The 113,358-nt window shown below is 42.3% G+C and overlaps 7 protein-coding genes across 11 annotated transcripts; 3 read left to right on the top strand and 4 right to left on the bottom strand.

Moving 5' to 3' along the window:
- Nucleotides 1-5,543: 5,543 nt before the first annotated feature.
- On the bottom strand, nt 5,544-35,151 carry LOC112256151 (diacylglycerol kinase theta). Its single transcript, XM_024429172.2, has 23 exons — nt 34,282-35,151; nt 32,598-32,677; nt 32,280-32,379; nt 26,340-26,425; nt 22,209-22,334; nt 21,975-22,128; nt 17,719-17,793; nt 14,697-14,797; nt 13,688-13,902; nt 13,419-13,509; nt 13,163-13,217; nt 12,956-13,017; nt 12,632-12,782; nt 12,405-12,443; nt 11,742-11,857; nt 11,458-11,609; nt 10,875-11,023; nt 10,576-10,754; nt 9,999-10,099; nt 9,575-9,721; nt 9,259-9,370; nt 8,904-9,056; nt 5,544-8,765 (listed from the first exon to the last, which is right to left on the bottom strand). The coding sequence occupies exons 1-23, from the start codon at nt 34,496-34,498 to the stop codon at nt 8,664-8,666; spliced, it is 2,763 nt and encodes a 920-aa protein (XP_024284940.1). The 5' UTR covers nt 34,499-35,151; the 3' UTR covers nt 5,544-8,663.
- Nucleotides 35,152-39,652: 4,501 nt separating this feature from the next.
- LOC112256152 (tubulin beta-4B chain) lies at nt 39,653-42,379 on the bottom strand. The gene is made up of 4 exons (XM_024429173.2): nt 42,223-42,379; nt 41,364-41,472; nt 41,092-41,202; nt 39,653-40,826 (listed from the first exon to the last, which is right to left on the bottom strand). Exons 1-4 carry the CDS (start codon nt 42,277-42,279, stop codon nt 39,763-39,765), a joined length of 1,341 nt encoding a protein of 446 aa, XP_024284941.1. The 5' UTR covers nt 42,280-42,379; the 3' UTR covers nt 39,653-39,762.
- Nucleotides 42,380-45,138: 2,759 nt separating this feature from the next.
- On the bottom strand, nt 45,139-58,577 carry LOC112256153 (lipid droplet-regulating VLDL assembly factor AUP1). The gene is made up of 12 exons (XM_024429174.2): nt 58,327-58,577; nt 57,746-57,883; nt 57,135-57,285; nt 56,762-56,946; nt 53,074-53,146; nt 52,528-52,601; nt 48,269-48,335; nt 47,917-48,022; nt 47,649-47,786; nt 46,531-46,679; nt 45,768-45,856; nt 45,139-45,623 (listed from the first exon to the last, which is right to left on the bottom strand). The coding sequence occupies exons 1-12, from the start codon at nt 58,365-58,367 to the stop codon at nt 45,578-45,580; spliced, it is 1,257 nt and encodes a 418-aa protein (XP_024284942.1). The 5' UTR covers nt 58,368-58,577; the 3' UTR covers nt 45,139-45,577.
- Nucleotides 58,578-58,965: 388 nt separating this feature from the next.
- On the top strand, nt 58,966-68,122 carry trmt12 (tRNA methyltransferase 12 homolog). The gene is given in 12 exon segments (XM_024428545.2): nt 58,966-58,980; nt 59,133-59,176; nt 59,178-59,287; nt 66,555-66,642; nt 66,797-66,821; nt 66,824-66,908; nt 67,036-67,139; nt 67,141-67,178; nt 67,180-67,192; nt 67,277-67,313; nt 67,316-67,574; nt 67,576-68,122. Coding segments are annotated over 12 exon segments (909 nt in total). The 3' UTR covers nt 67,667-68,122.
- Nucleotides 68,123-73,219: 5,097 nt separating this feature from the next.
- LOC112256154 (synaptotagmin-like 4) lies at nt 73,220-92,120 on the top strand. Of its 4 annotated transcripts, XM_024429177.2 has the most exons (18): nt 73,220-73,388; nt 73,671-73,721; nt 84,643-84,816; nt 85,105-85,320; nt 85,657-85,766; nt 86,069-86,186; nt 86,311-86,457; nt 86,558-86,660; nt 86,838-86,943; nt 87,081-87,169; nt 87,304-87,396; nt 87,814-87,992; nt 88,965-89,067; nt 89,443-89,604; nt 89,776-89,878; nt 89,985-90,111; nt 90,324-90,532; nt 91,102-92,120. In XM_024429177.2, exons 3-18 carry the CDS (start codon nt 84,698-84,700, stop codon nt 91,248-91,250), a joined length of 2,133 nt encoding a protein of 710 aa, XP_024284945.1. In that variant the 5' UTR covers nt 73,220-73,388; nt 73,671-73,721; nt 84,643-84,697; the 3' UTR covers nt 91,251-92,120. The 4 variants fall into 4 exon arrangements, with proteins under 4 accessions (XP_024284945.1, XP_024284946.1, XP_024284947.1 ...); XM_024429178.2 differs by lacking the exon at nt 73,671-73,721 and having other exon boundaries at nt 86,069-86,183; XM_024429179.2 differs by lacking the exon at nt 73,671-73,721 and having other exon boundaries at nt 73,221-73,388; nt 86,838-86,928.
- srpx2 (sushi-repeat containing protein X-linked 2) lies at nt 91,524-100,636 on the bottom strand. 2 transcript variants are annotated; one of them, XM_024429182.2, is made up of 10 exons: nt 99,465-100,636; nt 96,005-96,085; nt 95,607-95,798; nt 95,299-95,475; nt 94,253-94,376; nt 94,035-94,156; nt 93,439-93,618; nt 93,195-93,328; nt 92,705-92,823; nt 91,524-92,596 (listed from the first exon to the last, which is right to left on the bottom strand). In XM_024429182.2, exons 1-10 carry the CDS (start codon nt 99,532-99,534, stop codon nt 92,416-92,418), a joined length of 1,380 nt encoding a protein of 459 aa, XP_024284950.1. In that variant the 5' UTR covers nt 99,535-100,636; the 3' UTR covers nt 91,524-92,415. The 2 variants fall into 2 exon arrangements, with proteins under 2 accessions (XP_024284950.1, XP_024284949.1); XM_024429181.2 differs by having other exon boundaries at nt 92,705-92,826; nt 99,465-100,378.
- A 71-nt stretch (nt 100,637-100,707) lies between these two features.
- LOC112256157 (tetraspanin-7) lies at nt 100,708-113,073 on the top strand. Its single transcript, XM_024429183.2, has 8 exons — nt 100,708-100,908; nt 103,723-103,911; nt 104,012-104,086; nt 104,367-104,462; nt 111,057-111,212; nt 111,358-111,441; nt 111,576-111,660; nt 112,202-113,073. The coding sequence occupies exons 1-7, from the start codon at nt 100,822-100,824 to the stop codon at nt 111,642-111,644; spliced, it is 756 nt and encodes a 251-aa protein (XP_024284951.1). The 5' UTR covers nt 100,708-100,821; the 3' UTR covers nt 111,645-111,660; nt 112,202-113,073.
- Nucleotides 113,074-113,358: the final 285 nt, after the last annotated feature.

Genomic DNA, 113,358 nt, shown 5'->3' with positions numbered 1-113,358 from the left:
CAGTTGAATTAGAATCCCTCAAAGTTCACGATAATAGGACAAAACAAGTATTTTCCCATCTTGGAACTGGCAGAAAATGAGCATGTTATGCTTTGCGATATTGATGACAATGGATGATTGATCCATTAGTGGCTCACATGTGACAAAACATCTTTAAACGGGCATAATATGGGCATCGTATGGTATGCAACAGTCATCACACTGGATTAATTATCTACTAGTGGCTCACATCTCAAAATATGTTTGACATTTTGTCTGTGGAACACTTGAGTTACATACCCTCAAAAGTTCACTTTAATATACTGAGTATACAAAACATTTCCATGACATAGACTGACCCGGTGAATCCAGGTGAAAACTATGATCCCTTATTAATGTGACGTGTTAAATCCACTTCACTCAGTGTAGATGAAGAGCAGGAGACAGGTTAAAGAAGGATTTTTGTGTATGTGTGCGGGGTGAATGGGCAAGACAAAAGATGCTTGTGCCTTTGAACGGGATATGGTAGTAGGTGCCAGGCGCACCGGTTTGAGTGTATCAAGAACTGCAACGCTGTTGGGTTTTTCACTCTCAACAGTTTCCCATGTGTATCAAGAATGGTCCACCACCCAAAGGACATCCAGCCAACTTGACACAACCATGGGAAGCATTGGAGTCAACACTGGCCAGCATCCCTGTGGAACGCTTTCAACACCTTGTAGAGTCCATGCCACGACGAATGATTCTGAGGGCAAATGTGGGTGCATCAATATTAGGAAGGTGTTAATAATGTTTTGTACACTCAGTGTAACCAATTATTTAACCGATATTTTAAACTGGCATAAAATGGTCATCACACTGGATTAATGATCTACTAGTGTCACACATAAAAAAGAAAAAAAAAGTATACCAGCCATTTTTACAGTTATTTTATATATATTTTTTACATAGGCGTCATCAAAGTTCACTGTAATATAACTATACTGAGCAAAAATATAATCACAACATGTAAAGTGTTGGTCCCATGTTTCATGAGCTGAAATAAAAGTTCCCAGAAATGTTCCAGACCTACAAAAATATTATTTATCTCAAATTAAGTGAAATGTATTTACATCCCTGTTAGTGAGCATTTCTCCACATCCCTGTTAGTGAGCATTTCTCCACATCCCTGTTAGTGAGCATTTCTCCTTTGCCAAGATGATCCATCCACCTGACAGGTGGAGCATATCAAGAAGCTGATTAAACAGCATGATCATTACACAGGTGCACCTTGTGCTGGGGACAATAAAAGCCACTCTAAAAAATCTGCAGTTGTGTCACACAACACAATGTCACAGCTGTCTCAAGTTTTGAGGGAGCGTGCAATTGTCTGAGTCAAGCCACCCGGACAGCTGATGAAACTGAGAAGTATTTCTGTCTGTAATAAAGCTCTTTTGTGGGGAAAAACTCATTCTGATTGGCTGGACATGGCTCCTAAGTTTTATTTAATTGTATTTAACCTTTATTTAACTAGGCAAATCAGTTAAGAACAAATTCTAAGTGGGTGGGCCTGTACCCTCCCAGGCCCACCCATGGCTGCACCCCTGCCCAGTCATGTTAAATCCATTGATTAGGGCCTAATATATTTATTCCAATTGACTGATTTCCCTATATGAACTGTAACTCAGTAAAATCGTTGAAAATGCTGCATGTTGCATTTATATTTTTGTTCAATACTTTAAAAAAAGATAAAGATAAAGAATGTGGGACAGATCAACTAAATGTAGTTAGTTAACACTAACAATAATTATATAATTTATCAAAACTGAAATACAAAGAAAACATATTAAGCTCAAATAGATCTTGCTCTGTGTGTGTGTGTGTGTGTGTGTATTATGTCATGACTGTAAACACGTCTTGCTTTCACAATTGAACATTTGCTAAATAGCACCCTTGTTAGGCTACTGCAGCCTCTCGCTACCCGTGATATCAAAGTACATTTTCAAAAGGAGCCAAAATGAAATAAACGATTTGGTATAATTTCGATTATGGACGATTGAATATACCTGTGCTTCAAACTGTTTGATTGGAATGATGTGTAGCTATTGTCTATCTGCTCTATCCTTACAAGAAAATACGCGATGCCGTAAAGTGTAGTGTATTCACGCACCAAATTCAGGAGGAAGCTAAGCGCATATAGCTTGACTGCTGCCGCGTTCAAAAAAACTTGGAGCTCGGAATTCAAGATAATTGGAAACGCGAAAAAAAAAACGAGCTCCGAATGGGGCAATTCGGTTTGAACGGTCATCCAACTCGAAATTCCAAGTCGGGAACTCGGGCCTCTTTCTAGAGCTCAGACTTTCCGACGTTAAGATCACTGACGTCATGATTTGACCTCGGTTTTCTTTCGAGTTCCCACTTGTGTTGAACGCACCATGCGTTTTTCGCGTGTCGGCTCACTTGACCGCAGTGAAATACCCAGTGACGTAGTATATTCAACTTCTTCTTTGCAATCTATAATCATCAGTCCAAAACAGAAGTATCGTTACCCATCGCTCCACAAAAGCCGAGAGTTTCCCTCCCGTTTCGTTCTGTTTAAGAAAGTTTTTGCAAAATAATCAGCGTAATGAATGGAATGTTCTAATATAAGGACAGGACTGTTATTTCAATGCCCTGTTGATCAAGTGTTGGAAAAACTTGTCAATAATCTGGCTTTCTTTTTTGTTGTTGTTGAATTTTACCCCTTTTTCTCCCCAATTTCGTGGTATCCAATTGTTTTTTCTTGTCTCATCGCTACAACTCCCGTACGGGCTCGGGAGAGAGGGTTGAAGGTCATGCGTCCTCTGATACACAACCCAAACAAGCCGCACTGCTTCTTAACACAGCGCACATCCAACCCGGAAGCCAGCCGCACCAATGTGTCAGAGGAAACACTGTGCACCTGGCAACCTTGGTTAGCGCGCACTGTGCCTGGCCCGCCACAGGAGTCGCTGGTGCACAATGAGACAAGGACATCCCTACTGGCCAAGCCCTCCCTAACCCGGACAACGCTAGGCCAATTGTGCGTCGCCCCACAGACCTTCCGTTCCCGGCCGGTTACGACAGAGCCTGGGCACGAACCCAGAGTCTCTGATGGCACAGCTGGCGCTGCAGTACAGCGCCCTTAACCACTGCGCCACCCGGGAGGCCCCTGACTGGCTTTCTTGATGTCTATAGTATTCTCTCGGGTATGCAATCTGTTTTCCGCTCAGGTTATGGATGTGTCACTGCAACCTTAAAGGTCCTCAATGATGTCACCATTGCCCTTGATTCTAAGCAATGCTGTGCTGCTATTTTTATTGACTTGGCCAAAGCTTTTGATATGGTAGACCATTCCATTCTTGTGGGCCGGCTAAGGAGTATTGGTGTCTCTGAGGGGTCTTTGGCTTGGTTTGCTAACTACCTCTCTTAAATAGTGCAGTGTATAAAGTCAGAAAATCTGCTGTCTCAGCCACCTCCTGTCACCAAGGGAGTACCCCAAGGCTCAATCCTAGGCCCCACGCTCTTCTCAATTTACATCAACAACATATCTCAGGCAGTAGGCAACTCTCTCATCTATTTATATGCAGATGATAGTCTTATACTCAGCTGGCACCTCCCCGGATGTTGTGTTGAATGCTCTACAACAAAGCTTTCTTAGTGTCCAACAAGCTCTCTACCCTTAACCTTGTTCTGAACACCTCCAAAACAAAGGTCATGTGGTTTGGTAAGAAGAATGCCCCTCTCCCCACAGGTGTTTTTACTATCTCTGAGGGTTTAGAACTTGAGGTAGTCACCTCGTACAAGTACTTGAGTGTATGTGTAACCGATGTGAAATGGCTACTAATAGCGTTTCAATCGGTGACGTCAGTTGCTCTGAGACCTTGAAGTAGTGGTTCCCCTTGCTCTGCAAGGGCCGCAGCTTTTGTGGAGCGATGGGTAACGATGCTTTGAGGGTGACTGTTGTTGATGTGTGCAGAGGGTCCCTGGTTTGCGCCCGGGTGTGGGCGAGGGGACGGTCTAAAGTTATACTGTTACATATGGCTAGACGTTACACTGTCCTTCTCTCAGCACATATCAAAGCTGCAGGCTAAAGTTAAATCTAGACATGGTTTCCTCTATCATAATCAATCCTCTTTCACCCCAGCTGCCATACTAACCCTGATTCAGATGACCGTCCTTCCCATGCTAGATTACAGAGACATAATATATAGATCGGCAGGTAAGGGTGCTCCCGAGCGGCTAGATGTTCTTTACCATTCGGCCATCAGATTTGCCACCAATGCTCCTTTTAGGACACATCACTGCACTCTATACTCCTCTGTAAAATGGTCATCTTTTTATACCCGTCACAAGACCCACTGGTTGATGCTTATTTATAAACCCCTCTTAGGCCTCACTCCCCCCTATCTGAGATATCTACTGCAGCCCTCATCCTCAACATACAACACTTGTTCTGCCAGTCACATTCTGTTAAAGGTCACCGAAGCACACACATCCCTGGGTTGCTCCTCTTTTCAGTTCACTGCAGCTAGCGACTGGAACGAGCTGCAACAAACACTCAAACTGGACAGTTTTATTTCAATCTCTTCATTCAAAGACTCAATCATGGACACTCTTACTGACAGTTGTGGCTGCTTTGTGTGATGTATTATTGTCTCTACCTTCTTTCCCTTTGTGCTGTTGTCTGTGCCCAATAATGTTTGTACCATGTTTTGCGCTACTATGTTGTTTCTACCATGTTGTTGTTATGTTGTGTTGCTACCATGCTGTGTTGTCATGTGTTGCTGCCTTGCTATGTTGTTGTCTTAGGTCTCTCTTTATGTAGTGTTGTTTCTTGTTGTGATGTGTGTTTTGTCCTATATTTATATTTTATTTATTTTTAATCCCAGCCCCCGTAGGAGGCCTTTTGGTAGGCTGTCATTGTAAATAAGAATTTGTTCTTAACTGACTTGCCTAGTTAAATTAAGGGTAAATAAAAAATGTAATACATATATCTATGGTAGCACCTGCCCCCTGGTGACCATTACGTAGTATGGTAAAGCTGGGATGTTAACTAACAACATTTTACATTACATTTTAGTAATTTAGCAGACGCTCTTATCCAGTGCGACTTCCAGTTAGTAGTGAGTGCATTTACAGTGGGGCAAAAAAGTATTTAGTCAGCCACCAATTGTGCAAGTTCTCCCACTTAAAAAGATGAGAGACCTGTAATTTTCATCATAGGTACACTTCAACTATGACAGACAAAATGAGAAAAAAAAATCCAGAAAATCACATTGTAGGATTTTTAAAAGGGGGCCTCGCCAGGCAGCCAGTTGCCCAACAAAGCCTGAGCCACACGACAAAGAAATGGCATTCACTTTCTAGCACTTATACGTTTGCTACGATCTGATACCAAATTATTTTCTACTTGATGCAATGTAAAATACCTGGTGACTTCAGTACCGTAAAAAAGTGCAACCCGTTTCTCCCTTGTAGTATTCGACACGGACATGACTTCCCAGACTTCCCGTATCCCAGATATGACTTCCCAACTACAATAAAAACTCAGGTACAATAATACATAAGATGTCCCATTTCTTGATTTTATTTTAACTGGACACAATTGTTACACAGAATCTTTTCATATATCTTTAGTTATTTTCACATATATCTTTAGATTTAGTTTTTTAAACATCAGAGTAACCAAACTTAACACCTAAAAGCATCTGTAAAACAATACCGTCAATACCGTCACCCTGTAGTGCAATTTACAGTTCAAACTAAAAACAGCTTTTGTCTGCAAAAATATACATATTTATTCCTTTAGCTTTTAACTGCTATTTAGACTTGGTAAAAACGTAAAATACCTTTATTACGGCAAATAAAATAAAAACACAGAATTGACAACATAAGTCATCTATAGGCACATTAGCTCAAAATGGTCTAAAAATGCCTAGATGAAGATATTCAATCACTGCACCAGCAGGAGTGGACCACACATCATGTTAAACACTTTGACACACAGGTAATACCACCAAGGTTCTAGAAGCACTTGAATGAGGCACCACGTGGAGGTTAGGTCTAATGACAACACAGAATGACACTTTGGCCTGAAGGTTCATCGCACAGCAACAGGCACAAATGATGCAGAAGCTGTAAACTTACTACGATATACACATAAGCGACATTCAACACAAAACAGTACCTTGGGCATTGACGCAATGCTGTTATGGAGTTTTCAGTGCGGCAACATTGAGGAGAAATAAAAAATGTATTAAAATAATGGCACTTTTTAGGGCAAACACCAAAATGTTATGATTGATAGCCATCAAACTGTGTGCTGATGCATTTGCCAGCAATCAGTCATCACTTCTTCCATGTATATTCAAATCATCCCTTGGTGTGGACATTCTTCCGTCTTATGAGAGGGGTGAAAGGGGCATTCCTATTGGAGCATTATCTTTGGAGTGGATTGCTTTTGGTGATGGAGTTATGGTGTGACAAAACCTCACAGCAATGGTTGTAAAAGACGGACTATCTCAATGAGCACTGCAGAACAGAGCTGACCACTGACACCAAAGACAGATACCAAAGATACTTATTGATCTAAAACCAATCCTTGTCTTCACATACTGTATACACAGAAACATTCTCATATTAGAGCTAAACAGCTAAAAACGTCACTATGTTTACTCCCGTTTTTCTTTTACACAGGCTGTTGACGGTACATGCATTTCACAACACAATAGCTGTGTCCCCTCAGTCTAAAATGGGTTCATTGTCATAAGTCTCCTTGTCATAAGTCTCTATGGTATATGGTGAGTACCTATCCAAGCCCTTCATTTACTAGTGTTCAGGAAGGAGAAGAGACAAGGAAAGAAAGTAATTACGATGATTGGAACACAGCCAATGAGGAACCACAGGTGAAATCACCACAGTGGGTGTGTTTACTGGGCCATGAGGACCCAACTGTCTAGGACCCTATTCTTTCAAGCCCAGTTAGCTGTCAATGCAACTTGGAAATACTGTGCTTTCACAAATACTTTCAGACCGCATAAAAGGACTGCAGATTCTGACTCAACCACAACACCAGCTTACCAGTTTTGATTGAATAGGGCCCGAAGCTGTTAGTGGAGTGAAAGATTCAAACGTTTTGCTACACACTAGCACCAAGTCACAAAAGTGAGTCAACTTAGAATCAATCAAATACTGTTCCAGCGACATCATGTGCTGGAGTGTAAAAAATGAGATCCTCCTTCAAATGAAGGAGTCATTTCATGACTGCATTTCTTGTAAATTCTACATCACCAGGAATGCGGACGAAGTGCTGACAACAAGAGAACAGGTACTCAGGCGTACCATCTCTACTATGAATGAAACATGACCTCCAGGCCAAGCAAATGACTGGAGAAATACAACACAAATCTCTCTAGTTTATAATGCATATTTAGGATTGGCTGGTGGTCTCCTCCCTGCATTCATTCCATCAGCTACAAAAAAATGAGCAGCAACAGAGATATGTAAAACAACGAATGGAGTGCAACATTCAAGTTATGATTCCATTCAAACACAATGATACTTATGTTTGGAATACATTTGTGAGGCATTAAGTGAGGTGAGTACTTATTCTGCAGCGAGGGTGACTGCTACAGAGAGAGGTTATAAACAATAGGAGGAACTTGGCAACAGACTTGAGTATGCACTAACTGAATATTAAGATGGGAGTGTGTTTGTCTGTGCGGATGTGCATATTTCTGAGGCTACTGTTTTAAGTCTCCACTTGGAATATCGATTTTCCTCAAAGTATTACAACTGAATGAAACATGTACGTATCAAATAACATGCAATGTCTCACATGCACTTCCTAGAATTGTTATTGAATGGCTAGTGGGGTTTTAGGCAAATAGTGAGTTTTTTTCACTCTAATATACTACACGTAAGCATTTTTACTTTGGTAAGTTGTTGTTTTACATTAATACTAATACTTTGTCAAATCAAATACTAAACTATTTGTCAAGTACTAAACTATTTGTCAAGTAGTAAGAGACTATTTGTCAAGTAGTAGAATATTTGCGAAGTACTAGCCTATTTGTCAAGTAGTAGCCTATTTGTCAAGTAGTAGGTCATTTGTCAAGTAGTAGACTATTTGACGTTAATCCAGCAAGCAGCTTGATGTCTGAACTTTAAAAAAGCAACAACTACACTTTATTTTTCCGTCTGGTATTTACTTTGATATTACACGGTAACACAGTAATTACAAGTTGTCCATAAATACCTCTCGGTTTCTTGGGGACTCATTGTAACCACCTGGTACCAAATGCTATAGTACCAGATAATACCACGGCCAATTGTTACAATGTATTTGTCTTCGATAAATGCCAGGCCATACCAACTCTGAAGGACTGCAAAAATAAAACAAACTTACAAATCAGACAGGAAGCTAATCTGAATGATCTTAACTGGGGCAACCGAACCCAACAGAGGTGAAATTGATCAGCAGTAAGATGAGAATGAGAGGGACTGCTAAATGCTTGTGATATCTCCTCCTTTATCAATGTAACACTCCAGGAGATGACAGTGCTAGCTACGCAAACCATCTGAGAGCCTATGGAGCACACGGGCCCCTGCCACAGCTGTTTAGAGCAGCCAACAGGCCACCATGCTCACATGGTGACACCAAGGAGCAGGTGTTGGGGGGGGCATCAGTGTCCCCCATCGCTGGACGAAGGGCTTTCGGATCGCCTCTCTTTCAGGCTGGCAGGCTGCTTCTTCTGTTTGTGTTTGGACTTCCTCAGCATCCGTACCTGAACACAGCATCAAGGACACGATAGCTTAACAGCGCTTTACTTTATAGATAGCTATGGGAGATTTGCATCCATGGTGAAGGACACCACAGTAAAGTTGTAACTATTTGCCCCATTATAGTAGGAAAAAGCTGTTACCTTTGGGCCTGCTGCAGATATGATGATATTTCCAGGGGCCTGGATCCAGGGCTCTCCATCCACCTGCACAGGGATGGGCTTGGTCACTGTGATACGCACGTAGTTGCCCTGGGCGAGACGGATCCCAGAACGCATGCCGCCCTGCACCTGGCCCTGGACCACACAACACAGATATATCTGTATACAAACCTCATTCGTGGTATCCTGATTTTAACGCTGTACACTGGAGAAAACGTTCTGAAACACTGGGATCCTTTTTAGCACTGATGTCTCTCTTCTCTGTGGTATCAGGACATACAAGGTACTCAACAGAGTAAGGGAACAGGTATGTAAGGGCAGTAGGTGATGAACTCACCATGTGCACTACCCCGGTCACCCCCACCACCTCCAGCATGCCATCGTCAATGCGTGGTTTCCCGTAGCGCGAGTCACCCTCTGATCCCCACAGGTCTGCCCCAGAGCCCCAGCTGAACACACACACACGCAGTTGTAAGTACTGACTGTGTTACAGATCGTTATGTACTTTTAGGTTTGTGTGAGTAAGGAGACCATGTGTGAGGCCATTCCTCTTCATGAGCATGCATCTTGAAGTGAATGTCATACGTCATGAGTGTCTGACTCTCAGCTGCGTGTAGAGTTTAACCCTGTGTGTTTTTGTGTGTATTTCCTACCTGGGGATGTTTAGGAAGATGAGGCCTTCTATGCTGGGCAGTTCCACTTCTTGTTTGTCCACCTGCAGTTTAAGGTCCTTGTGAAGGTTCCGTGTGTGGCTCAGCTTCTGCAGACCCGCCTTCAGGTACACACCTTTGTTATGGAACCTACATACCACAGGAGGTTGGTCGCACTTTAATTGGGGAGGATGGGCTAGTGGTAATGGCTGGAGCAGTATTAGTGGAATGGTATCAAATACATCAAACATGGTTTCCATGTGTTTAATGCCATTCCATTAGCTTCATTCCAATCATTATTATAAACCGTCCTCCCTCAGCAGCCTCCACTGCTACACACACACACACAACAAGGATAAGTCGTTTTGGGGATGTTCTCTTTTTTGAGACATTTTAAAGCAGCTTCTTACTGGAGGTGGTCTCCTACCTGCTGTTGAACTTTCCTGGTTCTTCTTCACGGGCATGGTGGAAGTCCAAACTGAGCTCAGCATCGATGCCCAGACCAAAATAATTGTTCATCTGCACTATCTGCAACAAGGGAGACCACCAGTAAATGAATGACCAGGACGACCAGCGTGCCCATGCATCAACTGAATAGATTGAGTTGAGTTTATTTTATTTTATACAGGGACAGTGCACATTAATCAACGTTTCAGTAAAAGTGTTGGTTTTAGCCAGCCGGCTAATTTTCAACCGCAGTCCCTGGGCAGGTTATTAAAAACAATTACAATATAGACAATAGCAACATAGGACAAGCGAGACATAGCATACAGACAGAGAAACATAGGACAAGCAAGATGTAGCATACAGACAGAGCAACATAGAACAAAAAGCAGCAAGACAAAATTCATAAAAGCAACAAAGTGTTTCCACACCTCACAAGTTACAGACAACAGACATGGAAAGCGGTAACACACAGCTAGGGACCAAGATCTCTTGGCATTATAGTTATGATTCAAATTATAACTATTGCCATTGTTATATCAGCATTCATCTGATTGTACCTTTGGTGGTTCCAGGAAGCCGTTCTCCTTGCCGTCCTCTGTGACTTCCTGTGCATCCAGCAGGATGGTCCAGCGGTCCATCTGCACCTCCTCCGCCTCGTCTACAGACACAAGGATGTGGTGGGGGTCCTCTCCGCTGTAACCCGCCCCCCAGCGCAGGATCCGCGCCAGGTCATTACCTGATGGAAGGCATTGGGGGAGAAGATATTGGGGGGGAATAGTTCAACTACTGATATATGCTGATTAAAGCTAACTTACGCACACTACAGTGATCAGAAGAGAAGGGTGTGTCCTCTCACCTGTGCCCAGTGGGACAATACCAATGGGGGGCTCAGGACAGACCAGCTTGTGTCGGATGGCCTCCAGGACCCCCAGGACCCAGCCCACCGTCCCATCTCCCCCACACACCAAAACTCGGAAGCGGGGTACCTCTCTAAACGTGTGCAGTCTGTGGAGGATAGAATAAAAGAACATAAAAAAGAGATAAGGTGCTTATTTCAATGGTTAAAATTATAGCCTAGTAAGCTAGTTAGATATATCTATCTATTTCATTGGTTAGAATTATAGCCTAGTAAGCTAGTTAGATATATCTCTCTCTTTCATTGGTTAGAATTATAGCCTAGTAAGCTAGTTAGATATATCTCTTACATAAATAACAATGTTTCTATTATTTTCTACAACATATATATTTAAAGTCAATCATGTATTCGCTGGTTGGCTAATTTCTTTGTGTCCGTGTCATGGCTAACAAACATACATAGTAGAAAAAACTCCTTCCAAAGACCTTGTGGAAAAAACATTGCACAATACAGACCCCCCTTCTACAAACACAACAGCTCTCACATCACACTGCTGAATGAGGCTAACCACCACTTGTCTCACCCAGGCAACGGTCCCCCGTTGGTCATGTCAAACACTTGGTGGGGGTTGAGAAGCTTCCGGAAGCCGTAAAGAAGCTCTTGGCCCTTCAGCCCGCCGCTCTTGGGGTTGACAAACACCAGTAAGGGCGAGCCCCCTTTGGGCAACTTGTTGTGCTGCAGGGGAGTTACAACAGCAGCACAGTCAATGGAGTAAAGCAAGCCAGCTTCTTTAAAAAGGTCTGGTCATGTAAATGACACATTCAATTGGGATCTGGGATTGTTTACTTCACATTGATGCAGCATTACCATGATCTCTGGTATGACTAGGGAGGTCAGCTGCTGGTTGCTGACAGACGTGTCTTTGGCTAACATGTAGATCCTCTCAGCCTCAGAGAAGCACGTTATCTGCACCACTACTGCACCTACAACTCAGACAGACAAGCAAACCTCAGGATGTGATGTTGCATAACAAGCACTGTAAATATGACCTCTCATATAGCCCAGACTGGCACACATTCAATGTTATAATGACATTTAGTACTTTGGATGTATTGCACCAAACATAACATTATAATAAAGACATCGCAAGATAAATGGCTGTGGGCCATACAGCAGGCTTGATATAAATGGCCCATTTAGCTCTAGGGAAGTGGCAGCTGCAGTGGGACACTCATAGTCAGTAAGAAAGAGGCTTATGTAACACTGAATGGGGCAGGACCCTGCTGCAGTGGCCTGCGGCAACAGAGGAGCGACTTGAGCAGTGTCAAGCAGGGACACACAGCCCAGAACAGACCGTCTGTTTCAGAGCCAACTAAAGCCTGTGTGTCCTGAATGGGGATTATGTGGAATGAGGGCACAGGGAGGGGGACAGGGAGGGGATTGTGGGGAGAAAAGAGTGGGATGAGATGGAGGGGGGGTGGAAAAGGGAAGGTGGTGCTCCACTGGCTGTTTCCATGGCGACATACCCACCTTGGCTCCCGTAAACATGTGTGATGGTGACCAAGTGACCTAAGGAGCAGATTCAAATCTAGTTAGTTAACAGTCTTAATCACATTTCAATCAACTATAGTCTATTTCAAGGGAAATGTTCAGGAGGATTTCTGGGGTAAAGCGGAACAACACTGAATACCGTGGGATTCCATCTGTTTTAATTATAGAAAAGGAGCAGCATGGTGATGCGATGTGTGTAGACTCACTCTTGATAGCTAAGTGCTCCTGTAGAAGGTTGGTATATTCCTCCTTGCTCAGTTGTACAGGCAGTCCCTCCAGCAGCAGGTTGACCTGCACAACTTGCTTCCTGCTCTCCACTATGTAGAAACGGGTCTGGTTCATCTGCCTTAGGGAGATCTGTCAGAAACAAAAAGACAAAGATAAACACACACGCCTGTTCATAAACACCTACACACACACATACAGTGCATTAGGAAAGTATTCAGACCCCTTGACCTTTTCCACATTTTGTTACGTTATGCACACCCGATCGCCCATAAACTTAAATGTCAGGTTGAAGTTCCTCATACCTTCCTTATCTCCTGCAGTTTGTACAGTAGCAGCTCCTGGCCTGTCAGCCCTTGTCTCTGAACTGAATGTAGGGAGAGAAATAACACACCCCGTCAGTGAACTTTGATAAGATACAGTAATGAAGGCATATAATAAACAGAGTATGACACTTGCTATGTAAAAACCCAGCCTTGGTGTATAGGTCTGCCACCTCCCTGTTTCCTGACCTTGCTTACTGCCCATGTAAACCTCCACAAGGCTAAAGCTTGATGGGTCTTCGTCCTGGAGAAAAGAGCATCACCAAACAACAGTATTGAACGAGGGTTGTCATTAACAGATACGTTTATACAGTCAGAGCAATGGAGTCTCTAGTACAACCATTAATTGCAATTTCTGTGAACAATACTAGTGCCAAGGTATGTGCCAAGCTGCAGTTAAGGTGGACTGGGTGTGTTATGTTGGAGACCTGCTAGTAAGCTGTACCTGTCTTCCCAGTTGAGTGAGGACCTCGTTAATGACAGAATCCACTGTGCTGTTCTTGGAGATGGAGATGGATATGTACGCCACACCAACCCTGTAAACAGAGCCAGGCAGCAGAGATGGGAAATAGAGGTATGGTATAAGGGCAACTTTTACCATGGGAACAACTCATTAGGCATCAGCAAAGGATTGTTCAAAAAGGAATGCACTTTTAGGGAATAGTCATTTGAGATTTGCCCAATGACTAAGTATTGTCCCCCTGCAGTACTCACTTGAGCCAGCCAGCATAAACCTTGAGGACCTCTGTGTCCTGGGGTTTGGCCCTTAGAAGCCACGCCTCAGGCACATTCTCCTTAAAGATGGCCTTTTCGTCAGGGGTGCCGTTACGGTTGAGGATGTCATTGCTGTGTAGAGCCTGCTGGCCGTTGTCTTGGAGCTCGTAGTCCAGCGAGTCATCTGGGATGTAGAAGGTCCTCAACGCTGACTCCTGCAGACAGGGATTAGATCAGTGATCATCCTCCTGGAGAGACCTACTGGGAGTGCAGGCTTTGACACACCTGACCTGATTCTAACAAACAGTAGTACTTAAAAACATTGCATAGTCAGTGGTGGAAAAAGTACCCAATTGTCAGTAAAGTAAAGATACCTTAATAGAAAACAACTCAAGTAAAAGTGAAAGTCACCCATTAAAATACTACTTGAGTAAAAGTCTAAAAGTATTTGGTATATACTTAAGTATCAAAAGCTAATTGCTAAAATATACTTAAGTATCAAAAGTAAAAGTATAAATCATTTCAAATTAAGCAAACCAGACAACATAATTTTCTTGTTTTTTTAAAATTTACAGATAGCCAGGGGCACATTCCAATACTCAGACCTCATTTACAAATGAAGATTTATTGAGTCTGCCAGTTAAGAGGCCGTGGGGATGACCAGGGATGTTCTCTTGATACAGGCATGAAAAGTACATTATTTTCATTTGGATTGTAGTGAAGTAAATGTTGTCAAAATTATAAATAGTAAAGTACAGATATGAAGAAAAAAACGACTTAAGTAATACTTTCATGTATTTTTACTTAACACCACTGCTGACCAGCTGAACATCAGGACCTTGAATCAGGTGTGACAGAGCAGGGCTAAAGGCTACATACACAGCAGATATCCAGGAAGGAGTGGTGGGAGAAAATAAATGCACTCTAAAAATAATGAATCACTTGATGCCAGAAAAGAGTGGAAATAATCCTGTGTTAATCCAGTTTTAGGGAATGGGGAGAATCTCACCACCACTTCCTCATTCTTGGTTATCCGAGGAATGGAGACCAAGCGGAAGTGGCTGCGCTTGACTGCATCGTCCCCATCAAACACCTTGAGAACCTGCTTCCCTGAAGTTTGCAAAAAAACACTCTTTAGACAAACGTGGGAAATTCTACATGTATGGACCTGTATAATTAGGATAGATTACTAAACATTAGCAAATGCTGAACATTGGGAGCATTAGGACCCGTTAGCTCAGTGTCTTGCTCCAAATAGCACACACAGTTAAAGCAACACAAAATACAGTACCAGTCAAAAACATTTGGACTCATTCAAGGGTTTTTCTTTATTTGTACTATTTTTTACATTGTAGAATAATAGTGAAGACATGAAATAATATATATGGAATCATGTAGTAAGCAAATCAGAATAGATTTTAGATTCTTCAAAGTAGCCACCCTTTACCTTGATGACAGCTTTGCACACTCTTGGCATTCTCTCAACCAGCTTCACTTGGAATGCTTTTACAACAGACTTGAAGGACTTCCCACATATGCTGAGCACTTGTTTGCTACTTTTCCTTCGCTCTGCGGTCAAACTCATCCCAAACCATCTCAATTGGGTTGAGGTCGGGTGATTGTGGAGACCAGGTCATCTGATGCAGCACTCCATCACTCTCCTTCTTGGTCAAATAGCCCTTACACTGCGGTTGGAACCAAAAATCTCAAATTTGGACTCATCAGACCAAAGGACAGATTTTTACTGGTCTAATGTCCATTGCTCGTGTTTCTTGGCCCAAGCAAGTCTCTTCTTATTATTGGTGTCCTTTAGTAATGGTTTCTTTGCAGCAATTCGACCATGAAGATCTGATTCACGCAGTCTCCTCTGAACAGTTGATGTTGAGATGTGTCTGCTACTTGAACTGTGTGAAGCATTTATTTGGACTGCAATTTCTGAGGTTGGTAACTCTAATGAACGTCTCCTCTGCAGCAGAGGTAACTCTGGGTCTTCCTTTCCTGTGGCGGTCCTCATGAGAGCCAGTTTCATCATAGCGCTTGATGGTTTTTGCGACTGCACTTGAAGAAACGTTCAAAGTTCTTGAGATTTTCCGGATTGACTGAACTTCATGTCTTAAAGTAATGATGGACTGTCATTTCGCTTTGCTTATTTGAGCTGAGCTGTTCTTGCCATAAAATAGACTTGGTCTTTTACCAAATATAGCTATCTTCTGTATACCATCCCTACCTTGTCATAACACAACTGATTGGCTCAAACGCATTAAGAAGGAAAGAAATTCCACAAATTAACTTCTAACAAGGCACACATGTTGATTGAAATACATTCCAGAGGTGAATACCTCATGAAGCTGGTTGAGAGAATGACAAGAGTGTGCAAAGATGTTACCAAGGCAAAGGGTGGCAACTTCCAAGAATCTAAAATATATTTAGATTTGTTTAACACTTTTTTGCTTACTACATGTTTCTATATGTGTTATTTCATAGTTTTGATGTCTTCACTATTATTCTGCAATGTAGAAAATAGTAAAAATATAGAAAAACCACGGAATGAGTACAGTTGAAGTCGGAAGTTTACATACACTTAGGTTGGAGTCATTGAATCTCGTTTTTCAACCACTCTACAAATTTCTTGTTAACAAACTATAGCTTTGGCAAGTCGGTTAGGACATCTAATTTGTGCATGACACAAGTAATTTTTCCAACAATTGTGTACAGACAGATTATTTCACTTATAATTCACTGTATCACAATTACAGTGGGTCAGAAGTACACTAAGTTTACTGTGCCTTTAAACAGCTTGTAAAATTCAAGAAAATGATGTCATGGCTTTAGAAGCTTCTGATAGGCTAATTGACATCATTTGAGTCAACTGGAGGTCGACCTGTGGATGCATTTCAAGGCCTACCTTCAAACTCAGTGCCTCTTTGCTTGACATCATGGAAAAATCAAAAGAAATCAGCCAAGACCTCAGAAAACAAATTGAAGACGTCCACAAGTCTGGTTCATCCATAAAAAAGCCAGACTACGGTTTGCAACTGCACATGGGGACAAAGATTGTACTTTTTTGAGAAATGTCCTCTGGTCCGATGAAACAAAAATAGAACTGTTTGGCCATAATGACCATCATTATGTTTGGAGGAAAAAGGGGGAGGCTTGCAAGTCGAAGAACACCAACCCAACCGTGAAGCACGGGGGTGGCAGCATCATGTTGTGGGGGTCCTTTGTTGCAGGAGGGACTGGTGCACTTCACGAAATAGATGACATCATGAGGGAGGAGAATTATGTGGATATATTGAAGCAACATATCAAGACATCCGTCAGGAAGTTAAAGCTTGGTTGCAAATGGGTCTTCCAAATGGACAATGACCCCAAGCATACTTCTAAAAGTTGTGGCAAAATGGCTTAAGGACAACAAAGTTGAGGTATTGGAGTGGCCATCACAAAGCCCTGACCTCAATCCTGTAGACAATTAGTGAGCAGAACTGAAAAAGCATGTGCGAGCAAGGGGGCCTACAAACCAGCTCTGTTAGGAGGAACGGGCCAAAATTCACCCAACCTATTGTGGGAAGCTTGTGGAAGGCTACCTGAAACGTTTGACCCAAGTTAAACAATTTAAAGGCAATGCTACCAAATACTAATTGAGTGTATGTAAACTTCTGACCCACTGGGAATGTGATGAAAGAAATAAAAGCTGAAAGAAATAATTCTCTCCACTATTATTCTGACATTTCACATTCTTAAAATAAACTGGTGATCCTAACTGACCTAAGACAGGGAATTTTTACTAGGATTAAATGTCAGGAATTGTGAAAAACTGAGTTTAAATGTATTTGGCTCAGGTGTATGTAAACTTACGACTTCAACTGTAGGTTTGTCCAAACTGTTGACTGGTACTGTAACTTCTTACAGAAACGTTAGGGACTCTTATATAGTTGAAACATGGGAATGATTGTATCGGTTTTGATGTGACTTCACTGATCACAGGGAAACATTACTGGCCAAATACACATGAGAACTTATCCTCTCTCTACCTGAATCCGCTGTGGTTGCCGGCTGGCTCTCCTTTGTAGTTGCTGGAATCTGGGTGTCAACTTCGTCCAGGTTATCTGATGAAGCAAAAGTGTTAGGTATAGGTAAGTGAAGGCAAACAATGAGGAAATAGAATGAACGTTGCATTTGTTTTCCCACATAGTTTACACACGTGTGAAACATGGAATGCTTTTTTAATTTCTAAGTCAAGCTCAGTTTATCGTTGCTCATCTTGCTTGACAAATGACATCGTGTCTGACCTAGAACAAGAGACAACGACAAGTTGACACTTGCTCAAAGACAGACGTCATTCCTGACAGCCTAGAAGTAAGAATGTTTATAAAGGGACTGAAAAGTTGACTGTGTGGTATTGTCAGAGAATGAATTAGGCCTAGGTCTCACATTTTCAGAACGGAAACTCAGCCATTCAGTTACAGTGCCTTTGGAAAGTATTCAGACACCTTGACTTTTTCTACATTGTTACATTACAGCCTTATTCTAAAATGGATTAAATTGTTTTTTTCTCCCCTCATCAATTACCCCATAATGACAAAGCAAACACAGAAATGGTTGCAAATTTACAAAAAAAAATTACAACTGAAATATCACATTTACATAAGTGATCAGACCCTTTACTCAGATATATTTATTGAAGCACTTTTGGCAGAGATTACAGCCTCGGTCGAGTCTTGTTGGGTATGACGCTACAAGCTTGGCAGACCTGTATTTGGAGATTCTTCTCTGCAGATCCTCTCAAGCTCTGTCAGGTTGGATGGGGATCGTCGCTGCACAGCTATTTTCAGGTCTCTCCAGAAATCGGGTTCAAGTCCGGGCTCTGGCTGGGCCTCTCAAACACATTCAGAGACTTGTTCCAAAGCCACTCCTACGTAATCTTGGCTTTGTTCTTAGGGTCGCTGTCCTGTTGGAAGGTGAACCTTAACCTGCTCAGACTGGGGATCTCTCTGTGCTTTGCTCCGTTCATCTTTCGCTCGATCCTGACTATTCTCTCAGTCCCTGCCGCGAAAAAAACATACCCACAGCATGATGCTGCCACCACCATGCTTCACTGCAGGGATGGTGCCAGGTTTCCTCCAGACGTGATTCTTGGCATTCAGGCTAAAGAGTTCAAGCTTGGTTTTATCAGACCAGAGAATCTTGTTTTGCATGGTCTGAGAGTCTTTAGGTGCCAACCAAAAGGTTGCTGGATCGAATCCCCGAGCTGACAAGGTAAGAATCTGTCGTTCTGCCCCAGAGCAAGGCAGTTAACCCACTGTTCCCCGGGCTCCGAAGACGTGGATGTCGATTATGGCAGCCCCCCGCACCTCTCTGATTCAGAGGGGTTAGGGTAAATGCGGAAGAAGCATTCAGTTGTACAACTGACTAGGTATCCCTTTGCACTTTTATTGATGCGTGGCTTCCGTCTGGCCACTCTACCATAAAGGCCTGATTGGTAGAGTGCTGCAGAGATGGTTATCCTTCTGTAAGATTTTCCCATCTCCAAAGAGGAACTCTGGAGCTCAGTCAGAGTGACCATCGGTTTCTTGGTGACCTCCCTGACCAAGGCCCTTCTCCCTCGATTGCTCAGTTTGGCCGGGCAGCCAGCTCTTGGAAGAGACTTGGGGATTCCAAACTTATTTCATTTAAGAATGACGGAGGCCTATGTGTTCTTGGGGACCTTCAATGCTGCAGAAATGTTTTGGTACCCTTTGCCAGGTCTGTGCCTCAACACAATCCTGTCTCGGAGTTCTACAGATAATTCCTTCGACCTCATGGCTTGGTTTTTGCTCTGACATGCACTGTCAACTGTGGGACCTTATATAGACAAGTGTGTGCCTTTCCAAATCATGTCCAATCAATTGAATATACCACAGGTGGAATCCAATTTGTAGAAACATCTCAAAGATGATCAATGGAAACAGGATTCAATTTTGAGTCTCATAGCAAATGGTCTGAATACTTATGTAAATAAGGTATCTGTTTTTATTTTAAATTAATTTTTAAAACTTTCAAAATACCCGTTTTTGCTTTGTTGTTATTGTGTATTGTGTGTAGATTGATGAGGAATTGTTTATTTATTTAAGCCATTTTAGAATAAGGCTGTAATGTAACAACATGTGGAAAAAGTCAAGGGGTCTTAATACTTTCTAAATGCACTGTATATCTTATTACTTTCTTAATTTACTTTCCAATGTGTATATTTTGTGTGCACACTGTCTATATTCGTTTGAATGGTAATGTCTGAGTGTGAAACAGTTGCTTAGAGGATGTGGCTTTGGGTATGGGGGTGGGGATGGTTAATGGACGGTGGAGACCAATGTTCCCTCAAACAAAAATTCAGCACTGAGCAAATTTCAGGTCTTCAGGTCTGTGAAAATTGTGTGCAACTTCCAGCGCGTGTTTACTGTAAACACTGAGGCTGTACCTGCTTTAAGTTACAGTTTTAACAGTGGTTCAGTAGGCTACTGTGGCTATTTGGTCATAATGTAGGCCTACCAGAGTGGCCTACTATCATAACAATAGAGAAAATGAGATGACTGAACATTTTGTTGTGTTATGCAAGAAACCACTTTACAAAATAAAATGCATCATTAATTCCCATACAATTATTACAGAGAATCAGACAAATGATGCTACCCTCTGCCTATTAACTCCTTTGCTTATTCAAGCCTGTCTTAAAAATACAACACTACCCCTTTAAGACAAACAAAAATCTTTTTACCTGACTCGCTTTCAAAGATGTCTAGAAATGTACACATTTTGTGCTCTTGTAGAACTATGCAAAATGTCTTGCATAGTTTGTTTTGTTTCGGTATGTTGCATTGAAAGCTGCTAATATTGCGTTGAGTCGATTACAATTGCCACAATAAAGGAAAACGCTGATAGTGTCAGCAGGGAAAACTCTAGAACAGTGGCCACCAACCTTTTATGAGTCAAAACGCAAGCCGAGATCGACCACTCAGATTGTTTTTTAACATGACTTAAAAAAATGTAAGCCTACGCAACATTAACCAATTAAAAACAGTACTGTAGCAACGAGGTTTGTGCAGTAAGCTATAGGCCCAATACATTAACACCACATATTGGCTTTGCCAATGCATTGTTTTTAAAAATGTATATTAAACAATTTGAGGTAGGCTGTATGTATGATCACACCGGTAATAGATCAGTTCTTGCATTACTTGTGAAGCACAGCTGAGTGAGCATACATTTAAATAATTAGCTTTTTATTTTACTGGGCTGATGGTGCCTGCATCTGATAGTCAGTCTCAGTGGAGGGAGAGAGCAGCAGACTGAGGTTCCTCCACTGACACTGACTAATAAGGGACACCGAAACTCGAGTCGGACCGCATTATTTCTGCTTCATGCACAAATTCATGTTGTTGCTCTTATGAACAGAGAAAGTGAAATATTCCTTGATATTAAAAAAGACCCAAGCCGCTAATAATAATAACAACAATGCAAGCCACTTTCCTACTCATTCATTACTGCTGCAGTGCTTGTTGTAGAGCTGAGTGGAAATAGGAAGAACGTGCATTTTATGGCTTATAAAAGTGTTGAATACAAATTGTTGACAGTGCTGAGTAAGAACTTAAACATGAACTCACTCATAAAACCAGCAGCTCTTTGCTGTATTCATTGACAGTCTCTCTCTAGTCATGGTTTTAAACATTTTGAAATCTCACAGTACGAACTTTGCTGTAGCTTTTTAATTTTTATTTATTTATTTAACTAGGCAAGTCAGTTAAGAACAAATTCTTATTTACAATGACGGCCTACCAGGGAACAGTGGGTTAACTGTCTTGTTCAGGGGCAAAACAACAGATTTTTACCTAATCAGCTCAGGGATTTGATCCAGCAACCTTTCGGTTACTGGCCCAACGCTCTAACCACTAGGCTACCTGCCACCCCAGCTATGCCTGCTACGTTACTGCAGACACAGTAATCTGAGCCATCCGATTGTCTAGCGGTAGGCCTGTAGAGTACTTGATTTGCTCTTCAGGCACGTCGGGAAGGCAGAATTTGTACCTTCAGACACATGAAAAGGTTCAAAATGGCAACAGTTCACCTACCCGGGGCCCAGTGTAGCTGAATCACATGCACCTACCGCCAACAGCCTATCGTTGTTTTTTTCTTCCACAGAAATGTTTGCCGATCAACTAGGAAGGCCTTGGAGATGGACCAGTTGGTGACCACTGCTCTACAAAGTTGAGTGAAGTTCGCAGCTTAGAGGGAACATTGGTGGAGACCACCAGCTTACCCAGGTCATTCTGGCAGCTCTCAGAGATGCGGTAGCAGTGCATCTTGCTGAAGTTCCGCGAGCATATTCGCACGCAAGCGGGGTGAAGGAGCATGCTACGTAGACGTCCTAGGCCACACTCTGGAGGCACAATGACATAACAGGCAGCGTGTGTCTGCAAAGAATGAAACAAACGCATTATTAACTATAGTTGTTCTTTAGTGGCGGTACATTTGGTGTTGTTTTGAGGCTTACCGTCATACCACACCACTCGCACCGCATCCCCGCCAGGACGTCCGAGGAGCCACAGGTGCGTCGGCAGACCTCACAGCGTGCACCTGAGGGGATGTTTCCCTCCCGCCAGTGGTGGTGAAGCGTATCCTAGGACAAGAAGAGAGAAAAGGAGACGGAGAGAGAGGTGGTTGAAAAAGCAATAAGTGAATTAGTCACCACATCGGAATACACTGATTATCCTGCTGGATTTGCTTTAATGTAGAACTGGCTGGACCAAATATTTGATATTGCTCAGCACAGCAGTAATTTCTCTCACATCGTTTCAGTGTGCTTGCTCATGGAACTCTTTGGCTCAAGATGATCCCTCCCCTGACCGAGGCAGGTTATCAGCGTTAAAGCTACAATCTGTAACTTAAAATCCGCCTCAAAAGTGCTACCCTTGCTCTAGTCTTCTGTTTTGCCTCTTTACCTACTGAGAATACTGTACCTTTCCAGCAAACTGTGAACATTCCCAGAACATTCCCTAAGTTTCCCATTAAGTTTTTTCGAACATTAGAATGATAACATTCCCAAATATTTTTGCGAAGAAAATGCATGAAATGAAATATCCTTGGAATGTTCTTCTAACATTCATTAAAATGTGTATTAATTACCATGTAACATTCACCGAAGGTTGTCATTAGGTTGCCAGGGATTGTATTAACACAATGTTCCGATGAAAGCAATAGAAAAGGTTCTAAGAAAACATTACAGGAATGTTCTGCTAATGTTGATGGAGATTAAAAACAAGCAAGGAATGCGCTCATGAAATTAGTGTGACGTTATGACATGATTGTTCCAATAATGTTTTCTAAACATTCTTCAGCAATGAGGCCTGGATTCAATTAAATTGGTTCTGAGAAAACATTACTGGAATGTACTGCTAACATTAATGGAGATGTCATCCAATACACCTACCAAGGTATAGGGTCTTAATTTGACCAGTTTCTCACAGCAGGAAAATAATCCTGCAGCACCAGGAAATTTGAATTGAAATGTGGATGATAATTAAGGGCCATTTTTGTATGGGTTAATACGTTTTTCGTTAGAACAAATCAAGTCGGAAATTTTTAAGTGGAAATTACAAACTTTAAAAGCCTCGAATACACTACAAGTTGTCATTTCCTGCAACAGGGTGGTCAAATTAAGATCCTGTATAGGCCTAACAATTAATGATGCGTATTGATAACAACAAACCACCCAGCAAACTGGAAATATTCCCAGAACATTAGCTAACATTCCCATTAAGTTCTAGTTAGAGTTTGAGCTAACATTAGGATGATAACGTCCCACAAACATTCAAAGAAGGTTTTTTGATCACCACAACCTTTTTCTTAATAAAATGTTATAAATTAAATATTGGAATGTTCTCCTAACATTCACTAAAATGTTGTTCACAACATCTGTAAAAACTACCACAGAACATTCCGGTAAGGTTCTCATTAGGTTGCCAGGGAATGTATTAACACAATGTTCCGGTAATGTTCTTAGAACATACTGCCGCAAACAAAATGTGGGCGCAACAGAAGTGGTTCTAAGGAAACAGTACAGGAATGTTCTGCTAATGTTGGATGTTATTTAAAACACCTATAAACAACAAGCAAGGAATATTCCTAAAATGGTCTCAAAAAGGTAGTGTGATGTTATGACATGATGGTTCAAATAACGTTCCCTGAACATACTTTTAAAATGTTGGACCATCTACACACAATCCCCCATAATGACAAAGTGAAAATGTGTTTTTAGACATTTTGGCAAATCTATTGAAAATGAAACACAGAAATATAAGTTTTCACACCTGGGTCTATACCTTGTAGAAGAGCGATTACAGCTGTAAGTCTTTCTGGGTAAGTCTCTAAGAGTGATTACAGCTGTAAGTCTTTCTGGGTAAGTCTCTAAGAGTGATTACAGCTGTAAGTCTTTCTGGGTAAGTCTCTAAGAGCTTTCCACTCCTGGATTGTGCAACGTTTGTCAAGCTCTGTCAAATTGGTTGTGATCATTGCTAGACAGCCATTTTCAGGTCTTGCCATAGATTTTCAATTAGATTTAAGTCAAAACTATAACTCAGCCACTCAGGAACATTTACTGTCTTTTTGGTAAGCAACTCCAGTGTAGACTTGGCCTTGTGATTTAGGTTATTGTCCTGCTGAAAGGTAAATTCATCTCCCAGAGTCAAGAGGAAAGCAGACTGAACCGGGTGTTCCTATTGGATTTTGCAGTATTACTTTAGTACCTTGTTGCAAACACGATGCACGTTTTGGAATATATAACAGTCATTGAACATTAAACTGTTAATGTGTAGCCTCATGGTGAAATCCCTGAGTGGTTTCCTTCCTCTCCGGCAACGGAGTTAGGAAGGACGCCTGTATCTTTGCAGTGACTGGGTGTATTGATACACCATCCAAAGTGTAATGAATAACTTCAGCACGCTCAAAGGGATATTCAATGTATGCTTTTTTAACATTTGGAAAGTATTCAGACCCCTTGACTTTTGTTACATTACAGCATTATTCTAAAGTGGATTAAATAGTTTTTTTCCTCAATCTACACACAAAACCCATCATGTAAAAACAAAAACAGATTTTTGGCAAATTTACATAAGTATTCAGACCCTTTACTCTGTACTTTGTTGAAGCACCTTTGGCAGCGATTACAGCCTTGAGTCTTCTTGGGTATGACGCTACAAGCTTGGCACCCCTGTATTTGGGGAGATTCTCCTATTCTTCTCTGCAGATCCTCTCAACCTCTGTCAGGTTGGATGGGGGAGCGTTGCTGCACAGCTATTTTCAGGTCTCTCCAGAGATGCTTGATCAGGTTCAAGTCCGGGCTCTGGCTGGGCCACTCAAGGACATTCAGAGACTTGTCCCGAAACCACTCCTGCGTTGTCTTGGCTGTGTGCTTAGGGTCCTTGTCCTGTTGGAAGGTGAACCTTCACCCCAGTCTATTGTCCTGAGCGCTCTGGAGCAGGTTTTCATCAAGAATCGCTCTGTACTTTGCTCCGTTTATCTTTCCCTTGATCCTGGTCTCCCAGTCCTTGCCACTGAAAAACATCCACACAGAATGATGCTGCCACCACCATGCTTCACCGTAGGGATGGTACCAGGATTCCTCCAGACGTGACGCTTTCAGGCCAAAGAGTTCAATCTTGGTTTCATCAGACCAGAGAATATTGTTTCTCTTGGTCTGAGAGTCCTTTAGGCAATCTCCAAGTGGGCTGTCTTGTGCCTTTTACAGAGGAGTGTCTTCCGTCTGGCCACTCTACCATAAAAGCTTGATTGGTGGAGTGCTGCAGAGATGGTGGTCCTTCTGAAAGGTTCTCCCATCTCCACAGAGGAACTCTGGAGCTCTGTCAGAATGACCATAGGGTTCTTGGTCACCTCCCTGACCAAGGCCCTTCTCCCTCGATTGCTCAGTTTGGCTGGGCGGCCAGCTCTAAGAAGAGTCTTGGTGGTTCCAAACTTCTTCCATTTAAGAATGAAGGAGGCCACTGTGTTCTTGGGGACCTTTAAAGAACTGAAAACGGCTGATCTGTTAACTTTCTTGCAACATCAAAGGATGTTTTATGCACCTTGACACAAACATATGAATGTCAGCACAACTGATCAGTTTTAGTGTTTTGGGAACCTCTCTCTTGTCATATCCCCACAATGTTCCCACAACCTAAAGACAATTGTAAACATACAAATGTATTTCTGGGAACATTCTTGCAACATCAGGCAAATGTTTTTTTTATACCTATTAGTAACATTGCAATCATCAGCACAACTGGATAGCTGTTTGTGTTTTTGGAACATATATTTTGTGATGGCCCCACAATGTTCCCACCAGACTGCTCCTACAACCTAATGAAACATTCTGGGAACATTTAAAGAATAGACAACATGTGTTCTGGGAATGTTCTTGCAACGTCAGGCGAATGTTTTATACAAACATTGTATAATCATCAGCACAATTGGACCGTTTTTGTGTTATGAGAACATTTGCCCCAACTTAATAAATGTTCTGGGAACTTTCAAAAGAAGAAAATAACCAATTTTGGTTTGCTGGATTAACTTTAAATGAAAAAGGTGTGAACACAATGCACCTTTAAGACAGAAGGCGTGGAATACTTACAAAGTCCTGACTCCCATCCTGATGGCAGAGACGACAGTCACCACAGCTGAATGCAGCACATTCCGAGTGGGCATGCAGCTCACAAACTGAAACCGAAAACAGAGGTTACATTACTTCTGTCAAAGTCACTACTATGACTGATGGACCAGTTAGATTTCCCCCAAGGAAGTTTAAATACAGTGTGAATCTCATTATTCGAAAATGTATGCACTCACTACTGTAAGTTGCCCTGGATAAGAGTGTCTGCTAAATTACTAAAATGTAAAAGTACATTCCCCTACTACTGCAGTTTCGATTTGAGATAACATGTTTCATATGACAGGAGAGAATGTTACCTTTTATTTTAGGGTCTTTTCATACATATCTGATTTACTGTTTAGAAATGAAAGCACTTTATATATCTTTATAGACAAATTCACTTAATGTATTAAAGTAATCAAAAGTTGAGTATTTAGTCCCATATTCCTAGCATGCAATGACTACATCAAGCTTGTGACTTTACAAACTCGTTGGATGCATTTGCAGATTGTTTTGGATGTATTTTGGGTTATGTTTTGCCCCATAGGAACGGAATGGTGATGGCTGGAGTCATTTTCTTTCTAAGTGGGTAGATAAGATGTTTCTGAACACTTCTAAATCAATCCTGATATTTACCATGATTAAGAAAAATCATGAATAATGATGAGTGAGAAAGTTACAGAGGCTACAACAAAGCATGCTAACCTCTCACCATTACCAATGATGGGGGAGATAAAACATTTTTGGGAGGTATATGATCTTCGTCCCGCTAACTTTCTCACTCAGGCCTTCCGAGTGGCGCAGTGGTCTAAGGCACTGATTCGTAGTGCTTGAGGTGTCACAGCCCCGGGTTTGATCCCAGGCTGTGTTTACAGCCGGCCGTGACTGGGAGACCCATGCTGCGGCGCACAATTGGCCCAGCGTCGCTCGGGTTAGGGGAGGGTTTGGCCGGCCGGGATTTCCTCGTCTCATCACTCTCTAGCGACTCCTTGTGGCGGGCCGGGCGCCTGCAAGCTGACTTCGATCGCCAGGTGAACAGTGTTTCCTCCAACACATTGGTGCGGCTGGCTTCTGGGTTAAGCAAACAGTGTGTCAAGAAGCAGTGCGGTGTGGCAGGGTCGTGTTTTGGAGGACGCATGGCTCTCGACCTTCGCCTGTTGTGGAGTTGCAGCAATGGGACAAGACTGTAACTACCAATTTGATATCATGAGAATGGGTTTTGAGCCCAAACGGTTCAGTTTAGTATTTTTTTGTTGCCTGTTTTGCATTTTATTTTGGCATTCATTGATGGCTCATATCAGCTTGCAAATAATGTAAAAATAAATAATAATAGACTTAATAAAGCCGCATACAAACACGGTCTCTTTCTTGAGTAAGGCAGCTCCAAAATGTAGGTGTTTCAGCCCAGCTCAATGCTTTCTGTGGTGGTGGGGAAGTCAGCGAAAATACAGAGCGTAGGGGTTGGTAATCTTCTCTAGTTGCGGCGTGATTAGCTCAGTGTTCTGTCACTCATGAGGACACTACTTCACCGGAGAATCTACAGGTAGAGCTAGGCAGTTCAAGCCCCCTTGGGTGCTGCCATAGATTTACATTAGAAGTCCCTGTCCAAGAAGGCTTAAGGCCATTGGCCAGAGATTAAATGACGTCAAATCACATTATATCTACCATAGCTTTGATTGTACTGATCATGTCAACATCATACTTTCACAATCTTACCTAGCTAGCTAGACAACCAGTCATCATCATGAATCACATTGACAATTTACAGGCAAATCCTTTTCAATACTTGTCATATGAAGAGAAATTATAGATAAATCGTGTCGGTGCTCATTGGCCATAAACATTACACAACAAGTAGGAAATCGGAAATTCAACAATGAGTGGTTTGGAAGGAATCGGTGGCTAACTGCAAGCGTTGCAAAACAATCACTATTTTGCTTCCCCTGCCAGCTATTTGGTGGAGAGGATGTGTGGTCCAAGTCTGGGTTTGAGGATTTAAAACATCTCTCTGAAAGGGTCTATTTTCCAAGCTTAAAATGATAAACATTCACATTGGTCATGCTGTCAGTCCAGCATGACTTATGCCGCGTTCAAAACAACTGGAAACTTGGAAATCTCATACTCCATTGCTTCACTCTGAAAAAAAAACAAGCTCTGACTGGGAAAACACATTTTGAACGGTCATCCAACTCTGAATTCCATGTAGGGAACTCGGGCCTCTTTGTAGAGCTCCGACCTGAAACATCACTGATATCATGATTCAACCTTTTTTTCCAGAGTTCTCAGTTGTCTTGAAAGCACCATAAATCCAGAAAATGCCAGACTGTGACAAAGTTTGATAACAAAGTTTGCCCACAAGAAGGACAGCCGCACCATGTTCAAGTGAGCACAGCACAACAACGGTGAGTCCAAAAATGTCTTGTATGCTGCTGCATAAATGATGTAAAATGCCAGGGAGATATGTATACTGTAGATAAGAAAGTAATACTCATGACCAATGATGTTACATGCTGACCAGGCCGGACACGTCGCATGCGTGAGCGTCGCAAAATAAATGTAGAAATCCAAGTTCATCAATTATTGCACCCACACTGCTCGCACACACCAATGAGCGTCTGCGATGCCAAGGGCTAAAATAGAACTCCTTTCTATTTCTGACGCAGATCGCGCTGAAAGTCCTGCCTCTCCCATCTATTCATTGGTTTATAGAAGCAGGTACCCACGTGCCATTTCCTCATTGGTTATACCCACGTGTGTGATTGAAAGACTAAATGTCAGCCGGTTTGGGTTGCGTGTAAGTGTATGTTGTGTAGTAAGCTGTGAGTAGCGCATGTGCCTCAGCCTAATAATTTGGTCCCTTTTCCCCTCATAATTTAGCCTACTGTTCTGATTTGGTGATGCACCTGTAGCCTATAGCCGGTTTTACAGAAATGTCACCATCAAATATGGTAAGAGCTTTCTTTGTGTGCTTATATGCCCCCGTTATTTATCCTACGTTCTTAGGGTGCACAGGGAGAATGCTGTAAGACCGGCCCATGTTCTGAATTCTGTCGCGAAATGTGCTGAACAAATAGTTATGTCGACTACTCGCTCATTAATGTCTTCATCGAAATGACGGCTTGCCTCTTATCCGGTCATCGTGCCCTTATGCCATAGTTTGTACATCTCAATTGTTTTATTGCTTATATAGGTCTATCTCATTAGTATCTTATTCATCATTTTAGGCCATGTTGGAATTATTTCATTGTTTTGCTTACTTTGTGTATTATAATTATCTCATGTGCTTTTCTTAAGGAGGAGGGGATACTATATAATGTTGTTGGATCTGTAACCATGTTTGCCAGTGACAGTCTCTTCCCATTCAAATATCGTTTTTTTCAACAAAAAGTTCAGTAATATACCCATGTAATTCCAGTTGATTTTGCGAGGGTTGTTTTGTTTGCGCAATGTGCTGTCATTGCGTCAGTATATTGTCTATAAATGTGGATCCTCATGATTGTATTTTCCTTCCTTTTCAAACCACATAGGCCTATTCAAATAATACAATGTTGTGTAGTGGCTTTGTTGGCATGCATCTAAAAAAAAAAAGAAGGTTGAATTTGCCCCAAGATTTACATACTAAAATCACCACTGGGTAGCATCCACATTCATGTAGATGTGTTCACAAACATCTATTCTTACTAGCAATCAAAATGACACAATACATTATTCTCCATTCACTTCCTATTGGACCAAACAATGCGAAACACAACCAAACAAGCTGTAAATGCATTCAACCAGTTTATAGCGTTACAAGCTTGATACAGACATTGTGTGCAAGGTACATGTGACCAAATACTAAACCTTTGACTACTTTAAATACACTATAAGTGAAATGTGTCCAAATATATATGACATCTTCAAATAGTGGACTAAATATATTAAGTGCTTTAATTTCTAAACTGTAAATCAGATATGTATGAAGGGGACATTCTGTACTGTTGCCTCATATGAAACATTTGATTTCAAATCCAAAATGCTGGAGTATAGAGCCATATGTAATATTTTAGCATCACTCTCTAAATACATATGGAGGGGAGTGTATAGAAAATCTACTTTGGGTGTGTACATGTGTGTTTACTGTCCAATGTGGCCTATGTACACGTACCTTGAGGTTTAGCCTCCATACAGTGCCTTGCGAAAGTATTCGGCCCCCTTGAACTTTGCGACCTTTTGCCACATTTCAGGCTTCAAACATAAAGATATAAAACTGTATTTTTTTGTGAAGAATCAACAACAAGTGGGACACAATCATGAAGTGGAACGACATTTATTGGATATTTCAAACTTTTTTAACAAGTCAAAAACTGAAAAATTGGGCGTGCAAAATTATTCAGCCCCCTTAAGTTAATACTTTGTAGCGCCACCTTTTGCTGCGATTACAGCTGTAAGTCGCTTGGGGTATGTCTCTATCAGTTTTGCACATCGAGAGACTGACATTTTTTCCCATTCCTCCTTGCAAAACAGCTCGAGCTCAGTGAGGTTGGATGGAGAGCATTTGTGAACAGCAGTTTTCAGTTCTTTCCACAGATTCTCGATTGGATTCAGGTCTGAACTTTGACTTGGCCATTCTAACACCTGGATATGTTTATTTTTGAACCATTCCATTGTAGATTTTGCTTTATGTTTTGGATCATTGTCTTGTTGGAAGACAAATCTCTGTCCCAGTCTCAGGTCTTTTGCAGACTCCATCAGGTTTTCTTCCAGAATGGTCCTGTATTTGGCTCCATCCATCTTCCCATCAATTTTAACCATCTTCCCTGTCCCTGCTGAAGAAAAGCAGGCCCAAACCATGATGCTGCCGCCACCATGTTTGACAGTGGGGCTGGTGTGTTCAGGGTGATGAGCTGTGTTGCTTTTACGCCAAACATAACGTTTTGCATTGTTGCCAAAAAGTTCAATTTTGGTTTCATCTGACCAGAGCACCTTCTTCCACATGTTTGGTGTGTCTCCAAGGTGGCTTGTGGCAAACTTTAAACGACACTTTTTATGGATATCTTTAAGAAATGGCTTTCTTCTTGCCACTCTTCCATAAAGGCCAGATTTGTGCAATATATGACTGATTGTTGTCCTATGGACAGAGTCTCCCACCTCAGCTGTAGATCTCTGCAGTTCATCCAGAGTGATCATGGGCCTCTTGGCTGCATCTCTGATCAGTCTTCTCCTTGTATGAGCTGAAAGTTTAGACGGACGGCCAGGTCTTGGTAGATTTGCAGTGGTCTGATACTCCTTCCATTTCAATATTATCGCTTGCGCAGTGCTCCTTGGGATGTTTAAAGCTTGGGAAATCTTTTTGTATCCAAATCCGGCTTTAAACTTCTTCACAACAGTATCTCGGACCTGCCTGGTGTGTTCCTTGTTCTTCATGATGCTCTCTGCGCTTTTAACGGACCTCTGAGACTATCACAGTGCAGGTGCATTTATACGGAGACTTGATTACACACAGGTGGATTGTATTTATCATCATTAGTCATTTAGGTCAACATTGGATCATTCAGAGATCCTCACTGAACTTCTGGAGAGAGTTTGCTGCACTGAAAGTAAAGGGGCTGAATAATTTTGCACGCCCAATTTTTCAGTTTTTGATTTGTTAAAAAAGTTTGAAATATCCAATAAATGTCGTTCCACTTCATGATTGTGTCCCACTTGTTGTTGATTCTTCACAAAAAAATACAGTTTTATATCTTTATGTTTGAAGCCTGAAATGTGGCAAAAGGTCGCAAAGTTCAAGGGGGCCGAATACTTTCGCAAGGCACTGTATGCAACATCATGACCTGCACACTCCTACTAAGTAAACATGCAACACTTTGGCCATACGTTGCAAGTACATTGTGCCATTGGTCGCATATACACTGTCTGTTGTGAAAGCTCTTGAAAACGAACCTTCACAGCGAATGGCTGTGTTTCCCTCCAGATGTTTTCGACACACACAGCAGAATCTCTTTTTCTGCCCTGCTGGACCAAAGCAATGGGCCACAGGGATCTGGAGTTCACAAATGGACAAAAAAGGAATATGCACACTTCTACGAAGTAAACATGCAACACTTTGGCCATACGTTGCAAGTACATTGTGCTATTGGTGGCATATACACGGTCTGTTGTAAAAGTTCTTGAAACCATGCCGAAGGATTGTCGGGCTAGCATGCACTAACCACAATCACAAGCAGCGATAGAGCAGTTTAACTTTGTGCTGTCACTCACCTGCACCAGCGTCGGGGCCATACATGAACACGCAGTCCTCACAGTCTTCAGGCACTTCTCATGGCACATAAAGTTACATACTAGGGGTGGGAGGAGACACCAGAGTCAGTCAACTAGTCAATTCATCCTTGGAGCATCAGTAACAAGGCTATCTTGTAACAAGTCCCATTCATTTCTTGTAATGAGATTTTGGTGTTACACTGTCTATAAACTACCTTTGTATTGGCTAATGTCTTGTAAATGCTTTAGTAATGCCTTCACCCAATAATGCATTATAATATTTGCTAAGCATTCGTAATAATCTTTATAGATTGGCAATTCTACGGTAACCAAGTGACACTGAGACACTGATGTTTTACTTTAAATTGTATGCCAAACAAAAACCAATAATTGCTCAATTAAAAAAAATAAGTAAATGTGTTTTTGTATAGTGTTCTATGAAAATGGTTAAAAGTGGTCCTTGTGTATAGAGTTGTATTCTTTGTTTAACTTTTCAATCATTGTTGTTGTTTTTAAGTTTAAATCTGATTCTCGGTGTCACCCAGATGCACACAGTTGTGGCAGTCATGATGCAATAGAATAGACCTACTCTAGAAAGTGCTACTGAAACTGGTTCCTGACAAGGTTACGGCTCAGGGTCTATATGTTGAAATGAGCAGTGGTTCGTCACAACCCACTGGGCACACACTGCTTGAGCCAGGCCATAAGCAGCCCTATAGACCTACTGAGATATTATGGGCTTCTGCTAGATGGCACAGTAACAAGTGTTCTAATAAGACAAGATGTCTAACAACAAGAGTGCATGATCGCATCCACATTCACGGAGGTGACATACAGTCTATGCTTCACATTTGACACATTAGCAAATAGGCTGTCACAGCATATAAGAAGGCACATAAATCTATAATCTAGCACCACTGTAGCATTATAAACATTTCTTATGCCATGTCTAGGGTGTTTAGTTTTTTGTTGTTGCTCTCGAGCATCCAGTCCCCTGTTGCCATGCCGACCAGTTAAAGTGTATCATGATTTGACTGCAGCTAATTGCGCACCAGAGACTTTGCATTTCCCCTCGTTCGCTCTGCCTGGTAACACTGGGTGCCGTCCATCAGTCTTATGCTGTTATGCAGTGCTGCTGTGCTGTCCCCATGCTTCAGTGTAAGGCTAGGCATTGCTTTATTTCCTATATGTTTTTACACATGTTCATGGGAGGTACATTTTCAGATGGAGTAAAGGAGAGGGACTTTACTGAATTTACATTAATCTATAGCATCCTAATGTCAGTCTGTGCATGATAATGGCATTGGTCTACAGGCTGCAGTTTAACATTTTTACACACACAAATGTATTGGACACAACGACAAGGCCTCTTTCACACACACATACACAATGTTACTACACACATACAGCTCTTCCTCTCGCCTACGACACGCACACAAACTGCCATCTGGGTAAGTACTGCTCTAGGAACATGCCATACTGTACACGGCGACAATATTTAGACAAGTTTAGAACCTATACGCATTACGTCAACCAAAATTCTTCAGTTTGAGAATTCAACAATTCAAGGAAAATTCCCCAACGTCAAGCACATTTTACATTTCAGTTGAGCCGTTTCAACTCAACTGGTCTGGTCAAGTGAAGAAACAAAAACAAATGTCACGTCTCATGTAAACCAACCTACCTTCACAAATGAATCCGATAAGACCCCATATGAAATCACTGCAGTTGTGGCAGAACGTTGGCTTGGTGAGAGTCACTTTCCTAAAACAATGTCCGGGTGCACTGACATGGTACCTTGAGCGAGACCCAGGGGATTGTTGTGCCTTTTTCCTCCCGGACAGGGGGCTTGCGCTTTCCATGATGGAATTCTCATTCTTCGTTCGAGTGCTGTTTGCCATCGTATCTGTGCACCACAAGAGTCGCGTATAATGTAAACGTAGCTAGGGTGTTTGAGTGAAAATATGTTTCCGCTGCCAAGCGGCAAAATCAGCGAGCTCCAGCTACGTTATGCCCAACCGCCGTGTCATTACACTTTGGAGCCAGTGGTGCCAGCTGCTGCTGGAGCTATAGCGGTCATGAAGTTAGCTAACAACAATAGACATGGCAGTTAGCTACCAGCATTGCAAAAAAAACACAAAAAAACATAAGTCTTGAATGATCCAGAAATATGGTTAATTGACAAAACACTCAGTCTTGTGGCTCGTCACCAGGAAACATGAAAAAGAAGCTTACTGGCTAACTTAACGTTGGCAAAACGCGAAATTTACTCGCAAAAAAATTAAAGGCAAGCAAGTTCAAAGAAAATCCATCAAAGCAACAAGTGACAATCTAACCACTTAACGACTTAAATTGCTAACTAAATTGGTTGTTTTTATCCTGCTCCGTTTTTCTTTTGCAGCTTTTACACATCAGCTGCTAGCTACTTCCGCCCGCAGTTTTCATAGTTGTGCAGCGGTTTTCATCCGCCCTGACATGGTTGGCCCTCACAGCGCCTAGACATGAGTGAGTGACCAGCATCACAGAATTTCAAAGCAAATGAAGCACAGCACAAACAGATAAGTCCTTGCGGGACTCCAGCAGCCATCTCGACCATAACGCGCAACGACCCTATTGCCCTAACAACTCAATGTGCAGTTCTCTAGATTATAATTATTTTTTATTTTTTTACAATGCAACAAACTCTTGGTTTTTATTCACTAGCCTACTTGTATTTCCCATAATCTTTTTGCATGCGGCATTTCACCTACCACCGGTCACCAGTATTGTAATGACCTGACTAGATTAAAAAGGAACAATTGTCCAGACAGAGGATTGAGTTTACGAATTTACGGTGTATTAACCCAACTTCACACAGGCTACTGTTTGGCCGTAGCCCACGCCAAATAAATGAAGGATAACCAATAAAACAACCATGACCTTCCCTCGTGAAGGCCCGCCATAGTAGAGAGAACAATAGCTAAACCTGGTCTTAACTTCCAATGCTCCACCACCCTGCCCGAACCCCTCCACGCCACCCCGCCAACCACCAGGATGCCCGGCATCAGAACATTCCAGGCATTCCCATGATTGGAAAGATAGCAGGTTGATTGGCATGTCGGACCCCGCGAACACTGGGTAATGGTAAGTACAAAACAACCAACTAATATCATAACACATAACACACAGCTGTCAGTGCGGGTTGTTATAGTATTATACTTCTCCGTGGTCAAACGAATTGGTGGAAACCTGACAATACTTTTAACCTATCAACTCAAAAGTAAAGTGATAAACCCCAATGGGCCTCTTTCTGCCTTTCTTATCGTCCCTGGCATTCAATTCATCAGTCAACCAACTCTTGGATATAGGCCGGTTAATATTTATTTTTTAAATCTTTATTTAACTAGACAGTTTAACAGTTAAGAACAAATTCTTATTTTCAATAACGGCCTATGAACAGTGGATGAACTGTCTTGTTCAGGGGCAGAACGACAGATTTTACCTTGTCAGCTCGGGGATTCGATCGGGGATTCGACCTTTCGGTTACAAGTCCAACGCTCTAACCACTAGGCTACCTGCTGCCACCTAGTGGTATTTATGTGAAAATACATGTGACAACTCACATTACATGAACACAGTGAAATGTATTAACCTTGGCCTGAAACTTATGTCACAGTGGATAGCTAAGAGCATGCAGATCAAGAAGTAGAAATCCAGGGCCCAGATTTTCAAAACATTTAATGCAGATCAAAATGATCATGTGTTAGATTCTGCTCCTTTAGATGTAGTCCCTCATTTTTGGATGTTTTTAGAGAACTGAATCAAATATCTTAATATATAACATATGCTACAACAAATACACTTTTATATGATCCCATGACCTAAAGTGAAGGGTAACACAATTGAATGAGGGCTCAGGAGTACGACTAAGCCGTTCTGCCAGTCACATTCTGTTAAAGGACTCCAAAGCACACACATCCCTGGGTCGCTCCTCTTTTCAGTTTGTTGCAGCTAGCGACTGGAACGAGCTGCAACAAACACTCAAACTGGACAGTTTTATCTCAATCTCTTCATTCAAAGACTCAATCATGGACACTCTTACTGACAGTTGTGGCTGCTTTGTGTGATGTACTGTTTTGTCGTCTCTACCTTCTTGACCTTTGTGCTGTTGACTTTGCCCAATAATGTGTGTACCATGTCTTTGTGCTGCTACTATATTTATATTGTATTTATTTTTTAAATCCCAGGCCCCCATCCCCATAGGCCTTTTGGTAGGCCGTCATTGTAAATAAGAATTTGTTCTTAACTGGCTTTGCCCAGTTAAATAAAGGCTAAATAAAATAAAAGACAACACAGTCATTTTAATCTGGATTAAATGGGCCCTGGTGACCAGCTTTGAGAGGAATATGAAAACATGTGTATTCTATTGTAGGCCTACCTGTACTAAACTAAACTATAAACATGTAAAGTGTTGGTCCCATGTTTCATGAGCTGAAATAAAACATCCCAGAAATGTTCTATATACGCACAAAATGTATTTACATCCCTGTTAGTGAGCATTTCTCCTTTGCAAAAATAATCCATCCACTTGACAGGTGTGGCATTTCAAGAAGCTGATTAAACAGCATGATCATTACACAGGTGCTCCTTGTGCTGCGGACAATAAAAGGCCACTCTGAAATGTGCAGTTTTAATCACACAACACATTGCCACAGATGTCTCATGTTGAGGGAGCATGCAATTGGCATGTTGACTGCAGGAATGTCCACCAAAGCAGTTGCCAGAGAATGTTTATTTCTCTACCATAAACTGCCTACGTTGTTTTAGAGAATTTGGCAGTACATCCAACCAGCCTCACAACCACAGACCACGTGTAACCACACCAGTCCAGGACCTCCACATCCGGCTTCACCTGTGGAATTGTCTGAGACCAGCCACCCGGACAGCTGACGAAACTGAGATGTATTTCTGTCTGTAATAAAGCCATTCTGTGGGGAAAAACACATGGGTGGCTCAGGCCCACGCATGACTGCGCCCCTGCCCAGTCGTGAAATCCATAGAGTAGCGCCTAATGAATTTATTTCCTTATATGAACTGTAATTCAGTAAAATAATTGAAATTGTTGCAGGTTTTTGTCCAGTATACATACGGTTATACCAAACTGAGAAAATAGGTGAGGCACAGACCCAACAGGTCTCGACCAATGATTTATACTGTATACACAGTGCATTTGGAAAGTATTCAGACCACTTCCATCCACATTGTTACATTACAGCCGTATTCTAAAATTGATTAAAATATCCCCCCCATCTACACACAATACCCCATAACGATGAAGCAAAAACAGGTTGACATTTTTGCATTAAAAAAAAATAAAAAAAAACATAAATACCTTAATTACGTAAGTATTCAGTCCCTTTGCTATAAAAGGCCAAATTTAGCTCAGGTGCATCCTGTTTCCATTGATCATCCTTTATGTTTCTACAACTTAGGACTCCACCTGTGGTAAATTTAATTGATCGGACGTTATTTGGAAAGGCACACACGTGTCTATATAAAGTCCCACAGTTGACAGTGCATGTCAGAGCAGAAACCAAGCCATGAGGTCGAAGGAATTGTTTGTAGAGCGCAGACAGGATTTTGTCGAGGAACAGATCTAGGGAAGGGTACCCAAACAATTTCTGTAGTATTTAAGGTCCCCAACAAGTGGCCTCAATCGTTCTTAAATGGAAGAAGCTTGGAACCACCAAGACTCTCCGTAGAGCTGTCAGCCAGGAACATTATTGCAATCAGGGGAGAAGGGCCTTGTTCAGGGAGGTGACCAAGAACCTGATGGTCACCAACAGAGCTTCTCTGTGGAGATGGGAAAATCGTCAATAAGGACAACCATCTCTGCAGCACTACACCAATCAGGCCTTTATGGTATAGTGGCCAGACGGAAGCCACTCCTCAGTAAAAGGCATGAACAGCCCGTTTGAGGTTTGCCAAAAGGCACCTAAAGGCCTCTGAACATGAAACAAGATTCTCTGGTCTGACAAAACCAAGATTGAACTCCTTGCCCTGAATGCCAAGTGTCACGTCTGGAGGAAACCTGGCACCCTACAGTGAAGCATGGTGGCAGGATCATGCTGTGGGGATGTTTTTCAGCAGCAGGGACTGGGAAACTAGTCAAGATCAAAGGAAAAATGAATAGAGCAAAGTACAGAGATAACCTTGATAATCTGTTTGAGCGCTCAAGACCTGACTGGGGACAAAAGGTCACCTTCCAACAGAACAAACCGAAGCACACAGACAAGACAGGAGTGGCTTTGGGACAAGTAAACATCCTTGAGTGGCCCAACTAGAGCCCAAGCTCCCCATCCAATCTGACAGAGCATGGGAGAAACTCCCCAAACACAGCTGTGCCAAGCTTGTAGCGTCATAATCTATGCTCAAGGCTGTAATCATTGCCAAAGGTGCGTCAAAGTACTCAGTCAAGGGTCTGAATAAGTCAATGTTTCTGAAAGACATCTAAACCCGTTTCTGCTTTGGAGTATTGTGCATTTTTTTCAATTCTAGAACAAGGCTGTAAAGCAAGATGTAAATACAGTCAAGGGGTCTGAATACTTGTGCACATACCATTTGACCTCTAATCACATTTTTTAGTGATCAAAGCATGGACTTGTGCTTAAAGGTAATAATTGAACACCTTATTTGGATCCATTGTGCTATATCTTGCAGTTAACTTAATGCAGTCACGTTTAAATTATCCATTGAACAAGCTTATTTTACCTTAAACTCCCCCACAAAATTAAATGTTAATGAAATTAACCATCTCCATTAAAATACTCATTGCTTCAATTTTATCCCATGTTTTTTTTTTATTCAACTACGCAAGTCAGTCAAAAACTCATTCTTAATTACAGTGACGGCCTACCTGGGAACAATGAGTTAACTGCCTTGTTCAGGAGCATAAGGACCGATTTTTACCTTGTCAGCTCAGGGGTTCGATCTAGCAACCTTATGGTTACTGGCCCAATGCTCTAACCACTAGGCTACCTGCCACCCAGTTTACATTATCCATTTCACACAAGAAATAAGTTTCTCTACTTTTTTTATTGCAAGTGAACCAAACAAAGGTACAGCTGAAGATTGCCGAGACAGGAAATGTGAAGAAAGTCAGATGTTTTATAAAGAAAAAAACTATTTAAGCCAACTCCTCTTCGCCCTCCTCCTCTTCAAACTCTCCCTCCTCCTCTGCAGTGGCATCTTGGTACTGCTGGTACTCAGACACCAGATCATTCATGTTGCTCTCTGCCTCGGTGAACTCCATCTCATCCATGCCCTCTCCGGTGTACCAATGGAGGAAAGCTTTACGGCGGAACATAGCTGTGAACTGCTCAGAGATGCGCTTGAACAGCTCCTGGATGGCAGTGCTGTTGCCGATGAAGGTGGCGGCCATCTTGAGGCCACGGGGAGGAATGTCACAGACTGCAGTCTTGACGTTGTTTGGGATCCATTCAACGAAGTAGCTGCTGTTCTTGTTCTGTACGTTCAGCATCTGCTCGTCCACCTCTTTCATGGACATGCGCCCGCGGAAGACTGCGGCCACGGTGAGATAGCGTCCGTGGCGGGGATCACAGGCTGCCATCATGTTCTTAGAGTCAAACATCTGCTGAGTGAGCTCTGGAACCGTCAGGGCTCTGTACTGCTGGCTTCCCCTGCTGGTAAGAGGTGCAAAGCCAGGCATGAAGAAGTGGAGACGGGGGAAAGGCACCATGTTGACTGCCAGTTTGCGCAGGTCGGCATTGAGCTGGCCAGGGAAGCGGAGACAGGTGGTGACCCCACTCATGGTGGCAGACACCAGGTGGTTGAGGTCTCCGTAGGTGGGTGTGGTGAGTTTAAGGGTACGGAAGCAGATGTCATAGAGAGCCTCATTGTCGATGCAGTAGGTCTCGTCTGTGTTCTCTACCAGCTGGTGGACTGAGAGGGTGGCGTTGTAGGGTTCCACCACAGTGTCTGACACTTTAGGGGAGGGCACCACACTGAAAGTGTTCATGATGCGGTCAGGATATTCTTCACGGATCTTGCTGATAAGCAGGGTGCCCATGCCAGAGCCAGTTCCACCTCCCAGGGAGTGGGTGAGCTGGAAGCCCTGGAGGCAGTCACAGCTCTCAGCTTCCTTCCTCACTACATCCAAGACGGAGTCAACTAGCTCTGCACCCTCGGTGTAGTGGCCCTTGGCCCAGTTGTTACCAGCGCCACTCTGACCTGGAATGGACAAAAGTAGGACATCAATGCAAAGATAATGAGATGTTATGGAAAAACTGGGCCCTGGTGATTGATTGTGCAAACACTAAAGTCAGGGATGACAAAGCAAATTAAACAACATGGAAACCCTTTGTTTTACGTAACCAATGCCAACAGTTTGTCTCTGGTGACTGTAGTCAGGTAATTAAGGTGTACTGTAGTAACATGCAACAAATCCAGGCACAGACAACTTAATATAGTCAAACTGCCAAAGACAGTTTCTTACCAAAGACAAAGTTGTCAGGCCTGAAGATCTGACCAAATGGTCCAGATCTCACAGAGTCCATGGTCCCAGGCTCCAAGTCCACAAGTACTGCACGGGGTACATACTTTCCACCTGAAATAACACAAGAGCACTTCAAATAAATTAACATCCTTTCAAAACCCATTCTACCACACTTACAATAGTAACTAGGACATCAATTTTGTGTAGCCAGAGCTGGACAAAGGCCAGATTAAAAGACCAAATGTCAAACATGACCTCACAACCTAACTCACCTGAAGCTTCATTGTAGTATACATTAATCCTTTCCAACTGAAGATCACTGTCCCCATGGTAACTTCCAGTGGGGTCAATGCCATGCTCGTCACTGATCACCTCCCAGAACTAAAGACAAAGATTACATTTTGATAAGTCTGAAAATGTATTATAAATGTATAGACAACTCAGTTAAGATGTTTACAATCGAATTAAATAAAAAACCAACAAGACATTTGAATTAAAAGAGTAATCGGCTTTTTTGCGTCATTCAAGTGCTACATCTAAAAACAAAATGGTTTCCAAAGTTGGCACCATTTTAAAATAGTATCATTTTTGCGTTGTCCTTGGTTAAAATGGGCAAATAACAGGGGAAATTGTGCTCGATGTATTAGGACAGACAAATATGCATATGTAAACTGAAACATAAGACTATAATAGTTGCAGTGAGCAGGTTTTGGCGCACCCGGCTGAACAAGACAACCAGCCATATTACAACTGCGCGCGCTGAATCAACGCGGGGCGGCCAACACCCTTGAATTAGACTAATTGCGTCGATCTGAAGGTTTGCCCTGTTAAAAACAAGTTGATGCCTCTTCAAAATCATTGAACTTGGTTGGAACAAACGGGAAGGAAAATAATCAAGGGGATGTGATATATTCCGCCAAACAAATATTGAACCAACTAAGAACGGGGCCACATTGTTTTCAATCCAATACATAACATTTTACAATTCCCCTAAAAAGTTATTCTCGGGCACAATTTGAAATATAATTAAATACAATATAGCGTGGTCATATAGCGTGGTTTATTTTTAAACAAATCATACTTCTAAACCTAATCAAAAGTCAATGATTTAAAAGCCTAAAGTGTACCAACCTTAGCGCCAATTTGATTACCGCACTGCCCAGCTTGTAAATGAACAATCTCCCTCATTTTGTTAGTAGAGTAAACTTAGTCTAGTTTCAATGAGTTCCTTATTTGAGCGGCTACAATCGTCAAACTGTTGCTCCAAAGTAAATTTGTCAAGTCATGCTCCAAAATCGCGTCAATTTATAGCAATCCTATTGGTTCATTTGGTCTCAGTACCCGCATTGTAAGCGACGTGATTGGTGTAATTCTGATCAGAAACGCTACGATATCACGTGTCGTAATAGGATGAATAATATAGGACCATAAAGAATGAAGTGGGAATAAAAACACTGGCTACAGTAGCCTACATCTCGGCCTCCAGATTGTAAATCGAATTAGGTTGAGCATGTTATCAAAAGTCTAGCATGTCATCTCGACAGAATTCATGTTGAATTTTTGCATCACGAAACATATCTCCACTAATAAGGGAGAAATAATCAGTAGCCATATTTATATAATTTCACCTTTGATTTGGTCCATTTTCGTGGGGGCATAACGCAGGGAACGAGTTAAGGTTATTTTATATTTTTGGACTCTTGCTGAAGTCTTTACATGCAATCTTCAAGACAGTCTTCTAATTTATAAGAGTTATAAATCACTTGTCATTGTTCACGTTAAAAGGTTCCACATCATGTCAGTTATTTTTTAAAGTCTGCAACATTAACCTAACCATTGTCATGTTGAAATCTCAGATAGACCAACTTGAATAACACTTTTATTTGTCTCATGAAATCCTCCCTTCTCTCTACCTTGATTATGAGATACATACAGTACCAGTGAAAATATTGGACACCTACTCATTCAAAGGTTTTTCTTTATTTGTACTATTTTCTACATAGAACAATAGTGACATCAAAACTATGAAAACTAAGACATCAAAACTATGAAATAACACATACAAAAATGTTAAATAAAATATATTTTATATTCATGAAAGTTGCCACTCTTTGCCTTGACAGCTTTGCACACTCCTGGCATTCTCTCAACCAGCTTCGCCTGGAATGCTTTTCCAACAGTCTTGAAGAGTTCCAACAAATGCTGAGCACTTGTTGGCTGCTTTTCCTTCACTTTGCATCTGACTCATCGCAAACCATCTCAATTGGGTTGAGGTTAGGTGATCATGGAGGCCAGGTAATCTGATGCAGCACTCCATCACTCTCCTTCTTGGTCAAATAGCCTTTACACAGCCTGGAGGTGTGTTGGGTCATTGTCCTGTTGAAAATCAAATTATACTCCCACTAAGTGCAAACCAGATGGGATGGCGTATCTCTGCAGAATGCTGTGGTAGCCATGCTGGTTAAGTGTGCTGACTGTCACCAGCAAAGCACCCCCAAAGCATTCTTCACGGTGGGAACTACACATGTGGAGATCCTCCGTTCACCTACTCTTGAGTCTCACAAAGACACAGCAGTTGGAACTAAAAATCTCAAATTTGGACTCATCAGACCAAAGGACAGATTTCCACCGGTCTAATGTCCATTGCTCGTGTTTCTTGACTCAAACAAACCTTTTATTCTTATTGGTGTCCTAGTAGTGGTTTCTTTGCAGCAATTCGACCATGAAAGCCTGATTCACGCAGTCTCCTCTGAACAGTTGATTTTGAGATGTGTCTGTTACTTGAACTCTCTGAAGCATTAATTTGGGCTGCAATTTCTGAGGCTGGTAACTCTAATGAACTTCTCCTCTGCAGCAGAGGTAACTCTGGGTCTTCCTTTCCTGTAGTGGTCCTCATGAGAGCCAGTTTCATCATAGCGCTTGATGGTTTTTGCGACTGCACTTTCAAAGTTACTGACATTTTCCGCATTGACTGACCTTCATGTCTTAAAGTAAAGGACTGTCATTTCTCTTTGCTTATTTTAGCTGTTTTTGCCATAATATGGACTTGGTCTTTTACCAAATAGGTCTATCTTCTGTTTCCCACCCCTACCTTGTCACAACACAATTGATTGGCTCAAATGCATTAAGGAAAGAAATTCCACATATGAACAAGGAACAAGAAGCTGGTTGAGTAGAATGCCATGTGTGCAAAGCTGTTATCAAGGCAAAGGGTGGCTACTTTAAATCTTTAATATATTTTGATTTGTTTAACACTTTTTTGGTTACTACACGATTCCAAATGTGTTATTTCATAGTTTTGACATCTTCACAATTATTCTACAACACAGAAAAAAGTAAAAATAAAGAAACTCCCTTGAATGAGTAGGTGTGTCCAAACTTTTGACTGGTACTGTACATATGACATGATACTGTCGCGGTGCCAGGCCCATAACGGAGCAGATGGGCTTGTTTATGGTGTACTCCATGTGTAACTCTGTGTTGTTGTCTGTGTCACACTGCTTTGCTTGATCTTGGCCATGTCGCAGTTGCAAATGAGAACTTGTTCTCAACTAGCCTACCTGGTTAAATAAAGGTGAAATAAAAAATACATTAAAAAGATGTGTCGGTGACTTAGTGTTAGTGGCCTACTTCCCAAAGAACTGTAGGAGAGCAACAGCTGAAGGGGGTCTCGGCCCTATGATCCTGCTTTACAGATGCTAATAACTCCTCATTCTCATCATCTCTTATTGTTTCATCTGACTATTAAACATTTGTCAGCAACCCTTTATTTGTAGATGCGCTACAGACTATGAGTAACATTTCAACTATTCACTTACTCTAGCTCTAATCTTAAACCTTACCCTAAGCTTAGCAAACAGTTGCTTACCAACATACAGTTTGTTATAGTTGGGTTTCTGACTTGACAATCCCCAACAGTTATACACATGTATCTACTATCTCGTAGCATTTGATTTTATGACTTAATGCTGCTTAGCACTAATTGAGTCATGCCAGGGTAAATCCGAAGAGGAATAGTGGAATTGTGATTCTAGCCAAAACAATCTCTTGCATTTATAAATTATGAACTTTATTAACTTTAAAAGGTTCATACTGCAGAAACAAGTACTGTCAAAATATAATGAACCTAAGAGCTGATGTGGCTTCTCTGAAAGCAGAGCAAGATGGACTTTGTTTCATCATTACCTCTGCCATTATAAAAAATAATGAGATGTTTTATGGTCACTGGATCTTAATACAAATTGTTATCAAAATAATATTTTTGCTGGGAGAAATAATTAAAAATACACATGCATGACTTCCATGCAAGCAAATAAAAAATCTAAAAAATCCATTGAAGTCTTCAGAAGGTTTTCCTCCGGTACGTGTGTCTCAACAAAAACCCTCTGTTCAACTCTCCATACACTCCTGTACAATTATTGTCTGTACAATTATTTGATTTTAACAACCATAATTCCTAACACATTTCCCAGCAATCAGATCTTGTTCAGAGGTTGTCGTCCTGCTCCAGTCCATGCTTCTCGATGTAGCGTCTAGAGGAAAGGAAGGTGGGAACAACTAACAGAGTTGACCGGTGGACAACAACGATGAGTGTAAAACGTAGGGCCAAATGTGTCAGTTCTATGGGTGGGTGAAATTAAAATCAATCCAAGACTGAATTGCAGCTTTGATCTCACCTTCTTGCAAACTCATACAAGGCCTCCTTCCTCTCTTGTAGGGACATGTGTCGGTCTACTGGCGATTTCCCAAAAGACTTGGCAGCAGGCTATGGGTCAAAATCAACAAAATCTGACTATACAGCAAGCTCCTGATAAATAGAATAGTGTAGCAAGATGGTACCTCAATTACTTTGCTGGCAAGGTAATATACACTGAATGTACAAAAACATTAGGAACACCTTCCCAATATTGAGTTGCACCCCCTTTTGTCCTCAGAACAGCCTCAATTCATCAGGGCATGGACTCTACTTGGTGTTGAAAGTGTTCCATAGGGATGCTGGCCCATGTTGACTCCAATGCTTCCCACAGTTGTGTCAAGTTGGCTGGATGTCCTTTGGGTGGTGGACCATTCTTGATACACACAGGAAACTGTTGAGCGTGAAAAACCCAGGAGTTTTGCAGTTCTTGACACACTCAAACCGGTGCGCCTGGCACCTACAACCATACCCCATTTAAATGCACTTAAATATTTTGTCTTGCCCATTCACCCTCTAAATGGCAAACAAACACAATCGATGTCTCAAGGCTTAAAAACCCTTCTTTAACCTGTCTCCTTCCCTTCATCTACACTGATTGAAGTGGATTTAACAGGGGACATCAATAAGGGATCATAGCTTTCACCTGTTCAGTCTGTCATGGAAAGAGCAGGTGTTCCTAATGTTTTATACACTCAGTGTAGACTACCAGAAGACTTAAGACATCATTTAGATGATTGGCAAACCTTAATGGTGGGAGCAGGTGCAGCTGAAAAGGAGAGGGACCTCCAGGATGGGCCTGGTGCAGATGTGGAGCCGCCTGTGGCCTCCAATGGAAACTCCTCAGTGCTCTCAAGCAGGTTAGTGATAGTCGTGTCCACGCAGTTGGTTTGCACTGTAAAAAGGGTAAGGGAAAAGGTTTGGGAAACACTGCATGCTACTGTGCCTTTTTCTCCCATTGATCCTAATGCAAACTCCATTGGTAACACTTTACTTGAAACCCTGTGTCATAACACATTACGATAGTAATAACTATGTCATAACAGCTGACAACCTGTCAATATGGTCATAACACTGTCATAACCCATATATTTACACCCTTTGTGACTTATATTGCACTATTTTATGTCTGGTTATGACACCTACATAATAATGTTAAATTTGAATAAAGCTTTCGGTTGAAAGTTTGTTTCTTAAATCCTCTGATGTAATGAACTATTTACAGTCATGTTTTTTCATTCGATTTTAAATAACTTGTAGAAAACACATTTTGACACTGTCAAGAAGCATTATGACCATCATAACTATATAAGCCAGATAGGCCTTCCACATACATGCCCTTATATCAGTCATCAGTCAAAAAGAGGATGTCTTGTCCTGCTCCTGAAATATGCTCCTGTATTCGTCCCAGTCATCAGCAACAGAGCAGACAGGCTCTGACATCAACGTGCACAGTTACAATGATAATTTAATAAGGTACATTTTTTAAAGCATATAACGTAAACATTATGTTGAAAGGAGGCTATAGTGTAATGGAATGTTTTGCCTTCTGTAGGTTTTTACACACTTATGTACTGACTTGCCTAGTTAAAGGTTAAATAAAAAATAATAAAATGTAGGTGTCATAACCAGCCATAAAATAACACAATATATGTCACAACAGGTCTAAATATGCATCCTGATAGTGTTATGATCATATTTTAAACAGGTTGACCTTGTCATAATGTGTTATGGCACTGGTTTCATGTCAAGTATTACCACCATTTCAATGAAATGCAAAAGCGACTTGAATTGGTGCACTGCTCATTTCAAATTCTGTGTCACTGCACTGGAAATGCAAAGCAGAAATGAAGGATTGGCGTACCCAGGTCTCTGGTGATGATGCCGAGGGGGATGTCAGGCAGAACCTCCTTCACCTGCTGGGCCATCCTGCTGATCCTGAGCTCCTCCACCCCAGAGCTGCGAACCATGAAGCCCAGAGGACGTGGTCTGGCACCCAAATCTGGACACAGACAGCAGCAAACACACACCATCACTGACGGTCCCAACCACCTCCAAGTGAGCATAACTTGCACCAAGACCATGCTGTAAGAGAGGCTTTGTCAGGGAAGGTTTCTCCAGGGCTCTCTTACTTGAGGTTGTGGTGTGCGGTGCAACATGCAGTTTCCTTTTCACGTGCTCAGCTTTGTCTGCTTTGGTAATCTGTGTTGAGACCACGCCAAGCTCGGTGGCTAGGAGCTGAAAATGGACGGCACAAAGACCAATCAGAGGACAATTGAATAACCACTCACTCAGGTGTTCCATATCATTAAAAATTTTGTAATATCACAAGCTCAGAGCCTGGAATTGGGTGCTTTACGGCAGTCAATGTGATAACTTGCAATATGCACCATTTTTCAATAAGATACATACGGGTTTTGTTTGAGACAATGTGGGCATTAGGGAACAGAAGGCGTTGCAGAACAAGTGTGTAAGGTTTAATACCCCTTGGATTTTGTTGGCAAACTCTTGAAGGGATTCTTCATCTTGCCTCGACACAGTGGGGAGCCATCTGTGAAAGTAAACGAAACAGGATCTCTACAAGCTTTGTGAGCAGTGATGGTAAACTTAAACTTGCCTCTTGATGTAAACTTGCTTCTAGCTCTAATCAAGCTGGTTGAAAAGTTATGACAACAGTCGCTAGTGAAAGTCTACATTCCGCTTGCATAGTCTTCACCTTTTGTTGACTTAAAATTAAATAAGAGTCAATTGGATTTCTTTCCTACGATCTACATAACCTACTCCACGTTTTTAAAGTGAAAGAAAAATTATAGAAAATGTTCCTAATTAATAAAAAAAACAAAAATGTATTGATTGCGTTCATCTTCACCCGCTCCAGAGTTAATACTTGGTGGAAGCACCTTTGGCAGCCATTACAGCTGTGAATCATTTTGAAACAGATTCTACCAACCTTGCACCACCTTTGGGCAACATAAAGCCATTGTTTTTGTCAAAATTGCTCAAGCTAAGTAAATAAGGTTGGGAATCATTGATGGGCAGTAATATTCTAACCTTGTCTCTGACTTTCAAGCAGATTTAAGTCAGGACTGAGAATGGACCATTCAGGAAAACTGAACACATATTGGTCTATACCAGGGTTATGTTTTCAGAAGACTAAGACAGGGTTTCCTTTAACTTTTTATTTGGCCTTTGTCCCTTTCATATTTATTTTGATCCTGACAAACTCCCCAGTCCCTGCCGGTGACAAGCATACCCATAACATGATGCTGCCAATACGTTAAAATACAGAAGATTGCATTCACCCCACATTAGTGGCCTTTTAAAAAATCCACTCCAAATCATCCATTCTGTTTGCAACACAGCCATTAAGTAATACTGCAAGACAACACAGCAAAGAAATTGGCCATTTAGGGACTGGGGAATTTGTCAGGATCAAAATAAATATGAAAGAGCATACCCAGGAGCAAAGCAGTTTTATTTTTCAGTGGGACAATTACATATTAATGCCAAAGACGCACCAGAATGGCTTCAAGAGATGTTGAGTGTTCCTGAGTGGTCAAATCTCAGTCTTGTCTTAAATGTGCATGCAAATCAGAGACAAGCTTTGAAAATTGCTTTCTATCAAAGACTCCCAACCAAACTGAGCTCGAGACATTTTGACCAAAGTTTTCATACCCCTTGACTTATTCCACATTTTGTTGTGTTACAGCCTGAATTCAAAATGGATACATTTATTTTGTTCTCTCAACCATCTACACACAATACCCCATGACATTGAAAGCATATGTTTTTAGAAATGTTAGCGAATTTATTGAAAATTAAATACAGGAATTCACACCTCTGAGTCAATACATGTTAGAATCACCTTTGGCAGCGATTCCAGCTGCGAGTCTTTCTGGGTAAGTCTCTAAGAGCTTTGCACACCTGGATTGTATAATATTGGCACATTATTATTATTTCTGTCAAATTGGTTATTGATCATTGCCGGACAACTATTTTCAGGTCTTGCCATAGCTTTTCAAGGTGATTTAAGTCAAAACTATCACTGTCTTCTTGGTAAGCAACTCCAGTGTAGATTTGGAGTTGTGTTTTAGGTTATTGTCCTGCGGAAAGGTAAATTAAATATCCCAGTGTCTGGTGGAAAGCAGACTGAAGTAGGTTTTCATCTAGGATTTTGCCTGTGCGTAGCTCCATTGCGTTTCTTTTTTTAACCAGAAAAACTACCTAGTCCATTACGATTACAAGCATACCATTATGCTTAAATATGGAGAGGGGTACTTTTTTTATTGGATTTTCCCCAAACATAACACCTTGAATTCCAGACAGAAATTTACTTGCTTTGCCACATTTTAAGGCAAAATTAGTTTAGTGCCTTGTTGCAAACAGGGTGCATGTTTTGGAATATTTTTAGTCGGCACAGGCTTCCTTCTTTTCACTCTGTCAATTAGGCAAGTATTGTAGAGTAACTACAATGTTGTTGATCCATCCTCAGTTCTCCTATCAAAGCTTAAAGTGTGTAACCGTTTAGTTACCATCGGCCTCCCTGAGGGGTTTCATTCGTCTCCGGAAACTGAGTTAGGAAGGACGCCTGTATCTTTGTAGTGACTGGGTGTACAGATCAATAAGAATTTGTTCTTTATTTAACTAGGCAAGTCAGTTAAGGTTAAAAAATATTTTTTAAATTTTTTTTAAATACACCATCCAAAGTGTAATTAATAACTTCACAATGGTCAAAGGGATATTCAATGTGTGCTTTTTTAAATTGTACCCATCTACCAATACATGCTCTTCTTAGCGAGGCCTCCCTGATCTTTGTGGTCGAATCTGTGTTTGAAATTCACTTCTTAACTGAGGGACCTTACAGATAATTGTATGTGTAGGGTACAGAGATGAGGTACTCATTCAAAAATCAAGTTATAAATGTCTTTTTGCACACAGAATGAGTCCATGCAACTTATGTGACTTGTTATGCACAGTTTTACTCCTGAACTTATGTAGGCTTACTATAACAAAGGGGTTGAATTCTTATTGACGCAAGCTAATTTCTTTTATACCCATCTACCAATAGGTGCCCTTTTTTGCGAGGCACACCTTGGTGTTTGTGGTTGAATCCGTGTTTGAAATTCACTGTTTGTCTGAGGGACCTTACAGATAATTGTATGTGTGTGGGTACAGAGATGAGGTAGTCATTCAAAAACTGTACTGTATGTTAACCTAAGGGTTGGGCAAAGTTGGTAGAATCTGATTGAATATGATTCACAGCTATAATGAATGTCCAAGGTGTTTCCACCAAGTATTAACTCTGGGGGGTAAACACATATTTTTATTTTTTAATATTCATTAGGAAAATGTTCTATCATTCCATTTGGGGAATGTTCTATTATTTCATTTGGGAAATGTGGTGTAGGATGTTTAGATCTGTAGGAAAAAACACAATGTAATCCCTTAAAACTTTTTGTGACTAGGGGGCAGTATTTTAATTTATGGAAAAATAACATTCCTGTAGTAAACGGGATATTTTGTCAGGACAAGATGCTAGAATATGCATATAATTGATAGCTTAGGATAGAAAACTCTAAAGTTTCCAAAACTGTAAAAATATTGTCTGTGAGTATAACAGAACTGATATTGCAGGCGAAAGCCTGAGAAAAATCCAACCCGGAAGTGACTCATCTTTTGAAAGCTCTGCGTTCCAATGCGTCCCTATTGAGCAGTGAATGGGCTATCAACCAGATTACTTTTTCTCCGTATTCCCCAAGGTGTCTACAGCATTGAGATGTAGTTTTACGCATTTATGTTGAAGAATACCCGTAAGAGGCTACATTACGCAAGTGGTCACCTGATGGCTCTGAGTGATTCTCGCGTAAAATACAGAGGTAGCCATTATTCCAATCGGTCCTACTGAAAAACCAATTGTCCCGGTGGATATATTATCGAATAGATATTTGAAAAACACCTTGAGGATCGATTATAAACAACGTTTGCCATGTTTCTGTCGATATTATGGAGCAAATTTGGTATCTTTTTCGGCGTTTTCGTGACTGCAATTTCCTGTCAATTTCTCAGCCAAACGTGAAGAACAAATGGAGCTATTTCGCCGATAAAAATAATATTTTTGGAAAAAAGGAACATTGGCTATCTAACTGGGAGTCTCGTGAGTGAAAACATCCGAAGCTCATCAAAGGTAAACTATTTAATTTGATTGCTTTTCTGATTTCCGTGACCAAGTTACCTGCTGCTAGCTGGACAAAACGCTATGCTAGGCTATCGATAAACTTACACAAATGCTTGTCTAGCTTTGGCTGTAAAGCATATTTTGAAAATCTGAGACGACAGGGTGATTAACAAAAGGCTAAGCTGTGTCTCAATATATATCACTTGTGATTTTCATGAATAAGAATATTTATGTCCGTTGCGTTATGCTAATTAGTGTCAGTCGATGATTACGCTCCTGGACCCGGGATGGGGAGTCACTAGTTAAGATTGAATTTTAAGGCAGCAAAATGTGAAGTGTGTAGACTTTCACTAGCAACTGTACTGCTGACGCCGACTAAACATTAACTCTGAAATGGCAAGAGCGTCACATATCTAGGACAAACCACTGCTAATTCTAAGGGAATTTTCCAATGAGTAATGGAGTGGAATTCAAGGACAAACAAAAGTTGTCAAATATCAATTCTATTACGAGGTCCAACCAGAACCCGGACAATGACAAATAGTAAGAGACAGTAATTATTTAGTACCTTACATGGTACACTGTACACGGGACGAAAAAGGTCCACAACAGTTCTGTCAGCCAGAAGGAGTCTGGCGTGCTCTGGAGAAAGAGGAACAAACTACATTAGCGCTTTCATTACAGGAAATCTTCTGCATGTGTCTGACAGAAATATGTTAAGACTTACAGTGACAAATCAAGTGCACAAAAACATATTTAGTCTACCAGCGGTGTGCAAAACAATTTTACAGGTCTTCCTATGGACTGTTGGACAAAATGATGGCTTGATCAACTAATATACGAGTGGTGTCTCAAAACAAAGGAAATAATGTCACACTTTCTTAGAATTTCTATAAAAATGTAATGTTTAGTGTGGAACTTGCTCCTCCCATTTAAATGCACACCCACTCATCTACCATATATTACGAGTCTACTCAACAAGACTGAAGAAACAGCTGTCGTCCCTTGAAAGCCCAACTCTTTAAACAAAAACTTTCACCAAATGTATATTGCTAAATATACCACATTGCTTTTAAAATATGAGAAAGAGGCAGTTTAGTTTTGATTGTATTACCAGAGCTAGAAATGGTCTCTTCACTTGCAAGGCCACAGGCTGAATGGAATCAGTCAAGGAGAAAGGCCAGGAGCTGAGGGAGAGAAAACAGGTTGAGCACCAGCTCTTAGCACCAGTAATACACAGGCAGTACAGGGGCAGCCTATAGCAGTGTTGGCATTCTGCTCAGGACAGATTCTCCTCTAATCACCTGCTAATAAATCACTAACCATTTAAGTTGCTAATAGCAATAGTTCTCTGTCCTACTGGTGAAAACTAGAAAATGTATTTGTGAAGGCGAGAGTGGGGTAAGTAATATATATATATATATTTTTTTTTAACATTCAGCATCACTATGTCAAGGGAAATGTAGTATTCTTTGTAACAAAGATATCTACAAATATTTCAGGATGTGGTATCCCTGGAAATAATCTGAATTAATGTAAACATTAGTTGAAAAAAAAAGTGATTCTCTTGGCACAACTTAGGGTAAGCTGAGCATATGGACAGGGTATGTTGAGCCGCCTTGGGGTAAGTGGGTGATTGTGTCCAGTGATAATGGGTGATGGTGCTGGTTGGTCAAAGTTGAATTCATGGAATGGGGGTGTGGTATATTGTATATCTTAAATGTATGCCTACATTCAGATATAGAGCTCTCTGTTCAATATCACTTACCCTTAAATTTCTTGACCAGTTGCCTGGGACAGGTATGTTGTTTCGATGTGCCAATTTGTAGGCTAGTTCTTTGCATTTGAAGCTACTAAGACCATGAAACTGATCTGCAAGATTCTTGATATGTTTATCAAGCTGACTCCATGTCTTCAGATAAGACCTTGTGTTCCTCTGCTACTCTGTCATAGCCTCTCTTTCACACAGGTACACATTTGTTTTCTTTTTTTGTCAATGCATCCCTTTACTGTCAATTCAGTCTATTTGTTCATCCTTTGCTGCTGCTTGAATGGACTTCTTCCCTTCTCTCACTTCCTTGGCTGCTCTCTCAAGAACCTCAAGAGGGGCTAGACTCCTGCTTGTTTTACATTTGTATACACAGGGCATGATGATGTCTGCTCTGTAACAATAAAAATACAATATCTTGAGTTCATATGCATGACACATTGCAAAAATATATATACTGACATATAACTGACAAAACGTAATCATAATTTTTATGGGGTATGGTAGCCATTGGCTCACCGTACCCAAAGGCAAAAATGTTAAAAATTAAATTAGCCCACAAAAAGGTACAAGGATGTATTTTCATGCTAGGTTTAGGACCTCATATTGTAGGCGTCTTCTGCACAGGGGACTTTTGTTAAGAGCCCCGGCGCTCGGTGTGAACACACATTGCTTGTGGTACGGTTTAAAAAGCATAAAGACCAGATCTTTCATATAAGCGAAAACTCATTTTCTAAAAACAAAAAGGTTAAAATTGATGCACACCTTTATAGGGTTAGTGTTTCCGCAAGGCCATATTACAGTGCTTGTTTACGGAAAACAGAGGAGACCACCTGTGTTAATTAGCTATCTAGCGTTCTCCAAACGCCTGTTTGTAAGCATAACTCTGGAAGTGTAGTGGAAGTGTAGTTGTCTGATGGAGGAACCCATAGCTGTATGGATCAGTGCAAAACTGCTACAGTAAATGTATATTTCTTATTTGAAGGATCCTTCCTCACTGATGAAAGATAAGGGTCATATGTTAAGAAAACCGTTTCGCAAGAGATGATTATTGACATTTCTAAAAGTTAAAACACAGTGTGGGGATTGTAGTTTACAAGAGCCAGTCGTGGGCGAAGCTAACCGCTGAGAACTGTAGGGAGAAGGCAGAATGCAGAAGGCCACCTAGAGTTTGAATGCTAGTAGAGACCCCAACTGATGTATAAATCAATCTTAAAACGATCTACTTTGGTTTAGATTAGGGGTGCATATCTTTCAATTTTGCTGCTGACTATTCAACCCTCATTAACCGGCCAAATAACAGTAAATAAAAATTCCTAAACAGTAAAATTGCGTGACCAACAGAAATGATTATGTATGCATACAAGGAATTAACATGTTTCATTAAGAGCACAGCTAATGCGAGTGATTCCATGTGACAGAGATTAAAATCTTGGCTACAAATTTAGAAAGAAGGGGAATCTAATAGCAACAACTAGGATGAGTTGCTAATATGACTAGGACTGTTCCTTTGGTTCCGGAGAATGAAGGAAAGTTGATAAGAAAAACCAACAGGAGAGAAATACTGGTTAATGGGATGAGGAATTCTATTAAATAATTGCCTCCACGTTTCTATGGTTGGATTTTCACTAGGCTAATTTGAAGCAAGGTTAGACATACCTCATTTACAGTAAAGTAAAACGTTCAGTAAAACGTTTTAAACAATTGTACTGCCTCAAGCTCACAATACACTGTACTGCCTCAAGCTCACAATACAAATTTTTATTTTTACCTTTATTTTACTCGGCAAGTCAGTTGAGAACAAATTCTTATTTTCAATGACGGCCTAGGAACAGTGGGTTAACTGCCTGTTCAGGGGCAGAACGACAGATTTGTACCTTGTCAGCTCCGGGATTCGAACTTGCAACCTTTCGGTTACTAGTCCAACGCTCTAACCACTGACGCGCTGATAGCCTGCCTACTGTTGACTATAGCCTTTGCACTCGAATGGCAAATGGGAGACATGCTTTTAATTACGAGTTGAGATTGAGAAATAAAAAAAGCTCTTTAAATTGTGAACATCAAAACAGTTAACATGCGATTGCGTTTAGAATAGTTATTTGTTGCACAATGACTGGGCTTCTAAAAGCACGTTTCACTCCAGTAGTTTACAGGCTTTATGATGAGCTACTCTCGTGCTGTCTGACAGATGGTAGGCTATTCCGCTATTCAAACTAGGCTCTGTATGCGTGATAAATAACATACATGATGACTAACGAAAACACACACGCCAATGTAATTCCACCAATGAAAATACACACGCCCATTTAATTCCACTAAATAATGCAAATGAACCTATAGACCGATAAGCATGACCGCTCAAATGTATTTTCGGCGGCTAACCAATTAACACAGCGTTTCCCAAACTTGATCTTTGGGACCCCATGGGGTTCATGTTTAGTTGTTTGTGCTAACACTACACAGCTGATTCACATCATCAAAGCTTGGTGATTAGTTGATTATTTGAATCAGCTGTGTAGTGGTAGGGCAAAAAACAAAATGTGCACCGAGTTTGGGAAACCCTGAATTAACAGTTAACATCAATCACTTAAACACAAGCATCATGAAACGTATAACTTCAATTAATTGGACTTTATGAAAATCTGTTTAGACCAAACTTGCTTACCACTTTTCCCATGTGGCTTCATCCTTCACAGACTCAATGAAATGATGACCTCTTCCTAAATATTTTGGTAACATCATTCATTTTGTGTATGGTTTCCTAGAAACAAAGGGTGGCTCAACTAACCCTTAGGCTCAACTTACCCCACTCTCCCCTATACAAAGAGGGCAGATATAATCAAATACAAAAAATCTTTGTCTTTATGCATAGGATAAACCCCATAGAAAGCACTGATATGCACATGATGCTTTAAGCAGCGTGTGGGGCAGTGATACTCTTGGTTTGAAGAAACCAACTTCAAAAACAAATAGAGGTGACAGACAGAACTCAATACTCTTGAGGACAGGAAAAATGCAGTGTATTGTGGCTCACCTGAACTTGAGCAAGCCAGCGCGCCCATTGGTTGTGTCCTCCTCAGGGAAGAGGAGCAGGGGCAGAGTTCCTGGAGAGGAGCAGTATCTCCTGAGGGACTCCATCTCATCCTGGCCCGATATGGCACCCAGCTCCATGAAGCCTCTGGCCCAACACACGAAGCCCGCAGAGTCCTCCAGCATGGGCTGAGCAGAGGAGCAGACAGGTCACATGACATGGTCAAACTAAATAAACACTGGTTGATGGCCAACGGTTGAGTCAATGCAGCTGTATCTCTAAACAAAGAGATCTTTGTTCAGTTGGGCAAGCACAACTCCAGGAGCTCAAAATTCAACACTCTAAAGAGCGTCACTTCATCAACCAAAATACTCACTGTATTGCACGAGGTTAGAAGATTGACAATGTTGTGGTCAAACTGGGTCACGTGATTGCAAATGTACAGTTTTGTGCTTTTGTCTCTTAAACGTGGGCTGTTCTGTCTCACGTGCATACCAAGGACTGAGGACATTACTCTCACAATGAATCTGGAACAGGAAGAAAGCTTTGAGTTAGATTCTGTAAGCACAAAACAGGAGAATATGTTTTGAAACTGAGAAATACTACATGAACTCTAGCGCGGCAGGTAGCCTAGTGGTTAGAGTGTTGGACCAGCAACTAAAGGCTGCTGGATCGAATCCCCGCACTGACACCTGTCGTTCTGCCCCTGAACAAAGCAGTTAACCCACTGTTTCCCGGTAGGCCGGTCATAAGATGTTTTCTTAACTGACTTGCCTAGCTAAATAAAAGTTACATTTTAAAAAACTATTCCAAATCTGCCAAGACTTCCCAAATTTGCACTCTTCTTCCCATATTGAGAAGCCAATTGTTGCAGTCTAGTCAGATGTTGGTTTTATTATAAGGAGGAAGTCAGCCCAAGGTGTATGATGACGTTATATTGCTGAGTCAACCTTCAACTGCTAGTCAATAATGCAAAACTACCCTTACCTTCTAGCAAGACTGTCTGGGAGTGCACAGCTCACCAAAAACACATGTGCACCTACGAAGATTCGTAGTAACATCAAACACAGGCCAACTGGAGAGTAAAGCAATACCAGCAACAGGACCAGTCCATCGTTTGGCAACCTGTTTAAGACACAGATTTTCAGTGTGGTCATGGTCAGGCAGAATATTCCGAGTCCAATCGGACAGATTAAAAATTAGCAAGATTATAAAACTGCTAACGTTAGTTGGCTAAACGTGTTAAGAATAACAGCTGCATCATGTTGCTTAGATGGCTACTAGCTAGCAAACGAATGTTACTTATTGATACTAATCAAGATAACAGCTAACTAGTTAGCTAACGTCGTTCATAACAATACTGATATATTTTGGGCTAATTTTGCTACCTAACAGGCTAAATGGAAGGCAAGAAGACTGTGACCTAGCTAGCTACTAGCCAGAGCCGATTATGATCAGCCAAGACTTTGGAAAATGTTTGCTATGGGAGTACTGATAAGCTAATTTAGCAAGCTGCTAGTTAGCTAACGTTAGATACTTGTCTTGAAAACAACACATCTTGTTCTTACCGCTGGAAGTCAAACATCTGTTCTATTCCTTGAGTTTCCATTATTTCACCTTATCTGTCGGTTGGGTAAGTTATTTACACGGGTTACATTCCTGCATACTAGCTTGCTAATCAAACGTAAACACTCATTTCAAACGATAAAAAGGTAAAACTGGCAACAGCTCGTTAGCTCATGTTGTAGCTGGCTAACGTGTCCAGTTAGACTACCTTGGGCGCCATGTTGAACAGTAGAACGAGCAGAAGAGTGACGGTTTCCCACCACTTCCGGTTCCTTCTTTTTCGTTAGCGTTTGACACTCCAGAAATGGTCACCACAAGCTAGAAAGGGCTAAGGAAAACAGTCACCATATTCAACTTGCTCCTGCATCGTTATTTTCATGTTTTGTGATATCTCTGGGGAGAATTTGAAATTATAATATTTTACTTTTGATACTTAAGTATATTTGAGCAATTACAGTTACTTTTGATACTTAAGTGTATTTAAAACCAAACACTTTAAATACTTTTACTCAAGTAGTATTTTACTGGGTGACTCACTTTTACTTGAGTCATTTTCTAATTAAGGTATCTGAACTTTTACTCAAGTATGACAATTGGGTACTTTTTCCACCACTGACCATCTCTGAGGGTGCTACAACGTCATGCACAACAGTGCAGTTAGCTACCTAGCTATTCCCAATTTCTGGAAGCTAGCTAGCTAGCCTACTTTCTATTTGTATGTCTTGACTGGATGGCTTGTTTTTCTGTCTCTTCTGTTGCTAACTATGTATTTCCTTTGTAATGACCTTTACAAAAGAAACATTTGCAGGCACAAGGTGTTCTGAACCTTAGGTTCTGCATGCAAAAACACTGCTGGGACAGTGACCCTGCCAATCATACCATTCTACCTACCCCAGCTTGATCTCCAAAGTCTCCAAAACAGAGTGTACCACTGGCAGCACATGGGAAACTGTGAGGATCCAGGTAATGGCAGCTATGAGGAGGATGCACAATGTCAAATATTAGAGCAAGAATGGGCAACTGAGCATTTGGCCCCCTTTTGTAGGACAGCGGACCAAAAAATAAAAGTGTTTTATTTTTTTTAGGAACTCAGTTGAGTATCAACTTACTATTGAGAGTTAGAATAATAGAATATACAAGGTGTAATTTTGAAATTTGGTTGCGCATCAGCAGTCACTCAATTAGCTCATGTTAGTGGTACGCAGACCCACGAGCCACTGAGGCCCCTAATGAGTTTAGTTTTTTTGTGGCCCCCACACACATCAAGGTTTCCCATCCCTGTATTAGAGTGACCACTCTAACAATGGAAGTACATGTCCTCAAAGATGGAATGCAGGTGGGAGGAGGCGAAATCAGGTGGGACCATTCTAGCCAAAGAGAGGTCATATGTATGCCAGCCATACATACATACAGAGAGAGAGAGAACTCATCTTTGTATCTGTACAATTATAGTGTCTGACAGCATGGGCAGAGCCATTGAGGCGGTCTCCATTTTAAAGTAGTACATTTTCTTCTTCATTGGCTGATTGCTCCCAGTTCAGTAGTTGACTACTTTAAAATGGTGGAAGCCCTTGATGACAATGTCCATCCTGAAATGTCTTATTGGATAATCATGATGAGACCTCTATGACAACAGGCAAAACTCCAATATCAAGTCGTTTTCAGGTAAGTTGCCAAAATGCCACGTGCGTCCACTTATGTCTGCATTTGTAACAACCTAACCATTACAAAACTTATATTCAATCAAATAAGCCTCACGTAGCAAATTAGAAAGCTTTTTTGTTGTTGACCAAATTCGACAGTCTCATTAGCTAGGTAGCTAGGTAACAGTGTCTAGGTTTCCATCCACTTGGCGACAGATTTTCATGCAAATATTCTAAAATCTGCATAAAAACTATATATTCTCCCACCAGAGGGGTGATTGCATCAAACTGACATTTATTGCTAAAAAAGGCTTTGCTTGGTGACGTAGTGTACATTACAACAATCGTTGCTGTTAAATTCCCATGTACCGAATAAAAAATAGAAGTTAAATGGGTTTCCATCGCATTTTCAACTCTACTGATGTTTTTTTTTCAGTATACAGTGCAGTTGTAGCTTACATGAGGAAATTATTATGGACAAAAGAGCAAGATTTTTAGTTTTTGTGACAAACAAACAAAACACAAACCATTTACCCCCCCCCTTACATCCCTGTTAGTGAGCATTTCTTCTTTGCCAAGATAATCCATCCACCTGACAGGCTGTGGCATATCAACATGCTGATTAAAGAGCATGATTATTACACAGGTGCACCTTGCGCTTGAGACAATAAAAGGTCACTCTAAAGTGTGCGGTTTAGTCACACAAATGTGCCAGGAGTACCCTGTGGGCAGAGCACACAGACGGGTTGAGTTATGTTCATCTGGAAAAGTTGTTTAGGAGTCGCATAACTCATGTGGCAAAATTGTAGTGAGTCATTTGGGTTCCTGATGAGAATATGATGTTGGACCAGACAGTACTCCATTTAATATCTACTGCTGGTATATCTTTGTTCCATTGTTTATAGATTGGTAATATGTTGGTTTGAATAGGAATATATACCATGCTGGTTCGGGACAAGGTAGCGCGTCCTGTTCACCGGATGTGCTACCTTGTCTCGAACATGCTGTTTTCGACTCTCTCTCGCTACCGCACCTGCTGTCTCTAAATAATCGACTATGAAAAGCCAACTGAACATTTACTCCTGAGGTGCTGACCTGTTGCACCCTCTACAGCCACTGTGATTATTATTATTTGACCATGCTGGTCATCTATGAACGTTTGAACATCTTAGTCATGTACTGTTATAATCTCCACCCGGCACAGCCAGTAGAGAACTGGCCTCCCCTCAGAGCCTGGTTCCTCTCTTGGTTTCTTCCCAGGTTCCTGCTTTTCTAGGGAGTTTTTCCTAGCCACCGTGCTTCTACATCTGCATTGCTTGCTGTTTGGGGTTTTAGGCTGTGTTTCTGTACGGCACTTTGTGACATCGGCTGATGTAAAAATGGCTTTATAAATACGTTTGATTGATATATATAATTTGGAGACTGCCCTTACCCTTGCCATTATTATTTTGTGGATAGGATGAGATGATCAGATCCCCAACATACTCCATAAGCACTTAGAGCAGAACAAAGCTGCAATTAAAATTAAAATTAAAACCAGGCAGATGGTATTGCTTTTTCATGTCTTGGAACGCATGTAGGTTTCAACTGTCCACAATGTCAGAGAGAGTATGAATTCCCCCCTCAAGCTGGAAAACATATAGGCTGGCCACCCAAAAGGAGACTGTCATTATTAAACAATGGCATATTTTTTTATTTAACCTTTAACTAGGCAAGTCCGTTAAAACAAATTGTTATTTATATTGACGCCTACCAAAAGGCCTCCTGCGTGGACAGGGGCTGGGATTGAAAATAAAATAAATAATATGGGGGTGATTAATAATATATTTGCAATTGTTCCCCATTGAACGCCATACTGTAAGCGTTTGCGTGATGATAGGGTCAAATGTGAGTTTAGCTTTTTTGATTGAGATGTTGAAATATACCAGATCTTGGAGCCTGTACGGCTTTGCTATATTCTCCTCCAGGGGGCGCCAGGCCACTGGGTCTAAACCACACACGTATTGGGCGCAGAATAAATATACGTTTTATTTGTCAAACGGCAGCCAAGCGTCGATCATAATATCACCAGAATAAGACACTCGATATTTATTGAAAAGATGCATCAAGCTCATCACAACATATTTAATCTGAAGCCTAATAAACTGCATGCTTTCCTGAGTTCCTGGGAGGACCGCACAACATATCATTGGTAACTCCCAAGTTTACTTCGATATTATTGTTATATAAATAGTTGTGCATAAAGGCTTTCCACCGCCATTTCCCGCATACCTCATTTTACCGACAAAAAATATCCCAGCTTGTCTAGAATATTTTTTTTGTCTACATTTGGAAAGTTAACTGACATTCGTTGTTTCTATCCGGATTGTCGTGACATTTTGTTTCCGACATGTTACTTTTACTCAGATTTTGGGCGGAGTAATCAAATCAAATTATGTTGGTCACATACACATGGTTAGCAGATGTTAATGCGAGTGTAGTGAAATGCTTGTGCTTCTGGTTCCAGCAGTGCAGAAATATCTAACAAGTAATCAAACAATTCCCCAACAACTACCTAATACACACAAATCTAAAAGGGGTCAATGAGAATATGTACATTTAAATATATGGATAAGCGATGACCGAGCGGCATAGGAAAGGTGCAACTAGATATCATATGCATATACTGTATTATATACTTTGAGTAATGTAAGATATGTAAACATTATTAAAGTGGCATTGTTAAAGTGACTAGTGATCAATTTGTTAAAGTGGCCAGTGATTGGGTCTCTATGTAGGCAGCAGCCTCTCTGCTGAGTTAAGTGATTGCTGTTTAGCAGTCTGATGGCCTTGATAGAAGCTATTCTTCAGTCTCTCGGTCAAGGCTTTGATGCGCCTGTACTGACCTTGCCTTTTGGATGGTAGTGGTGTGAATTGGCAGTGGCTCCAGTGGTTGTTGTCTTTGATCTTTTTTGCCTTCCTGTGACATCGGGTGCTATAGGTGTCATGGAGGGCAGATAGTTTGCCCCCAGTGATGCGTTGTGCAGACCGCAACCTTGTGGTTGAGGGCAGAGCAGTTGCCATACCAGGCTATGATACAGTCTGACAGGATGCTCTCTCGACAGGATGTGGATCTGTAGAAGTTAGTCAGGGTTTTGGGTGACAAGCCAAATTTCTTCAGCCTCCTGAGGTTGAAGAGGTGCTGTTGCGCCTTCTTCACCACACTGTCTGTGGGTGGACCATTTAAGTTTGTCGTTGATGTGTACACTGAGGAACTTGAAACTTTCTCCACTGCTGTCCCTTCGATGTAGATAGGGGGGTGCTCCCTTTGCTGTTTCCTGAAGTCCACGATCATCTCCTTTGTTTTGTTTTGTTGACGTTGAGTGAGAGGTTATTCTTCTGACACCACACTCCGAGTGCCCTCACCTCCTTGTAGGCTGTCTCGTCGTTGTTGGTAATCAAGCCCACTACAGTTGTGTCGTCTGCAAACTTGATGATTGAGTTGGAGGCGTGCATGGCCATGCAGTCGTGGGTGAACAGGGAGTACAGGAGGGGCCTGAGCACGCACCCTTGTGGGGCCCCAGTGTTGAGGGTCAGCGAGGGGGAGATGTTGTTTCCTACCTTCACCACCTGGTGGCAGCCTGTCAGAAAGACCTGGACCCAATTGCTCAAGGTGAGGTTGAGACCCAGGACCTCCAGCTTGATGATGAGCTTGGAGGGTACTGTGGTGTTGAATACTGAGCTGTAGTTAGTGAACAGCATTCTTACATAGGTATTCCTCTTATCCAGATGGGATAGGGCAGTGTGATGGAGATTGCATCGTCTGTGGACCTGTTAGGGCGGTATGCATACTGAAGTGGGTCTAGGGTGGCCAGTAAGGTGGAGGTGATATGATACTTTATTAGTCTCTCAAAGCACTTCATGATGACAGAAGTGAGTGCTACGGGGCGGTAGTCATTTACAGTTGAAGTCGGAAATTTACACACACTTAGGTTGGAGTCATTAAAATTTGTTTTTCAACCACTCCACAAATTTCCTGTTAACAAACTGTAGTTTTGGCAAGTCGGTTAGGACATATACTTTATGCATGACACAAGTAATTTTTCCAACAATTGTTTACATACAGATTATTTCACTGTATCACAATTCCAGTGGGTCAGAAGTTTACATACACTAAGTTGACTGTGCCTTTAAACAGCTTGGGAAATTCCAGAAAATTATGTCATGGCTTTAGAAGCTTCTGATAGGCTAATTGATATAATTTGAGTTAATTGGAGGTGTACCTGTGGATGCATTTCAAGGCCTACCTTCAAACTCAGTGCCTCTTTGCTTGACATCATGGGAAAATCTAAAGAAATCAGCCAAGACCTCAGAAAACAAATTATAGACCTCCACAAGTCTGGTTCATCCTTGGGAGAAATTTCAAACGCCTGAAGGTACCACGTTCATCTGTACAAACAATAGTACGCGAGTATATGGGACCACGCAGCTGGGACCACGCAGCCGTCATACCGCTCAGGAAGGAGATGTGTTCTGTCTCCTAGAGATGAATGTACTTTGGTGCGAAAAGTGGAAATCAATCCCAGAACAACAGCAAAATACCTTGTGAAGAAGCTGGAGGAAACAGGTACAACAGTATCTATATCCACAGTAAAACGAGTCCTATATCGACATATCCTGAAAGGCCGCTCAGCAAGGAAGAAGCCACTGCTCCAAAACCACCATAAAAAAGCCAGACTATGGTTTGCAACTGCACATGGAGACAAAGATCGTACTTTTTGGAGAAATGTCCTCTGGTCTGATGAAACAAAAATAGAACTGTTTGGCAATAATGACCATCGTTATGTTTGGAGGAAAAAGGGGGAGGCTTGCAACTGTGAAGCACGGGGGTGTCAGCATCATGTTGTGGGGGTTCTTTGCTGCAGGAGGGACTGGTGCACTTCACAAAATAGATGGCATCACGAGGGAGGAAAATTATGCGGATATATTGAAGCAACATCTCAAGACATCAGTCAGGAAGTTAAAGCTTGGTCGCAAATGGGTCTTACAAACGGACAATGACCACAAGCATACTTCCAAAATTGTGGCAAAATGGCTTAAGGACAAAGTCAAAGTATTGGAGTGGCCATCACAAAGCCTTGACCTCAATCCGATAGAATATTTGTGGGCAGAACTGAAAAAGCATGTGTGAGCAAGGAGACCTACAAACCGGACTCAGTTACACCAGCTCTGTCAGGAGGAATGGGCCAAAATTCACCAAACCTATTGTGGGAAGCTTGTGGGAGACTACTCAAAATGTTTGACCCAAGTTAATCAAATTAAAGGCAATGCTACCAATTACTAATTGAGTGTATGTAAACTTCTGACCCACTGGGAATGTGATGAAAGAAATACAAGCTGAAATAAATCTTTCTACTATTATTCTGACATTTCACATTCTTAAAATAAAGTGGTGATCCTAACTGACCTAAGACAGGTCATTTTTACTAGGATTAAATGTCAGGAATTGTGAAAAACTGAATTTAAAGGTATTTGGCTAAGATGTATCTAAACTTCAGATTTCAACTGTAGTTCAGTTACCTTTGCCTTCTTGGATACAGGAACAATGGTGGCCATCTTGAAGCATGTGGGGAAAGCAGACTGGGATAGGGAGCGATTGAATATATCCATAAACACACCAGCCAGTAAAACCTCTTTCTACCTTTCTGACAATGTCCAATATGTATGGGTGGTTCCATTTTGGTTTTAAGCACTTTTTGACCACACCCCTTTTGATTTCAACAAACTTTCCATACTCTTTCTTATCTTATATATAATATGTATGTTGTGTCTTAACCAATGGCGGTCACAAGACAAACACCCCAGATGATGTAAAATAGGGTCTAAGCTACAAGATATGCGGAAAATGGAAACAAATCTGAGTTTGACCTTAAAGGTTAAATTACAATTTTTATTTAAAAAGTTTTTTTCAACTCAACCGTTTTATCTTTTCCAGTGATGCAGACATGGATTTCTCGTCGTATGGTCGTATATGCAAAATGGGTCAACTTTAGGCACCTTTATCTCCTGAATGTGTTGGGATTCAGGTTCAAAAAGTCACTTTCTGACAACTTCCACCATAGGCAAATATGTATGGAAAGTTTTGTTCAAATGAAAAGGGGTGCGATTAAAAAAGTGATTAAAATCAAATGGAACAACCCATATGCATAGTCTTAATCATCTACTGATCTCTAGCTTCATTGACTTTTTGGATTGAAATCTAACAATTTGCTGTAATTGTTCTGCTTTTCTCTATGCAACAGGCTCCTCTGCTGTCAAAGAGAGAGAGGAGGATCTCAAGCTGTGACAAGCTGGTGAATGTCTTATAGGACCTACTAGAATCCCATGGTGAGAGATGGACTGAGGATCTGAGAGACGATATGCATCACGGTGGCCAGCGCCACGGAGACTTGGTGGTCTTAGGGGGCAAAAAAAAATTCTCAGCCAGTATGGAAGAAAACAGGTATGCTATAGTATAGCATACAAACTGTTATCATATTGATACAGGCCTAATTTTACATTCTGTATGGGTTTAGTGTGTGTGTGTGTGTGTTTGGCAAAGAATGCTTGAATCTCCAAGGATGGATTAAGAACTCCGGTAGTGACCATGCTAGTTGGAGAGGACAGCTGGGTGACACATGTAGACAACAATATCAGGTAATGACTCCTTTAACCCTTTCAATGACATCACTACCAGTATTCTTTTTTTTTAAATGGTACCAGAAGTGTTACTTTGTAGTCTCAATGGAATAGTTGCATGTTTTGTACTCCTTGTCCAATTTTTTTGTCATGTTTTACAACTTTCTTTGAGGGATGAGTTTGATGTGACCAGGTGCGCATGTTCTCTGCTGGCAACATCACAGAGAAGCTCAGGGTTGCCTCATTCAACTGCAGTGGGGAGACTGTGGTGGATTTATATGCAGGTAAGAAAATACATCTTGTATATATATGTGTATATTATCCATGAATTACAGAAAATATTCATAATCTATGCATAATTTAGCACTACAGGATTATATTGTTATTCCTTATATTGTTATTCTTTATTAGGTATTGGCTACTTAACTATCCCATTCTTGGTGCATGCGGGGGCCAGCCATGTTCATGCTTGTGAGTGGAACCCAGATGCCGTGGAAGCCCTGCAAAGAAACTTGGGAGTTAAATGGAGTGTGGCATCACTGCACCGAACACAAGAGACAACCGGCAAGTAAGGAACAACATCTTTATACTGGAGATCAGAACTCAACCAGTTTATGTGATCTGAGAATAATCGTTTTGGGTGTTTTTCCAGCTCCCATTGTGTAACCTGGCTGACCGGGTGAATTTGGGTCCAGCTCTGCGGGTGGTTGGCCTGTTGCCTGTCGACTACTGAGGAAAAGGACCGGTGGCATGTTGCAAATTCACCAGAATGTTACCGCACCACTTCATATTACAGACTGTGACACTTCCTCTGTTCCTGTCATGGAGAGAGTGGACATTTCTGGAGGAGACCAAGAAGAGGTGTCTCCTAAGGGGAGTGACAGAGAAGTTTGGGGTGCCTGGACAAAGGACACAGCCATCCACATTGCCTCTCTACTGCAGGACATCACATTGGACTGGCGTCCAGCACATTGAGCATGTCAAGTCATACGCACCTCACATTCACCATGTAGTACTATTCTTAGAATGCAGGCCACTCTGAGGAGACAAAAGACAGGACTGTAGCATGACTCTTATTTGTGTAGTCATACCAGTGGCGGACTGGGACCAAAAATCGCCCCTTTCTAACACACCGGCCCATTTTTTTCACCTTGAGGCCCCCATTTTTAGCAAGATAATGAGAATTTTGCACTAAAAACCCAAATTAGACAGGCCCACTAGGCTAAAAATGGACCAGTCCATCTGGCGTACTCTGCCATTTGCGGCTATTAATAAATTGTTGCACACTCATTTAAATTAATCAGAATGGAGTTTTTTTTAAAGAAAAACATGGTTTATAGGTTTATACAATGTGAAAATTAAACTGTTGTTTACCGGTTGTTGTACAACTGATTTTACAAATGTTTATACATGCAATGACTCTGGCTGCTTTGTGTGATGTACACTGCTCAAAAAAATAAAGGGAACACTTAAACAACACAATGTAACTCCAAGTCAATCACACTTCTATGAAATCAAACTGTCCACTTAGGAAGCAACACTGATTGACAAATTTCACATGCTGTTGTGCAAATGGAATAGACAACAGGTGGAAATGATAGGCAATTAGCAAGACACCCCCAATAAAGGAGTGGTTCTGCAGGTGGGGACCACAGACCACTTCTCAGTTCCTATGCTTCCTGGCTGATGTTTTGGTCACTTTTGAATGCTGGCGGTGCTTTCACTCTAGTGGTAGCATGAGACGGAGTCTACAACCCACACAAGTGGCTCAGGTAGTGCAGCTCATCCAGGATGGCACATCAATGTGAGCTGTGGCAAGAAGGTTTGCTGTGTCTGTCAGCATAGTGTCCAGAGCATGGTGGCGCTACCAGGAGACAGGCCAGTACATCAGGAGACGTGGAGGAGGCAGTAGGAGGGCAACAACCCAGCAGCAGGACCGCTACCTCCGCCTTTGTGCAAGGAGGAGCAGGAGGAGCACTGCCAGAGCTCTGCAAAATGACCTCCAGCAAGCCACAAATGTGTCTGCTCAAACGGTCAGAAACCGACTCCATGAGGGTGGTATGAGGGCTCGACGTCCACAGGTGGGGGTTGTGCTTACAGCCCAACACCGTGCAGGACGTTTGGCATTTGTCAGAGAACACCAAGATTGGCAAATTTGCCACTGGTGCCCTGTGCTCTTCACAGATGAAAGCAGGTTCACACTGAGCACACGTGACAGACGTGACAGAGTCAGGAGACGCCGTGTAGAACGTTCTGCTGCCTGCAACATCCTCCATCATGACCGGTTTGGCAGTGGGTCAGTCATGGTGTGGGGTGGCATTTCTTTGGGGGGCCGCACAGCCCTCCATGTGCTTGCCAGAGGTAGCCTGACTGCCATTAGGTACCGAGATGAGATTCTCAGACCCCTTGTGAGACCATATGCTGGTGCGGTTGGCCCTGGGTTCCTCCTAATGCAAGACAATGCTAGACCTCATGTGGCTGGAGTGTGTCAGCAGTTCCTGCAAGAGGAAGGCATTAATGCTATGGACTGGCCCGCCCGTTCCCCAGACCTGAATCCAATTGAGCACATCTGGGACATCATGTCTCGCTCCATCCACCAACGCCACGTTGCACCACAGACTGTCCAGGATATGGCGGATGCTTTAGTCCAGGTCTGGGAGGAGATCCCTCAGGAGACCATCCACCACCTCATCAGGAGCATGCCTAGGCATTGTAGTGAGGTCATACAGGCACGTGGAGGCCACACACACTACTGAGCCTCATTTTGACTTGTTTTAAGGACATTACATCAAAGTTGGATCAGCCTGTAGTGTGGTTTTCCACTTTAATTTTGAGTGTGACTCCAAATCCAGACCTCCATGGGTTGATAAATTTGATTTCCATTGATAATTTGTGTGTGATTTCGTTGTCAGCACATTCAACTATGTCAAGAAAAAAGTATTTAATAAGAATATTTCATTCATTCAGATCTAGGATGTGTTATTTTAGTGTTCCCTTTATTTTTTTGAGCAGTGCATTTTTGTCTCTACCTTCTTGCACGTTGTGCTGTTGTCTGTGCCCAGTAATGTTTGTTCCATGTTTTGTGCTGCTGCCATGTTGTGTTGCTACCATCCTGTGTTGTCATGTGTTGCTGCCATGCTATGTTGTTGTCGTAGGTCTCTCTTTAAGTAGTGTTGTGTTGTCACTCTTGTCATGATGTGTGTTTTGTTCTATATTTGCATTTCTTACAAAAAAATGTTATCCCAGCCTCATCCCCGCAGGAGGCTTTTTGCCTTTTGGTAGGCTGTCATTGTAAATAAAAATGTGTTCTTAACTGACTTGCCAAGTATAGTAGCCTGTATGATGCCTCTCTGGGGACACATTTGTAAAATGTCTTTATAAATATTGTAACCATAGGAATAAATATTTGCATAAAATAAGGGCTAAGCCTACTGTAGAATCACACACACAAAAAAATGTTTTTTTTCTTCAATAGCTAACTTGAAATTCTCTTGATTTACCAAAGCCAAACATTTTGAATTGGTTGCAGTTAAAGTGAACGTATATAAAGACTCCCACATCACTGTACTAGGCTGCTACAGACCACCCTCGGCTGCTACAGACCGCCCTCGGCTGCTACAGACCGCCCTCGGCTGCTACTGACCACCCTCGGCTGCTACAGACCGCCCTCGGCTGCTACAGACCGCCCTCGGCTGCTACAGACCGCCCTCGGCTGCTACAGACCGCCCTCGGCTGCTACAGACCGCCCTCGGCTGCTACAGACCGCCCTCGGCTACAGACCGCCCTCGGCTTTGGGAGACGCACTTAACTCTCTTTCTGATGTCCTGCACAAGTTAAATGACTCTGAATTCATTATTTTAGATTTGAACTGAGACATGCTTATATCTGTATCAGACTCTTTTAAAGATCTGTGTAACTCTGAATCTCGCTCATTTAATTAATGTGCCTACAAGACCAAATCCCAGAGCACCTAACAAATCAACGCTATTGGACATTATTCTAACGAATACCCCTCACAAATACACATCGACTGGGATATTCTGTAATGATGTCAGTGATCACTGTGCAATTGCTTGTGTTAAAAATACAAAAATGACCAAAGCCAAACCCTGTTATATTTTTAAAATACATTTTAGACAGTTTGATGAGCAAGCGTTCCTACATGATCTGTACCACAATATTGACAGAGTAAGTCTAATTCCCAATGTTGACACTGCCTGGGACTATTTTTATATGAAATTTGTGTCGATTTGTAATAAGCATCCCCTGTGAAGAAATATAGATTCAGTGGTAGGGACAATCCCTGCTTTTAGATAACTGAATTCATTAGAAAGAGAAATATCTCTTGGGCTCAAGCTAGACATACAAATTCTCCTGTTGACTGGGTCTCCTTCAGAGCGCTAAGAAACAAATGCACAGGATTGATCAGGAAGTCCAAATTAGATTACTATTTAAATGCAGTCACAGAGAACCTAAACAAACCTACCATGTTCTGAAAGCTAATCAAATCAGTGTCAGGTTTTAATGTATCCCTGGCCTTCCTGACCATTTAATGATGGATGGATTCTAATGAAGTGAAGGATAAAGCAGATATTGTAGGGGTTTTTAACAAGCACTTCATATCTGCTGGTTCAGTTTTTGATAATGGTGGGGCCCAGGCCTCTAATGTAAGCTCTGTTACAGTCAACTATGATATAGGCCCTCATGTGAACCATTTTAACTTTGAGCCTGTTTCTTATACTGAGGTCTATAAAGCACTAAAGACAATAGACACTAAAAAGTCTGCAGGTCCAGACAATCTGGATCCCTACCTCTTAAAGATACCAGCTGGTACTATTACTGAGCCTGTGGCTCATATTTTCAACTTGAGTCTCTTGACCAATTCCATACCCAGCATTTGGAAATCAGCTTATGTTCTCCCACTGCTAAAGGGTGGAGATCCCTCAGATGCTAATAACTATGGTCCTATCTCTAAACTCCCTATCCTGGCCAAAGTCTATGACTCCCTAGTGAACTCAGTTAAAAAACGTCTTAATTGAAAAGAACATACTGAATGGGGTTCAGTCTGGCTTTAGATCTGGGCACATCACCACAACTGCAGCTATTGCAGTGGCAAATTACATCATTAATGGATTTGATAAAAAGCAACATTGTGCTGCTCTGTTTGTGGATTTATCAAAGGCCTTTGATTCAGTTGACCATGAATTGTTGCTAGCTAGACTCAGAAACATTGGTCAGAGTGAAGGGGCAGAAAATTGTTTTTGGAACTATCTTTCTGACAGAACACAATGTGTATATACTGACAATCTCAAGTCTAGCTTTCTTGAGATTAATAGAGGTGTGCCCCAGGGTTCCATTTTAGCTCCTGTGTTGTTCTCAATTTTTATTAATGATTTGGGAAATGGGATGCAACCAGCAAAGTTACATCTATATGCAGATGATACATATATCCATGTGCTCCTTCTCTGGTTCAGGCTGTTGAAGAGCTCCAGACTGCTTTTCAGTCACTATCGTCTCAAACTGGTCTTGAATGTACAAAAAACTAAATGAATGACCTTTACCAGAGCTAGAACTCTGCCAGAGAACGTTAGCATTGTCACATCTGGTGGCTTATCCATTGAAAAAGTATCATCCTACAAAAACCTAGGTATTTGGTTGGATGACAAGTTGTCCTTTAATGTTCATGTGGATAATCTTGTGACAAATCTTAAATTGAAATTGGGTTTTTATTTTCGTAATAAGGCTTGCTTCCCGCTTATGGCTAGAAAGAAGCTTGTTCAGGCCACTTTTCTCTCTGTAATTGATTATGGTGACTTGTTGTATATGCATGCAACCTCCTCCGTCTTACAGAGACTGGACTCTGTTTATCATGCATCCTTATGCTTTATTACAAATGCCAAGTCACTCACCCACCATTGCACATTGTACCAAATGGTAGGTTGGACCTCACTTTATATGCGCATAAAGATACATTTGTATGTGTTTATCTACAAAGCCCTTTTGGGTCAACTCCCTCTTTACCTCTGTAGTCTGGTCTCCTTCACCACCAGCAGTTACCATACCCAGTCTGCTAGGTGGTTGCTAGTTTTAAAGTCCCCAGGCCATTCACAGTATTAGGCAAGACTGACTTCTCTTCTTGTGCACCAGACGCATGGAATAATCTACAATCCATGCCTCATCTAGATATGTTAGTGCCACTGAATTAATTTAAAATGTTGATGGGAGACTGTTACAGAGGAGTGTAAATGTTTGTTTTTTTAGGCTGGATCATGTTGTATTGTATTGTTGTATGTTTTAATGATGTAATGTATTGATTGTTGCTGCCTTCAAGGTCTCCCTTTGAAAAAGAGACTATGGGTCTCAATGGGCTTTACCTGGTTAAATAAAGGTTAAATAAATCAAATTAAATGCATTTTTGCTGCTCATTATTTCCATAATCTAATAGTACTCGACAGAATGCATTATTTACACAATTATTTGAACGGGGTTTGATTATTTACTTGTGGAAACTATTGGTAATAATGAATTGGCACTGCTTCTGCCGTTCTCAGAGAATTGGGGAAATAGAGCAGAGGAAATGCACCTGTTGCGGAAAAATTGTGTACCTCTGCCGCACCACCGCTGTCACAACCGTTCCATATCTTCCGGGATTTTAGGTTTCTAACCACCAACGCTGAAAGTCAAGTTTCAGAATGCAGGAAGGAGAGACAGGGAGTTAGACTGGGAAGGAGTCAAGACGATACATTGCAGCAAAGGGTAGAGAGGTACGTTGAGTTTGTCGTGATTCATTCTGATCTATAACATGCATTCAAACGGTTATATTTAATTACAGTTTAAATGAAAGTTATTTTACGCACAACAGTTAATTGCTGAAGACGTCTTCCTGACACGGGAAACCTCTTTTTGGAATTCTTTACTATACTCCATTCATCGACTGGCGCAGAAACTATATGCCACTTGTTTTACCCGCTATCAGTCTGCTCTAAAACGCGCCTATTCTGTTCTCTTTTTTTTACGTCCTCCCTTCCTGGATTGTGGAAATAAAGTGGTGAATTAATTCGGATCACAGTCGGAGTAAAGTTTACGTTTTTTTCAAGGTAATTAAACAATCTGGACTGTTGCTAAAATACCTTTTATCTAACATGAACTATATGTGCGTTCACTCATTCAAAAGCAGTTCTTATGTCGGGTTGTCTTCAGATCATGTGTGATGATAACTCTGCTTTTTTCCAAACTGGATGTGTTGCCAACATTAAATCCATCCCTTACATTGTTTAAGCTACATTTTGTTTTGTTGTAGCCTATAGCCCTACTTTATTTTGAGATATATTACAAGCCGAGGCAAATAACTATTTGCCCAATAAGGTGACAGATTTTGTTATACATTCCATGTTGAGTAACTGTCCAGGAAATTGCACATACTATGCTATTCTCATGGATTGTTCAATTGGAATTCATTCTTTTATATAGCCTATAAACACAATGCCCCGGAAAAGCACTTTTTGTGAAGGTTTTCCTACAACCACATAATTCCTACTAACGTTGCTATTCATGCAATTTCCTTGACACGAACAGCCTTCTTCTGAACTGAGCTGCCCTACATATATTGTACACTACTCAAGCGTGAGTCGATTAGCCTCAAGCGTTCAAACAATGACGACGTTTCCTCCCCCACGAGTGACATAGCATAGCACAACAACCCTGTGCTAGTGACCTTTTTGAATGCAAATGATTGAAATCAAGAAGTGTGTTTTTCCTGTTTCTTCAACTCATTCTCAACATTATTCAACGTTTTCTGAGGCGCTGGACTCAACTGGAGCTTGAAGCTCATGACTGTAACATGGCCGATGACAGGCTTGATGTCAGGATTAAACAAATGGTTTAACCAGTGCTTTCCACCCGCCGTTCTGTGTCCTTAGAGGGTGGGACCCTGCGATAATGCTGAGCTCGTGTTGTTTTTTCCTTTCCTGTTCCCATTCCTCCAAGCAACCTTTCACCCGGACAGAGAGGTTCTCTATGGGGTTTAAAAACACAAGGATCCGATTAGTCCTACTTTATCATTCCCAATACTGTATATGTGTGTGCCAGTGTCTGTCAAAATAAGATTAGCTGGAGACTATTTTCCCATGTCCTTTCCTATTTTACCATAGGATGACATGCTCAAATTAAAAATGCTATCTTTATGTAAAACATGTTGATTTATGTTTGTGTCAGACTCTAAAAGCACAAGATCTACTTTGAGAAATATGTCAGACTGTTTTCTTTCCCTGCAAAGGATTTTCTACATGATGTAATTTTTTATTTATTTAACTAGGCAAGTCAGTTAAGAACAAATTCTTATTTACAATGACGGCCAAACCCGAACACTGCTGAGCGCCATCCTATGGGCCGGATAAGATCTAGCCTGGATTTGAACCAGGGACTGTAGTGACACCTCTTGCACTGAGATGCAGTGCCTTAAACCACTGTGCCACTCAGGCATAGTACAAAGTTATAGGCTTAGTTTGTTGTAGTTAGGCGTTATAGTTTGGTGTTTAATCCAGTGTGATTGACACAGTACTGTACGTCCTAGTGTGAAATGCTAGGGAGATTGATATCCTCCACTAGTCCACCTCTACTCTGTTCTGTCTGCAGCACGGTCATCTCAGGGTGTTGGCTCTAAGCTAGATCACTGTGCTGTCTGTCTGCTTGTCAGCTCCATCTCCCTTATTACCCAGCCAACTTTAGCAAGGCAGAGTCAGAGGCTTCTGACGGGCTGGCATTGTGGCAGCAGCAGCCTCTGCATGGAGGCTCGCTAGAGGATCCACTAACATTCTCGTCAGTCCGTCCTGTACTCAGAGGTGGGGACACTTTCTTTCTCCTGATAGTAACCAGGTAAAAATCCTGAACCAAGTTGTAGCAGGGACCTTAAGGATTGCCTGCTCTGTGGTTGTCCCATTAGGCAGGGGATTTTAAAAAATAAACTGAAAACAACCAAACTACAAAGAGTTCCAATAGGGGCGTCACAAAATAAGTCACTTATTTTTTACCTGCTACACTAGAAGCGTACATTTTGGCCACGGCTAGCAAAGCGTGAGCCACTTTATCCTATTGCCTGGTATGGCAACTGCTCGGCATCTGACCGTAAGGTGCTACAGAGGGTAGTGAGTACGGCCCAGTACATCACTAGGGCCAAGCTTCCTGCCATTCAGGACCTCTATACCGGGCGGGGTCAGAATAAGGCCCCAAAAATTGTCCGAGACTCCAGTCACTCAAGTCATAGATTGTTTTCTCTGATACCGCACAGCAACCAGTACTGGAGCACCAAGTCTAGGACCAAAAGACTCCTTAACAGCTTCTACCCCCAAAACCTAAGACTGCTGAACAATTAATCAAACGGCCACAGGATTATTTGTTTTGTACACTGCTGCTGCTGCTATTTATCTATACATAGTCACTTCACCCCTACCTCTATGTACAAATTACACCCGGTACCGGTACCCCCTTTATATAGCCTCTTTATTGTTACTTTTTATAATGTTTCACTTTAGTTTATTTGGTACATATTTTCTTAACTCTTTCTTGAACTGCACTGTTGGTTAAGGGCTTGTAAGTAAGCATTTCACGGTAAGGTCTGCACTTGTTGTATTCTGCGCATGTGATAAAGTTTGATTTGAGATACACTATATAGCTCTAACTCACCTAGCAGTTCTAGATTCGCTATGTATCAGCAACCATTGTCAGCCAATGGGGGTTGGAAGCTATGGTGAGCTTTGATTGGTTACTCGTGCAGCAATGTCGGAGAAGATTTGCGTAAAGTTCATGTTCCCCAACTTTAGTCCCGCCCTATTCAGCTCCCCATACTTGCATCGCCCAACGGTCCCTGCCCACTCCGCTTCTCACTACTTTCCTTCCATTGAAAATAATTTGTGAAGCCGTTGTTTTACCGTGCGATTGTGTCTCTAGTATCACGTCCCGTAAAACGTGAGCGTCATGTCGAAATCTTGAAAATAGAACCATATAGAAAAGAATAATTTTATGCTCGAGTAGAGCATGCCTTTCGTGGAGCCAGCGCGCTCATGCTCTGCAAAAGTTGCGTGTCTGATGTAGCAGGCCAGTAAAACATAATTTCCTGCATGTTGTTTAAGGTTCTGCGTGTAAACAACTATTTTCCCCATTTTTTTCAGGCAACCAAAAAATACTGTTGACTTGGCCAATGAGAAAGTGCCTTTCAGACTTTAAAGTCAATTTCTGTGTAGGGTATCATATAGTGATTAATCAGTTGCAAAAAAAACTGTTTTAAATGGTCTATGATTACGAGAGTTTTTTTAATCGGGTCACACAGTTTTAAGTTTTAACTCCTGGAAAAATGTATTGCCCTGTAGGGAGGATAAACTGCTGCTATTTAATTACTTGCTACTTTTATTTCTTCTTATCTGTATTTTTTTTTAAACTGCATTGTTGGTTAGGGGCTCGTAAGTAAGCATTTCACTCTAAGGTCTACTTGTTGTATTCGGCGCATTTGACTAATAACATTTAATTTGATTTGAAAACCCTGTCAAACTGCAGCAACCTTGTATTTGTTCATATGTATTCTATTTTAAAACTAGACTAACAGGGGAGACACAGAGACAGCTGTGATTGGACAATATAACTAACAGGGCAATGCTTGCTATATACAGGGTTGCATCATGTAGGCCCAGCGATGGGCACCGCCCATTCCCAATCTTTTAACATTATAACCCTGTGTAAGCCTATAATTAAAAAGTTACACAGGCTAGACTGTGTAAATGCACATGTCATCACTATTTGTTCATTTTGATTAATTCCAGTCACAAATTGTCGGATTAAAAAGGTCTAGGTAGCTTAGCCGACAGAAGTTTGGAATATTCAAATGTTCTCTTAACAGAAATAAATTGGCTTAGGCTATACCGCTTTGTTTCCCTGGCCAGATGGGACCAGGCACATAGGCCTCCAGCTGATCAGACTGATGCAGCATATCAGATCGCTTATGTTTAGGTGTAGGCTCATACTGTAGAGAGTGTTTGCTTGTGTCTATCTGTCTGCTAAACGGAAGGAAAGTGCTCTGCTTTCTGTAGACATGCACCAAGCCTGACCTTTGATTACTTTGAATCTGATTAGTCAAGACACACACACATATCCAAGATGGCATAGCAGTCGGACATCTTTTGTCTTCGTCTTGTCGTGTCCCGGGTATATATCTTTATGTAACTTTTTTCTTTGCATATATTTTTTTATATTTTTCTTAACGCCAGCTTCAACATACTCTCCTGCAACCTGCCTCATCCAATGTGCTCTGAACCTCGTCACTTGGATCATCGCAGCTAGCTAGCTGCTATCCGATTGGCTTCTCCTGGCTAACGTCCCTGTCCCGAAGCAAGCACCAGTTAGCCTGGAGCTAGCCTATGCTAGGCCCATCTCCCGGCTAGCTGAAGAGGACCATCAGCCACTCATTGGGCTACAATACCTATTTTGCCAATTGGCCTGGACCCATTTTATTGTCGATCCGGAGCCCCGCCGATCCATCACGACTGGACTACCAACGTAATCTGCCCGAGGGTTTATTTCAAGTGGCTCCTTCGTTGCGACATCCCCTGAATGCCCATCTGCTAGCCTGCTAGCCGTGGCCCGCTAGCTGACTAGAGCATACCGGACTGTTAGCTGAAGTGGTCCATCAGTCAATTTCTTGGGTAACTATACCTATTTTGCCAATTGGCCTGGACCCTTTTACTACACGGATCCCTGCTGATCCATCACGACTGGTCTACCGACGTAACCGCATGAGGGGCCTACAACAACAGACTTCTTCCATCGTGACGTCCCTCTAAGGCCCTTCAGCTAGCCCCGGCCCGCTAGCTGTCTGAATCGCCATGTCTCCAGCCCGTCCAGCTACTCATTGGACCCTATGATCACTCGGCTATGCATGCCTCTCCCTAATGCCAATATGCCTTGTCCATTGCTGTTTTGGTTAGTGATTATTGTGTTATTTCACTGTGGAGCCTCCAGCCCTACTCAATATGCCTCAGCTAACCCTCTTGTCCCACATCCCACACATGCGGTGACCTCACCTGGTTTAATTGATGTCTCTAGAGACAATACCTCTCTCATCGTCACTCAATGCCTAGGTTTACCTCAACTGTATTCACATCCTACCATACCTTTGTCTGTACATTATGCATTGAAGCTATTCTACGGCGCCCAGAAACCTGCTCCTGTTACTCTCTGTCCCGAACGTACTAGACGACCAGTTCTTATAACCCTTAGCCATACCCTTATCCAACTCCTTCTCTGGTGATGTAGAGGTTCATCCAGGCCCTGCAGTGCCTAGCTCCACTCCCATTCCCCAGGCCCTCTCATTTGTTGACTTCTGTAACCGTAAAAGCCTTGGTTTCATGCATGTTAGCATTAGAAGCGTCCTCCCTAAGTTTGTTTTATTCACTGCTTTAGCACACTCTGCCAACCCGGATGTCCTAGCTGTGTCTGAATCCTGGCTTAGGAAGGCCACCAAAAACCCTGAAATGTTCATCCCTAGCTATAACATTTTCTGACAAGATAGAACTGCCAAAGGGGGCGGAGTTAGCCTGCAGAGTTCTGTCTTACTATCCAGGTCTGTGCCAAACAACTTGAGCTTCTACTTTTAAAAATCCACCTTTCCAGAAACAAGTCTCTCACCGTTGCCGCTTGCTATAGACCACCTTCTGCCCCCAGCTGTGCCCTGGACACCATATTTGAATTGATTGCCCCCCGTCTATCTTCAGAGCTCATGCTGCTAGGTGACCTAAACTGGGGCATGCTTAACACCCCAACCATCCTACAATCTAAGCTTGATACCCTCAATCTCACACAAATTATCAATGAACCTACCAGGAACAACCCCAAATCCCTAAACACAGGTACCCTCATAGATATTATCCTAACCAACCTGCCCTCCAAACACACCTCTGCTGTCTTCAACCAGGATCTCAGCGATCACTGCCTCATTGCTTGCGTCTGTAATGGGTCTGCAGTCAAACAACCACCCCTCATCACTGTCAAACGCTCCCTAAAACACTTCAGCGAGCAGACCTTTCTAATCGACCTGGCCCGGGTATCCTGGAAGGATATTGACCTCATTCCATCAGTAGAAGATGCCTGGTTATTCTTTAAAAGTGCCTTCCTCACCATCTTAAATAAGCATGCCCCATTCAAAAAATGTTGAACCAGGAACAGATATAGCCCATGGTTCACTCCAGACCTTATTGCCCTTGACCAGCACAAAACATCCTGTGATGTACTGCATTAGCATCAAATAGCCCCCGCGATATGCAACTTTCAGGGAAGTTAGGAACCAATATGCACAGGCAGTTAGGAAAGCAAAGGCTAGCATTTTCAAACAGAAATTTGCATCCTGCAGCACAAACTCCAAAAGGTTCTGGGACACTGTAAAGTCCATGGAGAATAAGAGCACCTCCTCCCAGATGTCCACTGCACTGAGGCTAGGAAACACTGTCACCACCGATTAAATCCATGATAATTGAGAATTTCAATGAGCATTTTTCTACGGCTGGCCATGCTTTTTAGATGGCCACCCCTACCCTGGTCAACAGCCCTGCACCCCCTCCCCATAGCAACTTGCCCAAGCCTCCCCCATTTCTCCAGATAACTGATGTTCTGAAAGAGCTGCAAAATCTGGATCCCTACAAATTAGCAGGGCTAGACAATCTGGACCCTCTCTTTCTAAAATGATCAGCCAAAATTGTTGCAACCCCTATTACTAGCCTGTTCAACCTCTCTTTTTCATATTTCCTGAGATCCCCAAAGATTGGAAAGCTGCCGCGGTCATCGCCCTCTTCAAAGGGGGAGACGCCCTAGACCCAAACTGCTACAGGCCTATATCTATCCTACCCTGCCCTTCTAAGGTCTTCGAAAGCCAAGTTAACAAACAGATCACCGACCATTCTGAATCCCACCGTACCTTGTCCGCTATGCAATCTGGTTTCCGAACTGGTCATGGGTGCACCCCAGCCACGCTCAAGGTCCTAAACGATATCATAACCACCATCGACAAGAGACAATACTGTGCAGCTGTATTCCTCGACCTGGACCGACTCTGTCAATCACCACATTCTTATCGGCAGACTCAACAACCTTGGTTTCTCAAATGACTGCCTCGCCTGGTTTACCAACTACTTCTCTGATAGAGTTCAGTGTGTCAAATCAGAGGGCCTGTTGTCCGGACCTCTGGCAGTCTCTATGGGGGTGCCACGGGGTTCAATTCTCGGGCCGACTCTTTTCTCTGTATACATCAATGATGTCGCTCTTGCTGCTGGTTATTCTCTGATCCACCTGTACATGCAGACGACACAATTCTGTATACTTCTGGCCCTTCTTTGGACACTGTGTTAGCTAAACTCCAGACAAGCTTCAATGCCATACAACTCTCCTTCCGTGGCCTCCAACTGCTCTTAAATGCAAGTAAAACTAAATGCATGCTCTTCAACCGACTGCTGCCCGCACCTGCCCGCCCGTCCAGCATCACTACTCTGGACGGTTCTGACTTAGAATATGTGGACAACTACAAATACCTAGGTGTCTGGCTAGACTGTAAACTCTCCTTCCAGACTCACATTAAGCATCGCCAATTCAAAATTAAATCTAGACTCGGCTTCTATTTCTCAAGAGTATCCTTCACTCATGCTGCCAAACATACCCTCGTAAAACTGACCATCCTACCGGTCCTCGACTTCAGCGATGTCATTTACAAAATAGCCTCCAACACTCTACTCAGACTGCATCCAATTTGCTATCACAGTGCCATCCGTTTTGTCCCCAAAGCCCCATATACTACCTACCACTGCGACCTCTATGCTCAGGTTGGCTGGCCCTTGCTTCATATTCATCGCCAAACCCACTGGCTCCAGGTCATCTATAAGTCTTTGCTGGGTAAAGCCCCACCTTATCTCAGCTCACTGGTCACCATAGCAGCACCCACCCGTAGCAACCGCTCCAGCAGGTATATTTCACTGGTCACCCCCAAAGCCAACATTTCCTTTGGCCACCTTTCCTTTCAGTTCTCTGCTGCCAATGACCGGAACGAATTGCAAAAGTCACTGAAGCTGGAGACATATTTCCCTCACTAACTTTAAGCACCAGCTGTCAGAGCAGATCACTGCACCTGTACATAGCCCATCTGTAAATAGCCCATCCAACCACCTCATCCCCATACTGTTATTTTAATTTTAATTTTTGCTCCTTTGCACCCCAGTATCTCTACTTGCATATTCATCTTCTGCACATTTATCACTCCAGTGTTTAATTGCTAAATTGTAATTATATCCACTATGGCCTTTTTAAATAAAGGTGACGTAAATAAAACACACACACACACAAACTGCAGCACTCTGATAAGAAGCACATAGTCCCTGTTCAATGCTTTTGCGTACATCTTTTATTAAAGTGCTGTGGTAAATGCCTGCTCATCACCCGTTTGCCGGCTTTCCTGCCTGTACTGTTTACTGCTCTCTACCTGTTCCCCGGCCTCTCCGCTCATGGGTTCTCTACCTGTGTCCGTCCTCTCCCCTCACAGCAAGCCCTCCGCTCATGGGTTCTCTACCTGTGTCCGTCCTCTCCCCTCACAGCAAGCCCTCCGCTCATGGGTTCTCTACCTGTGTCCGTCCTCTCCCCTCACAGCAAGCCCTCCGCACATGGGTTCTCTACCTGTGTCCATCCTCTCCCCTCACAGCAAGCCCTCCGCTCATGGGTTCTCTACCTGTGTCCGTCCTCTCCCCTCACAGCAAGCCCTCCGCTCATGGGTTCTCTATCTGTCTCTGTCCTCTCCCCTCACAGCAAGCCCTCCGCTCATGGGTTCTCTACCTGTGTCCGTCCTCTCCCCTCACAGCAAGCCCTCCGCTCATGGGTTCTCTACCTGTCTCCGTCCTCTCCCCTCACAGCAAGCCCTCCACTGTTTGAACACACTCTCTCTCCTGCAGGGGTCCATTGTCATGCTGTGCTCTGTCTGAGCAGCCTGCACCTTATGTGAGGTCGTGGCTTATGTACTGAAAGTGGCTCCTCCATCAAAGGGACTTTAGCTGGGGATAAAGAAGCCTCTGTCAGTTTTACTCCATCTTCAGTGCTGCTGATGTTTGGGATTAGATGGGATTTACACTGGTTTTCGCTGTGATCAAATCACATTTTATTGGTCACATACTGTAACAAATTACACAACATATACCCAATACACACAAATCTAAGTAGGAATGGATTAAGACTATATACAGTTGAATTCAGAAGTTTACATACACTTAGGTTGGAGTCATTAAAACTCAGTTTTCAAACACTCCACAAATGTCTTGTCAACAAACTGTAGTTTTGGCAAGTCGGTAAGGACATCTACTTTGTGCATGACACAAGTAATTTTTCCAACAATTGTTTACAGACAGATTATTTCACTTATAATTCACTTATCACAATTCCAGTGGGTCAGAAATGTACATACTGTGCCTTTAAACAGCTTGGAATATTCCAGAAAATTATGTCATGGCTTTAGAAGCTTCTGATAGGCTAATTGACATAATTTGAGTCAATTGGAGGTGTATCTGTGGATGTATTTCAAGGCCTACCTTCAAATGTAGTGCCTCTTTGCTTGACATCATGAGAAAATCAAAAAGAAATCAGCCAAGACCTCAGAAAAAAATTGTAGACCTCCACAAGTCTGGTTCATCCTTGGGAGCAATTTCCAAATGCCTGGAGGTACCACGTTCATCTGTACAAACAATAGTACGCAAGTATAAACACCATGGGACAATGCAGCCATCATACCGCTCAGGAAGGAGACACATTCTGTCTCCAAGAGATGAATGTACTTTGGTGCGAAAAGTGCAAATCAATCCCAGAACAACAACAAAGGACCTTGTGAAGATTCTGGAGGAAACGGGTTCAAAAGTATCTATATCCACAGTAAAAACGAGTCCTATATCGCCATAACCTGAAAGGCCACTCAGCAAGGAAGAAGCCACTGCTCCAAAACCGCCATAAAAAAGCCAGACTATGGTTTGCAACTGCACATGGAGACAAAGATTGTACTTTTTTGAGATATGTGAATATGTTGAAACAACATCTCAAGACATCAGTCAGGAAGTTAAAGCTTGGGTCTTCCAAACGGACAATGACCCCAAGCATACTTCCAAAGTTGTGGACAAAGTCAAGGTTTTGGAGTGACCATCACAAAGCCCTGACCTCATCCTCTAGAAAATGTGTGGACAGAACTGAAAAAGAATGTGCGAGCAAGGAGGCCTTCAAACCTGACTCAGTTACTCCAGCTCGGTCAGGAGGAATGGACAAAAATTCACCCAATTTATTGTGGGAAGCTTGTGGAAGGCTACCCAAAACGTTTGACCCAAGTTAAACAATTTAAAGGCAAAGCTCCCAATTACTAATTAAGTGTATGCAAACTTCTGACCCACTGGGAATGTGATGAAAGAAATGCAAGCGGAAATAAATAATTCTCTCTACTATTATTCAGACATTTAACATTCTTAAAATAAAGTGGTGATCCTAACTGACTTAAGACAGGGAATATTTACAAGGATTAAATGTCAGGAATTGTGAAAAACAGAGTTTACATACACCGTAGCCAAATACATTTAAACTTCTTGACTTCATATGGACGAGCAATGTCAGAGGAAAACGGACTAAGATATAGTATAGAAATTAACAGTATATACATATGAGATGAGTAATGCAAGATATTAAGTATTAAGTGAATGAGATACTGTAGAATAGTATAGAAAACAGCATATACACATGAGATGAGTAATACCAGATATGTAAACATTGTTAAGTGACTATGATACTGTAGAATAATATAGAATTCTACAGTATCTAGTATGACATCATGAGAGTGATTTTTAAATGGTAGCTACAGTGCTTGGTAAAGCAGGAGGAAATCATTTTCAAGCAGAAAGGACAACTTCTAGAGATAAAATCATATGTTCCCATTTCATGCCTTCTGGACTCAGCCCTGGTCTGCTCTTTGGTTAGCCTGTCTGGTCTAGGCTGACTATCCCTGAGGAGGTTAGTCTGGGACGGAGGTGCCATGCCACAGGCTGCAGACATGATCAACATGGCCTTCCTGACCGACTCGGAGCGGGAGCTGATCCTGGAGGTGTTGCGGCGGGACGAGGAGCTAAGGCAGGCCGAGGAGCAGCGTGTCCGGTGAGAACTCTCCTTCCCGGCTGCATCTCAATAGTCCTAAAGTGGCTTCCTCCTCACCTTGTCTCATTTCCTTTTTTTCTGCACAGATCTGAAAAAACAGGACAGGTGAAAGCAATACAGTGGATGCTGGTGGGAATTTAGCTTTCACCTCATCGGCTCAGTATTTCACATCTGTGCAGATGAAGGAGGAAGTCACTTTTAGACTTTCAACATCCAGTTAGGCAAAGATTTCAACACAGACACCAACAGGAGAGGGTCTAACCAACATCTTCCTTCCCTGTGTTTCAGCAAGCTGAAGACAGAGCTGCTGGACATAAAGAGGAAGGGGGCCAAGCGCAGCAGTGGGAGGTACAGTGAGCGCAGCTGCGGTCGCTGCCAGGAACCACTGGGTCGACTGTCTGCCAGCTCCAGCCAATGTAGGGCATGTAAACACCAAGTGTGCCGCAACTGCCGCGCAGTGCGCCCCAATGGATCCTGGGTGTGCAGTGTGTGTGCCAAAGAGGCGTAAGAGTCCCATTTCTCTGTACTGTATGTTACCCCACCCTATCCTTTAGCATAACCAGGATCCCTGTGTTTGCTGTATCTATATGCAAAGCGTGATATCATATGTTTTAAAGCATCTCGCTGTAGAACACCACTCGAGGAGAGGACAAGGATTTAAGCGGGTTTACATGATGTGGATCCGCTATGCAAATCTGTTGCATTCTAAACTGGTGTCGAATTTTGACAACAGTGCAGAGTTTTTGCAATGTCAGCATGTTACTCTTCGGGTTTGGTCCATATATTTGATCCATGATGTGTTAACGCGGTGGTAACAACGTGTGGTGTGACTTTCTCCAGTGATCTAAAGAAGTGCACTGGAGACTGGTTTTATGACCAGCGAGTCAACCGCTTCACCACCACCCCTGGACACGACATAGTGAGAGCTTCCCTCAAAAAGAGGTCCCCATGTGAGTCCAGGAAACTGATGTGGGCATTGCTCTGTTCAGTTGGAAACTTAAAACCTCTCACTTCTGGTGCAGAATGAAATGTTAATGTTGTGACAGCATAGGAATTTGTCCTAATTCCTCTACTCAGTTTCATTATTGATACGTGGGAAGCTCCATTACTGCATAGCTGAATTCATGTACTTTTTGAATTGCACTTCCTACAAATGCCATCAAAAGTAATTAATTCCCTGTCTGAATGAATGAAGCCACTGACAGCATGTTACCAGTTGTCTGTCATGCTAAAGCTCTGTGTTCTGTTCTAGTGAGGAAGAGGGAGACCATGGGAGAGCAACTGTTGAAGAGTACAGAGTTGAAACCCGGCCAGCCGACCATCCCTGTTCCCCGACCCAGACTGATGGACCTAGCGGCCTCCAACAAGTAGTGAGCCCTCTTTATATCTGGGGGGACAACACAGGCTTCATGATCATTCGAGTGTGACGCAGTTACTGTAATATGTGGATGGAGTTTCAACTCAGAACTTTGACACTCATTGTTATTTTCACAGTCCGCCAGACAAAGTTTCTGAAGAACCAGTGGCAGCTGAGATGAAGCAACAGCACCAGCGCAGTGACACTAAATCTGCAGAGAAAGCCAGCTTGAACACTGTCAGGACAGAGACGGAGCCCTCTCTTGGGACTCCTTTCTTACCAATGTAAGTCTACATCCCAAAAAATAGGCCTATGGCATTAGCGCTACATGCTAACGAGACTCATTGGGATGGCTCCTCATTATGAATGGTGTTTATGACCCAGGAAGAAGAAGAGCACAGGTCGGTCCAGTCCAGCAGGTTCCAGTGTGTCCAGTATTCCAGTCAAAGTAGAAAGCACAGGTATCCACAGCGCCAACTTAGACACGGTGAGTTTACACATCCATCAGGTGTTGGGATTAGTTACATTTCAGCACAGTCGAATTGGGAAGTAAAAAGTCCACTCGGTAAAATATGAAATTGAACCTAACCCTGTCATCTTCATGTATCCAGCCAATACATATTATACTGTCACACCTGACTGTAACCCCTGTCTCTTTCCATAGTCCTCCGTAGTGAATCGTCATAGTGTAAGTCCCTGCACAGGGTCTGTCTTATTGGAAGACGACGGGCTGTTCAAGAAGAGCGTCAGACAAGGTCAGAAACCCTCCGGTGAGACTCTTGTGTGTCGGTCGTCTCAGTAGTTCTGATTCCCAAGCTATAATTAAATAAGGTTCTTTTTAAGGGCTTCAGGCCTGCTTGAGTAAATGAAGGCATGCTCATTTAATGTCTTCATGTGTTTCAATCAGAATTCACATCTGTGCTGGACCTGCGTAAGGAAGTATCGGAGGGCTCTATGGGTGACAGAAGCAAGTCTGTGCCTGGCCTCAATGTGCCGGTGAACAGAAGCCCACTTCCTCATAATACACTGAGGCATAATAGTTCTGAGGCATAAAATACTTCTTAGTATTGATGACAAATGCAGTTGCGTTGTCTTTTGCATGAGTTCAGATTTGCTTGTTGTCATTGCAGGATGACGAGGAGGATGATGAGGACATTGATAACTTGGTGAGCATCCATAGAAAGACAGTGGGCTCAAGTACCTCAAATCTTCGCGGCTCCAAGGTAAATGCATGTGATTCTCACTTATCTTATTTTCATAGGTTCTAGTTAGTGTGTGTGATGCCAGTTTTATTCCCTGAAGATATTTTTAGAAACAGAATTGATAAGTCAACGACACAACGTTTTGGAGACAATTCAGGATATCCTGGTTCGTGTGTTGAGCTGCTGCCTAATTAAGTTACCATGGCAACAAAGGCTCAAGCTCAAAATTGCTTCAGGGCAGGAAAATTTGACTGTGACCTGACTTTCATTGTCACAGTTTCGGCCTCATTTGTGCACCTTTCCAGGAACAAGTTTGTTTCTTGATTGGATACGATACGTTTACCTTTCTCGTCCAGGTTGTAGAATTGTATCCAATATCAATGCAGTTGAACTAACTACTAACAGCTACTTGGTGAATTGTGAATGTGTCCACCACAGAGTACACTGGGGAGTCTGATGAGTATTTACAGTGAGGCAGGAGATTATGACTGCGTGGAGGTGAGCGGGGACATCGTGTTCTCTCTCAGCTACGATGACACCACCCATAGCCTGGCCGTCCTCGTCAAGGAGTGCCACTCGCTGGCCCACGGGGACGCCACACGCCAGCGTTCCAACCCGTGAGTGTCCTCTCGGGACTAGGGTCTAATAGTTGTCTCAGTAGGAATTGATGGGTGCATCTCAATAGTGTGAAGATGCTTCTTCCTTTTGTATCCTCTCCATATCCCCCTCATCTGAATACACAGGATGGATAAAAGTAATGGTTGACGCCTATCTGGAATTGTATTTCAACTAAGCTGTTCGGATGCATTATATCATGTCATTGCCAACAGTGAGAGTACACCCCCACTCCTTAAAGTGAGACAAACACCCTTCCGTGGTTTTCCTGTCTTCTTTTCATGATGACAGTAGATGAGCAGCGCTGTAGAAAATGATTCCCAGTAATCCTGTTGTTTACTCTAAACACACACTTCAGTGTTATTACTGTATGACATAACGTAGATCATCTTAGATGTCCTGTTTACAACATTTTTGATGTACCCAGAGGTCATTTATCAGAGTTCCAAAGGGAAGATTTTCCATTTAATTCAGAATGAAAATTATAATTTGTATTCTGGAAATGTAGGTACACATTTTGAGGGCGAAAATAACACAGACATTTTGAAAATTATGATAGTGCCCTTTTTGTGTAAGAGCTATTTGAAAATTATGCCTGAAATTTCAGCCTTTTCAGGTAGGATGAAACTTTTGGCCCCTATCATGACATCACAATGTGATTGATTATAATACACCAATGGCTGTTCATCTGGGTAAGGGGGTGGGCTCTAGACATATCAGCCAATCAGGGCTTTGCATGTAAATGCATTCAAATTTTGTTCCTCACGCTTACATGATCAGAGTGAGAATTTCAAGGGCCAAAGGAGGCTCAGGGAAATAAGTGATAAAACATATATCTTGGAGTTATTTTCATTAAATAAACACGCACACAGTGATTTGACATGCAGTGATGATTTAAAAAATACAATTACCAAGATTGCATGGGGGCTTTAATGTGTTGAAAAATATTATTCTCATGTCGTTTTGTCCTGCAGGTATGTCAAGTGCTATCTTCTCCCTGACAAGTCTCGCACTGGTAAAAAGAAAACCAGCATCAAACGAAACACAGTGGACCCCACCTACAATGAGATCCTAAAGGTGATGGACTCTCTGGAACTGCAGTAGAATTAGATGGACACTGATGAACCTGGGCTGTGGACAAATCCCTTATTATTTGTCTCTCAATGGCTGGTCATTAAGTCGATAATGCCTCCACCTTCACTAGGCAGTAAGATTGATGTTGACCTTCAAGATAAAGAGTTTATTGCTTCTAGTAAACGGCAAACAAATATTGATTTTGTTTCTGCCCTTTTTTAATTCACTGAGTATACAGAACAGGGAACTCGGATGTGAAGGCCAGAGAGGGTGAAAGGAGAAACTCTAAAGATGTTGTTTCACAGATCAGTGAGGGAAGGGTTTGATGTTGACGTTGTCCTGCCACTCCCTCACACTTTTTCCCTTCTTCTCCTCCAGTTCTCCATCAGCCGCTCCCAGGTGCTCACTCGTTCCCTCCAGCTCTCTGTCTGGCACCATGACCGCTTGGGCCGTAATGCCTTCCTGGGAGAGGTAGAGGTGCCTCTGGACTGCAGGGACCTCGACGGCCAACACGAGGAGTGTGTGGCGCTCATGGGAAAAGTAAGCCTGAGTAGGCGCCATCATCAGGGCTCAGAGTTGTTCTTGATCAGGTTTCATGGTTGGAAGAAACTCCAGGCCCTACACATCAATCATTTTAAATGTATTTCTAATCTACAGTATACATTATTAACCTGTAGTCTAGTGGTTTTACCTCAGCTCTTCTCTTCATAGGCATCACCACTGCAGTCCTCTGCCTTTTCTCAGTACAAAGGAGAACTGGTGATTTCCCTGAAGTACGTCTCGACTAAGAAACCACCAACAGAGAAGACTAAAGGTAGGACTGCCAGTGTCGACAGAACAGAGGAACAGAAAAGCTCAGTCGACACTGTCTGTGTTTCAAATCCTTACCAGTGGCTGTCTGACACCATTATCCCCCCTAGGCAAGACTCTTTCTCTAGGCAACAAGTCAAAGACTGAGGAGGGAGGGGAATTGCACGTCTTGATCAAAGAGGCCAAGAACCTGACGGCAATGAAAGCAGGGGACACGTCGGATTCCTTTGTGAAAGGGTTCGCTTTTGGCATGCTATCACTTTAAATCTTCACATTCACTCGGAGATTATGAATTTCTTCTGTTTCATCATTCTCACTCAGGAGATGGTGCAACTCCCACTAATTTTAATAAAAATACATACTTTATTGATTACTAGAATTAAAAACATTGTTGCCACCTAGCCTTCATGAAAATGTAATAGTTTTCACTCATTATGCTTTAACCCTAGATACTTGTTGCCATCGAAGTCCAAGTCCACTAAGAGGAAGACTCCGGTGGTGAAAAAGACTCTGAACCCTCACTACGACCACACATTTGTGTACAAAGACCTGACCCTGGATCAGCTGAGTAAGATGTGTCTGGAGCTGACCGTGTGGGACCGGGAGGCCATCTCCAGTAATGACTTCCTGGGTGGGGTTCGACTCAGCACAGGCACAGGTAATGACACAACACCTTGTTGCTTTATGGAGGGGAAGTGTTATGGTAGGGAAGCATCCATCGGCAGTATTCCTTTTCCGTTTTTAAACGTTTGATTCAATATTTATCATTCCGTTGCAGGTCACCTATTTTGCCGATGTTAAAGTTGGTAGTAAAGAAAAGCTACCTCAGAGGTCAAACATCTAAAAGGGAAAGGGGGATACCTAGTCAGTAGTACAACAATGCATTCAACTGAAATGCGTTTCTGCATTTACCCAACCCCTTAATTGACATCCACGTTATCGGCGCCCGGGGAACAGTGGGTTAACTGCCTTGCTCAGGGGCAGAAAGACAGATTTTTACCTTGTCAGCTCAGGGATTTGATTCAGCAGGTTACTGGCCCAACTCTCCTGCCCAACAGGCGACCTCCTCTGGTGTTACCCCCTCTGGTGATAGGCAGTCGGCCCATTGTTTAAATCGCTTCAAAAGCAGTGAACTCCCAAATGTCACACTATGCTTAGGGCTCCTGTATTGTGTGGACAGGTCAGACCTACTTTAGTTCACTGCATTTCTGTTGCCCTACTTTTCAGCCACACTGAAGGTTGGCAAGGAGGAAGTGGAGGCGGACTCAACAGGGGAGGAGGTGTCTCTGTGGCAGAAGATGATGCAATACCCTGACTCATGGGCAGAGGGCTCTCTTCCATTACGCTCCTCTATGGGCAAGAACAAGAGCAAGTGAGGACCCCATCTCATAACCTGAGAGAAGAGCAATTGACAAAGGGCAATCCCTCAACTTTTTATCACCATTATTATCTGTAACCAAAAGACTATCACAGCTGTGTTTAACCGCAAGCACCAAAAGAAGTGCTTTTGAAAGCATATATAGTAAATTAATCTGAGGTCTTCAGGTATTTGCTAGCCGAGGTATAATTTCATATGTTTGAATGCAAGGTTGTGTGTTTAATATGCAAATGCTTTTTAAAATCATAAACAGCACTAACCAAAGAGTTGATCAAATTCAACAACTCATGTTTAATTGACATTTTTTCCCACATATTTCTTCAAGCTAAATTCCATCCATGATCAGCAAACCATTCATTATTAACTAGGGTGCTTCATGGGGGTTGCCGGGTTTTCAGCTTCAGGCTGAATCTCTGTTGCACTCGAAATTGTGTCCATTTTTGGTCCATATCTTGTGTGGTGCTTCATGGCAATCAAATGAAAACTACTGTACCTGTGATAGGGATGTCAAACATGTGGTACATTGAAATATATATGTAAATATGATCAGTTGCACTAAAAGTGACCAATTTTATTTCTCAACCTCTATCCTTTGAAAGTAAATGTCATTATCTTTCATACTGTAACTTGAGTCAAGTTTGCTTTTACTATGGCTCACAGGAGGTTGGTGGCACCTTAATTGGGGAGGACAGGATTGTGGTAATGACTGGAGCGAAATAAGTGGAATGGTATCAAACGCATGGTTTGATGCCATTCCACTCTCTCCGTTCCAGACGTTATTATGAGCTGTCCTCCCATCAGCAGCCTCCACTGCTATGGCTGTATCAAATTTTATTCATTCACCTAATAAATATGTGAAATGCCTAAACCTGTAATCATCTGCATTTGTTACAGTGCAGTATGGGTAGTGAAGTAAAAAAAGATGCGTACATATGTTTCTATACTGTTAGAGGTAGCCTGTTTTTACAGGTCTATCTCTAAATCTATCAGATCATTATCTATCAGCCAGTGGAAACATTTCACTACCAGAGCTGTTACCTGCGTGTTTCCTTGTTTCTCTCTCTATTCTGGGCCACCCTGGTGTCCATGATTGTATCTCTACATAGCGCAGAGGAAAAAGCTTTGCTATCTACATAAGTGTCTGACCTCCCCAAACCACTGTCTTAGTCACAGTAGTCTCTGTGCAACTCCAGCCGATGTCGTTCTTCTTCATCCAACAGGTTATCGTCGATGTATGAGAAGAGCTCATCGGATGTGGTGGGAGTGATGAATCTCTCGTGGTCCAAACCATCCTTGTCCAACAGCACCATGTTGAAGTAGGATCTGGAGATCCTGAAAGCCTGCCTGTACAACACACAGCACCAGATAACCATTTAGTGTCGAGACAGTGATGGTGTATTTGATTGCCTGAAGATGGAGTGCAGCCAACATGATTATGCGAGATCCCCTTACCTCAGACCCTCGATGACCTCAGTGTCCAGGTGACGTCCCTTGATGCGGCCCACTTCTCGAGGGGGGGAGCCTAGCAGCTCAATCACCGTCACTTGTCGTAGGTCCAGACCACAATCTGCCTTCTAGGCATGAAAACACCCAAAGAATGGTCACAATCATAAAAACAAGCTGCTTATATTTCATTTGTATTAAATCCCGTAGTAGCTAGCAGTGGCGCTCTCTTGTGGAAGCCTTACCTTCCACATAATACGTCGTTCCTAAGTAAAAGTAAGTTGAGTGCAAAATTTCCCTGACTAGCAGATAATGCCCTAACCATCCAGCTGTCTTTCTGGGCGTGTATGACATTGCAAAGGACTTTAAAGGTGAGTCGAGACTAACAGATCTATAGATCACCTTGCCTCCTAAATAACTACTCAATATAGATCAGTCGGTCCATTTACCAATGACACATTACGGTTCTGGCGCTGTTGAATACAGTCTCTTGACTCACCTGCACCATAAGGTTCTGGAGCTTGTAGTCTCCATGGGCTACGTTAGGTGCCGACACGATCAGAAGCCTCCTCTTGTCATAGAACTGGTCCAGGAGGGCAGATGCTGTGTTCACATCTGTTTTAAACTCCATTGCTACATGTGCAATAAAAAACAGTGTATTGTTGGTGTAATCACTTTACATGTATGGGTTAAATTATGAACACAACAAACCAGATTCTCTGTCATTGGCTCTCAATACTAACTGACACACTCGGCGGGGGCCTCAGTCCAGCTGCTGTCGAACTGGCAGACTCGGCGGGAGGTCCCCCGCCTCTCGTGGCCCCCATCACAGTGGTACTCGCACACCGCCCCGTAGTTGTTCCCGTCAGAGTCACAGGTGAGGTAACCATGGAGAGGGGTCTTGAGGACTGGACACCTCCTGACTGGGGGGAGAGAGAGCAGAGCCTGATTTCACAAACCAATTGCTGATCTATGTTCAGTTATGTTGTTTAGATCATAATAAATCAAATAATATGGACAGGGGGGACATGATCCTAGATCAGCACTCCTACTCTGAGATGCTATATGAATACTGGCCCAAAGCAGCCATCTTCGAACAGTACTGAAATATGATGACTCTTGGATGTTTATAGAAGTTCTCCACAAGGGAAATATGATTGTTGTTTGTCACTGAAGGAATTAGATTTATACTCAGTAAAAAAAATCCAGTATTTAGTTGCGTGATGAAATGTATCAATTGAACGTTGAACGTTTATTTGTATAATGTGTTTGTCCTGTAAAGTATGGGTTTTGCTCTCGTCCAAATGTCAGATCATTGCGTCTGACAGTGATGTCTTACCCTCAACCCGAACAATGAATTTGCAGGCAGCCCTGTTCCTGGCTTGGTCGTGTGCTGTGTACCGGATAATGTTTATCCCCTCTTTAAAGTTGCTATCTGGCCGCTGGCCTATCAGCGTTACACTGCAAACAGACACAACAAACACATGTTTCACCTCCAGATAAAGCAAAGGGGAAGAAGAGGAGAGGGGAAAAGGCAGTAAATAAGGACTGACATACTCTAATGTTTTATCAGCAGTATCCGTGGCAACCGGCGGGTCCCAGGACACTCTGGCGGTTAGTTTCCCAGGCTCTGCGACCTTCACCCGAGACAGGGGACACTTTATTTTGGGAGGATCATGATCTGAAACAACATCAGTTTGGTAAACCAGTGAAGAACAATAATATATACTTTTTTTTGTTAAATGTTAACATCTGTTGGTCTTGGTCAACTGAATCAGTTCCTCTTGAGGGAAGGGAACTTTGAAGATTAGAAATATGTCTTGGTCTTGAGTCAAAGACAAAAGAAGGAAATGAAACATGTGGAAAGAGAGGCACTAGATGAGTATCTATCTGTGTTGTGTTTGTGTTGTGGGAGACATGCCCATTGGGAGCTGCCCAGGCCTATGAAAGAAACAAACAAACATATGCTTGCAATCATTAAGGACTGGGGAGTTTTTCAGGATAAAAATTAATGGAATAGAGCTAAGCGAAGGCAAAATCCAAGAGGAAAACCTAGTTCAGTCTGCTTTCCAACAAACACTGGGAGATGAATTCACCTTTCATCGGGACAATAACCTAAAACACCAAGGCCAAATCTACACTAGTGTTACTTACAAAGAAGACAGTGAATGCTGCCGAGTTACAGTCTTGACTTTAATATGATTGAAAATATATGGAAAGACTTAAATGGTTGTCTAGCAATGATCCACAACCAATTTGACAGAGCTTGAAGAATTTTGAAAATAATATTGTACAATCCAGGTGTGCAAAGCTCTTAGAGACTTACCCAGAAAGACTCACAGCTGTAATCGCTGCCAAAGCTGATTCTAACATGTATTGACTCGGGTGTGAATGCTTATGTAAATGAGAAATTTCTGTATTTTATTTTCAATACATTTTCCAACATTTCTAAAGATGTGTTTACACTTTGTCATTATGGAGTACTGTATGTATATTGGTGAGAAAAAAATTGATATCTATTTTGAATTCAGGCTGCAACACAACAAAATACGGAATAAGTCAAGGAGTGTGAACACTTTCTGGAGGCACTGTGTAGGCTGTACCTTCACAGATGGGCTCTGCCCCACTCCAGGACCCCCCAACCAGACAGGTGCGAGAGTGGTCCCCCTCGATCCGGTACCCCGGCTCACAGATGTAATCACACCTGGAGTCCACCATGTATCCCTGGCTGCAGTGGTACGTGCCGTGCCAGATCAGGTGCAGCGTGTTGCAACGAACCTCTGTGGAGTCAACACACCATAGTCAAAAAGAGATACAAATTACTCCTATGGAGGTTTTTCTAAAGAAAACGTAGGTCCTTTTTCGTTAACAATAGATGACATGTATCTGTCTGTATTCAGCCTGTACTCACGGCGGCAGTGACTGGTTCCAGACCAACGTCGGTTGGGCATGCACTGCACAGAGGTTCTGCCCAGCAGCTTGTAGCCGCGGTCACAGGTCATCTCGCAGAGGGTGCCCAGGGTGCTGCGGTAGTTCCCTCCGCGGGGGGAGTGGCAGGTCACATCCCCATTGGCCAGGCTCAAAAAGTGACACCATCGTGGATCTGCATCGAAACAACACTGTTTATTCACACACTGGAACACAGCGCCAAGACCAGTGTGCTACAGACCCAATTGATATCAAGAGATAATGATTTCAAAACAGTGATGTGGGGTACGTAGATTTCCAATTCAGTGTAAGTGTCCACTTACATTATGACAAGCGTATTCCTAATGTTAGTGTTGTGACTGTGTGGTTCTCCTTACTTACTCCTGTAGTCCAGTCTGGGAGTATAGTACTCCTCCTCTGGAACAACCTCATTGTAGCTGCTGTGCAGTGTGGTTCCAGAGTCTGAAACCAATGTCAGACTTATTAGCTCTGATCAGTCATAGCAAAAAGGCATAAAATAAAACCATTTGTTAGCCACTAATGTAGTTATGGACTATACTTATGGCTATACTCTGCCTTGTCTCAGGATGGTAAGTTGGTGGTTGAAGATATCCCTCTAGTGGTGTGGGGGCTGTGCTTTGGCAAAGTGTGTGGGGTTATATCCTGCCTGTTTGGCCCTGTCCGGGGGTGTCATCGGATGGGGCCACAGTGTCTCCTGACCCCTCCTGTCTCAGCCTCCAGTATTTATGCAGCAGTAGTTTATGTGTCGGGGGCTTGTGTCAGTCTGTTATATCTGGACTATTTCTCCTGTCTTATCCGGTGTCCTGTGTGAATTTAAGTATGCTCTCTCTCTAGTTCTCTCTCTCAGAGAACCTGAGCCCTAGGACCATGCCTCAGCACTACCTGGCATGATGACTCCTTGCTGTCCCCAGTCCACCTGGCCGTGCTGCTGCTCCAGTTTCAACTGTGCTGCCTGCAGCTATGGAACCCTGACCTGTTCAACGGACGTGCTACCTGTCCCAGACCTGCGGTTTTCAACTCTCTAGAGACAGCAGGAGCGGTAGAGATGCTCTAAATGATCGGCTATAAAAAGCCATCTGACATTTACTCCTGATGTGCTGACCTGTTGCACCCTCGACAACTACTGTGATTATTATTATTTGACCATGCTGGTCATTTATGAACATTTGAACATCTTGGCCATGTTCTGTCATAATCTCCACCCGGCACAGCTAGAAGAGAACTGGCCACCCCTCATAGCCTGGTTCCTCTCTAGGTTTCTTCCTAGGTTTTGGCCTTTCTAGGGAGTTTTTCCTAGCCACCGTGCTTCTACAACTGCATTCCTTGCTGTTTGGGGTTTTAGGCTGGGTTTCTGTACAGCACTTTGAGATATCAGCTGATGTAAGAAGGGCTATATAAATACATTTGATTTGATTTTATGGACGATATGTACTGTTTTTTCCCACTCATAAACCTACTTTTGTATTTATTTGCTTATTTGTGATGAATATCAAATGATTTTGATGTAGAACATGAAGAGTGGAATATAGGTCACGTAGAGAAAGTATTTTGGCATGCTAATGGTTTTTCCACAAAGTCTCAGTTCCACACAACCTGGTTTCTGGTCCCTTCCTGAGCCAGCTTCCTATTTAACACCTGGATTTCCAATAAGGGAAATCTAAAAAAATAAAAACCTCTCCAGGGGTTTGGATCCAAAACCGAAGTCCAGTCAAACCAGTATGCCTCTGACAAAAGACTGGCTTTCTAGTTGGCTGACGTTTCATTTATCGCAACGTAAAAGTGTTTTAGCATCACATGGAAGTAAAAGATAATAGTAAAGAGTGTAGGGAAATTACTTAACTGGCACACATTGCTGAATGTGCACTGAAATCATGACACATGAAACAGATGAAGCTGGCGAGCAGAAGTTCCCTACTCCATTTTGAATGTAATTACTAGTTAGTACTGGGTCTAAAGCTGTTAACATCTCTTTTTGTCTACTTAGCATTACACTGTATCTTTAAACCTAGGAGCTGAATCTAACTTTCCATACAGTAGGTATCCCTTAACACCCTCATTCTTTCCCCTCACTTGTGGTCTAGCCTATTTCAAGAACATAATCCCTTGAAGGATATTTATAAGGGACTCTACTGTTTAGAAAGAGGGCTGCCAGATTTGAGGGTTTTTTGAGCTGAGTATTATCCCTGAGTATTTGTAACAACAAATTGGTTCAGATATTAGATTAGCTTGCCCAGCCTACAGGGGAAGTTAATGAGTCATTACTTTTAATTTAGACCGATGAAAATTCAATTCATGGTGACACAACTCAATAAAGTTTCTAATGTTAGTAATTTGGGCACTTGCAATAAACTGCTAAACTTCCACTGGAAGAAGTTACAATGATGTTACAACACTTTTCATCAAATGCCATGTTTCTAGTCTGACTCTGAATAACATAAAAACATGCCAGTAGATTTCTATCACCCGAGTCTCCCTCATGTTAGCAAATCCAAGTGAGGATAATCTTTCATTTACTGTCTATAAACAGACTCTTCGCTATTCAAGATAGTTTACATTTCAGCAGCAGTTGTACAATAAAATATAAACATCAACTTTATAGTTAAACATGTTCCAACCTTTCTACAATCAACAATCATTCTGCAGTGATTGAAACCCTTTACAACATGTCTCAACATGGTAGACATTAGTAGTCAAACACCTCTTCATCCTAACAGCCTATTTTCCATTAAAGCAGTAATGCAGGCTGCTGCTGTGGCCGCCTGATGACGGTGAGGTTGTAAAAAGGCAGACTGACACAACGTGCATCACAGTGAGACCAGCCTGGCACACGTCCAACAGCTCCCATTGAGACGGTTACTTTACCAGGAAGACATGCAATGACCACTGCAGGGAGAACATCCAGCTAGGAGAAATGAGTCACATTGGAGGGGGTGGATTTCACAAGCCCACTATTCACTGCAGTCCAACTGTACTTCAATGGACATATTCTCATGCTGAGGTTTATAAAGGCCATTCCCAATTAGCAACCGTTGTATTTCAGTTGGAGAAGTGGTAAACGACGAGAACCTGTGATAATAGCAATGGTGAGACATAACCAGAATCAATCCATTAGCCGACTAGATTGACGCTTTGTTATCAACTGGTAGTAGGTATGCGTTTGGGTGGATCTGAGGTGACTCAAATCACTGTCTTGTAGGGGTTAAATTAGGGCCTTGACACAGCTGGTCCATGCACACTCAGTCATTTGTCTGTGATTGGAGTTGTAATTACAGGGGTCTGAAAAGGGGTGACATACCCAACATCAGATAACAAACACAGGTAAATATAGTGAGGACTTCTATTCACCCGCAAAACATATCTATTCATGACAAAATGCATAGATGGCATATTTGGGCTTCTTTGCTCTCTCCTTAACTGAAAAAGAATGTTACAAGAGTGGATGAGTTTCTTTTCAGGAAATTCCCCATGCTCTCTTTGTATTCTGTCAGTTGCCTCTAAAGATGCCACTGCAGCTGCTTTCCATTACCTGCCCTATAACTGTGGTGATGGAGGTATGTCCTCACTCCCCATTGCATGGACTGTATCATGGACCATAGATGAGATTGACAAGGAAAGGATTTGTCTCTCCTGGCATTAATGATTTTATAGTAGCTTACAAAAGTATAGTTTGAGAGTGTCCAAATCATAACTGCTTATGCAACATCAGGTATAGAATAACATGTGCATACATGTTGTACATCAAGGCTAATGCAAAGTTTAAACTGTGAGTAAAGAAACATATTAATAGTCTAAGTCAAAGTGCAGTATATCTAAATCTTACCTTCATTGTGTCCCAGCAGCTCTCTAATAAAGGTCAGCGTGAAGAGGAAAAGGATGTGGAATCGTGACATGCCAACACGGTCTTGAAGCGCAAATATTCAGATTAAAAGTGGTTCCACTGGGCATCTACTGTAGCCAAGGTGGAGACCATTGACTAACATACAGCGCAGAAAATTTGAAGGCAACAATGAAACCGTTATTCATTGAATCGTTTTTTTGTTTACTGACAAAATCATTAGCGTTGTTTTTGTTATATCTCTCTAAATCAAGAATAATCCCACCAACGCTCCAGACAAACCAGCCTTGCGCCAATTTTTACTGACAAAGTCCTCCTCGTTTATGACATTTACTGTTCGAGAAGTTACCGCTGGGAGGCGTTGTTGGACTACTTATAAGGGCTACCATAAAGGACTATGATACCGACTGGTTGGGCTAACTGCGCACGCAAGAGGGGCAAATAAATTATACATTAATGCGCCAATCAGCGATTGAAACCAGCGTTCAACCAGTTCGCAGCAAGTCAGACGTGCTAGTTCCGGCAAAAGTCACAATAACTACATTTCTATTAAAAAGCCACAGGCTGCTGATGCCGATAGCCCACTCGTGTCTGCCTTGGTTTTACGAGATAAAGACCTGCGTTTTCACCCTGATTACGCATTTTTAGTGTGTTTAAAGGGGCAATCTGCAGTTGCTTCATCCATTTTTGGACTTCTGAATTAATGACATTTGCCCATTTGATTCTTGAAGAATATAACGTCTGACCCAATGAGCCAAATTCAACTGTCGCACCCAATCAATATAAGCTTGTTTCACTCCAATGTTTGTGAACAAATTAATAAAAACAAAAACTATACCACCTCAAAACTATAACTTTGATATCATGGTCAGTCCTTGCATCCATAGTTATATATATGAATTTGAGAGTGGTTGCATTTCTCCAGCTCCATCCCTCAGCTTTTTACCGAAACGGTTGAGAAGAACGCTTTGTTATTGCTGCACGTGTATAGCGGCATTACTCTTGTATCTTGTAGCGTTTGTATTTGTCATGTGTATACTGTCTCATCCGATTAGCCACAACTGACGTTTCCTCTATGAAAAATTAAGTTATTATATTCTGTTCTATTATATTATTTTGGAACATCATAAATACAAGCGAAATAAAACTTCCCATAAATCCTAGGAATTCATTTTTTCTTCACAGGAAAGTGAATCGGGATCAGTGACGACACTTCCCTTCTCCCTGGATTCTGTGATTTGTCGACAAAAGTTTTCCAGCAAGACGTTGTGGAAGTGTTTTTTTTTCTCTCACTTTGTAACAACGATACTTTTTGATTGCCAATTTCTGCGAAATAGCCATAATGTCTCCCCCATCAAGAAGGCTTCAAACTAAGCCAGTGATTACATGTCTCAAGACCTTTCTTATTTCTTACAGTCTCATATTTTGGGTAAGTGTTCACTTGTAAATAACTGATGCAAGCAAGCTACGGTAACAACGGGCTAAGTTAGCGGCGATGCCTAAATTCCAAAAGGAATTTCCAAACGAATAACGTAATGCTTTGTCTGAAACGTAAGAACTCGAGTTATTGAAAATAAAACAGAATTTCCCTGTAATAGTTAGAAAACACTGTTGGAAAATAATCACTTAATTGTTGGATATAGCGAAGCCTCGAGCTACTTTACATTATTTATGCGCATATGCTGTCTGTGAAAGTTGTCGTGGTTGGATAAACGCACAACGTTGCAAAGCCACGTTACATTGTTTCTCTTTTGTTTTGAGCGTTGCGGCTCAAGGGTGGCGCAGCGTTCTAAGGCACTGCATTTCAGTGCTAGAGGCGTCACTACAGACCCTGGTTCGATCACGGGCTGTATCACAACCTGCCATGATCGGGAGTCCTATAGGGCGGCGCACAATTGGCCCAGCGTCGTTAGGGTTTGGCCGGGGTAGGCCGTTATTGTAAAATAGGTGTTTGTTCTTAAGTCACTTGTCTGCTTACATAAAGGTCAAATAAAATAAAACATTTTAAAGGTTTGATTGCGGGGATCGTGGTGACATTCGTAGACAAACTGTCAGATGTTCGGAACGACTATTCGAAGTTAGGCCTAGTTGTTGTTGATTGAGATACAATCTCAGACAAGCCGGCACTCTTACTAAATAACTATTATGATCTCAAATGGTGTTTCTTCACAGTTTATATTATTCTATCTACGACATTAATCAAACGTGGCTTTTATGGGTTCAAAGTTCATGACAACACATCTGTCATTTATTGCTATATGGAGGGAGATTTGTATAATTCATGGTCCAATGGACTGATGACTGCAGTCCATGAGTATATGACTCCGGTAAAAGTAAGGGATATTATACAAAGGAAGATGCTGAGCTCACTGATGTGAGACCATGGGCTATTATTGGTTGTGTCAGTGAGGGGGGCTGGGTTAAATCAAATTTTATTGGTCACATACACTAGGTTAGCAGATGTTACTGCGAGTGTAGCGAAATGCTTGTGCTTCTAGATCTGACAGTGCAGTAATATATCTAACAATTCCTCAACAAAACCTAATACACACAATCTAGTAAAGGAATGGGATGAGAATATATAAGTATAAAATATATGGATGAGCAGTGACCGAGCAGCTACGATGCAATAGATGGTGGATACAGTATACATATGAGATGAGAACATTATCAAAGTGACCAGCGTTCCATTTATTAAAGTGGCCAATGATATCAAGTCTGTAGCTAAGCAACCGCCTGTCTGTGCTAGTGGTGACTGTTTAACAATCTGATGGCCTTGAGATCGAAGCTGTTTTTCAGTCTCTCTGCCCCAGCTTTGATGCACCTGTACTGACCTCGCCTTCTGGATGGAAGTGGGGTGAACGGGTAGTGGTTCGGGTGGTTGTTGTCCTTGAATATCTTTATGGCCTTCCTGTGACATCGGGTGTTGTAGGTGTCCTGGAGGGCAGGTAGTTTGCCCCCGGTGATGCGTTGTGCAGACCACACCACCCTCTGGAGAGCCCTGCGGTTGTGGGCAGTGCAGTTGCCGTACCAGGCGGTGATACAGCCCAACAGGATGCTCTCAGTTGTGCACCTGTAAAAGGTAGTGAGGGTTTTTGGTGACAAGCCAAATAAAATTCTGCATCCTGTTGCGCCTTCACCACACTATCAGTGTGCGTGGACCATTTCAATTTGTCGGTGATATGTACACAGAGGAACTTAAAACGCTCCACTTTCTCCACTACTGTCCTGTCAATGTGGATAGGGGTGTGCTCCCTTTGCTGTTTCCTGTAGTCCACATCTCTTTTTGTTTTGCTGACATTGAGTGAGAGGTTATTTTCCTGACACCACACTCCGAGGACCCTCACCTCCTCCCTGTAGGCCGTCTTGTCGTTGTTGGTAATCAAGCTTACCACTGTAGTGTCTGCAAACTTAATGATTGAGTTGGAGGCATGCATGGCCACGTAGTCATGGGTGAACAGAGAGTACAGGAGAGGGCTGAGAATGCACCCTTGTGAGGCCACAGTGTTGAGGGTCAACGGAGTGGAGATGTTGTTTCCTACCTTCACCACCTGGGGCGGCCAGTCAGGAAGTCCTGTACCCAGTTTCACAGGGTGGGTTCGAGACCCAGGGTCTTAAGCTTAATGATTAGTTTGGATGGTACTATGGTGTTGAATGCTGAGCTGTAGTCAATGAACAGCATTCTTACGTAGGTATTCCTCTTGTCCAGATGGGTTAGGGCAGCGTGATGGCGATTGCATCGTCTGGACCTATTGGGGTGGTAAGCAAATTGGAGGTGGTCTAGGGTGACGGGTAAGGTGGAGGTGATATGGTCCTTGACTAGTCTCTCAAAGCACTTCATGATGACAGAGATGCGTGCTACAGGGCGGTAGTCATTTAGTTCAACCTTAGCTTTCTTGGGAACAGGAACAGTGGTGGCCATCTTGAAGCATGTGGGGACCGCAGACTGGGATAGGGATCAATTGAATATCAATCCCTTTTGATATTCCATGTAAGCTCCATGCTGGCTTTCCCTTCTTGTTGTAGGCATTTATACCAACTTCAAAGCTGTTTCAGATGTGTACTGGCCCCTGACATCACACTGAGCTGAATATAATTGTGAGGTGTTCAAGGTGTATTATAAAGAAGGTTGTTTTTTTCTCGCTTTAAATCTTGAGTTTGTGTCAGAACTAGGTCAAATCTCTGAAACATCCCCTAGGGACATTACCTGAGATTGGATCTGACTGTCTGTGCTTTCTCCCAGTTTACAGGGGTTATCCTTCTGGCTGTTGGAGTATGGGGGAAGGTGAGCCTGGAAGCTTATTTCCAGCTGGCCTCTGAGAAGAGCACCAACGCACCATATGTCCTCATCGGGACTGGAGCCATCATCATCATTTTTGGCCTGTTTGGTTGCTTCGCTACATGCCGCGGTAGCCCATGGATGCTGAAGCTGGTCAGTTACACTGTGATGTGTTACATTTTGTATTTGCACATTCTCCTCAAATGTTTGTCTTTGTTGTATGTAAATTGATGAGTTGTTTCTCTCCCCTCAGTATGCCATGTTCCTGGTGCTGGTGTTCATAGCTGAGTTTGTGGCTGGCATCTCTGGCTTCTTATTCAGACATGAGGTATTAGTTCAAAAGTAGTGTTCCCACATCTAACCATTTACCAGGTGCTGGGTACCAAAACGGTTAAATATAAGGAATGGACATATCTGTGCACTGAGGGATGTTCCCATATAGTTTACTGCAACGTCTGGAAGACGTTCTGGTCGAAATGTTGCGGTGAACTATAGATGAGCATACACCAATGTGCAGGTACTTCTGAGGTGACTTACAATACACTTGACATTACTATAGGGTTCAGTTGGCCCCAAATCAAACCCAGTTCATGTTTGGTTTCTTGCAGATAAAGGCTGTGTTAGGTGATGCCTATAAAGACGCTGTGACGAACTACAATACCACTGACCCCAAAAGCTCTGCGGTTGACAACATCCAGAAGACTGTAAGTGGTATCCTGTTATTCAATGCGAAGCCTAACTGTGTTTGGTTCCTTTGCAAATAACACAAAACATGCTGTTTAGAGAAATGGCAGCTGAATTTGATCAAAGACCCTGTAGAAGTGTTACTATAAACAACTTCTATAGTACAGATGTTTACGCTTCACTGTCTGTTTTCAGAGTTGCATAGAGCTTGTTGGTATACTATTGTATTAGGTTATGATCCTCCTCCACCATTATTGAATAACTCATTGATGTACAATAGAACCACCTTTTAACATGATCTGATTTAGTATGATAGTTCAGTATGATTTAGTGTCCCTGCACATAGTAAATATGGCATTCGCACTGACCCTGAAATTGACACTTTAAAAAAAAAATATATAGCCACTGAGCCTGTATATAGCCACTGAGCCTGTATATAGCCACTGAGCCTGTATATAGCCACTGAGCCTGTATATAGCCACTGAGCCTGTATATAGCCACTGAGCCTGTATATAGCCACTGAGCCTGTATATAGCCACTGAGCCTGTATATAGCCACTGAGCCTGTATATAGCCACTGAGCCTGTATATAGCCACTGAGCCACTGAGCCTGTATATAGCCACTGAGCCTGTATATAGCCACTGAGCCTGTATATAGCCACTGAGCCTGTATATAGCCCAGCCTGAGCCTGTATATAGCCAGCCTGAGCCTGTATATAGCCACTGAGCCTGTATATAGCCACTGAGCCTGTATATAGCCTGCCTGAGCCTGTATATAGCCACTGAGCCTGTATATAGCCACTGAGCCTGTATATAGCCACCGAGCCTGCTACTGAGCCTGTATATAGCCACTGAGCCTGTATGTAGCCAGTGAGCCTGTATATACAGTGGGAGAACAAGTATTTGATAACCTACAAAATCGACAGTGTTTCCTACTTACAAAGCATGTAGAGGTCTGCAATTTTTATCATAGGTACACTTCAACTGTGAGAGATGGAATCTAAAACAAAAATCCAGAAAATCACATTGTATGATTTTTAAGTAATTAATTAGCATTTTATTGCATGACATAAGTATTTGATACATCAGAAAAGCAGACCTTAATATTTGGTACAGAAACCTTTGTTTGCAATTATAGATCATACATTTCCTGTAGTTCGTGACCAGGTTTGCACACACTGCAGCAGGGATTTTGGCCCACTCCTCCATACAGACCTTCTCCAGATCCTTCAGGTTTCGGGGCTGTCGCTGGGCAATAGGGACTTTCAGCTCCCTCTTAAGATTTTCTATTGGGTTCAGGTCTGGAGACTGGCTAGGCCACTCCAGGACCTTGAGATGCTTCTTACGGAGCCACTCCTTAGTTGTCCTGGCTGTGTGTTTCGGGTCGTTGTCATGCTGGAAGACCCAGCCACGACCCATCTTCAATGCTCTTACTGAGGGAAGGAGGTTGTTGGCCAAGATCTCGCGATACATGGCCCCATCCATCCTCCCCTCAATACGGTGCAGTCGTCCTGTCCCCTTTGCAGAAAAGCATCCCCAAAGAATGATGTTTCCACCTCCATGCTTCAAGGTTGGGATGGTGTTCGTGGGGTTGGACTCAGCCTTCTTCTTCCCCCAAACATGGCGAGTGGAGTTTAGACCAAAACACTCTATTTTTGTCTCATCAGACCACATGACCTTCTCCCATTCCTCTGGATCATCCAGATGGTCATTGGCAAACATTAGATGGGCCTGGACATGCGCTGACTTGAGCAGGGGGACCTTGCGTGCACTGCAGGATTTTAATCCATGACGGCGTAGTGTGTTACTAATGGTTTTCTTTGAGACCGTGGTCCCAGCTCTCTTCAGGTCAATGACCAGGTCCTGCCGTGGTAGTTCTGGGCTGATCCCTCACCTTCCTCATGATCATTGATGCCCCACGAGGTGAGATCTTGCATGGAGCCCCAGACTGAGGGTGATTGACTGTCATCTTGAACTTCTTCCATTTTCTAATAATTGCGCCAACAGTTGTTGCCTTCTCACCAAGCTGCTTGCCTATTGTCCTGTAGCCCATCCCAGCCTTGTGCAGGTCTACAATTTTATCCCGGATGTCCTGTTTGATTGAGTGTGTGGACAGGTGTCTTTTATACAGGTAACGAGTTCAAACCGGTGCAGTTAATACAGGTAATGATTGGAGAACAGGAGGGCTTCTTAAAGAAAAACTAACAGGTCTGTGAGAGCCGGAATTCTTACTGGTTGGTAGGTGATCAAATACTTATGTCATGCAATAAAATGCAAATTAATTACTTAAAAATCATACAATGTGATATTCTGGATTTTTGTTTTAGATTCCGTCTCTCACAGTTGAAGTGTACCTATGATAAAAATTACAAACCTCTTCATGCTTTGTAAGTAGGAAAACCTGCTCTCCCCACTGTATAGCTACTGAGCCTGTATATAGCTACTGAGCCTGTATATAGCTACTAGAGGTCGACCGATTTATGATTTTTCAACGCTGATACCGATTTATTGGAGGACCAAAAAAAGCAGATACCGACTCACAATTGGCCTAGCGTCGTCCGGGTTAGGGAGGGTTTGGCCGGTAGGGATATCCTTGTCTCATCGTGCCCTAGCGACTCCTGTGGCGGGCCGGGGGCAGTGCACGCTAACCAGGTCGCCAGGTGTAAGGTGTTTCCTCCGACACATTGGGGCGGCTGGCTTCCGGGTTGGATGCGCGCTGTGTTAAGAAGCAGTGCGGCTTGGTTGGGTAGTGTATCGGAGGACGCATGGCTTTCGACCTTCATCTCTCCTGAGCCCGTACGGGAGTTGTAGCGATGAGAGAAGATACCACGAAAAGGGGGCAATTTTTTTTTTTTTTAACAAGCCAATACCGATTAATCAGCTGATTTTTAACATTTTTTTATAAATAAAGTTATTTATTTGTAATAATGATAATTACAACAATACTGAATGAACACTTATTTTAACCTAATATAATACCTTTGACTATTGAATGTTCTTATAGGCACTTTAGTATTGCCAGAGTAACAGTATAGCTTCCATCCCTCTCCTCGCCCCTACCTGGGATGGAACCAGGAACACATCGACAACAGCCACCCTCGAAGCAGCGTTACCCATGCAGAGCAAGGTGAACAACTACTCCAAGTCTCAGAGCGTGTGATGTTTGAGATGCTATTACGCGCACCCGCTAACTAGCTAGCCATTTCACATCGGTTACACCAGTCTAATCTTGTGAGTTGATAGGCATGAAGTCATAAACAGCGTAAATCTTGAAGCATTGCGAAGAGCTGCTGGCAAAACGCAGGAAAGTACTGTTTGAATGAATGCTTACGAGCCTGCTGGTGCCTACCATAGCACAGAGCACCTCCTCCCAGCTGCCCACTGCACTGAGGCTAGGTAACACGGTCACCACCGATAAATCCATGATTATCGAAAACTTCAACAAGCATTTCTCAACGTCTGGCCATGCCTTCCTCCTGGCTACTCCAACCTCAGCCAACAGCTCCCCCCCCCCCGCAGCTACTCGCCCAAGCCTCTCCAGGTTCTCCTTTACCCAAATCCAGATAGCAGATGTTCTGAAAGAGCTGCAAAACCTGGACCCGTACAAATCAGCTGGGCTTGACAATCTGGACCCTCTATTTCTGAACCCTCTCTTTCATATCGTCTGAGATCCCCAAGGATTGCCGCAGTCATCCCCCTCTTCAAAGGGGGAGACACCCTGGACCCAAACTGTTACAGACCTATATCCATCCTGCCCTGCCTAGCTAAGGTCTTCGAAAGCCAAGTCAACAAACAGGTCACTGACCATCTCGAATCCCACCGTACCTTCTCCGCTGTGCAATCTGGTTTCCGAGCCGGTCACGGGTGCACCTCAGCCACGCTCAAGGTACTAAACGATATCATAACCGCCATCGATAAAAGACAGTACTGTGCAGCCGTCTTCATCGACCTTGCCAAGGCTTTCGACTCTTGTCAATCACCATATTCTTATCGGCAGACTCAGTAGCCTCGGGTTTTTCTGATGACTGCCTTGCCTGGTTCACCAACTACTTTGCAGACAGAGTTCAGTGTGTCAAATCGGAGGGCATGCTGTCCGGTCCTCTGTCAGTCTCTATGGGGGTGCCACAGGGTTCAATTCTCGGGCCGACTCTTTTCTCTGTATATATCAATGATGATGCTCTTGCTGCGGGCGATTCCCTGATCCACCTCTACGCAGACGACACTATTCTGTATACTTCCGGCCCGTCCTTAGACACTGTGCTATCTAACCTCCAAACGAGCTTCAATGCCATACAACACTCCTTCCGTGGCCTTCAACTGCTCTTAAACGCTAGTAAAACCAAATGCTGCTTTTCAACTGTTCGCTGCCTACGCCCGACTAGCATCACCACCCTGGATGGTTCTGACCTAGAATATGTGGACATCTATAAGTACCTAGGTGTCTGGCTAGACTAAACTCTCCTTCCAGACTCATATCAAACATCTCCAATCTAAAATCAAATCTAGAGTCTGCTTTCTATTCCGCAACAAAGCAACTTCACTCACGCCGCCAAACTTACCCTAGTAAAACTGACTATCCTACCGATCCTCGACTTCGGCGATGTCATCTACAAAATAGCTTCCAATACTCAGCAAACTGGATGCAGTTTATCACAGTGCCATCCGTTTTGTTACTAAAGCACCTTATACCACCCACCACTGCGACCTGTATGCTCTAGTCGGCTGGCCCTCGCTACATATTCGTCGCCAGACCCACTGGCTCCAGGTCATCTACAAGTCCATGCTCAGTAAAGCTCCGCCTTATCTCAGTTCACTGGTCACGATGGCAACACCCACCCGTAGCACGCGCTCCAGCAGGTGTATCTCACTGATCATCCCTAAATCCAACACCTCATTTGGCCGCCTTTCGTTTCAGTTCTCTGCTACCTGTGACTGGAACGAATTGCAAAAATCGCTGAAGTTGGAGACTTATCTCCCTCACCAACTTCAAACATCTGCTATCTGAGCAGCTAACCGATCGCTGCAGTTGTACATAGTCTATCGGTAAATAGCCCACCCAATTTTACCTACCTCATCCCCATACTGTTTATATTTATTTACTTTTCTGCTCTTTTGCACACCAATATCTCTACCTGTACATGACCATCTGATCATTTATCACTCCAGTGTTAATCTGCAAAATTGTAATTATTTGCCTACCTCATGCCTTCTGCACACACTGTATATAGACTCTCTTTTTTTCTACTGTGTTAATGACTTTTTAATTGTTAACACAGAGTTACACATGGAGTAGTCTATTCACACTGCTATGCTTTATCTTGGCCAGGTCGCAGTTGCAAATGAGAACTTGTTCTCAACCAGCCTACCTGGTTAAATAAAGATGAAATAAAATAAATAAAAAAGTCAGACTGCTCTATCAAATCATAGACTTAATTATAACATAATAACACACAGAAATACGAGCCTTAGGTCATTAATATGGTCAAATCCGTAAACTATAATTTCGAAAACAAAACGTTTATTCTTTCAGTGAAATATGGAACCGTTCCGTATTTTATCTAACGGGTGGCATCCATAAGTCTAAATATTCCTGTTACATTGCACAACCTTCAGTGTTATGTCAATTATATAAAATTCTGGCAAATTAATTTGCAATGAGCCAGACTGCCCAAACTGTTGCATATACTCTTACTCTGCGTGCAATGAACGCAAGAGAAGTGACACAATTTCACCTGGTTAATATTGCCTGCTAACCTTTATTTTAGCTAAATATGCAAGTTTAAAAATATCTACTTCTGTGTATTGATTTTAAGAAAGGCATTGATGTTTATGGTTAGGTACACTTTGGAGCAACGGCAGTCCTTTTTCGCGAATGTGCACCGCATCGATTATATGCAACGCAGGACACGCTAGATACACTAGTAATATCATCAACCATGTGTAGTTATAACTAGTGATTATGATTGATTGTTTTTTATAAGATAAGTTTAATGCTAGCTAGTAACTTACCTTGGCTTCTTACTGCATTTGCGTAACAGGCCGGCTCCCCGTGAGGCAGGTGGTTAGAGCGTTGGACTAGTTAACTGTAAGGTTGCAAGATTGAATCCCCGAGCTGACAAGGTAAAAATGTGTCGTTCTGCCCCTGAACAAGGCAGTTAACCCACTGTTCCTAGGCCATGTGTTCTTAACTGACTTGCCTCATTAAATAAAGTTGTAAAAAAAAAAGGCGTCCAAAAATACCAATTTCCGATTAATCGGTCGACCTCTAATAGCTTTTGAGTCTGGTACTGAGCCTATATATAGCTACTGACCCTGTATGTAGCTACTGACCCTGTATGTAGCTACTGACCCTGTATGTAGCTACTGACCCTGTATGTAGCTTGCTTAATTTCTCATGTTCTACTTGACTTTTTAAAATAAAAACATGTATAGTACTACCAACATTAATTACTGAATTGTTGGGAATGAGTAAGCAAGCAAAGTAATTTCACTGTACTTGTGCACGTGACATTGAAACTTGATTTGTCCACATTACTAAGTCAACCATAGAATTAGGAATTGGAAGTTAAAATTGTTATTTCCTCTTGATAATTAGTAAATGTGTGTTTTGTGCAGTTGCACTGCTGTGGAGTGGAAAGTTACACGGACTGGAACACAACAAAGTACTTCAAAGACCAAGGCATCCCTGACAGCTGTTGCAAAGAGAACACTGTCTGCACTGTCAAGAACCTCAAGGACCTTGACAGTGCTCACGACTTCGTGTATAACACGGTGAGAATTATGTCAGAGCTGTGGTTCATAGTTTACCAGTCTTTTAGGCTAAGTATTGCCAATCCAGTATGTGCAATGAACAGCTATAACCTTGAGAAACCATATTTAAAACGTTTTTATTTTCCTTCTGCTTAACATGTTTTAGGGCTGCTTCTCGAAGGTGACCACTTTGATGGAGTCTAACCTGGGAATCATTGCCGGAATGTCTTTTGGAATTGCATTCTTCCAGGTACATCCATTGAAGAGCCTTTATTTGATATTGGCCTGTAGGCATAATAATCTCTAGGCTGAGAAAATATACAATGTTATTACCAGAAGCATAGATCTTCACATCCTAATTAAAACTCTTAACTTTCTGACTAGCTCATTGGGGTGTTCTTGGCCTGCTGCTTGTCTCGATACATCACCAACAACCAGTACGAGATGGTCTAGCAGTGTCCTTTCACAGGTAGTACCCTACATGGACTAGTACTGGGGGATCCCATGCCTCATATTGTTATTGAAGTCATGTCTCTAGAGTGCCCAAAATGTACATGTTATTGTCATATAGTACACTATACTGGAACCCCTGCACTTGGTTTGGTCACTTAAGTTGCTGTGTACCAGGTTCTTGATTCTCACTCTATGGACGAGAGCATTTTCATGTAAGGAAAGGCCTCCCTCTCCACATCAGATATAGTATTCATTACCTAGGAAGGTGATCATGTTGAAATGTAGTACAGTGTATCAGTAATATGCTCAACAGTTGAGTAAGACCAGTGGCTGAAATCCCCAACCTGATGTAACATTGATTATTGTTATATCAGGTTAATTTCATATTTTTTTAAACAGCAACTGCATTGTTGGTTAAAAGGGCTTGTTGTATTTGGCACATGTGACAATACAATTATATTGTTGATGCACCAATCAAACACATGGGAATGTTAATGACTAAAACCCTTCTAACATGTCATTTGTTTTTTGAATTTTTGTTTCACATTTTTTTGCAGGTCACTAACGGGCAGGTCATGACGCACACCGACTCAAAGGGAACGCGCGTAGTTTTAATCCTTGGTCTATGTGTAATGGTTCTGTCATTTCATAATTCACTCTCGCTGACACTCACCTTTCAATGGCAACCAGACTGAAGGGAAAAGGTTATTGGAAACCATAAGGGATCGATTTCTGCAGTTCTCCATCGTTTTGATTAAGCTTTGTCTTGCTAAGGCTAGTGGAATAGAGTTTGTGCTTGAATGTTCATTTGGGATTCACAGACTTTATAAATGTAATATTTTTCATTCATTGTCTGTTTTAATGTTATTATAAATGACATGTATTGCAGTTTATTTGGTGAGCTTAGCAAAAATATTCATGTTTGTTATGTCCATATTCATTTCATTCTTCATCATAAATGCTGCCGTCATATTCTAGTTATATGGCATCTTGTGGTTAAAGTGATCTTACTGTAGTCTGCTATTTTCATGTTCAGCATTACAGTGACTGTAGTGGTGACTAATAAGGCCATCTGTAACACCACAGTAACTTCCATCCATCTCTTCTGTGGAGACAGGGAGAAAAGTATTGGAAGTTGTGTAGTAGCCTTTGCAGGTAGAGGGATGGATTGCATGCTGTGGACACTTAGTTAATAGAGAAGAGAACAATTATACACCACCATGATTCTCGTGGGAACGTAATGGTGTTTTATAAGCCTTTCATGTGATTTACTGTAACTTTGGTGTGCAAGTGTTATGTTCACGTTTTCAAAAAATATGCATTTCCTAAGATTAAAATAATTGTCAGTGTTGATGGTTGTTGATTTGTGGAAACCGCATGTAAAATACTTGAAAAATAATAATAAAGGTACCTGAACTCTTTAAAACAACTGGGTCGCATTCGAATGAGACTGTTTTTCGAAGGTCTACCTTGTTGTGTTTGTTTTATTGAAGGAAAAGGCGTGAACTGAATATACCTGGGGTGTTTTCACTAGGAACGGAATGATATGGATAGGGGCCTACCTGACCTCGTCAAATAGAAAGTCGTTTGCGTTGCAAAATGGTTTCCAGTGACTATCCCATATGGACACAGTTACTGTATGAATTGTGTGACAGACATACTGTTGGAATGGTGAGGATTTAAACGGTATCTACAGCTGCCCTCAGTGCAGAAA

Source organism: Oncorhynchus tshawytscha, linkage group LG08 (genome assembly GCF_018296145.1).
Source record: "Oncorhynchus tshawytscha isolate Ot180627B linkage group LG08, Otsh_v2.0, whole genome shotgun sequence".
In the NCBI taxonomy this organism is placed as follows: Eukaryota; Metazoa; Chordata; class Actinopteri; order Salmoniformes; family Salmonidae; genus Oncorhynchus; species Oncorhynchus tshawytscha.
Note: the sequence above shows the minus strand (reverse complement) of the source record. Positions and strands in the feature narration are given on the sequence as shown.

What these genes read in the sequence shown, in the direction of transcription:
- srpx2 (XM_024429181.2), bottom strand. Translation starts at nt 99,534, where the DNA reads ATGTCACGATTCCACATCCTTTTCCTCTTCACGCTGACCTTTATTAGA. An exon ending in ACTGCTGATAAAACATTAGA is followed by an intron (nt 94,157 to 94,252) that starts GTATGTCAGTCC and finishes GTCTGTTTGCAG; the next exon opens with TGTAACGCTGATAGGCCAGC. An exon ending in ATTCATTGTTCGGGTTGAGG is followed by an intron (nt 93,619 to 94,034) that starts GTAAGACATCAC and finishes CTCTCCCCCCAG; the next exon opens with TCAGGAGGTGTCCAGTCCTC.
- LOC112256151 (XM_024429172.2), bottom strand. Translation starts at nt 34,498, where the DNA reads ATGGCAAACAGCACTCGAACGAAGAATGAGAATTCCATCATGGAAAGC. An exon ending in GTTTATGCTGGCTGGCTCAA is followed by an intron (nt 13,510 to 13,687) that starts GTGAGTACTGCA and finishes CTCTGTTTACAG; the next exon opens with GGTTGGTGTGGCGTACATAT. An exon ending in CCAGGAAAGTTCAACAGCAG is followed by an intron (nt 9,722 to 9,998) that starts GTAGGAGACCAC and finishes TGTGGTATGTAG; the next exon opens with GTTCCATAACAAAGGTGTGT.
- LOC112256154 (XM_024429177.2), top strand. Translation starts at nt 84,698, where the DNA reads ATGCCACAGGCTGCAGACATGATCAACATGGCCTTCCTGACCGACTCG. An exon ending in CTAGCGGCCTCCAACAAGTA is followed by an intron (nt 86,187 to 86,310) that starts GTGAGCCCTCTT and finishes TTATTTTCACAG; the next exon opens with TCCGCCAGACAAAGTTTCTG. An exon ending in GTGTGGCGCTCATGGGAAAA is followed by an intron (nt 89,605 to 89,775) that starts GTAAGCCTGAGT and finishes TTCTCTTCATAG; the next exon opens with GCATCACCACTGCAGTCCTC.
- LOC112256157 (XM_024429183.2), top strand. Translation starts at nt 100,822, where the DNA reads ATGTCTCCCCCATCAAGAAGGCTTCAAACTAAGCCAGTGATTACATGT. An exon ending in GCCCATGGATGCTGAAGCTG is followed by an intron (nt 103,912 to 104,011) that starts GTCAGTTACACT and finishes CTCTCCCCTCAG; the next exon opens with TATGCCATGTTCCTGGTGCT. An exon ending in GCTTCTTATTCAGACATGAG is followed by an intron (nt 104,087 to 104,366) that starts GTATTAGTTCAA and finishes GGTTTCTTGCAG; the next exon opens with ATAAAGGCTGTGTTAGGTGA.
- LOC112256153 (XM_024429174.2), bottom strand. Translation starts at nt 58,367, where the DNA reads ATGGAAACTCAAGGAATAGAACAGATGTTTGACTTCCAGCG. An exon ending in TTCTAACCTCGTGCAATACA is followed by an intron (nt 56,947 to 57,134) that starts GTGAGTATTTTG and finishes TCCTCTGCTCAG; the next exon opens with CCCATGCTGGAGGACTCTGC. An exon ending in CATCATCACCAGAGACCTGG is followed by an intron (nt 46,680 to 47,648) that starts GTACGCCAATCC and finishes CCCTTTTTACAG; the next exon opens with TGCAAACCAACTGCGTGGAC.
- LOC112256152 (XM_024429173.2), bottom strand. Translation starts at nt 42,279, where the DNA reads ATGAGGGAGATTGTTCATTTACAAGCTGGGCAGTGCGGTAATCAAATT. An exon ending in GTAATCAAATTGGCGCTAAG is followed by an intron (nt 41,473 to 42,222) that starts GTTGGTACACTT and finishes CTTTGTCTTTAG; the next exon opens with TTCTGGGAGGTGATCAGTGA. An exon ending in ATACTACAATGAAGCTTCAG is followed by an intron (nt 41,203 to 41,363) that starts GTGAGTTAGGTT and finishes GTGTTATTTCAG; the next exon opens with GTGGAAAGTATGTACCCCGT.